Source organism: Mesoplodon bidens, assembly GCF_964165515.1.
Source record: "Mesoplodon bidens genome assembly, contig: HAP1_SCAFFOLD_116, whole genome shotgun sequence".
Lineage (NCBI taxonomy): Eukaryota > Metazoa > Chordata > Mammalia > Artiodactyla > Ziphiidae > Mesoplodon > Mesoplodon bidens.
In genome coordinates, this window is record NW_027672444.1 from 2,805 (window position 1) to 124,700 (window position 121,896).

At 46.1% G+C, this 121,896-nt stretch overlaps 1 protein-coding gene across 1 annotated transcript; it reads right to left on the minus strand.

The window, feature by feature from the left end:
• Positions 1-19,961: 19,961 nt before the first annotated feature.
• On the minus strand, positions 19,962-107,880 carry LOC308610199 (forkhead-associated domain-containing protein 1-like). The gene is made up of 16 exons (XM_081259432.1): positions 107,778-107,880; positions 88,322-88,528; positions 71,936-72,206; positions 62,657-62,766; positions 59,336-59,572; positions 47,056-47,179; positions 43,268-43,398; positions 40,922-41,011; positions 39,789-39,893; positions 35,953-36,054; positions 33,966-34,095; positions 33,154-33,278; positions 30,138-30,233; positions 29,497-29,717; positions 28,797-28,962; positions 19,962-20,216 (listed from the first exon to the last, which is right to left on the minus strand). Exons 1-16 carry the CDS (start codon positions 107,868-107,870, stop codon positions 20,100-20,102), a joined length of 2,325 nt encoding a protein of 774 aa, XP_081115558.1. The 5' UTR covers positions 107,871-107,880; the 3' UTR covers positions 19,962-20,099.
• Between the last annotated feature and the right edge of the window lie 14,016 nt (positions 107,881-121,896).

The following is a 121,896-nucleotide window of genomic DNA, read 5'->3' on the forward strand; positions in this document are numbered from 1 at the left end:
AATACATTATATCTATTGTCAAGTAAAAACTCCATATGCATTTGGACAGGTTTTGGAAGGATATGCCAAATAGATAATAAGAGACGAATGAAAAAGTCTAACAAGACCACATGACAAATACTACAGTCACACAGTAACAGGCTCTCATCCAAAAGATGGGAAATTTTGGCAAATAAAAGCCCTCGGGGTTCACCTTTTCTAGCAAATTTCTTAAGTAGACTATCCCTCTAACTGTTGATAAAGCAGCCCAAAGGGGTGGGATGAGCACTAAGATCATAACTGAGAGTCTGGACACTTAGAGAGGAACCCACAACTACCCAAACATTAGTTTCCTCATGGTCATTGAATAGATAGGTGATGTCGAGGGTCCCAAGCAATTCTTTTTTTATTTTTTTTAACTTCTTTAATTTATTTATTTTGGCCTGCTATGGGTCTTCGTTGCTGCGCCCGGGCTTTCTCTAGTTGCGGCGACAGGTGGCTTCTCTTGTTGCGGAGCAGGGGCTCTAGGCTCGCCGGCATCAGTAGTTGCACCACCCTGGCTCAGTAGTTGTGGCTCGCGGGCTCTAGAGTGCAGGCTCAATAGTTGTGGCGCACGGGCTTACTTGCACCGCGGCATGTGGGATCTTCCCGGACCAGGGCTCGAACCCCTGTCCCCTCTCTTGGCAGGAGGATTCTTAACCACTGCGCCACCAGGGAAGCCCCCAAGCAATTCTTTAAAAACATAGAAAACGAACACAAGCTTATAAAATCTGCCCAGTCGCCACACAGGAGGCGTGCCGTCTAGCATAAAACTACAGGCTCAACAAAGGGTAGGAAGACCGGCGAAGAACCCCATCTCAGGCGGGAAGCCGCCAGGATCCCCGGGCGAGCTAGGCCGGCGCCGGGGCAGCGTGGCACGCGGCGGGAGCTGCCCTGTCACTACCCCCGGGGCACCGGCGGACCAAACGCGGGGACACGCGGGCTCCCACCGGGAAAGGACGCCGGCAGCGCCGGTCCCAGCCTCGCCTCTCCATACCTGTCATAGAAGGGATGCTCCTCGCCGAAATCCCTTAGATGATGCTTCTGCTTTTTAGTTAGGGAGTTGAGCAGCTGGCTCTGGCTCCGGCTCCGGCTCCGGCTCCGGCTCCCGCGTTTGCCCAAGGGGAAGACGTCAAGTCAGCCAACCTCCAAGAATCGCGTTTTTCACCTGGCAGTCGTCTCCTCAACCCACTCACGCGGGATTGCCAAAGGCGCTTTACGGCGGAAGCAGGGTGCCATAAAGCAGACCCGCTTTACGTCGCGCTTGTACGACAGGCTTTAGAACTTCCTGTTTCCCATTCCGCCCCCTAGCGAGGCGCTTTGGAAGCACGCGCACGCATGCGCAGCTTTTCTCTGAGCCCCGTAAGGAAGGCAGGCAAGGGAGGCTTCGGGCTTCCCCACGTATGTAAATGGGTGGGTGTACTTTGTGCGTCTGTTTTGGCTGTGAGAATCAGCCTGCATAAACGTGTAGTAACTGAGATGGTTGAATGCAGTGCCTTTCTATTATGCCATAATACAAATACCAACTAACATTTAAGGCTGCCGGTGCATCTCAATTCATCCTCACAACAGTAAACAAATAGACCTTGTTAATAAGCCTGATATTGGAGATGAGAAAGCTGATGCTTACAAAAGGTTACATACACACTAGCAAGAGAGGAGATGGAAACCGAATTCTCTCTGATGCGACCACAGGCTTTTCCCACTAGGATCTGCCACATGCGTGTGCTGTGTGAAGAATGAGGACGCAAGGCTGAGATTCCCGCCCTTACCCTACCCCCTCATTTTCTGAAAGTATTGCAAGGGCCCTTGGTAACACATCTGTTCTGGCATTTTTCATGTTATAAAAGCAAAAACACATCCAGAGAGGTAAAGTGACTTTCCTAAATCACCCGGAGAGTCGATGTTAGAGAAAGCAGTAAAACTCAATAAAGTGTCTCAAAACTGAATTGGGGCAAATTGGGATGGAAAACTTTTAAAGGGTAAGTAACTTTTCTATATCTGGGTCGTGGTGGTGGTTACACCTGGTATACAATTACCAAAATTAATCAAACTGTACCTTTGAAACTGGTACATTTTAATGCAAGTAAATAATAATCTCAATAAACAAAGAGGTAAAAACAGCGCAACTGGACTTAATACTCTAGAGACAGGCAGAGTGTGCAGGGATACTTAAAAACCACAGGATAGGGCTTCCCTGGTGGCGCAGTGGTTGAGAGTCCGCCTGCCGATGCAGGGGACATGGGTTCGTGTTCCGGTCCGGGAGGATCCCACATGCCGCGGAATGGCTGGGCCCGTGGGCTATGGCCACTGAGCCTGTGCGTCCGGAGCCTGTGCTCCACAACGGGAGAGGCCACAACCGTGAGAGGCCCACGTACCGCAAAAAAAAAAAAAAAAAAAAGAATGCATATTGTAGTCTTCAGGATGACTACTAAGAGAATAGTAGAAGAGTGAAAAACTTAATTAATGTGTGATTTTGGTGAGTCAAGGATGAATGCTATTGTCTTACTATTACTAAAAGAATAGTAAAAAAGTGAAATATTTCCAAGCTAATAGAGGGCGAAAGTGGAATAAGAGAAAACCATCCACTCAGAAGGAGGCAAGAAAGGAGAGGAAAAGGAACATAGCACAGATGGTACAACTGGTATTGAGCAAGAAGGTAGATTTAAACCCCAGTACACGAGTAATTACATAATATAAATGGACTAAAAGTCAAAGATTGTCAAACTGGATTTTGTAAAAATGATACGCTATTTGAAGGCATATGTCTAAACCTTAAGACAAAAATTGACAGAGAACATATGAAAAAGATATGGTATGAAAACTCTAACCAACAGAAAGCCAGTGATGAAGCTAAATGACAAAGGAGACGTGAAGGGAGAAACACTACTAGAGATGAAAAGGGACATTTCATGATGATCTAAAGTTTTGCTCTACAGGAAGTATTAGGATTCTAAATTCATATCCACCTAGTAACACAGCCTCAAAATATATAAAGCAAACATCGTTCATATTAAAAGAAGAAACACACAAATGACAAACATGTTGAGATTTTTAAAAACATTCTCAATGATGGAACAAAAAGCCAAAAAAAAATCAATATGAGAATTTAAGTTGGAACAACATCATTGGCAAACTTGATTTAATGGATCAATTCTTTCTTAGATAATTTCACAATTAATATCTGAAGGCAGTCTAGGGTTGTGGTTACACATAGGAGCTTTGGAGTCAGGCAGACCTGGATTCAAGTTCTGCCACAACTACTTTATGCAAGTGAACTTGGATAACTTCCTTCACCTCTGTGAGCCTCAGTTTTCCCGACTGTAAAGTGGGGTGAATACCAGTATAGACCGCATGGGGTCATTGTGAGGATGAACAGAGATGATGCAGGTGGTGTGCTTGCCCCAGAGTGGTTCCCAGGCCGACCTGTCCCTGCCATACCTTGCTCTTTTCCCACAGCGTCATAGAGATCAGGCTCTGCTCGGTACTGCTCCTTTTCAGCTCCACCCTGAGCTTCCTCATTTCTTTTTCCATGTCATGGATTTGCTGAAAGAGTTCCAACAACAGGGAAGTCAACTTCACAACTCATTTCATCCGGTTCATTAAGGCAGAAACCTAGTCTGGGATTCGCTTCATTCCTTCCCTTGGGGGACAATTCCACATCTTTGAGGCAAAGTAGATTTTCTTTCAACGGATGCAATGAAAGGGCTGGGTGAGGGAAAATTTGAGTTTCTTTTGAAGATCAGCATGGATCCTGGATTAAACAGTACAAGATACCTATCCACTCATTAGAGTCTCTTTCCTTGGGGCACATTTTTGAGTTCAATCTAAATAAGGGCTGTTTGGAAGACACAATGGGCACAGTTTGGAAGAAAAGAACAATGACATTTTTATCTCATTTGAGGCAGAGAAGTGTGCTCCTGACAGAGAGAAGAACACACGTCTCCTCCCCCCGTCCCAGGCACCGTCCTTCCCAACGGATGGAAAACGTATGCCTGGTGATGTGCACGAGGGTTCGGGCCTGTACAGGGGGTGAACATTTACACTGAGTGGTCATCTTTTCACTGTATTGATTTTTATGTTCACCTTCCATACAAGGCCAGTGATACATTTGCTTTTTATTTTGTTTTTATGAATTGTTGTAAAATTGAATGTATTTAAGCAAAAATACTTCAAGAAGAGTTGTGTTAATAACAGTGCTCAGGGCTGTGATAAAACTTGTGACAGTGGATCATGAAAGTCTGGGCATTACAAGTCCAGGGGTAGGGACCACGGTGAATTTCTAGCAGCATACGGTGGCCACCTCTCGTCCCTTTCCCCAGGGGAATCCTGATGAGGGGCCTTGAGCCAACTGCCCAGAAAATCTGGGGAGAGTGTGTTTTCCATGGTCTTTTCACCCATCTCTTTGAGGCTAGCAAATCAAAGCATTAGGAGACTACATTAACAGACAAACACCCAGAAAGCCCCAGAGCTTGTGCTACCTAATGGGCCATGGAACCCGTCCAAAACCCTCAAGGCCATAATCTAGGCTTTCAGTGGACACCTAGGGGTCAGAAAGTTCAACGCACGGTTTTGCAGAGTTTTAACTCTTTCTCTTGGGCTTCCCAGTTCTCCTTCTAGGCATCTTCCTTCTGTAACTCTTCTTTCAGCACTGAGCACTGTGCATAAAATTGACAAGGCCACCGGGGCTTGGCTGGGGGTCCCAAGTACCTGTGTTCACGCCCAGGAGTGTTTCCTGCTGTATAACCCAATCACACCTCTGAATTCTGAGAGGCGAGACCATTTGTGTGATGGGAGCACGGGATCCTGCAGTCATTCCCAGTTCACCCTCTCATGAGTTCTGAGGAATAGAGCGCCTAAATTCCTCTTCAAAAGCCAGCAAACTTCACTTCAGGGGAAATCCAGCTTTGTAGAGTCTGGGTACTTAGGGTGCAGGAATTGGGATGTTTTCACGCTGTGACGGGTGAGGGTGCAGGGGGCCGAGCCAGAGAGCTGGGGTCCATCTTAGGGCTTTTGTGCAGGTTGCATCTCAAAAACACAACTGCCCCGACTGGTGTGGAGGGGAAAACGGAGCTGTCTTGCCCGAGGGCGTCTCGGCAACAGGCATTAAGTGCATAAGGATGGATGTGCCTTCTTTTGACCCAGCAATTCCCACTTTAGGAATGTACCTTAAGGACAATGACTGGAGAAATAAGTAAATCTGTAGTTTCAAGGATGCTCTTCACAGAATTGTCAGTAACTGTGGAATAAAAATAAAATGAGGAAACAACCCAAGTGTTGTTTAGCACAGCAGACCACTTTATAACACTGGGTACATCCAGGAGAAAGTATGTAGCTTTTAAGACGAATGATAAGAGCGCTGATTTATTAGCACGGGAAAATAGTAAGTATTTAAAAAATTTAAAAAGGTGCATAGAATAAATTCACTATAAAATGATTGATTGATTGATTTCTAGGCAATATATAGAAATAAGACTGGAAGAACATACATGAAAATATTAACACTGATTTCTCAAGGTAGCATTTCCTCTCCTCTCTTTTTATTTTTTCTTCTCAATGTCATCTACTTATTTTTCTAAAATTAACACACATGATGTATGTCATTAAAAAAAAAAGGCATCTCAAATGTTCACAAGAGCAGTACCCTTGGTGGTGACGAGCCCTTGTGCTACCGGCCAGCACAGTCTAGAGGAGAAGGGACCTCATTCCGAGGGCAACAAGGAAGGGGAATCGGGGACATAAATCATCCAAATGCACTTCAGGAGGTAGACGAGCCAAGCAGGTGCTGTCTTTGCAGATTCCTTCTACTTAGCACCACCTCTGCATCCCCTTCCCGTCCCCAACACACACACACACACACACACACACACCACATTAAACAGCTATAGCACATGCCTGGGAAGACACTCTGCTTGGGAGAAACGAATGCAGAGGGCTTGGCCAGGCAGCCAACCCAGGGCAGAGGCAGAAGAGCACAACTAAAACCAGCCTCCCACTTCTCAGAAAACGATTTTGTCATCCCCATTTCACAGATGGGGAAATGGAGGCCAAATAATTTACAATAAAAGAAAGCTCTGGGATTGGACCCTGGTCTGTCTGATCCCAAAGCTCATGCAGTGCCTTTCACCAGCTCCAAACTGGGTATGGTACTACGTACCAGGTATTACCTACTGTGCCTTTTCCTTGGAACCTCAAGATCTGTTCTCACCCCACCCCCATGCAGACCTAGCTATCGGGTAGCCTCTGGGAATCTCTGAGTTGCCACCTGAGATGAAAGCTTCGAGGTTTTACCTTGACTCACAGAAACAGACACATCATACAAATACTGAGAAATCTTATCCTATAGAGTCAGGATTCTAAAGTTAGCATTGAAGGCAAGATTTGCAAATAGTCAAAGTTACATGTAAAAAGCTCTTTGCTTGCCTACCACGTTCATCTTCCATAGAGACATTCTACACACTAAAGTCTAAGGAAGAAATGAGAGTCTGCGTGTTTGCATCTGGATCTTCAAACGTTCTGCTTTGAAGACAATTATGAGAACCAGTGGTGCTGGGACCACGATGCAGCCATGTGGTCATCCTTGCTCACAGAGAGATCGTATTCTGCTTAATATTAAACTTGGCAATGGCAGTATATGCTCATAGGTGTGTTTGTTGCTGGGATTAAACAAACTCATTTATAATAGGGGTTAGAAAATGTTTGCTTGATTTGAAAATCTATTATGCTTATTCTGAGACACATACATGCTGTCCTTTGAAAGGCTTCAGAGAAGTTGGCCACCTGCCCAGCAGCTACCCTCCCTGTGTCCTTGGGCACTGGCCTCATCTCACCACCGTGTGTCATGTGACTCCACTGTGTCTGCTTTTCGCAGCTACAATTTGCTGATGACCCGACACTCACTCTGGAGCTGAGGGCTTCGAGCTGGTGATCCTTTTCTTTGTTCTCACTTTTCAGTTGATTCACCTCCTGTTTTAGTTGTTGAACTTGACCATCCTTTACTAACACGTCTCTTTGCAAAGATGACACCATCTCTGTAAAAGAACCAAACCAAACCAAACCAAAAGACTCATGGAGGTCAAAGAGGCAGGAAGGATTATTGGCAACACCATGGCTGTCAGCCAACGTTTGGACAAGACCTTCCAAGCCTGGGCCACCACCGGTGCCCGCCTAGAACTGGGGAGGCTTTTTCCAAGGGTCCCAGAGCAGGAATGGGAATGAGAGCAAAGTCCACAGAACAGGGTTTGAGGCTTCAGTGAGAATGAGGGGCAGTCAGCACCAGCGAGAGGAGAAACCTTTGGGGGCCCCTTGTGGGCACAGGCCAGGCAAAGCTGGGAGGAGAGGCCACACCATGGGCCTGGGGAACAAAGTCGCAGCACAGGGAAGGTCTAGGAATTTTCTCCAGAGGCCAGGAGACGGGCGTGTGGCAGAGGGCACTGCTGGACGCTATTGATGGGGTGGTTGGTTTCACAGTCCTCTGAGTTTGGACCCCTCTCTACCACTTATTAGCTTCATGGTCTTGGACAAGCTATTTCACCTCCCACTGTCTGTCCCACACAGATTTATTGTAAGGGTCAAATGAGATGGTATGTCCCAAGAACAAGAAGTGGCTAAATTATGTTTGTTCCATGGCTCCTATTATTTTTCTCGGCAGCCAGCTTCCAAAATGGACCCAATGATCCCTGCCGCCTAGAATTCATGCCCTGTGTAGCCCCTCCCACCCTGAATAGGGCTGCCATGGGTAACCAATATGATACTGTGGAAATGACGGACTCTTTCCTCTCAGGCTGAGTCATAAAAGACACTGTGGCCTCCTCTTTGCTCCCTCTTGAATCACTCACTCTGGGGGAAGCCAACTGCTGTGTTGTGAGGACACTCAAGCAGCCCTAGAGAGAAGCATGTGTGCTGAGGGACTAAGGCTTCCAGCCAATAGCCACATGAGCAGCCATTCGGAAGGGGGATCCTCCGGCTCCCCCCGAGGCTTTAGATGACATGACTGATGCACCAGCCAACATCTTGACTGCAACTCATGAGAACAAAGTCACCCCCCGCTCAAATTCCTGAACTACAGAAACTGGGGGAGATCATAAATATTGGTTGGGGTTTTATCCATTACATTTTGGGGTAACTTGTTATGCAGCAATAGATAACTACTCCATTACTGTAGTATCATTTTTTTTAACATCTTTATTGGAGTATAATTGCTTTACAATGGTGTGTTAGTTTCTGCTTTATAACCAAGTGAATCAGTTATGCATATACATATCTCCCCATATCTCTTCCCTATTGCATTGTAGTATCATTTTGAATAAAAGTGGGAAGAAGGGTGCATAAATGCAGTGGTATTGGGTTATCTCCTACCGTTCTTTTCTTGAAAGAACATCAGGCCCAGTTTTAGTGGTAGGTATCAATCAAGAATGTCTATGAAATAAAGCACAAAATGCTCCAGAATTTCATTTTAAAAATGAGCTTTGCCTCCAGGACATAGTTCAGTTACTTGGAAATCCCTCTGGGGCTTGCCACACTTTGAGTGGGTCCAGCCCATCTCAAGCATTATCCCAACCCAGGTCTGTCCGACTCCCTGATCAGAGAAGGTGGGATCTGAGACAGGCTTGATGCTTGGATGAGGTTTCACTGGCCGACATACGGGAGGAAGGTGAGGACCAGCGAGTTCATCCTTCCATTCCTGGTGCCCAGAACAGCACCTAGCCTGGGGGAGGTGCTCAGAAAATATCTGAGGACATCCCAAGTGAGGGAGGAGCATAAGCAGAGACCTGGGGGCAGCAGGGGGTGGGGCTGGGTGTGATTAAGTTGCAGAGTGAGGCAGAAGAAAAGCACAGATTCATACAGAGATGGGGATTCACGTGCGACTCAATGCTATGTCTGGCTTCTACAGCTGTGGGCATGTTTCCTGTTACGCGCCGGCTGCTTTCAGAGTGATGTGCCCCTCCGAGGCTCACTGCCTCCTCCCTGTCACCTGCTTCTCTCCCTCCCCTCGTCTGTGAGTGGTCCCATCCTCTTCAGGTCTCTAGGCATGTCAGTTTCTGCTTAAAAACCTCCACTGGATTCCCAACACCCTTGGAATAAAACCCAGACCCCCCGACCCTGCCCAGCCCCACAATCCCCTGTTCACTCCATGCAGCCTCTCTTGCCCTTGGCTTGTCCTTGCCCACGTGAAACAGGTCCTCTCTAAAAGAAGGACATAGCCGTGGAGGATACACCATAAACTGGTTAGAATCAGCTAGGTCCAAGGGGGCGTAAGATTCGACTTCCAGGGGGACTGGAGCCTCATTACAGACTCATTGTAATACATGAGCAAAATGACACACCCACCAGTACCAGGACAGTTCCGAGGCTGACCATAAAGGTCAAAAAGTGGGTGGTGGGGCTTCCCTGGTGGCGCGGTGGTTGAGAGTCCGCCTGCCGATGCAGGGGACACGGGTTCGTGCCCCGGTCTGGGAAGATCCCACATGCCGCGGAGCGGCTGGGCCCGTGAGCCATGGCCACTGAGCCTGTGCGTCCGGAGCCAGGGTTCCGCAACGGGAGAGGCCACAGCAGCGAGAGGCCTGTGTACAGGAAAAAAAAAAAAGTGGGTTGTGGCCCAATTCCTGGAAATCCCCGCCCCTTCCCCAAAATATTAGAGTTGTCACAATCCTCCCACTCATTAGCCAATAAAATTACCCACCCCATAAAAACTAACCACCCCATATTTAGGGGCCTCTAGCCTTCTGAGATGGCCCACACTCTGTCTGTGGAGTGTGTTTCTCTCTAAAGAAATCCACTTCTTACTTTGTCTCTCACTGAATTCTTTCTGCATGAGACATAAAGAACCTGAGCTTTATTAAGTCCCGAGACCAGATGCGTGATCTCGATTAAAAGATAGTGGGTTCTGACTGGGTTCGAGTCCCAGCCCACGGGTTCAAGTCCCACCTGAGTTCCATGGTTGCACACCCACTAAGCTGGTCCCCCTTGGCCTCCCCCCTTGAAGCGTTGGCCATCACGACACACAGTTTATTTTCTCCACAGCAGCACTGCTCTCTGAAGTGGGCTTGTTTATTCATCCGTTTACTTTTATTGTCTGTCACCCCCTCCCGAATCTGTGAGTACAGGAATCTGACTGTCTTGCTTGGCTCTCCCTCCCCGGAGCCTGGAACGGGGCCTGACACCTAGTAGAAGCTCAAGAAACATGTGGAAGCAATGAAGGAATCCAGGGAATCAAAGCTCAGCCACAGCTGTGCGTTGGCTGCCCCTCTCCCAACCCAAGCCCTTTATCAGGGAACCACCTCTGATCAAATTAGAAAATGGTTTCTCTTGGGCCCAAGTGCACTCGGCTGAAATGTGTGAGACAATGGGTGCCTTAAAGGAGTGACCCCATTTTGTCCACGCTCTAGTTTGCACTCAGGCTGCTTTGTGGAACCACCCAAGCCACAAGGCGACCTGTGTTCTCCCTGGTGGGGCCAGTGCTCAGGAGACCTTGTAGCCAAGAGATACCATTCTCTCAAATATTTACCAGGCCCTGCCCTCGGAACCGGGTGGCAAGAAACCTCCACTGAGGGAGAACTCTAATGCACCGACATGGGTGATCCCTGAGGCTGCACCCAGGTCACGGGCACAGGTGTGCTGGTTGACTGGTGATGTCTGCAGGGGGAGGGCAAAAGCTCTGAGGCCTGAATGCAGAAGGGCCTCACCTGACGTGATGGCGGCCTCCCTCCTTAAGTTCTCGGCCTCGTGCTTCAGGGAGGTGATTTGTAAGTTTCTCTCAGACAGGGTCTGGCACAGCACCTGGTTGTAGCCTTGCTGTAGGGCACTGATCTGTGGAAGGAGGCAACACACAGTCAGAGGGGGCCAGCCAGTGCTGCAGGACACGCCGGTACTTCTCCAACATTGGGCAAAGAGTCGGGTTGATCTTGGATCGGGGTGTTGGGGAAACCAAAGTTTTCAGTTGTCACTAGTGGAAGGGGCAGGAGGGGCCTGTTCCTTCAGTGACCACCATGTCATCGGTCCTCAAGACACGAACCTTATCTTTGTGGCCACCCAGGGGCTCCGGTGCTGCTGTCTTCCTATGACCTGTGGGTTTTCAGCCATAAATAGACCAGCTGTTGGTTCCAGATCATCCAGCACTGACTGGATGCACAGCCAAGTTCAAGAGCCAGGAGCAGGTTATGAAATGAATTCCCTCTAATGAGAATAGAGGGTAGTTTATACCTCACAGAACACTCCAGAGTTTACAAAGCCCGTTCACACCTGCTACACTGATACTCGTCACAGCGTTGCTGAAGGCTGACGTTCCCATTAATGTGCCCATTTTGCAAGGGAGCCAGGTTGAGACTCAGAGAGGCGAGGCCCCCTGCTCGGGATCACGCGGCTGGTCAGACGTGGAGTCTGATTCAAACCCAGTCTTTAGTTGCCTGGTTCCTCCTTCCCAGGTGGCTCTAGGAATGAGCGTGAGAAGTTGGAGGCTGTAAAGCATGGCATGGACTCGGGAGCCGGACTGTGGCCTTCAAGTCCTGCCTCTGCCAGTTAACGGGCTTTGTGAACACAAGGAGGACACCATATTCTGTTTCCTTTTGTTCCGTCTGTACGCAGGGTGATGGTAGTCCCAACCTGATAGGGTTGTTAGAAGTATTTTAATAAATTAACATGTGTACAAGTGCTCAGATCAGGCCTGGCACACGGCTCAGGGGGATGAGCTGTGACGGTCCTCTCCTCTGACTACCCACGGGGTGTTTTTTTTGTTTTGGTTTGGGTTTTTTTTTTTTTTTTTTTTTTTTTGCGGTACGCGGGCCTCTCACTGTTGTGGCCTCTCCCATTGCGAAGCACAGGCTCCGGACGCACAGGCTCAGTGGCCATGGCCCACAGACCCAGCCAATCTGCGGCATGTGGGATCTTTTTGGACCGGGGCACGAACCCGTGTCCCCTGCATTGGCAGGTGGACTCTCAACCACTGCGCCACCAGGGAAGCCCTCACAGGGTGTTTTAGCTTCAGCTTCCCTCTTCCGTCTCTGTGGAAGGTAGTTGGTAATCTTTATGTGTGCATTTGTAAGCCTAGCCAGGCTCACTTAAACGCCAGTGTGGTTGTTATTAAGAGGAAATACAGGTGCCCCAGTCCGGGAGGATCCCACATGCCACGGAGCGGCTGGTCCCATGAGCCATGGCTGCTGGACCTGTGCAGCTGGAGCCTGTGCTCCACAACAGGAGAGAGCACAACAGTGAGAGGCCTGCATACCACAAAAAAAAAAAAAAAAAAAAAATTAGGAAACTCCATTTTGCTGGTGTAGAGAGGAAGGCTCAGAGGGATCCAATTATTTGCTCACGATCATCCTTCTAGGAAGCAGCAGTGCTTGGATTAAAACAAAGTCCTCCCCAGTTGAAAGCCTATCTCTCGCCCTCTGTGCTTGCATACAGAACAGGGGCTGTCCTTTTGTACCTCCACACTTAAATACTCAGCACAATTTGTCCTAGGAGCTAAATGGGCCTGGCCAGGGCCCTTAAGGCAACAAATGAGACCAGTAATCCTCAGAAGGGCTCTTCGTGTACTGCCCATTTATGGCCTGTGGTTTGATTGATCCATTCATTTCCAGGGATAAAGCTGTGTCCCATTTTCAGTTTTGCTCCACAGTTGTGGGTTTAGTTTAGATTTCCCATCTCACACATGTTCATCCAGAGCCAAGGCGTCTCAGAACATTTGGCATCAAGCAACAGAAACCCACTGCAACTCGTTTAAGCATAAGATAGGACTTTATTGAAAGTAGCCTGGGGCATCCTATAGGACAGTGAGTGAGGCCAGGCTAAGGAGAGCCCAGAACTATCTCTTTCTATGAAGGACTGTTTTCTCCGTGAACCTCTGCTTCATGAGTCTCCTCTTGCAGACCAGCTTTCTCTGTGCACGTGGCTCCCTGGTGGCTTTCAAGTTGATTAGATCCAGTGCAAGTAGCCAGTCCAAAATGACCATGGTCATTGTCACCCAAGGCCACGGGACCCACTTTGGGAAACACTGTTCAAGCAAGGACCCTTCCCATGGAGAGCGGGGCTTCATGCTTTATCCCCAGAACCCAGAACAGTACCCTGGCACATATCTGTGGAGCTCCATACTTATCTGTGGGTGGATGCAGCTGACTTAGCTGCACACACACACCAGGCAGCGCTCTGCACTGCAGTCACAGTTGTGCTCCAACACGATCTTTATCTCAATCATCTGCTTGTGGCTCCCCTTTTCAGAACTGTAACTGGTCTGAGAAAAGTGAAAATCAAAATTGAGACCAGGTGGAGTATCCACTGTGGGCCCAGCACTGCCTGATATGATGCAAAGGCAGGGCCCGCCTTCAAGGACATGGACTACATTTAGGATCCGACCTTAAAAGGGGAATTTATTGGGAGGACACAGCATTTCTTGTGGAACCCAGGGGCAGAAGTACAGCTGGGCTTTCCAAGGCATCAGGACCAAAGACCAGAAAGTCATCAGGACACAGCTATGTCTGAGGTCTCATCCTCATGTCGGCCTCTTTCAGCAGTCACCTTCTCTCTGTGCTGAGGTACGTCCCCTGCTTCACTCACCTGTGGCCCCTTAATCCCTGATACCACATTGCCCAACCCAGGACCTGGGAGAGATGAACCTAGCCCAGCCCAGCTTCTGATTGGTTCTCCTGGGTCAGGTGAACACATACCTATCAGCTGTGACTTGAGAGGGTGGAGGTCACATGGCACCAATATGGCTGCTGAGATTCCTCCTTTTGTGTGGGGTGGGAGCGCTGGGGGAATTTTCTTTGCTCTTTCATAGCCCTGGGGCCAGTTAGGGCCCAAGAACAGGTGAGGTGGGTGGCTTTTGATTTTTCTCCCCTGTCTCTGCCTTTCTTATATTTAGTCTAAGAACCAAAACACGGCGGAGAGGAAAGGAAGGGCCAGGGTCTTTCTTCTGGTTTTTACCTTTTTAGCTTTTTCTGTAGTGAAAAGAGAGAGAGCTCTGAGAAGTCTGAACCAGTGAACAAGCAGGATGAGTGTGCCTTCGGGAATTTTGAGGTGAAAGTGACCTCCTGCTTTGGTTTTAATTTACTCTTGCAGATAACTTCCTTGTCTTCCTAGGCACTATTCAGGGCTCCAGCCTATTGCTACCATTCCTAGCTAACATTCTCCCTGCCTTCCTTTTAGACGGAGGTGCATCCATGCTCCATAGTTTACGTACTAAACATCCATGAGCTATTCTATGAACAACGTGAATAATTTTCTACTTGATTGTTTCCACACATACAAAACAACTAAGGTCCTTTGTGCAATTCCCACAGCACTCCTGCCGTATAGGAAGAGTCCAGAAGTGTTCAGATCAAAGTGGGGGGCTGGTCTCTAATGAGTTGAAGATTGAGCCCCGTGTTGGTTTGCTAAACACAGTGATGAATTCCCACAAGCTTAGTGGCCTAAAACAACAAACGTATTCTCTCATGGGTCTGGGGGCTGGAAGCCCCAAATCAGCATCAGCTGGGCTGCAATCAAGGTTTTTCAGAAGGACCAAACTCCCTTGGATGCTCTAGGGAGGAGTCCATCCCTTGCCTCTTCCAGCTCTGCTGGCTGCTGGCATCCAAGGAAGCCCTGCCCTTTCTTTTTTCCTCCTGTTTTTCCTCAACAGGGGGAAGCATTAAGAGTAAATGAGGGGCTTCCCTGGTGGTGCAGTGGTTAACAATCCGCCTGCCAATGCAGGGGACACAGGCTCGAGCCCTGGTCCAGGAAGATCCCACATGCCGCGGAGCAACTAAGCCCGTGCGCCACAACTACTGAGCCTGCGTTCTTGAGCCTGCGAGCCACAACTACTGAAGCCTCCATGCCTAGAGCCTGTGCTCTGCAACAAGAGAAGGCCATGGAATGAGAAGCCCGCGCAATGCAAGAAACAGTAGCCCCTGCTCGCCACAACTAGAGAAAGCCCGGGCGCAGCAACGAAGACCCAATGCAGCCATAAATTTAAAAAATAATAATAATAAAAAAAAAATAAATGCATTAGCAGATTTTGGGTTTCCTCTCATCGTTAGTGTATTGCTTTCATTCCTAAGACGCTAAAAAATTGGAAACCACTCCACTTACCAGGAACACACTTTGCAACACGGATCCAGGGGAAGCTGTTTTCTTCCGTAGACACTTCATGACCCCGGTTTCCACAACAGCAGGCACTGCTGGCTCTGCCAAGTTGCTGGAGAAGGGCACCTTATCTGCAAAGTCACGAATCCAAATGGGCCCCCATTGCCAAGGGTGGAAGGAAGTTGTTTGGCTTAGCTTCTTTGGGGATCAGAAGATTGGGAGTTCTGGTGGGGGGACTGCAGGTACCTTGCTGTCCCTTGGTACAACGTCAGGGGAAAGAAAGGTCGCTGGTAGTTTCTCAGAGCTACCAGTTGGGGCTGTGCAGAGCGTCTTAGTAAATGCCATTTTGGTTGCAAATAACAGAAACTCAAACCGGCTGAAGCAAAAAAGGGGACATCTACGGGGAAGAAAAGATGGCTCCTGCCTGTCCAGACTCCTCCGCTTTGCTTGCCCGTTGATTCTCTAACCTTCCGCATTTCCTTTCAGTAAACTCCTTTTCTCTTTAAGTTAGCCACAGGAGATTTCTGTTGGTTGCAACCAGAGAATCTTGAGTGATACAAAAAGTCCTAGTGGAACCCAAGGGCAGGCATTGGAATGGGCCTTTCCAAGGAAAGAAACCAAGAACCAGAAAGTCATCAGGAATCAGGGCAACTTTCTGCATCAGTTGGAATGCCTTCAGCTTTTTTTTTTTTCCTTCATGGAGCTCATAATCCATTCATTTATTCAATAAGCAATTATTGAGTGTCTATCCTGTGCCAGGCACCCTGCTAGGTCTTAGAGTTCCATCCAGGTATAAAATATTCCAAGACCCCTGCCCTCAAGTAGTTCACATTCTAGTGAAGATAAGACATGTGAGCACATAGAGTATATTCACAACACAGAATAAGAAGAGCTATGCCATGGACACATATACACCAGCAAACATAAAATAGATAGCTAGTGGGAAGCAGCCGCACAGCACAGGGAGATCAGCTCAGCGCCCCGCGACCACCTAGAGGGGTGGGACAGGGAGGGTGGGAGGGAGGGAGACGCAAGAGGGAAGAGACATGGGAACACATGCACATGCATAACTGATTCACCCTGCCACAAAGCAGAAACCAACACACCATTGTAGAGCAACTACACTCCAACAAAGATGCAAAAAAACAAACAAACAGACAAAAACAAGAGCTATGCCAGAGGGATGAAGCATGACTGTCTTCATAGACCTAGAAAGCACAGATGCAATTACCCTGGTAGAGAGGGCCTGGGCAGAGAATCGCAGGTAGGTGAACCTGTGTGCACAGAGAACATGGTATGTATGAGAAGCTGCAAGTTTGCAACATCCGTGGAGCAAAAGAGTTCTTGCAAAAGTAGTGGGAGACGTGGCTGAAGAAATAGGTTGAGGATGAAGCATAAAAAACCCACTGAAGTGTGATCTTTTTTTCCTGAGGAGGCATGGGGGAGCCCTGGAAGATTTTTAAGCTGTTTGAGGACATGGTCAATTCTCTGGGTTTCAGAAAAGTCCCTCTGGAGTCTGGGATGTGGTGAAAGTTGGGCTGGACCTTTCACCACTGGGCATGCTCAGTCGCTCAGGAAAGGTTTTTGCTCTGCCTTGGGAAATTTTTCACGCCGCTCTGGCAGAGGAGCTCGCCCCGCCCACGGCTTCTCCTCACTGGATTGGTTGAACTCAGGGAGGCTACCAGGAGGCCCAGTTGACCTCCCAACTCCACACCCCCGCCCCCGCCCGTTAACGCTCTGGGCGCGCGCTGCCTTCAGCTTTAAATAACAGAAACCTGGATGTGGGTAGATGGTAAAAATTTGGAGCCCCTCCCAAATGAACTCTAGCCATGTGGCTTGCTTTGTCTGATGAGATGTTGGCAGACACATGGCAGGTGGAGACTTGAAAAGTGTGCTTTGCGGCTTTCTCTCTCCTGCTGCTCTTGGAAACCTGTACCCACCACACGTGGCCTGGTCTGGCCTGCTGGGTGATGAGGGACCACACCAGGCAGAATCAGACGTCCCAGCTGAGGCCTTTCTAGACCAGGGTTTCTCATTCTCGGTACTATTGACATATTGGATCAAATAAGTCTTGGTTGTGGGCAGCTGTTCTGTGCACTGCAGGATGTTTAGCAGCATCCCTGGCCTCTACCCGGAGATGATAGGATCACCCCCACCCCAGTTTAACAACCAAAGTGTGTCCAGACATTGCCCAATGGCCCCTGGGTGGCAAAATCGCCCCCAGTTGAGAACCACTGTCCTAACCCAGCTTGCCTGTCAATGACCAGGCAGGCATGTACACGAAGCCACCCTAAACTAGCCCCAGCCAAACCAACCAGACCAGTACAAGGGGCCAGCTTGACGCCTGGAATCATGAGAACTAATAGTTGCCATTTTAAGTCACTAACTTTTTTTTTTTTTTTTCTCTCTTTTTTTTTTTTGCGGTATGCGGGCCTCTCACTGTTGTGGCCTCTCCCGTTGCGGAGCACAGGCTCCGGACGCGCAGGCCCAGCAGCCATGGCTCACGGGCCCAGCCGCTCCGCGGCATATGGGATCCTCCCAGACCGGGGCACGAACCCGTATCCCCTGCATCGGCAGGCGGACTCTCAACCACTGCGCCACCAGGGAGGCCCAAGTCACTAACTTTTGAGTCGTTGGCTCCACAGCACAAACAGGTACATCTGACTACAGTGGCTGAAACTGAGAGGATTGATTTATTTATACAACAGGATGTACAGAGGTAGGCAGTTGAGGTACAGTGCAGAGCACAGTGATGCCACTAGGCTCCCACCCAGGCTTTTCATGTCTTTCCACTCCACTGTCCTTTGAAGTGGGCTTTGGTCTCTTGCTTGTTACCTGGTGATCCCCAACATGGCTGCTCCAGCTCCAAGTCCGAGCTCCAGGAGAGGAAAAGGAGACAAGGCAAAGGGACAAAGAGAAAAACTTTCTCCTAGCAAAGCCTTGCCTTTAATTCCAGAAGGGAAGCCAGGCCCAGGGCCTTCACCTGCATGTCACTGGCCAGAACTGAACAACACAGCCAGGTCTAGCTGCAAGGGAGGCTGGGAAATGAGGGCATTTCCCGTGCTGCTTATACAGTAGAGGGAGGCAATGACTAAGGGGCTTGTAGTGTCTGCTGCACTGTCTCACTGGGGGTCGTCTTGGTTTCTTCTTCTTTTTTTTTTTATTTTTGCCACACGGTTTGGCTTATGGGATCCTAGCTCCCTGACCAGGGATTGAGTCCGGGCTCTTGGCAGTGAAAGCGCAGGGTGGACTGCCAGGGAATTCCCTGGGTCTTGGTTTCTTGTCTCTACCTGTTGCTTATCTATCCTGGCCATCTCTTTCTAAGACTGGCTTTGTTTCTCCAAACACAGTGGGAGAAATGGCCACCCCAGCTAAGAACTGCATCAAGACTTTCAGCTCCGGGCCATTAATGACCTGTGTGGTAACTCCGTGTCCCACTTCCAAATATCAAGGGCACAGGTGCTGATTGGCCCAGCTTGGGTTAGAAGAGAAACCTGATTTGTCTGGCTTGGGTAGACTATCTACTGATCAGCCAGTCAGGTGTGGCCAAGAGAGCAGCAGTAGGTAGGGTAAACCTGGTTGGGGAATGTGCATTCTCAGAGAAAGGGGTGTGTGGCTGAGGAGACACCTAAAGAACCATCTAGTTCAAGGAGTGAAGAAAGGACATTGCCATTGTGGGTTGCAATGTTGATACGATAAAGATTAACACGTCCTTTGAAAGACCTCAAATACAGTGGAGTCACATAGGCATTACATTTAACTTATGCAAATTCAAATATTTGTATTCAACCAAAGTAGTTTTTTCTCACACAATTTGGCTTCCAAACATGAGCCAGCTACTTAACTACTGCCTGACCAAGTGATCTTTTCTGGTGCTGGAGATTGCTGTTTTGGATTTGGGGGATATGGTACAGTATAAGTAATATGTTCTTTATGGAAAACTGCTGGGATTTTCAAGATGATTTTTAAGGTCAGGTGATGCTCACCCTTCTCACTGTGTAAGAAGTACCTTTAGTGGAAGATCATGCAAATCATTTTTCCCATTTCCTTCTAGTTTTAATCAGTATAAAGAATGCATTTGGTTTTAAAATATCAAAATACTTTTATTGTGGCTTTTTAAAAATAAAAAATAAATGATATTCATGGCTTCTGGCTCTTCCTCCTGTTTTGTTTGGTGGTCTCTGGCTGTACAAGAAAGGCAGGGAGAGAACAGATGGCTGGAGAGAAGGCAAAAATGAGGGTCTCTTCAAACACCACGGGAAAGGGGTGTGTTCTTTGATGACTGGGTACTTGGTCTGTCCTGATGGCCTGGGACTTGACCTACTGGGCTGTCTTGGTGCGGCAGAATGGGCAGCGTGAGATGGGAGTTAGAAACCTGGGTTCCAGACCCAATTCTTGAATTTACTAGCTGTGTGACTTTAGACGGGCCATTTAACCTCTCTGGGCCTCAGCTTCCTCATTTGTAAAATGGGGAATATAATGCTATTTACCTCCCAGGGCTTGAGAGAGGATTAGACGAGAAGTGTTTTGAACACCGCAGAGCGCCATATAAACATGACTCACTGTTATGGAAGCGATAAAACTGGTTGCTGTTCACATTTATTATAATCAATTCAGATATAAATGCACTGTACCATGGCCCCAACAGCCCTGAGGTTACCATTCTGTCCTGTGGCCCCAGTACACGCCCTGGGTTTTCTCAACTGCGGGCTTCTCAGAGCTCCTTGGAGGTGTGACATTTGGGTTTGTCACTACCCAAACACATAATTGCATCTACCAGGCCTAGGAGTCTGAATTTCAAACTTATTCTTCATATGCTTGTGTATGTTTACATTCATAATATCTGTGAAAAGAACCCCTCTCCTCACATACTCCAAAACACAGTATTGTGCAAAATACCAGTCTAGGAAGCAACATACTAGGGTAGCAACCTTTAATGTCCTAAAAAAGCATCTTAGTAGTTTGACGCAGAAGAGTTACACTGACTCACGGAGGATCATGCGAGGCCCAGCGGGGCGACGTTTCTAGTTCCTTCCACCAGGTTTAGAAAACAGAAGGCTCTGGCTGGATTTGCTGGACATTTCTCTCTTCAGCATCTCCCTTCCTTGGTCCATCTTTGGGGTGCCTTTTCTGGCTCCAACCTACAACAAGCAAGAGCAACAAATGCCCAAACTCTATAATTGTAGGGAGATCACCAAATATTTCTCAAATGGCATTTTTTGTTACTCAAAATAAAATCTTTGTTGTAAAAAATATTTATATACACACATAGACGTGAGCAAAACGAAGGTAAAATGATCCACCATTATCACACTACCCACAGGTAACCTTATTCACATTTTGGTGTACACTCTTCCAGATACACAGATAACGTTTTCTTCTGACATTTGCATCTTTTTTTGAACCAGGAGTTTCTGATGATAGGCAATTTCATTGGGATGGACTTTCTCTCGAAAAGCTGTTACTGAACTGAATGCCTTATGTCTCTGATGTCTTAGGAGGGTAAAATGCAGCATACTCTAGGAGGTCTGTCTAACCGTTTTCTGAGCACTACTCCTGGATCCAGGCAGCCATGTGTATGACTCTGTCCCTGGTCATAGCTGATCGGGAACTTGGCACGGGCTGGGCTTTTAAGATGGTCACTCCCAGGATTTGGGTTATGGGTTCTAAGATGCTACTTGCTTCCAGGGCTGGTCCTTTGAACTGGGGGACCATGAGGTCATTCCTTCCTGTCACATGACTGGAGAGAGCAGAGATCAGGGGAGCCACACAGAGACACAGAGAGGAGATACGGCCTATGTGTGCATGTGCGCATGCTTGTGTGTGTGTAAAAGAGATGATGCCTGAGATCTGATGGCTTACCAGTTCTATTTCGAGGCCAGGCTCTCTTTCAGCTCCCAGTTTTTATGAGGCACTCACCCCTATATCCTTAAAAAAGCCCCCTCCACCCCCCTTTTTTTTTTGCGGTACGCGGGCCTCTCAGTGTTGTGGCCTCTCCCGTTGTGGAGCACAGGCTCCGGACGCGCAGGCTCAGCGGCCATGCCTCACAGGCCCAGCCGCTCCGCGGCATGTGGGATCTTCCCAGACCGGGGCATGAACCCGTGTCCCCTGCATCGGCAGGCGGACTCTCAACCACTGCGCCACCAGGGAAGCCCAAGGCCCACTCTTGGGGAAGGAGTCGCCCAAGTTACACTTGGCAAGGAACCTGGAGGAAACCTTTCTGTACTGAGGAGATCCTAGACACCAAACTTCTAAGCTCAGGCTGGAGGGCAGGGAGAATGGGAAGCTGGCTCTTTGCTCTTAGCCGAAGTACCATCTGTCCTGCTTCTGTTAAAGCCAGAGGCAGCGTGAAGTTCCAGGGGGTCTCACATCTCAGAGAAGCACAATGTTCCCACAACATCCGGGGCCCATCCCAATATCTCCTCTGCCATTTCACATCCGCAGGTGGTCCTCAGACAAAACCTAGATGTAGGGCAGTTTCTGCCTCCTCCCAGCTCAGTCATATATGTGAGTGAATAAGTAACAAACTTCCAGTCGTTTCCACTTTGCAGGGTGGCAAACGTCTCAGATCAAGTGGGGCCCTCAGGATGCTCTCTATCCTCTTAACATCCTGCTCTGGGGAGTAACCACCTTCTGGTCTTAGCACAAGGATGCTGGTTGAGAAGCTTCTATTTTCCAAATATATCCCTCACCTAGAATATCTTCGTTTCTTCCCATGATAATTTGGTTGCCTCAGCATGACTGTGGCCTTTTATCAAACTTGAATGTCTCCTATCTCATATTCAACCAAAATGTGTTTGGCTTTCTAGCTTCCTGAGAGCTCGCCTCTGCTGTCTGCAAAGTGGGAACGTGGACTGGCTTAATTCCAGTTCCAGGGCTGATTTGTCAATGGCAATGTTTCAACATGTTCAAGATTTCATAGTCTTAATCCTCAACTTTGAAGAGAATTCTAGAGGATGCTTCCTTGAAATTTAAGAGAAATGCCACTGGAAATGTATCAGGTTTATTACCTGGAGGTTTATAACCTAAAGGAGGAAAAGCTAGCACTCACCTGGGTGTCAGATCTGCACTGATTCCCAGCTCTCCTACTGAGCTGTGTGGCTCTGGACAAAGAAAGTCTCTGAGCCTCAGACACCTCATCTGTAAATTGGGTATAATAACAACACCCACCCCATAGGGTTGTTGTGAAGCTTAAAAGAGATACTGCACGTCGAGTGTTTGGCTCTGTGCCCGGCACATGCCAAATGCTCAGTACATAATAGATGTGGGATAACTGTCCACCGGGCTTCCTGCTGACGTTCTAGGGTTTTCTCTCTTCTCTCTTCTGGCTCACCTGGAAATGTGAGTTCTGCATCTTTGAGTTCTTCATCAGCTCTACAAACATTCGTCTCTTTAACACAGAAAGAATACTGACAAAATTTAGCTTATGTTCTTCTTTGCCTTTTGCATCAGAGAAAAATGGATTTTTCTCAACTTTCAGATGCTACCCATTTGGATGGAATGTTGAGCCTTCCTAGGTGAGGAGGTGAGGATAGAGGTCTGCAGAAGGGGGTGTGGCTTTGGGGTAACTCTACACTGTCCTGCTGCACCTTTTAGGGAATCTCTGTTCCAGATTCCAGCAGAGAAGGAGGTGGTCAACCAAGAAGGCTATGAAGGATACTGTATTCTTCTTGGAGGACAGATCTGCTTTAGCTGGAAGCAGAGCCTCCTAGATCAGTGGAAGAGGCTGTAGATGTCCAGTGGCTTTCCACCCAGTGGAAATGTTGAAAGCCCCAGTGGCTAACCTCCCTGGCAGGGACTACAGGGGCCTGTTGGGAAGCCAGCATCACTGAAAACCTGGAGCTTGCCGCTCCCCTGGGGTTTGATGACTATTGCTGACCCTGATCTGCTCAAGACCCTGCACCTCAGGGGCAGCTCATCAAAGGAAGAGCATCCCCTAGGCACTGGAGACACAAAAGTGAGAGGGAACTGGGGTCTCCCTTGCAGACTGACTCTCCGCAGGTGAATGTGCAGTGGTGTCAGGAAGGAGACGTTCTCCTAGAGCCCTGAGCATCCACTGGGGTCGCCAACCTGATTCCTACAGCGGCCAGGAAAGTAAAAGAAGTGGGTGAAGTGAGCTGGGGTGGTGGTGGACAGCAGCAAACACACGAGCCCAGCGCCTTTCTAAGGGGCCTGGAAGATGGAGGCTTGTGATGGTGGCTTGTGGGTCTGTGGGCCTAGGGTCGCCAGATCTTCCAAGTTTCCCAGAGAAGCTGGAAATCCAGAGTATTCCAGGAAACTGCCCTATTTTGAAATGTAACTTAAAAAAAAAATCCCATGAGACAAATGGAATATATCTGTGGGCTGCCATCTTGCGACACCTGCTTCAGAACCTCCCTGCTTGGTGTCTAGTTGGTGCTCAGTAAATGTTGGAGGGGTTGCCAGATAAAATACAGGATGCCCAGTTAAATCTGAATTTCAGAATGAAGCCAACAAATTTGTGAGTGTGAATATGCCCCGTGTAATATTTAGGACATTTATACTGAATAGCTTTTGTTGTTTATCTGAAATTAAAATTTAACTGGGCATCGTGTTTTTGGTTTGTTTGTTTTCCCCTCAATCTGGCAACCCTACCGGGTAGTCACAAAACTCAGGGAGGAAATAAGGCTGTCTTTTGGGACAGGGCATAGGTGCTTACAAGACTCTTCCATTCTCCCAGAAGGATGCTAACTCTACCCTCAGAGGACTGTCCGTGAAGGCTGATGGGCCCGTATTGAACTGACAATTGCCCTCCACGCATTTTCCGTGGAGAAGGCCTCGAGCCTGCGGCCACTCGGTATTTATCACAAACTCCGTTGACACAATCACTATCCAAATTCCCAGATATTATAGAGCAGGGGTTAGTTTTAAACCAACAGCCTTCTTTTCTCCCACCCCATCCCCCCCCTCCCTTTTTGTTTGCAGAACCGTTTATCCAAGCAAAATCCCATGAGGAACTTGGAGTATAAGATAATGGAGAGCTTCTCTGGCGGGAGAAAGGTGTGTGTGCTTTGAGAGTCACACCCTTCCATGGCACCCAAAGGCTCCAGGGAACCCCAGTTTGAACATTGCTGCAAAATTCCTTCCTGGATTAAGTTCCATCAGTGGGCAGCTGGGCACTGAGGGCAGAGCCTGGCCCCAGTGCACCTGCTTTTCCTGAACTTTACTGAACTCACTGGGATGTGATGAAGGGGGTGGGGGAGGGTCTTTTTCTTTAGCCTTCTTCTATCCGTATGCTGCATAGGCCTGGCCACATGGTTCTACTTCATCATTGTGGGCGGAAGAGCACCACCCGAAGCCCCTCCAATCCCACGCCCCTCCTACACAACATCTACCAATTGTGGGGCTTCCCTGGTGGCGCAGTGGTTGAGAGTCGACTTGCCGATGCAGGGGACACGGGTTCGTGTCCCGGTCCAGGAGGATCCCACATGCCGCCGAGCGGCTGGGCCCGTGAGCCATGGCCGCTGAGCCTGCCCGTCCGGAGCCTGTGCTCCGCAATGGGAGAGGCCACAACAGTGAGAGGCCTGCGTACCGCAAAAACAAACAAAGTAACAAACAAACAAGACACACAAGTGGCACGGAGGAAGCCAGAATCTTGAGAATACCTGGGCCCAAGGAAATCTTGGAAGATAGTGAGTTAAAGAGAATAGTGAGGATAATGACGATGGTAGGAGAGCATGTATGCTTTGTGGTCCTATGTGCTAAGGGTTTTGTATACAAGCTCCCATTGGGAAGGCTACGAGCTAGGTGCCATTTTTATTCTCATCTTAAAGAAGAGGGATCTGAGCTAATTAAGCAGAGGGAAGGTTAGGGGGTTTTCCTGGCTGAGACCACAAGGCAAAGCAGTGGTCACGCCGCTAGCCAGGACTTGATTGGCTGGAAATTTGATTGGCAGGAGAGCTGAGCGGCTTCTCCTGCCAGAAGCAGCCGGTGCCCTTCAGCCTTTCTTACACTTCAAGCCCTAAGAAAGGGCTTGCGTGCTTCCCAAGTGGCAACTTCTGTGCATTTAAAAATTTCCTCTTGAAAATCCCAGCCTTAGCCCATTCACAAAAGGTATCTGGGTCCTTTCTTGGCCGTGGCCCTAGTCGTATTCACCAAAGAGAAGAGCACGTCCCATAAGAGCTGGCGGCTTTGGGAGGACCGGGGAAGGCGTCGGCTGGCAGGAAGCTCCCTGAAAGAATTAGAGGAATCCCCACCCATCCATGAGCTGCCTATTCTTCCCCCTTAGAAACGGGGCTTGTGATGTGCCAGGCACTGCAGGCATTTTGCCATTTAACCCTCCCGCTGCCCCATGCAGTAGGCCCCTTGCTAACAGTTTTGGTTGCTTTTGTTGAGGAACCTGTGATACAGAGGTCAAGCCACTTACTCAGGGTCATTCGGGGCAGCGGTGGGGCTTGACCCCTATTTGTTTGACTCCAAATCTGGCCTCTGAACTCTGAGAGACACTGCCAGCTTCTCGAGGGATGTGGGATGTGGATTCGAGTGAGCACGGCCTGGGCCACGGTTCCCGTCCCTCTGCCACATGGACAGAGCCACAGGCCCAGTTCGCTGTGAAGGCCCAGCATCTTATACCAAGTCTCATTTTCACAGCCAGAGATATTAGTGTGGAAATAGGACTTTTGATTCTTGAAAGGTCTGCTTGGTGAAGAGATGGTCAAACATTAAAACTACAAACTCCATTTTTTTGGGGGGGGGCAATTCTGAGGCTTAAGATGTGTCATTTCATCTCAGTGCTTCAACCTTGCCACCTCTGTGAACGGGTGAAGAGTTTCAAAGTTTTATACAGGAGGCTAAAAAACTAAGGCTCCTTGTGAAAATACTAAGTGTAAAACTTAGAAAAGAGGAATTCTACTTTCTGTTAATTTCTGCTTAAAGACAACGAAGATATACTCCCTGGAAAGAACGGATGCCAAGACAGATGTATACAAGTGCCCTTTAGGATCCAGCAAAACATAAAATGTAATATTGTTTTCTTCCTGACAAACAGGGATTTCTAACAACATATTAACAACAAGCCTGAAATGCAAACCTGAGTCCTGGAGTGAAACCCCCAGGAGCAATGGTGCGAGGTATCCAAGGGGGCCACCCTGGTAAGGGAGACACAGAAGGAAGGGGTGTGGAAAAGTGAACTTGGGTGGGGGAGGGCAGCAGGTGGGGAGGAAATCCTGTTTCTGCCACTTAGTAGCCAGGGAAGGGTACCCTCTGTCAAATCAGCTTTCCCCTCTCTCTAAGGGGACGACACTTGCCAGCATCCCTTGCGGGTTGATGGGAGAGATGAAGCATGTGCGGTGTGGAGCAGGTGCCTGCCTCTTGGTAAGTCTTTCCCCCAGTTGTGAATTCCACGAATTTGAAAGCTACTAGCTGTAGCTCTTCTGGGGACCCTGACACAGGTTCAACTTGGCCATTTCAGACCCTTCTCGGCTGAGGGATGTCTAGCGCCAAACAGGCAGGCATGTCCCTTGCCATGTGTGTGAATGAGGCAGCCCAGGAATAATGCATGTGAAGCCTGATTATGTAAATCCTCAGGCTTTCAGTACATGACAATGGCCTTTTTTGGGCCCTTCGCTGTCCCATTCTGTGGTCTGGTGTCTCTGCTTTGGGGCCTAGTCTGCCAAGCCCTGGGGGCGGGGGGGGCACTTCGGGGAGGGGTGAGCTCTGCAGAGGGCACATCAAAGGGAAAGTCACAACTCTGTCACTGGCCCAGCTCTCCCTGGCATTGCTTGGTGTGAAAGGAAACTGTCCTCTGCCTGAGGCAGCCCCATGACATATGCAGACTAAGGTCTGTGATGTTTAATTCACAGCAGTGAGCACTGGAAACACTGCATCCAGGCTCCCTCAGAGCAGGACAGCCACTTTTCATTTCTGGGGCTCTAAGCCAGAGAGCCTGCTGTCTGGAAACCTATTGCCTGGAAGGTTCGCAGGATGGGGGGCAGGCTTCTGCAAGGAACTATCTGACCATCACCTCCTGGTTGAGGAGAAGGACACCCTTCTATGACCTTGGCCTCCTTAGAGCTCATGCAGGCAACAAACACACACATACAAATACACACACATGCCAACACACAGCACATACTCACATGTACACACATACACGCAAGCATGCGTGTACAAATACACAGCCCCAAGTCAGAAAGACTGGAGTACTATTCTGGCTACTCAGAAGAGCAAACCCAGATCTTTATTCTCAGAGAGCTTATTCCTCGGTGTATCCCTGGCACCTGGCAGAACAATGACAGTCAGAATCGCCGCCTTTGAAAACACTCGGGCTGTTCACTCAACTGATTGTGGTCATCATTGCAGGAAGCAGGGAAGTCAGATCATGACGCTGGACACCCTTAAACTCAGTACAGTGCTGTGTGTCAATTATGTCTCAATAAAACTGGTGGAAAAAATAGTTATCTGGATAGAAAGAACAAAATAAAATACACGAATTATCAAAAGTTAAAAAAATACAGACGAGCTAGACTATGAGTCTCAGAAAGCACTGTTCACAACAGCCAGGACATGGAAGTAGCCTAAATGTCGATGGAGGGGTGGATAAAGAAGATGTGGTACAAATATACAGTGGAATACTACTCTGCCATAAAAAAGAATGAAGTAATGCCATTTGCAGCAACATGGATGGACCTAGAGACTATCATACTATGTGAAGTAAGTCAGACAAAGACAAATATCATTTGATATCACTTATATATGGAATCTAAAAAAAATGATACAAATGTGCTTATTTACAAAACAGAAACAGACTCACAGACTTTGAAAACAAACTTATGGTTACCAAAGTGGAAATGTGTTGGGGAGGGACAAATTAGGAGTTTGGGATTAACATATGCACACTATTATACATAAAATATGTAATCAACAAGGACCTACTGTATAGCACAGGGAACTCTACTCAATATTCTGTAATAACTTATATGGGAAAAGAATCTGAAAAAGAATAGATATATGTATATGTATAACTGAATCACTTTGCTGTACACCTGAAACTAACACAACTCTGCAAATCAACTATACTCCAATATAAAATAAAAATTAAATTAAAGAAAAAGAAAGTTTAAAAAAATAGAGGCAAGCTAGACTATGAGTCTCAGAGAGGTTAATCTAACACATATATATGGAATCTAAAAAAAAAAAAAAAAACAAGGTTCTGATGAACCTAGGGGCAGCCAGGAATAAAGACACAGAGGTAGAGAATGGACTTGAGGACATGGGGAGGGGGAAGGGTAAGCTGAGACGAAGTGAGAGAGTGGCATGGACATATATACACTACGAAACATAAAATAGATAGCTAGTGGGAAGCAGCTGCATAGCACAGGGAGATCAGCTCAGTGCCTTGTGACCACCTAGATGGATGGGATAAGGAGGGTGGGAGGGAGACACAAGAGGGAGGGATCTGAGGATATACGTATGCATATAGCTGATTCACTTTGTTATACAGCAGAAATGAACACAACACTGTAAAGCAATTATACTCCAATAAAGATGGTAAAAAAATAAAAGCTGCCTGAAGTCACACAGTAAATGGCAGAACAAGAGTCTAAACCTAAGTCTGCCTAACGCTAAAGCTATTCTGCCACCTTCCTTTGCAATGAGCGAATGCATTCTGTGCTGCCTGGATCCCACTGGGACCTCAGTTGGCTGTTTCTAAAGGGAGCTGAGGGGCAGCCTCAGAGGCTCTGCTCCGAGCAGGGACCTCTCACCTTCTGCTGCCTGATCGCCCTGGTGACCCTCTTCTCCTGGTGCAGCCTCTCTTCCATGTGCGCCAGGGCCTCCTTCAGCAGCGCCTTTTCTTCGGCCTCTTTGGAGATGTCGTCCTTCAGCTTTGCCACCTGTGACTGGTACATCTGAACCGACACTTTGCTCTGCCTGAGCACACGGGAGAGACAAAGTCTCTTTTCTCCTCAGCTTTCTTACTCACCACCAATGCTCCTGACCTGGGAGATCCTCAGAACACTTCCATATATGCCTGGCTTTGCGGTTTCCTTACAAGTGGGGGGAAGGCTGAAGATGTGGGGACTAGAGGGCAGAATAAATAGCCCATTGGCTGTGGACGTGCAGCATGAAGGGGGCAACGGTTATGCTACCAGCCCCTCCCAATTTCCCAGAGAGGGTGGGGGAACGGATACCACTGAAAATAGGGTGGAATTACGAAAAGCACACACATGGTGAAACATCAGACATTTATAAAAGGTGCAACTTATTCCTTAAGAGTAGGTTACTTTAACTGCTGCTTTCTTGCCCAGAGACTTGGGTCCATAAGGCCCTGAGTCACCATCCCGCCTCCCCCCTCCACACCCAGGCCTCTGTCCTCTTGTCCTGGTCCCTACGGGTCTGCAGCTGCACCGAGGTTTAGCCTGGAGAATGGAGGCCTGGGCCTTTTGCCGGGGACACGGGCCATACTTGAGCTGTTCAATGTCCTCCTCGTATCGTCTCAAAAGCTCTTCTTTTCTCTGCAGCTGGTTCTTGAGTAGGGTGATCTTATCAAACACCAGGTACAGGTCTCTTTGTCGAAGCTGGTAGACTCTCTCCCTCTCTTTTGGGGAGAGGTGTTTCATGGACACGTGACCTGACATATCTTTGATGTTCATCAAAGTCCCGAGGGTTTTGCTCATATCCATGTACTACGAGAAAGCATTTCTCAGGTAAGAGGCCTGGCCCAAGACCGCTGGTGGCCACTTTGAGGAGGCAAACATCTAACTCTGTTTCATTCATTTTCTGCAGTTGCAGAGAAGAAACACATGCTTTGCAAATGAGTGCATTTGGGGTTTTTAGTACGACTTTCATTTTCCCCCGCATCCATTTACACTATGCCTTTTTGAGAATTGGGGTGGGGGAGGGGGAATGACAACAGACATAAACATTCATTCTTACTACCCAGTCTTCCAAGGAATTGGGCTCTGCAATTTCCAGCCCATGCTGGGATAGGAGATGGGTCTCGTGGAGCTACTGTAACAACTAAACATGTATGTGGAGTTGATGTTTAAACTATCTGCAGGGCACACAGGTTTGGACAGGAGGGGACTGATGCTGGGTATACCTACCAGGTTTTCACTGAGATCCAAAGTGTCAGCCACATCCATTTTCCCTAACTTCTCAGAGACCATGATGGACCCTGGGCTGGAAAGGCCATTTTGAGGCTGAAATTAAAAAAAAGAAGAAAAACTCTCTTGGCATTCCATTATGATTTTCTACATCCAGAATAATAACCCAAAGAATAATGGAAGAACTGGAAAGTTACTAAAGAATAATTTGAGAGAGTTAATTTTTTTAACATCTTTATTGGAGTATAATTGCATTACAATGGTGTGTTAGTTTCTGCTGTATCAAAAAGTGAATCAGCTATACGTATCCATATATCACCATATCCCCTGCCTCTTGCATCTCCCTCCCACCCTCCCTATCCCACCCCTCTAGGTAGACACACAGCAACGACCTGCTCTCCCTGTGCGATGCAGCTGCTTCCCACTAGCTATCTATTTTACCTTTGGTAGCGTGTGTGTGTATATATGTCCACGCCAAGAGAGTTGGTTTTAAATTCACTCTGACTCTGTGAACTGCTTTCTTTATGACTGTGCTCCTACCCCTTCAGAGCACAACTGCCTTTGAAATGATGCATCACTTGTGCCGTTCTTTGGCCACCGTCTCGTCTGTCTTCCCTTTAGGCCAGTGGTTCTCAACCGGGGGTGACTCTGTCCACCCTACCCCCTCCAGGACATTTAGCAATGCCTGGACACATTTGTGGTTGTCATAATTGCTGCTGGCGTCTAGTGGGTAGAGGACAAGGATGCTGCTAAACACCCCACGATGCATAGGGCAGTCTCCCAAACAAAGAGTTACCTGGCTCAAAAAATCAGTACCGCTGATGTTGAGAAGACAAGCTCCAGAAAAATGGAGACCATGTGGCTTTTGCTCACTATCTCCCTCCTTGTGCCCAGCATGGCACCTGTCACCGAGTGGTGCATAGTGGTCATGTTTGTTGAATGAACGAATGAAGGTTAAGTGGAAAATGGCCTCCCTCCTTTTTACTAAAGGAATCTCATTTCTGTGCAGCAGAAACCATACCCTCACAAAATTCGGCCCAACCTTCTCCTAGCTCTGGAACCTGGTGGGTGGGCATCCCTTCAGAACCTTTCCAGAGACAATGCAGATAGTGTTTGCAGCTGCATCTCCCTAAGACCCCAACCAGCCAGCTGGCTGCTGGAAGCCCAACTGACTGCATGGAAAGGCCACCAGACTGAATAGGGGACCTGATCTGAACGACTACAAATAACCATAACAAGCCTCCTTAAAAAATAAATTGGCTTTTAATGCTTGCCATGAGCCTCTCTTAGCCCTAGCATTTGTTGGCACTACCCTGAAACCCTCTGAGATTAAAAACAAAACAACTACAAAAATATAAATGCCCCCAAAGTGACTGTGATAGATAAGAGTGGACATATTTGTCTATGTACCTATGGAGATGAGAATAAAAGAGGGTATCTGAAGATGACAATAAACCGGGCAGATCTGCTGCAAAAAGAACCTGAGATGCTGTTCAGTGTCTTCAGCTACCCTGAGCTGCATCCTCTGTACCTCTCCAGACGCCCCCTCTTTTCCTGAGGGGAGGGTCACTAAGGAAGAGCCTGGGCTACAGGATCCAAGCACACAGTCCCCACCCGGTCTCTGCAGGCTAGCAGACACACCACCAGGGACACACCCCTGGTGTGTCTTCAATCATTATTCTGTGACCTTGGGTGAGGTACTTGACCTCCTGAAGCCTTACTTTTTCTTATCTGTTAAATGGGGACAATAATAGTAACTATGACACAATGCTGCTACGATGGTTAAATGACATAAGGCATGGAGCCGGCTGAGCTCAACGCCTGGCACACAGTAAGCAGTTCACAGATGTCAGCTATTCTTCCTCCTGCTCTTTCCTTTAATTACTGCCAACCTTGGAGGATTGAGAATTGGGAGGTTTCCTGCTCTGTGGTGTCAGTGGTGGGATGAGGGCTTGTTGCCAAGGGGAAGGTCAATCTTGGAAGCAGGACCATCAGGACATGAGATCCAGCTGAGCTCCCCACCTGGAGACAGTCCCTCTACTCCCAACCTCAGAGAAGGAAGATTCGATTTTACCAGGAAGACCAACACGTTTCTGAAGACTCACATCTCTAGACGTGTGAGCAAATGTCTAGAAAAATTGTAGGAGAAAATGCTGGTACAGAGAGGATGGCTTTATTATGTTTTCCAAAAGCTGGTTTAGACTAGCTGCTGCAGCAAGCCACGTTGACCTGAGCTGTCCATTGTCATGTGTCAGTCAAACACCTGATCAAACATCCATTTAGGATACACGGCACCTTCAACCTAACAATCAAATTACTTCTGAAAATCCTGGAAAACACAAACTATGCTCCCTAAGAAAGGAAGGTTTTCTTGGATAATACTCTTTAAATACTGTTTGACAATAATAACTATCATCTATTAAAGTGCTCGCTATGAGCTAGGCACTGGGATAATCACTTTACATGATGATCTCCTTTAATTTTTCCATCATCATTTTACAGCTGGGAAATGAAGTCCCAGAAAGGTTAGGAGCCTGCCCAAGGTCACAGAGCTTGCAGAGCTGGGATTAGGACACAGGTCTCTGATTCTAGAACTTGTGTCTTCTTAATCATCATGGCTCCCTTCTGCTGCCCTTTATGTGTTCATGTTTTTCAGTTTATAGCAAAAAGCAAATGTTAGGCAAGCTCATGACATAATGTTGTACATTAGCTTGTTGGATATTTTCTGCAGAATATAACATGTGATGTGAAAAGGAGGGCCCAGAGATTGACCTGGCCAGCATCAGTGCAATGCTATATCATGCTGTACATGATGGGAAGCCGCCTTTCTATTCAAACATTGGATCACTATTACGGCCAGGCACCGACCAGTCCATACAGGTGCCAGCCCATCAGGGAGGACCTGGCCTCGAACCAATGATGTATACAGTGGTGCCAGGGCACACGGCTCGTGTCTGTCCTCATGCCCACCCTCCCCACGTGTCAGTCAATGCAGAGACAAAGTTTCTTTGGTTACCGTTCCGATCTCTACTCTTGAAAAAGTTGGCAAGTCAGGTTTTACATCCAATATTTTCCGAACATTTTTTTCCATCCCGAGGGTCTTTAAGTCTAGAAATGATCCATCCATGTGGTCCTTGTGATCTATAAAAGAAAAAGTTTACACTCAAAAGAAAGGCTCAGGAAGAAGCTACTGCATGTAAAAGTCACAGCTGCTATTTACTGGACACTTACCACAGGCCAGTACTAATTAGCTCACCATCCTCCCTTGGCAGGTGAGGCATCGAGGCCCAGAGAGGTGAAATGACTTGTCCAAGGCCACACAGCTCATATGAGGCTGCAGCCTCCCAGGGCGGGGGCACTGAGGGGGAACCTTCGGCCACAGGTGTGAGGATGGACTTGAACCCAGGCTTCTGTGTCCTAGCCCAGGGCTCCACCCAGCAGCAAGCTTGGCTTCTTGAAAGCCCTATGCCCTCTAAACAGGGTATTTATCCTGGGAAGTTCCCCAAGGTTGGTCCTTGCACAGCATCCGTCTATGAAAAAGTTTTCACTGGGCCACAGTGAAATAAGAAAAAGAGGGACAAGGTTCTGAGTTTTTCATGAAATCCTGTTTATTTAATATCAAGGCCTGCTCTTGACTCTGAGCTCATGCCTACCCATCTATTTTTTTTTCCTGCCCATCTTTTTTTATAACTCTGTTTTTTTAGTTATGAAATGATGGGGATAGAAGATGGTGGTCCTGGCAAATTGGTTAGTCCCTAAAGTGAACCCTCAAGTCTGGGGTCCACGGTTCTCAGCACAGAGTGGGTGACTAGGCAGGAGGAAACTTACTTGACAAGCAGGCCTTCTCAAGTTCTTTAATTCGTGCACGAAGCTCAGATAAAGCCTCTTTCTGACACTGAATGACTTCCTCATGTCGGGACGCTTTGCACTTGGCCCCTAGATCACTGAAGGACTGCTCCTGTGGCCAGAATGGTGAGGACAGCAGCTTTATCAGTGATCACAACCTCCCTCTCTTGTATTTGAAGAAACATGAACAAATCATGGATTAGCAGAAACCCTGTCACTTACTTAGTACCTTGGAAAATATCATTACAGGGCTTCAGCAGAGAAGGAATTAAAACATTTCATTTCGAATACAAAGTCACATCTAGGAAGATTTCCAACTTTCCTACCGACTTAGCATCACTATACATAAGAGATCCCCCCTGTGTTCCCTCCCCACGTTTTCTTTCTCTTGTTCTTCTAATGCTCTTCTAAGCTGGGGTTTCCACTTGTTGTCATTCTGGTCTCATCTCTGAACAATCACATCAATTTGCTCCTGGAGGGGCTTTTTTTTTTTTGCCGGCACCATGCGGCATGCGGGATATTAGTTCCCTGACCAGGGATCGAAACCGCGCCCCCTGCAGCGGAAGCACAGAGTCTTAACAACTGGACCGTCAGGGAAGTCCCTGGAGCCGCCTTTTTTTTTTTTTTTTTTTTTTTTGCGTTACTCGGGCCTCTCACTCTTGTGGCCTCTCCCGTTGCGGAGCACAGGCTCCGGACACGCAGGCTCAGTGGCCATGGCTCACAGGCCCAGCCGCTCCGCAGCATGTGGGATCCTCCCGGACCGAGGCATGAACCGGTGTCCCCTGCATCGGCAGGCGGACTCTCAACCACTGCGCCACCAGGGAAGCCCCAGGTGATTCTTATCGGCCAACTTGGGGAAAACCTTCTTCTAAGACCTTGTGGCTGAAAATGTAGTCTGCAGAGCTGTGCTATCGGTACCAGCTGGGAGCTGTTCAGAAATGCAGAATCCCAGGCTCCCCCCACCCAAGACCTGCTGAGTCAGAATCTGCATTTCAACAACATCCCCATATGATCCGTGGACACCTTTGAGTTGAGAGGTGCCACTGTTAACTATCCTCTAATTGGCTGGTTTCTGGAAAAGTAAGTAGCCGTTTTGGCCATGTGTTTCCCCTGATATGCATGAAGAGAAAGCAAAAGACTGAAATACTATTGGTTGGTCTTGCACACACTTAGACACAAACCCGGAGCCGCAGTAACGACTGGGATTTGTATCAATAAAATCAGCTGCGGTATATAAACAAAGTATCATTTCTAGACATTTCAATAACCTTGCCTCTTCAAGTTGATCTTCAAGTTGATCTCTGAGTTTTAGGATTCAAGCTTCATGTTAATTCCTCCTACATCATTCACCCTCTTTAATTAATTTAGCTCCCAACAAGGAGTTGCTGAGATTCCTCCATCTAAGTACGCGCCCTCTGTTTCTCATAGGAAAGCCCATTTCATCAGTTTCCAGTAGTAAAGAGAAGGACGGGGACCACCTTACCGATTTCTCTTCCATTAGCCGCTTGACTCTGGCTTTCAGCTTCTCCTCTTGCTGTAGCCTTTCCTCGGTCAGCTTCTCCTTCTCTGCCAGATGCTGCCGAGTTTCCTGAGAACTGTTGATCTTCATCTGAAATGAGGGGAAGGGGAACTGCAGCTGATGGGGGACAGGACTAACGCAGGAGTCATTTCCACTACCTTTGGGGGCGGGACAAAGGTTCACGAAACTTTCTTCAAAACACAGAAAAACGATGCTTAGCATAGTAACTAAGTAAGCTAAGTAGTAGAGCATCGTGGTTAAGAGCTCAGACTCTAGATCTAGATAGAATCTCAGCTCTAGTTCTTTCTAGACACTTCTTCGTATAGAAAATAAGCGGGTGAACTAAGGCAGGCCGTCTTCCTCCTCATTCATCCCTGCCGGCCACTTGGGTGTGGGATTCCGTGGAGAGCACAGGCCCGTGAAGGGGCTCTGCAGCACGCCTACCTGACCTACTGCCCTTTTCAAATTGGCTTTAATGAGGTTTGCTCTGTTCCTCATTTCTTGCAGTTGAAGCAATTTCCTTCTGGAATCCTCCCGAAGCTTCTCTTCAACCTGAAACGATGATGAAACCGAGGGCTTGCTGCTAATGTGATCATCATGCCCTCTGGGGAAACTCTTCTTGGGGGGTGCTATTGGCAGTGGGGGAGTCCCTGAGGGGTAGTGACAGCTGCAGACCAGCAGCAGGGGTCACAGGCATGCACAGGGTGGAGGCAAACTCACAGGGAGTTGCCCCCTAAGGGAAAGGGATGAGCTCTGCACCTGGGGCTCAACTATGTTCTACCGCACACTCCCATCCCAGCTCGGTCCCTAACAAGCCGTAAGACACTCGGAAAGTTATTTCACTGCTCCGTGACTCAGTGCCCTCATCTGTCAAATGGGGATGATGATACTAGTATCACTGCATAGAGTTATTGTGAGGATTCAATGTTTGGCATAGTGCTTAAGGGCTCTGTGAGTGTGTTAAGTACTGTTGTAACCTATGAAAGGTGGACGGGAATGTCCGCCGTACAGTCTCTTTCTAATAACTCGTGATGGGTACTTGGAAATGTTATGATTGGGTTTATTATCATAACTGTTTGTCATTACCACTTTGAGCACACTCACTGGTGGTAACCTCTATGGAGGCTTGCTAAAGCAATGTCTATTAAGAATTGCAGCCTGCAAACGAAGGCATTTAAAGTGGAGAAGCTTGCCTACTTTTCCCCCCTTGCTTGGGTAACAGTCAACGCACGGTAGGCTTGGGAGTGCTCCACGCTTCCCTTGGCTGGCCAGTGTAGGCCTCGCAGCTGCTCAATTCTTGGATGCACCTGCTGAGCCCTGGGCCCTGGCACTAACAGGAAATGAGGCAAACTCTCGTAAATAAATGGAAAGTTTTTGTGCTGAAACAAATTCACAGGCTGTTTTTTTAGGGATCTGAAGAGGGGGATCACAGGGATCTAATAAAAGACCCAGAAAAGCCCTTAAGAGCTTTCTTCTGAGTAGTGTGGTCCAGTGGAAGAGCCTCTACCCAGCTCCGTTACCTTGGAAAAGTCATCTAAGCTCTCTGGGCCTTAGTTTTCTCCCAGGTCTAAACATGCTCGGACTTCTATGTCAGCAGCCTTTTTCATGTGCTGCAAAAGCCAAGTCCAGCCTTGGACTCTGCCCCTGTCTGTGTTCTGCATGAACAGCCCCCGTTCCCAGCCCCAAGCCTCAGAGTCACCTTCAGCGGCCGCCCTGCTCCCTCTCTCACACTCGGTCGTCTCACGCCTGTCCTCCAGTCCCTCTCACATGCAAGCTGGACTGTGACAACTGGCCTCCTTGCCTCAAGTTTAGTTTCTTCCAGTGCAATCTTAACGGTACTGTGAGAGTTACCCAGCTGTAAGGCAGCTCTGTCCAACAGAACTTTCTGCAATGGTACACGTACTCTGAGCGAGGCTGTGTTGTCTAATACGGCAGCCACCAGCCACATCTGGGGATCAAGAACTCGAAATGGGGCTGGTGTGACGGAGGAACTGAATAAATAATTTTATTTAATTTTCATTAATTTCAGTGTAAACAGTAGCATGTGGCTGTTTGCTACGCCAGCGTCACTGAAGTCAGACGAACCTGGAGTCAGACAAAACCGACTGTGCCATTGGGCTAGTTACTTTACTAGTAACTAGTAGCCTTGACTTTCTCATCTGTAAAATGGAGAGGATGATTTCTAGATCACAGTGCTGTTGTGAAGATGAAGAGATGAAATGTTCAAGGGAACACCTAGTAAGTGAGAAATTGTAACTATCATTGTCACCCTGATTACTGTCCACAAATGTCATTGCATCAGTCACTTGTTCAGAAGCCATAGTAGCTCCCCACTGCCTGTGTGGTACAGAGCCCAAGCTCCTGAACTAAGTCAAAACACCAAGCCAGGGTTTCAAGAAGCAGCTACGAACTCTGAACGAGGTAAATAAAACTGAATCCACACCTAGATAAACCATAATAAAACTGCTGGAAATCAAGGGAAAAGACAATCTTAAAAGCAACCGGAGAAAAAGACAGATTATGCAAAGGTACAACAGTTAGGCTTACAGATGACTTCTAAATAGAAATAATAGGAGCCACAAGACAATAGTGACATATCTAATGTGCTGAAAGAAAAGAATTGCCATTGTAGAATTCAATACGCAGTCAAATGTGTTTTAAGAGTGAAGGTTAAATATACATCTCCAGGCAGACACACAGGCAATGTGAGAATTTGTCATCAGCAGAGCCACAATGAGGGAAAACATTAAAGGGTATTCTTCAGACACAAGAAAAATGAACCCAGGTGGGTGATCAGAGATGCAGAAAAGACAAGCAACAGTAAGGGTAATGTGTGGATATGATACTGACTATAGAAAAACACTAATAATGTCTTGTGGGGTTTTAAGTATGAAGAGGAGTTTAGAAAATGACAGCAATGGCTTATAAATCTGGAGGGGGTAAGTGAAGTTAAGGTGTTTGAAACTCATTGCACTGTCAAGGAGAAGGGCATAATTATCAACTACTATTGCCTCTTGCTAAGTTAAGAATGCAGGGCTTCCCTGGTGGCGCAGTGGTTGAGAGTCCGCCTGCCGATGCAGGGGACATGGGTTCGTGTTCCGGTCCGGGAGGATCCCACATTCCGCGGAGCAGCTTGGCCCGTGAGCCATGGCCGCTGAGCCTGTGCGTCCAGAGCCTGTGCTCCACAACAGGAAAGGCCACAACAGTGAGAGGCCCGCGTACCGCAAAAAAAAAAAAAAAAAAAAAAAAGAATGCATATTGTAGTCTTCAGGATGACTACAAAGAGAATAGTAGAAGAGTGAAAAACTTAATTAATGTGTGATTTTGGTGAGTCAAGGATGAATGCTATTGTCTTACTATTACTAAAAGAATAGTAAAAAAGTGAAATATTTCCAAGCTAATAGAGGGCGAAAGTGGAATAAGAGAAAACCATCCACTCAGAAGGAGGCAAGAAAGGAGAGAAAGGAACATAGCACAGATGGTACAACTGGTATTGAGCAAGAAGGTAGATTTAAACCCCAGTACATGAGTAATTACATAATATAAATGGACTAAAAGTCAAAGATTGTCAAACTGGATTTTGTAAAAATGATACGCTATTTGAAGGCATATGTCTAAACCTTAAGACAAAAATTGACAGAGAACATATGAAAAAGATATGGTATGAAAACTCTAACCAACAGAAAGCCAGTGATGAAGCTAAATGACAAAGGAGACGTGAAGGGAGAAACACTACTAGAGATGAAAAGGGACATTTCATGATGATCTAAAGTTTTGCTCTACAGGAAGTATTAGGATTCTAAATTCATATGCACCTAGTAACACAGCCTCAAAATATATAAAGCAAACATCGTTCATATTAAAAGAAGAAACACACAAATTACAAACATGTTGAGAATTTTAAATACATTCTCAATGATGGAACAAAAAGACAAAAAAAATCAATATGAGAATTTAAGTTGGAACAACATCATTGGCAAACTTGATTTAATGGATCAATTCTTTCTTAGATAATTTCACAATTAATATCTGAAGGCAGTCTAGGGTTGTGGTTACACACAGGAGCTTTGGAGTCAGGCAGACCTGGATTCAAGTTCTGCCACAACTACTTTATGCAAGTGAACTTGGATAACTTCCTTCACCTCTGTGAGCCTCAGTTTTCCCGACTGTAAAGTGGGGTGAATACCAGTATAGACCGCATGGGGTCATTGTGAGGATGAACAGAGATGATGCAGGTGGAGTGCTTGTCCCAGAGTGGTTCCCAGGCCGACCTGTCCCTGCCATACCTTGCTCTTTTCCTGCAGCGTCATAGAGATCAGGCTCTGCTCGGTACTGCTCCTTTTCAGCTCCACCCTGAGCTTCCTCATTTCTTTTTCCATGTCATGGATTTGCTGAAAGAGTTCCAACAAACAGGGAAGTCAACTTCAGAACTCATTTCATCCGGTTCATTAAGGCAGAAACCTAGTCTGGGATTCGCTTCATTCCTTCCCTTGGGGGACAATTCCACATCTTTGAGGCAAAGTAGACTTTCTTTCAACGGATGCAATGAAAGGGCTGGGTGAGGGAAAATTTGAGTTTCTTTTGAAGATCAGCATGGATCCTGGATTAAACAGTATAAGATACCTATCCACTCTTTAGAGTCTCTTTCCTTGGGGCACATTTTTGAGTTCAATCTAAATAAGGGCTGTTTGGAAGACACAATGGGCACAGTTTGGAAGAAAAGAACAATGACATTTTTCTTTTATCTCATTTGAGGCAGAGAAGTGTGCTCCTGACAGAGAGAAGAACACACGTCTCCTCCCCCCGTCCCAGGCACCGTCCTTCCCAACGGATGGAAAACGTATGCCTGGTGATGTGCACGAGGGTTCGGGCCAGTACAGGGGGTGAACATTTACATTTAGTGGTCATCTTTTCATTTTATAAATTTTTATGTTCACCTTCCATACAAGGCCAGTGATACATTTGCTTTTTATTTTGGTTTTATGAATTGTTGTAAAATTGAATGTATTTAAGCAAAAATACTTCAAGAAGAGTTGTGTTAATAACAGTGCTCAGGGCTGTGATAAAACTTGTGACAGTGGATCATGAAAGTCTGGGCATCACAAGTCCAGGGGTAGGGACCACGGTGAATTTCTAGCAGCATATGGTGGCCACCTCCCATCCCTGTCCCCAGGGGAAACCTGATGAGGGGCCTTGAGCCAACTGCCCAGAAAATCTGGGGAGAGTGTGTTTTCCATGGTCTTTTCACCCATCTCTTTGAGGCTAGCAAATCAAAGAATTAGGAGACTACATTAACAGACAAACACCCAGAAAGCCCCAGAGCTTGTGCTAGCTAATGGGCCAAGAAACCCCTCCAAAACCCTCAAGGCCACAATCTAGGCTTTCAGTGGACACCTAGGGGTCAGGAGGTTCAACGCACGGTTTTGCAGAGTTTTAGCTCTTTCTCTTGGGCTTCCCACTTCTCCTTCTGGGCATCTTCCTTCTGTAAATCTTCTTTCAGCACTGAGCACTGTGGAGAAAAAGGACAAGGCCACGGGGGCTTGGCTGGGGGTCCCAAGTACCTGTGTTCACGCCCAGGTGTGTTTCCTGCTGTATAACCCAATCACACCTCTGAATTCTGAGAGGCGAGACCATTTGTGTGATGGGAGCATGGGATCCTGCAGTCATTCCCAGTTCACCCCTCTCATGAGTTCTGAGGAATAGAGCGTCTAAATTCCTCTTCAAGAGCCAGCAAACTTCACTTCAGGGGAAATCCAGCTTTGTAGAGTCTGGGTACTTAGGGTGCAGGAATTGGGATGTTTTCACACTGTGACCGGTGAGGGTGCAGGGGGCCGAGCCAGAGAGCTGGGGTCCATCTTAGGGCTTTTGTGCAGGTTGAGTCTCAAAGACACAACTGCCCCGACTGGTGTGGAGGGGTAAACGGAGCTGTCTTGCCCGAGGGTGGCTTGGCAACAGGCATTAAGTGCATAAGGATGGATGTGCCTTCTTTTGACCCAGCAATTCCCACTTTAGGAATGTACCTTAAGGACAATGACTGGAGAAATAAGTAAATCTGTAGTTTCAAGGATGCTCTTCACAGAATTTTCAGTAACCGTGGAATAAAAAAAAAAATGAGGAAACATCCCAAGTGTTGTTTAGAACAGCAGACCACTTTATAACACTGGGTACATCCAGGAGAAAGTATGTAGCATTTAAGACGAATGATAAGAGCGCTGATTTATTAGCACGGGAAAATAGTAAGTATTTAAAAAATTTAAAAAGGTGCATAGAATAAATTCACTATAAAATGATTGATTGATTGATTTCTAGGCAATATATAGAAATAAGACTGGAAGAACATACATGAAAATATTAACACTGATTTCTCAAGGTAGCATTTCCTCTCCTCTCTTTTTATTTTTTCTTCTCAATGTCATCTACTTATTTTTCTAAAATTAACACACATGATGTATGTCATTAAAAAAAAAAGGCATCTCAAATGTTCACAAGAGCAGTACCCTTGGTGGTGACGAGCCCTTGTGCTACTGGCCAGCACAGTCTAGAGGAGAAGGGACCTCATTCCGAGGTCAACAAGGAAGGGGAAACGGGGACATAAATCATCCAAATGCACTTCAGGAGGTAGAAGAGCCAAGCAGTTGCTGTCTTTGCAGATTCCTTCTACTTAGCACCACCTCTGCATCCCCTTCCCGTCCCCAACACACACACACACACACACACACACACACACACACACACACCACATTAAACAGCTATAGCACATGCCTGGGAAGACGCTCTGCTTGGGAGAAACGAATGCAGAGGGCTTGGCCAGGCAGCCGACCCAGGGCAGAGGCAGAAGAGCACAACTAAAACCAGCCTCCCACTTCTCAGAAAACGATTTTGTCATCCCCATTTCACAAATGGGGAAATGGAGGCCAAATAATTTACAATGAAAGAAAGCTCTGGGATTGGACCCTGGTCTGTCTGATCCCAAAGCTCGTGCAGTGCCTTTCACCAGCTCCAAACTGGGTATGGTACTATGTACTAGGTATTACTTATTTTGCCTTTTCCTTGGAACCTCAAGATCTGTTCTCACCCCACCCCCATGCAGACCTAGCTATCGGGTAGCCTCTGGGAATCTCTGAGTTGCCACCTGAGATGAAAGCTTCGAGGTTTTACCTTGACTCACAGAAACAGACACATCATACAAATACTGAGAAATCTTATCCTCTAGAATCAGGATTCTAAAGTTAGCATTGAAGGCAAGATTTGCAAATAGTCAGTTACATGGAAAAAGCTCTTTGCTTGACTACCACGTTCATCTTCCCTAGAGACATTCTACACACTAAAGTCTAAGGAAGAAATGAGAGTCTGCGTGTTTGCATCTGGATCTTCAGACATTCTGCTTTGAAGACAATTATGAGAACCAGTGGTGCTGGGACCATGATGCAGCCGTTTGGTCATCCTTGCTCACAGAGAGATCGTAGTCTGTTTAATGTTAAACCTTGTACTGGCAGTATATGCTCATAGGTGTGTTTGTTGCTGGGATTAAACAAACTCATTTATAATAGGGGTTAGAAAATGTCTGCTTGATTTGAAAATCTATTATGCTTATTCTGAGACACATACATGCTGTCCTTTGAAAGGCTTCAGAGAAGTTGGCCACCTGCCCAGCAGCTACCCTCCCTGTGTCCTTGGGCACTGGCCTCATCTCACCACCGTGTGTCATGTGACTCCACTGTGTCTGCTTTTCGCAGCTACAATTTGCTGATGACCCGACACTCACTCTGGAGCTGAGGGCTTCGAGCTGGTGATCCTTTTCTTTGTTCTCACTTTTCAGTTGATTCACCTCCTGTTGTAGTTGTTGAACTTGACCATCCTTTACTAACACGTCTCTTTGCAAAGATGACACCATCTCTGTAAAAGAACCAAACCAAACCAAAACAAAAGACTCATGGAGGTCAAAGAGGCAGGAAGGATTATTGGCAACACCATGGCTGTCAGCCAATGTTTGGAAAAGACCTTCCTAGTCCTGGCCACCACCGCTGCCTGCCTACAATTGGGGAGGCTTTTTCCAAGGGTCTCAGAGCAGGAATGGGAATGAGAGCGAAGTCCACGGAACAGGGTTTGAGGCTTCAGTGAGAATGAGGGGCAGTCAGCACCAGCGAGAGGAGAAGCCTTTGGGGGCCCCTTGTGGGCACAGGCCAGGCAAAGCTGGGAGGAGAGGCCACACCATGGGCCTGGGGAACAAAGGCCCAGCACAGGAAAGGTCCAGGAATTCTTCTCCAGAGGCCAGGAGACGGCCGTGTGGCAGAGGGCACTGCTGGACACTATTGATGGGGTGGTTGGTTTCACAGTCCTCTGAGTTTGGACCCATCTCTACCACTTATTAGCTTGGTGGTCTTGGACAAGTTATTTCACCTCCCACTGTCTGTCCCACACAGAGTTATTGTAAGGGTCGAATGATGCGGTATGTCCCAAGAACACAAAGTGGCTAAATTATGTTTGTTACAGGGCGCCTATTATTTTTCTCGGCAGCCAGCTTCCAAAATGGCCCCAGTGATCCCTACCACCTAGAATTCATGCCCTGTGTAGCCCCTCCCACCCTGAATAGGGCTGCCATGGGTAACCAATATGATACTGTGGAAATGACGGACTGTTTCCTCCCAGGCTGTGTCATAAAAGACACTGTGGGCTCCTCTTTGCTCTCTCTCGAATCACTCACTCCAGGGGAATCCAACTGCTGTGTCGTGAGGACACTCAAGCAGCCCTAGAGAGAAGCATGTGGGCTGAGGGACTAAGGCCTCCAGCCAATAGCCACATGAGCAGCCATTCGGAAGGGGGATCCTCCGGCTCCCCCCGAGGCTTTAGATGACATGACTGATGCCCCAGCCGACATCTTGACTGCAACTCGTGAGAACTAAGTCACCCCCCGCTCAAATTCCTGAACTACAGATACTGGGTGAGATAATAAATATTGGTTGGGGTTTTATCCATTACATTTTGGGGTAACTTGTTATGCAGCAATAGATAACTACTCCATTACTGTAGTATCATTTTTTTAACATCTTTATTGAAGTATAATTGCTTTACAATGATGTGTTAGTTTCTGCTTTATAACCAAGTGCATCAGTTATGCATATACATATCTCCCCATATCTCTTCCCTCTTGCATTGTAGTATCATTTTGAATAAAAGTGGGAAGAAGGGTGCATAACTGCAGTGGTATTGGGTTATCTCCTACGGTTCTTTTCTTGAAAGAACATCAGGCCCAGTTTTAGTGGTAGGTATCAATCAAGAATGTCTATGAAATAAAGCACAAAATGCTCCAGAATTTCAGTTTAAAAATGAGCTTTGCCTCCAGGACACAGTTCAGTTACTTGGAAATTCCTCTGGGGCTTGCCACACTTTGAGTGGGTCCAGCCCATCTCAAGCGTTATCACAACCCAGGTCTGTCCGACTCCCTGATCGGAGAAGGTGGGATCTGAGACAGGCTCGATGCTTGGATGAGGTTTCACTGGCTGACATATGGGAGGAAGGTGAGGACCAGCGAGTTCATCCTTCCATTCCTGGTGCCCAGAACAGCACCTAGCCTGTGGGAGGTGCTCAGAAAATATCTGAGGACATCCCAAGTGAGGGAGGAGCATAAGTAGAGACCTGGGGGCAGCAGGGGGTGGGTGTGGGTGTCATTAAGTTGCAGAGTGAGGCAGAAGAAAAGCACAGATTCATACAGAGATGGGGATTCACGTGCGACTCAATGCTATGCCTGGCTTCTACAGCTGTGGGCATGTTTCCTGTTACGCGCCGGCTGCTTTCAGAGTGATGTGCCCCTCCGAGGCTCACTGCCTCCGCCCTGTCACCTGCTTCTCTCCCTCCCCTCCTCTGTGAGCGGTCCCATCCTCTTCAGGTCTCTAGACATGTCAGTTTCTGCTTAAAAACCTCCACTGGATTCCCAACACCCTTGGAATAAAAACCCAGACCCCCGACCCTGCCCAGCCCCACAATCCCCTGTTCACTCCACGCAGACTCGCTTGCCCTTGGATTGTCCTTGCCCACGTGAAACAGGTCCTCTCTAAAAGAAGGACATAGCCGTGGAGGATACAACATAAACTGGTTAGAATCGGCTAGGTCCAAGGGGGCGTAAGATTCGACTTCCTGGGGAACTGGAGCCTCATTACAGGCTTATTGTAATACATTAGCAAAATGACACACGCACCAGCACCAGGACTGTTCCGAGGCTGACCATAAAGGTCAAAAAGTGGGTGGTGGGGCTTCCCTGGTGGCGTGGTGGTTGAGAGTCCGCCTGCCGATGCAGGGGACACGGGTTCGTGCCCCGGTCCGGGAAGATCCCACATGCCACGGAGCAGCTGGGCCCGTGAGCCATGGCCACTGAGCCTGTGCGTCCAGAGCCTGTGCTCCGCAACGGGAGAGGCCACAACAGCGAGAGGCCCGCGTACAGGAAAAAAAAAAAAAAAAGTGGGTTGTGGCCCAATTCCTGGAAATCCCTGCCCCTTCCCCAAAATATTAGAGTTGTCCCAATCCTCCCACTCATTAGCCTATAAAATTACCCAGCCCATAAAAACTAACCGCCCCATATTTGGGGGTCTCTAGCCTTCTGAGATGGCCCACACTCTGTCTGTGGAGTGTGTTTCTCTCTAAAGAAATCCACTTCTTACTTTGTCTCTCACTGGATTCTTTCTGCGATGAGACATAAAGAACCTGAGCTTTATTAAGTCCCGAGGCCAGATGAGTGATCTCGATTAAAAGATAGTGGGTTCTGACTGGGTTTGAGTCCCAGCCCACGGGTTCAAGTCCCACCTGAGTTCCATGGTTGCACACCCACTAAGCTGGTCCCCCTTGGCCTCCCCCCTTGAAGCGCTGGCCACCACGACACACAGTTTATTTTCTCCACAGTGCCACTGCTCTCTGAAGTGGGCTTGTTTATTCATCCATTTACTTTTATTGTCTGTCACCCCCTCCCGAATCTGTGAGTACAGGAATCTGACTGTCTTGCTTGGCTCTCCCTCCCCAGAGCCTGGAACGGGGCCTGACACCTAGTAGAAGCTCAAGAAACATGTGGAAGCAATGAAGGAATCCAGGGAATCAAAGCTCAGCCACAGCTGTGCGTTGGCTGCCCCTCTCCCAACCCAAGCCCTTTATCAGGGAACCACCTCTGATCAAATTAGAAAATGGTTTCCCTTGGGCCCAAGTGCACTCGGCTGAAATGGGTGAGACCGTGGGTGCCTTAAAGGAGTGACCCCATTTTGTCCACGCTCTAGTTTGCACTCAGGCTGCTTTGTGGAACCACCCAAGCCACAAGGCGACCTGTGTTCTCCCTGGTGGGGCCAGTGCTCAGGAGACCTTGTAGCCAAGAGATACCATTCTCTCAAATATTTACCAGGCCCTGCCCTCGGATGGGTGGCAAGAAACCTCCACTGAGGGAGAACTCTAATGCACCGACACGGGTGATCCCTGAGGCTGCACCCAGGTCACGGGCACAGATGTGCTGGTTGACTGGTGATGTCTGCAGGGGGAGGGCAGAAGCTCTGGGGCCTGAATGCAGAAGGGCCTCACCTGACGTGATGGCGGCCTCCCTCCTTAAGTTCTCGGCCTCGTGCTTCAGGGAGGTGATTTCTAAGTTTCTCTCAGACAGGTTCTGGCACAGCACCTGGTTGTAGCCTTGCTGTAGGGCACTGATCTGTGGAAAGAGGCAACACACAGTCAGAGGGGGCCAGCCAGGCCTGCAGGACACGCCAGTACTTCTCCAACGTTGGGCAAAGAGTCGGGTTGATCTTGGATCGGGGTGTTGGGGAAACCAAGGTTTTCAGTTGTCACTAGTGGAAGGGGCAGGAGGGGCCTGTTCCTTTAGTGACCACCATGTCATCGGTCCTCGAGACACAAACCTTATCTTTGTGGCCACCCAGGGGCTCCGGTGCTGCTGTCTTCCTATGACCTGTGGGTTTTCAGCCATAAATAGACCAGCTGTTGGTTCCAGATCATCCAGCACTGACTGGATGCACAGCCAAGTTCAAGAGCCGGGAGCAGGTTATGAAATGAATTCCCTCTAATGAGAATAGAGGGTAGTTTTTACCTCACAGAACACTCCAGAGTTTACAGAGCCCGTTCACACATGCTACACTGATACTCGTCATAGCGTTGCTGAAGGCTGACGTTCCCATTAATGTGCCCATTTTGCAAGGGAGCCAGGTTGAGACTCAGAGAGGTTAGGCCCCCTGCTCGGGATCACGCGGCTGGTCAGACGTGGAGTCTGATTCAAACCCAGTCTTTAGTTGCCTGGTTCCTCCTTCCCAGGTGGCTCTAGGAATGAGTGTGAGAAGTTGGAGGCTGTAAGGCATGACATGGACTCGGGAGCCGGACTGTGGCCTTCAAGTCCTATCTCTGCCAGTTAACGGGCTTTGTGAACACAAGGAGGACACCATATTCTGTTTCCTTTTGTTCTGTCTGTACGCGGGGTGATGGTAGTCCCAACCTGATAGGATTGTTAGAAGTATTTTAGTAAGTTAGCATGTGTACAAGTGATCAGATCATGCCTGTCACACGGCACAGGGGGATGAGCTGTGACGGTCCTCTCCTCTGACTACCCACGCGGTGTTTTTTTTCTTTTGTTTTGGGTTTATTTTGGGTTTTTTTGCAGTACGCGGGCCTCTCACTGTTGTGGCCTCTCCCATTGCGGAGCACAGGCTCCGGTCGCGCAGGCTCAGCGGCCATGGCTCACGGGCAGAGCCGCTCCGCGGCATGTGGGATCTTCCCGGACCGGGACACGAACCCGTGTCCCCTGCATTGGCAGGTGGACTCTCAACCACTGCGCCACCAGGGAAGCCCTCACAGGGTGTTTTAGCTTCAGCTTCCCTCGTCCGTCTCTGGGGAAGGTAGTTGGTAATCTTTATGTGTGCATTTGTAAGCCTTGCCAGGCTCACTTAAACGCCAGTGTGGTTGTTATTAAGCGCAAATACAGGGGCGTCCCTGGTGACGCAGTGGGTGAGAGTCCGCCTGCCGATGCAGGGGACGCGGGTTCGTGCCCCGTTCCGGGAAGATCCAACATGCCGCGGTGCGGCTGGGTCTGTGGGCCGTGGCCGCCGAGCCTGCGCGTCCGGAGCCTGTGCTCCGCAATGGGAGAGGCCACAACAGTGAGAGGCATGTGTACCACAAAATAAAAACCAAAAAAAAACAGGAAATACAGGAATCGTGGGTGGGAGGACCACAGGCCGGCTCTATCTATGGCTGCTGTGAGCACCCTCTAAGTCCATGGCTCAGAGACCCCTCAAGGGCGGTCTCCCCTCCAGGGGTCTAGGTCTACACGTGGGGTGCGGAAGGCTCTCCATCAAATGCAACGTTGGTAAGGGCCCGAAAGTAGCTGCCAGGCCTCGGCCTCCACAGAGCAGGTACCTGAGAGGTTGGGAAAGAGAGCTGGGACGGGAACAGCCTCCCTCTCGGTTTGATGTGGCCAGACTGCTTGTTCTGAGTGGCCCGGACTTCCCCACCTCAAGGTGCACTGTGGGCCTTTGCCCTGTGATTTTTCAGATGTCAGGCCTCAGTACTCCACAGGGACACGTTTATTGGGGCATAAATGCCACGCAATCCGTAGACAGGACAAGAACTACCTTGTTGTTTTGTTTTGTTTTTTTTTTTTTGCTGTACGCGGGCTTCTCACTGTTGTGGCCTCTCCCGTTGCGGAGCACAGGCTCCGGACGTGCAGGCTCAGTGGTCATGGCCCACGGGCCCAGCCACTCCGCAGCATGTGGGATCTTCCCGGACCGGGGCACAAACCTGCTTCCCCTGCATCGGCAGGCGGACTGTGAACCACTGCACCACCAGGGAAGCCCCACTAGCTTGTCTTGATAGATCAAAACGGAAGTGACAAGGAGAAGGATGTAATTTCTTTTCTTTTTTTAAAAATAAATTTTATTTATTTATTTATTTATTTTTGGCTGCGTTGGGTCTTTGTTGCGGTGCATAGGCTTATTGCAGCGCCTTCTCTTGTTGCAGAGCATGGGCTCTAGGCGCACGGGCTTCAGTAGTTGTGGCACGAGGGCTCAGTAGTTGTGGCACACGGGCTTAGATGTTCCACGGCATGTGGGATCTTCCTGGACCAGGGCTCGGGCCCGTGTCCCCTGCACTGGCAGGCGGATTCCTAACCACTGTGCCACCAGGGAAGTTCTGGGTGCAATTTCTTTGTTCTCCTAAGGTAAGTTTGCCAGATTTAGGGGAGGAAAAAAGGATGTTCACTTAAATTAGGATTTCAGATAATGAATAATATTTCAGTGCAAATGTGTCCCATGCAATATTTGGGACACACACTAAAACGAAATTCTAAAATTCAAATTTAACTGGGTGTCCTTACTTTATCTGGCAACCCCACCCGAAGAGAGTTCCTAAACTTCAGTCATTCATATACCACTTTCACCATTTTTCCCATGTCTCTTGGCTAGCCCCACTATAATTTCTTAGCATTTTTCGTAGAAGCAGCTCCCTTTTTAAACTTAAAAACGTGCATTAAATTAAAAATAACTGCTATAAGAGTAAATAGAGACTCAGTATCTTAAATAAAAATGATCCCTCCAAAAGAAGAAATACAGGAATTTCCCTGTTTATCATCAGACCAGGTTGCAGGCAGCACACTAAAAAAAAAAAAAAAAAAAAAGATTGGGGGGAGGTGGTGGGCATGCCCAGGTAATGGAGTTCGGGCGTGCTGATATGGCCACCAGATGGCGGTCACAGCCTTTGGTCTTGGTTTGTGTCCTTGGAAATCTTGTCATTATTACTCTGGTAGAGTTAACAGATACGTCAAGGTCTCACACGTTTTCCTACTCGTTTCATGCACCATCATGGTTCAGAGTCTAGGACACTTGGGGCAGTTACACTTACTTTTTCCCTGGGGCACCTGAGACATTTTTGGGGGGATCTATGCTAGAAGTTGAGGGGACACAGGCCACTCTGACCCCCACTCTCCCCAAGGCTATACTTTTGCATGTTTGTGCTTTGGAAACTTTGAGTAAAAAAATTCTTTCACATTTTACTTTTCTCTGTTGGGGGGAAATACCACTTTTCCATAAAAGGTCCTTGGAACACTGAAAGTGTTTGTAAGCTCTTCTAAGCTTAATGCTTTTATTTGCAAGATACCAGAGATAGAACACACAGAGACAAACTTCCGGGAGGGAAAACATACGTTCCCCTCTAAGATTCCAGTGGTTTTGACAGATTTAAAATATTTCAATCTGAGTGTCAGAGTTTTAGGATTTCAGATTGCTGGAAAACTCCAAAGAGTCTTCAAACGTCTTTGATAATTTTACTATCAAAATAAATATCCATATTGTTTGTAATGGCATCAATTCCAAGATGTTTAATGTCTGTTAAGCTGTGTAATAAAATGGGCACTGAATCATAAGAAAGTTAAGAGTGCTAGGAGGAGTGATTGTTTCAGGATGATAATTTGGCTTCTAATTACCACAGGCGTATAAGAGCACATGGAGGTAAGAATTTTCTAGTGATACTGTAGCAGATCGAAGATCTCTGAGAGCAAATCATTATGCACACACCTTCGGGGACCAGGGAAAACACATAAAGTAATCAGAACCATAAATCAACCTGCCATGTGGCTTACACTTCTGGTGGAATGCTCTGCAGGCAGTAGAATAGTTAAGAAACTAAAATGTCAGTGGATGAAACTCGATTTGAGTTCAAATGAATTGAGCCTCTGGTTCACATATGCCTTGCTATAAAATATTCTTCTTCAGTTATAAGTGAAGCTCCAGGGGTAGGGGAGGCAAGAGCATGATGCATCAGTGTAATTATTTCTAGACAATTTCTTTGTAAAAAAACCATTTTTTTCCCCCAGATATCGGCAGCCACTTTAAATAAAACTCAAATTGGGACCGGCTGATATTCAAAGATATGTGGAAATTATATAATATTCTATGTCAAATATATTTCAATTATTTAAAAAAAGGTATGTGGGGAATTGCCTGGCAGTCCAGTGGTTAGGACTCTGTGCTTCCACTGCTGGAGGCCTGGGTTTGATCCCTGGTCAGGGAACTAAGATCCTGCAAGCCGCGTGGTATGGCCAAAAATAAAAAAGGTATGTGGGAATAATTCAGCCTCATCCATGTACCTGAAAAAGACATGTCATTTTCTCAGGAAAGCTCTGAAATGGGAGAATAACTGAAAGGAATATTTCAGCAAAATTGGGTTCAGTTCAAGAAAAAGATGCTCATTAATGTGTCAGCTACATGTCAAGGTAGCTGTTTGCACTAATAATTCCTACAGGACCTGTTACTTTCCTTGTTTTTTCAAAACCAGGTTTGAAGGAGAGTCATTAGTTCCTTTAAATATTAGAGCATGTATTTGTTGACTTGTTTATTCTGTCTCCCTCACTAGAGCATAACAGGGGGAAGGATCATGTCTGTCTTGTTCTCTGCTGAATTCTCAGAGCCTGGAAGAGGGCATGGCACGGGATAGGCCCCCCAAAATATTTCTTTGGATTAATGGACGGATGGATGGATGGATGAATAAAGAACAAACAAACAGACACGGTCCTAACAGAGTTCTAGAAGGTTACTGGGCCCAACCTTTGCCTTCATGGAGCTTACAGTTTCCTGCTAGAATCTCCTAGGTTCACCATACACAATCTGAGTCCTTTCTAGAGCACCATTTCTAGGATTGAAACTGTGTACCTAGAATCGGTTACAGAGGGAAAGACAGCAAACAGAGAACAAGAGAACAAAGGCCCCCAAGCACTGACTACGGTTTTTGTTTTCCTCTCTCCTTTTTTAAAATGTTTATTTATTTATTTATATTTTTCTTATTAGTCACCCATTTTATACACATCAGTGTATACATGTAAATCCCAATCTCTCAATTCATCATACCACCACCCCCACCCCCTGCCGCTTTCCCCCCTTGGTGTCCATACGTTTGTTCTCTACATGTGTGTCTCCATTTCTTCTCTGCAAACTGGTTCATCTTTACCATTTTTCTAGGTTCCACATATATGCGTTAATATAGGATATTTGTTCTTCTCTTTCTGACTTACTTCACTCTGTATGGCAGTCTCTAGATGCATCCACGTCTCTACAAATGACCCAATTTTGTTCCTTTTTATGGTTGAGTAATATTCCATTGTATATATGTACCACTTCCTCTTTAACCATTCGTCCGTCGATGGGCATTTAGGTTGCTTCCATGATCTGGCTATTGTAAATAGTACTGCAATGAACATTGGGGTGCATGTGGCTTTTTGAATTATGGTTTTCTCTGGGTATATGCCCAGTAGTGGGATTGCTGGGTCCTATGGTAATTCTATTTTTAGTTTTTTAAGGAACCTCCATACTGTTCTCCATAGTGGCTGTATCAATTTACATTCCCACCAACAGTGCAAGAGGGTCCCCCTTTTCTCCACACCTTCTCCAGCGTTTGTTGTTTGTAGATTGTCTGATGATGCCCATTCTAACTGGTGTGAGGTGATACCTCATTGCAGTTTTGATTTGCATTTCTCTAATAATTAATGATGTTGAGCAGCTTTTCATGTGCTTCTTGGCCAGCGGTATATCTTCTTTGGAGAAACGTCTATTTAGGTATTCTGCACATTTTTGAATTGGGTTGTTTGTTTTTTTAATATTGAGCTGCATGAGCTCTTTATATATTTTGGATATTAATCATTTGTCAGTTGCTTCCTTTGCAAATATTTTCCCCCAGTCTGAGGGTTGTCTTTTCATCCTGTTTATGGTTTCCTTTGCTGTGCAAAAGCTTTGAAGTTTCATTAGGTCCCATTTGTTTATTTTTGTATTTATTTCCATTACTCTAGGAAGTGGATCAAAAAATACCTTGCTGTGATTTATGTCAAAGAGTGTTCTTCCTATGTTTTCCTCTAAGAATTTTAGAGTGTCTGGTCTTACATTTAGGTCCCTAATCCGTTTTGAGTTTATTTTTGTGTATGGCGTTAGGGAGTGTTCTAATTTCATTCTTTTACATGCAGCTGTCCAGTTTTCCCATCACCACTTATTGAAGAGACTCTCTTTTCTCCACTGTATATCCTTGACTCCTTTGTCATAGATTAGTTGACCATAGGTGTGTGGGTTTATCTCTGGGCTTTCTATCCTGTTCCATTGACCTATATTTCTGTTTTTGTGCCAGTACCATATTGTCTTGATTACTGTGGCTTTGTAGTATAGGCTGAAGTTAGGGAGTCTGATTCCTCCAGCTCCGTTTTTTTCCCTCAAGACTGCTTTGGCTATTCGGGGTCTTTTGTGTCTCCACACAAATTTTAAGCTTTTTTGTTCTAGTTCTCTAAAAAATGCCATTGGTAATTTGATAGGGATTGCATTGAATCTGTAGATTGCTTTGGGTAGTAGAGTCATTTTCACAATATTGATGCTTGCAATCCAAGAACATGGTATATCTCTCCATCTGTTGCTATCATCTTTAATTGCTTTCATCAGTGTCTTACAGTTTTCTGCATACAGGTCTTTGTCTCCCTAGGTAGGTTTATTCCTAGGTATTGTATTTTTTGGTTGCAGTGGTACATGAGAGTGTTTCCTTAATTTCTCTTTCAGATTTTTCATCATTAGTGTATAGGAATGCAAGAGATTTCTGTGCATTCATTTTGTGTCCTGCAACTTTACCAAGTTCATTGATTAGCTCTCGTAGATATCTGGTGGCATCTTTAGGATTCTCTCTGTAGAGTATCCTGTCATCTGCAAACAGTGACAGTTTTACTTCTTCTTTTTCAATTTGGATTCCTTTTATTGCTTTTTCTTCACTGATTGCTGTGGCTAGGACTTCCAAAACTATGTTGAAGAATAGTAGTGAGAGTGGACATCCTTGTCTTGTTCCTGATCTTAGAGGAAATGCTTTCAGTTTTTCACCATTGAGAATGATGTTTGCTGTGGCTTTGTCATATATGGCCTTTACTATGGTGAAGTAGGTTCCCTCTATGCCCACTTTCTGGAGAGTTTTTATCATAAATCAGAGCTGAATTTTGTCAAAAGCTTTTTCTGCATCCATTGAGATGATCATATGGTTTTTCTTTTTCAATTTGTTAATATGGTGTATCACATTGATTGATTTGCATATATTGAAGAATCCTTGCCTCTTTGGGATAAATCCCACTTGATCATGGTGTATGATCCTTTTAATGTGTTGTTGGATTCTGTTTGCTAGTATTTTGTTGAGGATTTTTGCATCTATATTCATCAGTGATATTGGTCTGTAATTTTCTGTTTTTGTAGTATCTTTGTCTGGTTTTGGTATCAGGGTGATGGTGGCCTCAGAGAATGAGTTTGGGAGTGTTCCTTCCTCTGCAATTTTTTGGAAGAGTTTGAGAAAGATGGGTGTTAGCTCGTCTCTAAATGTTTGATAGCATTCACCTGTGAAGCCTTCTGGTCCTGGACTTCTGTTTGTTGGAAGATTTTTAATCACAGTTTCAATTTCATTACTTGTGATTGGTCTGTTCATATTTTCTATTTCTTCCTGGTTCAGACTTGAAAGGTTATAACTTTCTAAGAATTTGTTCATGTCTTCCAGGTTGTCCATTTTATTGGCATAGAGTTGCTTGTAGTTGTCTCTTAGGATGCTTTGTATTTCTGCGGTGTCTGTTGTAACTTCTTTTTCCTTTCTAATTTTATTGATTTGAGTCCTCTCCCTCTTTTTCTTGATGAGTCTGGCTAATGGTTTATCAATTTTGTTTAACTTCTCAAAGAACCAGCTTTTAGTTTTATTGATCTTTGCTATTGTTTTCTTTGTTTCTATTTCATTTATTTCTGCTCTGATCTTTATGATTTCTTTCCTTCTGATCACTTTGGGGTTTGTTTGTTCTTCTTTCTCTAGTTCCTTTAGGTGTAACGTTTGTTTAGATTGTTTATTTGAGAATTTTCTTGTTTCTTGAGGTAGGCCTGTATAGCTATGAACTTCCCTCTTAGAACTATGGGATGCTTTTGCTGCATCCCATAGGTTTTGGATCATCGTGTTTTCATTGTCATTTGTCTCTAGGTATTTTTTGATTTCCTCTTTGATTTCTTCAGTGATCTCTTCGTTATTTAGTAACGTACTGTTTAGCCTCTATGTGTTTCTGTTTTTTACGGTTTTTTCCCTGTAATTCATTTCTAATCTCATAGCGTTGTGGTCAGAAAAGATGCTTGATATGATTTTAATTTTCTTAAATTTCCTGAGGCTTGATCTGTGACCCAAAACGTGATCTATCCTGGAAAATGTTCCGTGCGCACTTGAGAAGAAAGTGTAATCTGCTGTTTTAGTATGGAATGTCCTACAAATATCAATTAAATCTATCTGGTCTATTGTGTCATTTAAAGCTTGTGTTTCCTTATTAATTTTCTCTTTGGATGATCTGTCCATTGGTGTAAGTGAGGTGTTCAAGTCCCCCACTATTATTGTGTTACTGTTGATTTCCTCTTTTAGAGCTGTTAGCGATTGCCTTTTGTATTGAGGTGTTCCTATGTTGGGTGCATATATATTTATAATTGTTATATCTTCCTCTTGGATTGATCCCTTGATCATTACGTAGTGTCCTTCCTTGTCTCTTGTAACATTCTTTATTTTAAAGTGTATTTTACCTGATATGAGTATTGCTACTCCAGCTTTCCTTTGATTTCCATTTGCATGGAATATCTTTTTCCATCCCCTCACTTTCAGTCTGTATGTGTCCCTAGGTCTGAAGTGGGTCGCCTGGAGACAGCATATAGATGGGTCTTGTTTTTGTATCCTTTCAGCAACCCTGTGTCTTTTGGTTGGAGCATTTGATCCATTCACGTTTAAGGTAATTATCGATATGTATGTTTCTATGACCATTTTCTTAATTGTTTTGGGTTTGTTTTTGTAGGTCCTTTTCTTCTCTTGTGTTTCCCACTTAGAGAAGTTCCTTTAACATTTGTTGTAGAGCTGGTTTGGTGGTGCTGAATTCTCTTAGCTTTTGCTTGTCTGTCAAGCTTTTGATTTCTCCATCGAATCTCAATGAGATCCTTGCTGGGTAGAGTAATCTTGGTTGTAGGTTCTTCCCTTTCATCACTTAAGTATATCATGCCACTCCCTTCTGGCTTGTAGAGTTTCTGCTGAGAAATCAGCTGTTAACCTTCTGGGAGTTCCCTTGTATGTTATTTGTCATTTTTCCCTTGCTGCTGTCAATAATTTTTCTTTAATTTTTGCCAAGTTGATTACTATGTGTCTCGGTGTGTTTCTCCTTGGGTTTCCCCTGTATGGGACTCTCTGTGCTTCCTGGACTTGGGTGGCTATTTCCTTTCCGATGTTAGGGAAGTTTTTGACTATAATCTCTTCAATATCTTCTCGGGTCCTTTCTCTCTCTCTTCTCCTTCTGGGACCCGTATAATGTGAACGTTGTTGTGTTTAATGTTGTCCCAGAGGTCTCTTAAGCTGTCTTCATTTCTTTTCATTCTTTTTTCTTTATTCTGTTCCGCAGCAGTGAATTCCACCATTCTGTCTTCCAGGTCACTTATCCGTTCTTTTGCCTCAGTTATTCTATTGATTCCTTCTAGTGTGTGGTTTTTTTTCAGTTATTGTATTGTTCATCTCTGTTTGTTTGTTCTTGAATTCTTCTAGATCTTTGTTAAACATTTCTTGCATCTTCTCGATCTTTGCCTCCATTCTTTTTCTGACGTCCAGGATCATCTTCACTATCATTATTCTGAATTCTTTTTCTGGAAGGTTGCCTATCTCCATTTCATTTAGTTGTTTTCTGGGGTTTTACCTTGTTCCTTCATCTGTTACATAGCCCTCTGCCTTTTCATCTTTTCTGTCTTTCTGTGAATATTGTTTTTGTTCCACAAGCTGCAGGATTGTAGTTCTTCTTGTTGCTGCTGTCTGCCCTCTGGTGGATGAGGCTAAGAGGCTTGTGGAAGTTTCCTGATAGGAGGGACTGGTGGTGGGTAGAGCTGGCTGTGGCATTGGTAGGCAGAGCTCAGTAAAACTTTAATCTGCTTGTCTGCTGATGGGTGGGTCTGGGTTCCCTCCCTGTTAGTTGTTTGGCCTGAAGTGACCCAACACTGGAGCCTACCCAGGCTCTTTGGTGGAGCTAATGGCAGACTCTGGGAGGGCTCATGCCAAGGAATACTTCCCAGAACTTCTGCTGCCAGTGCCCTTGTCCCTTGGTGAGCCACAGCTGTCTCCTGCCTCTGCAGGACACCCACCAACACTAGCAGGTAGATCTGGTTCAGTCTCCTAGGGGGGTCACTGCTCCTTCCCCTGGGTCCCAATGCACACACTACTTTGTGTGTGCCCTCCAAGAGTGGAATCGCTCTTTCCCCCAGTCCTGCCAAAGTCCTGCAATCAAATCCCACTAGCCTTCAAAGTCTGAGTCTCTAGGAATTCCTCCTCCCATTGCTGGACCCCCAGGTTGGGAAGCCCGACGAGGGGCTCAGAACCTTCACTCCAGTGGGTGGACTTCTGTGGTATAAGTGTTCTCCAGTTTGTGAGTCACCCACCCAGCAGTGATGGGATTTGATTTTATTGGGATTGCGCCCCTCCTACTGTCTCATTGCGCCTTCTCCTTTGTCTTTGCATGTGGGGTATCTTTTTTGGTGAGTTCCAGTGTCTTCCTGTCGCTGATTGTTCAGCAGTTAGTTGTGATTCCAGTGTTCTCGAAAGAGGGAGTGAGAGCATGTCCTTCTACTCCGCCATGTTGAACCAAACCTGACTACGGTTTTAAGCAGAATTATGCACTGAGGCCAAAATTCATCAATGACCAATTGCTTTTTTATCAACTTTGTTGAGATATAATTTATGTACAAGATCAGTGGCCAATTTTAAAGTAGTTCTTTAAAACTTAAAAAAATTTTTTTTTCTTTTGGATTTAGTTTCAGGAGGAAGGAAGTTGACTGGTAAATCCAGACATTCTGGGTGGAGAATTTTTGGTGAAATTCCCTATAAATGAACCAGCAGCTGCCTTCAGGGTTTGATAAAGGCCTCAGTGTTTGGAACACTGTGGGGTTCCTCCTCCCCACCTCCAGCTCTTTCTGGCTGGGTCCGGGTGGGTGTGAGAAGTGGTCACTGAAGCGACAGGAGTTGGGTGGAAATGCAAAGTGGGTGTGAAAGCATGAGGTGTACAAGGTGGCAGAGCTGAGCCCAAGTCACATCACCGCCTCTCACTTGCTGTGCAAGCTGTAACAAGCTCCTGGGCATCTCTGAGCGTGCCTCAGTCTCCTCATCTGTAGAATGGCATCTGCCAGAAGACTGAGGTTTAACTAGCTAATGAGGGGACTTCCCTCATGGTGCAGTGGTTAAGAATCCCCCTGCCAATGCAGGGGACAGGAGTCCGAGCCCTGGTCCAGGAAGATCCCACATGCTGTGGAGAAACTATGCCCGTGGGCCACAACTACTGAGCCTGCACTCTAGAGTCCGCGAGCCACAGCTACTGAAGCCCTCATGCTGCAACTACTGAAGCCCACGTGCCTAGAGCCCATGGTCTGCAGCAAGAGAAGCCACTGCAATGAGAAGCCCATGCACCACAGTGAAGAGTAGACCCTGCTCACTGCAAATAGAGAAAGCCCGTGCACAGCAACGAAGACCCAATGCAGCCATAAATAAATAAATAAATAAAATAAAATAAATAAATAAATAAATAAATAAATAAGCTAATGCACCCAAAGCATCTGCACCGGGGCCTGAACATGGTAGGCACTTAATGAAATCTAATATTGTTCTTACAAGGCTAGAAACTTGCCAACCCTGCACTCCCTGGAACTGTACTCCTCACCATGCTGTGCTCACTGCCCATTTCTAACTACCCGGGTGGCTCCCTCCAGGCTCTACCTGAGAGCTGTCACCCTGTGCTGTGACCCAAGGCCCCGACCCACTTGTCTCTGAGCCCTACCTGGTTTTTCAAGCTCTGGATCTCTCTCTGTTGGGCATCGTCCTCTTCATGCAGAACCTGAAACTTGGGCGGGATCACCCTCTCCTTCTGCCTGGAGGCAGCTGTTTCCAACAGCTTCTGCCTCAGGTTGGCCACTTGGTTCTGCAGGCTTGCTATCACGGTGTCTTTGTATTTAGATTCAAGTTCAAAATCGGAGAGACGGCTGACTTCTTTTCCCAGCAGCAGAATTATTTCATCCTGGGTGGAGGCCAGATGGGAAATTTACTAGGTGTGGGTCTGGGTGTAAGGCTGAGCCCATTTAAAGAAAGACAGGAAAAATATGGTATCATTCTTTGGGAAGGTGAGGGCAGGCAGGGAGGGAAAAAGCAGACTTTCAAGGCTATCTCTGTCACTTGGAAAATCTCATAGAGACAAGAATTGGGTTAAAATGAGGTAATTGTATATAGACTCCTGTAATGGATGTCTATACCTCACAGGTACGGAAACTTTCCTTTCCCCGAGAATTAGACTTTCATATTAAGAACAACCATCCCACTTGGGAACTTTTGTTGCTAGAAAGTTTACTTAGAGTGTTTTCATTTATAATATTCAGCCTAGCACACCGGGGACCTAGGAAAGGTAGTTAGGAAAACAACATTCTGTTTGACCACATTCTGCCTATAATGAGGGTTATTTGTTTTAACTTAAAACATTCTGAACTATTTGTTTTCCCTTTCCTCTCTTCTAATATTTCCTGCCTCTTTTGGCTATTCATGTATGAATTTTTTCCAGGTAACTCAATCTGGAAAGTAAATGAGACAGGAATACTGATTTATTTGCATGGGCTCATGTAAACTTTTGGCTGGAAAAACAAAATTGCTGGTAGACTGTACCCACAGGTATAATTAACCCTGTCCTCCATCTCTCCAGTGATAAAGCTCTGCAGCCAAAGAATTGGTTAGGTTTTCCAAAAAAGGAAAAAAAAAATCCCCCAAACTTCTCACCAGACGTTATCAATAAAATGTCAGAAAAACTGAAGAAGAAGAAGAAGAAGAAATTCCCCAGAGGCCTTTTCCAAAGCAGTCACGGGAGGAGGTAAACGGGCAATTTCTGGGCCAGCTCATTCCCAGGAGAGCCGTGCAGTCAGCCTCACGACCTGCTAGCTCCGTGACCTGGGGAAGGACAGGGTCTCGCTCATGAGAAAGCCTGTCTGACATTGCCAGCTGCTGCCAGGGGCCTTCCTTTGGGTCCTTGTGAAAGTTGGTGGCAAAACTTCAAGAGAGAGCATCAGACATATTCCCTACTCCTGGGCAGTTTCCCCTGTTTCACCCTGTTATGATCAGCCAGGTGCTTATTCATTTTTCATGCAACAAACATTCATCGGGCAGCAACTAAGTGCCAGGCCCCGTGCCAGTGCTGGAATATAAGAAGTTTGCAGAGGGCAGTGGACAGCTGTGGGTTCTGCTTTCCTGCTGAGGGTCCCCTTGCCCTTCTTGGAGGGAGTGTTCCTCCTTCCATTTGGTCTGGGTAGGACTGTCAGTCATGTGCCCTGCTCCTTCCTGTCCCACCTCCCCATGTGCATGTGGCCCAAGCTGGTCAATCAGAGATTTCACACATCGATTACAGAGGGAGAGGATCTTGCCTTCTTTTGGATCATGTAGGCTTGTTTGCCTGAGTTCGTCTTTTCTAACACACAAAGCCAGCCTTATGAAGAAAGCCAGGCACTGAGGGAAACAGAGGGGAGAAGTTGGTAGTGGGGAGGTGTTCTGATGACATTATTCAAGCTCCTGGATCTAGCCATACCTGAAGCTAGTGGCCCTTTAAATTTTCCAATAAGATGAGCTAATCAATGTTCCCCCTCAAGCTAATTTGTTTATTGTCACTTGAAGGAGTCCTGGCAAGTCAGGGTATAAACGACTTATCAAGAGAAAGAATTATTTCTATTATAAATAGAAAAAATGATAAATGGCTTATAAAAATTTTCTATAAATAGAAAAAATTATAGTGGTTGCACTATATTTCCAAGTTAAAATTGAGGCAGGTTGAAAAATGGCTACAAATACTTTGCAGTTTTGCCATCCAGTCTATTTCCCCACCCTCTAGTCTGGGCTGGCCCCGTGACTAGCTTTAACCAACGGAATGGAGTGGAAGTGATGCTGCATGATCTCCAGGCAAGTTCTTACAGGCTGTGCAGCTTCTGCTCTGGCCCCCTGGGAACCCTGAGACCACCGTGCTGTGACGAAAAGCCACATGCACAAAGGGGCGCACCAGTCCAGGCGTCCTGGCTGAGGCCCTAGATGTGGGAAGGAGGCCAATGGAAACCGACCACCAGCCTGGCCAAGCCAGAGGCTTACTGAGGCCGCATGAGTGAGGCCAGGGGACACGAGCAAAGGAACCTTCCAGGTCAACCCATAGATTCTGGGGAATAATGAATTGCTGTTTGAAGCCGCTAAGTTTTGGGATGGCTTGTTACACAGCGATAAATACAGAATCTGAGTGTGGCTTCTCGCCTTTCTGCAACATTTTGCAGAGTCTGGTCCCAGGATGCCTGGGTTGGAACCCCCTGCCTCCTGAAGGTTTGGATTTCCGTGTCTGACAAGAACCCCAGGTAGGTCTGCTCCTCACAAACTCTGAGAATTGCTGCAGGAGCAGGCCCTGGCCCTGAAGGAAAGCGAGATATTATAGACTCCTTCTTTTAGAGTAACTTTCGAGTTGTGTCTAAGTGGGGAGAAATTGACCTGGGCCCTTCCCAGGATGTCTTGAATCCACCTGTTCTGCTCGCATCCCTGCTTTAAACCTCTCTGGTTCTTTAACGAGTCTCTCGGCCCACGCCTCCCTGACTTCAGGGCTCACGTCCTCCTGCAAGGAACGTGTTTTTGCATCGCTGTTCCATCACTGAAGGTTGACCAAGTGATTACTGTGTGGGAGTTAGAAGTACCCGCTGAGAAGCTAACCAGACCTCGATTTGAATCCTAACACTGCTCCTTGCACTGGGCAGCCTTGAACACATTACTGAACCTCTCTGAGATTCAGTTTCCTCATCTGCAAAGTGAGGGTGATGCAATCTTTTTTGAAGATGGTGAAGATTAACGAGCTAATAAATGTCAAGTGCACAGGACATGGCCCAGCACACAGTAGGTGCTCAGTACCTTGTAGTTGTAGATGTTATTTGGGATAAAATGAGCAGTGGCCAAACCTGGCTGAATGTCTTGGGAGGAAGAGGTGGTTTCTTGGAAGTAGGAAAAAGGGACAGTCCTTGAGACACAGAGAACAAGAGGCAGTGGCAATCTCTCCATGGTCCCTCTTGCTGCTGTAGCTCTGTGCTTCCCCAAGACCCCTCACCTTATCGTGCTGGGACAGGTCCTGGTCCACAAAAATTTCTCTGTAGGGCCCTGTCCCAGGAATTTCCTCGGCCACTGATTGTTCCGACAGTTCCGCCGCGTTGGTCCACACTAACACACAAGGTCAACAGAGAATGCAGAGGAGACTGTGAGTTTCCCCAAAGTCTTAAAGAATATTTTCAGATTAACCTTCACATTCATGAGACTTATGCACTGAAAGCATTACAGGAGGACTGGAAAGGGTAAGAGCTGCCTCATTTCTCTTCCCCAGCGTTAACTGCACTGATGCACTGTGGTGTGTCTCTTTCCAGACTTTTTTCTATGCTGCATAAGAGCTGAGGACCTTGGGCAAATCATTTGCTCTCTCTAAGCCTTCGTTTCCACATACATAATTCAGGATTCCTGATAGTCTCTGTTATAAAGGGCTATCTGGAGATTAAATAGAATAATGATATAGAGCAGGGCTTGGCAAACTATGGCCCTGCGGCCACATCTGGAATTCTGCCTATGTTTGTAAATAAAGTTTTATTGCAACATAGCCACAGTGATCATTTACATATTATTTATGGCTGCTTCCCAGCTACAAAGGCAGAGCTGAGTAATTGCAGCAGAGACCATGTGACCCACAAGTACTACAGTATTTACTATCTGGCTCTTTACAGGAAAAGTTTGCTGGCCCCTCAAGTAGAGCATTTAGCCCTAAACATTAGCTATGTTTGTTTTATTGCAGCCATATCTTTTCAATAAACAAAAATGCATTTACATGTCAGAGATGCTTATCCAGCTTACTTTTCAGCTAACAATATCAAAAACATCTTCCCATGTCAGTATTTGAGGCTGTACTGGGTTCTTTTCAAGGGTAGCATTGGGGTCCATTGTACAAGTGTGCCAAACGTGTTTAACTAGGATCCACTTGACAGCCATTTAAGCTTTCCTATATTTTTTCTTATTTACCCCAGTATTACAAGGCCTTTTGATATGACTTTCAGGGAGTATGGCATTGTGTTTGGGGACCCCACTCTGTATCACATCAGACATCTCGCAATTCACTCACATCAACACTGAATACATTTCTTTTTATTGGTGTAGAAACGTTTGTAAAGATTTCTATAATTCTACGTGTGAGATCACTTGGGCCCAAGCAGCGTATTTTAAATTTCCAGGTGACTATGGTTTCTGGACAGTCACTGCACATTCTTATCTTCCTGTGAAGTGAGAAGCTGAACAAATTGTTTTCAGTGGTGATGGAACTTTCATGAGTCTTAACATTAATGATGGATGAAGCAGGCACTGTCACGTTTGTGGACATTCATCATCTATTCATTTTGCTTCTGCCTTTTTTATTTATGCATTTTAGAGTCAAAGATTCCTGCCCCCCAGCCAGGTCTCAAACCTCTTTGGGGACCCCAGAACCTCTAGTGGACATAGCTGATGGCCTGTGGTGCCCAGAGAATGCACAGCCTTGCGTGTTGAATGAGCAGCCCTGGCCACAGTGTTCCCTGGGGCGCGAGGAACAGAAGGGCCTGGAACTTCAGCAGCTGCCCATTTTCTCTCCCTCCACCTCCCCAACTAGGTCCATGATTAGAAAACTTTTATTTGAAGCTCACTGCCCCCATCTGACTCTCTTGGATCCTGAGCAGCAAAGTCCTAACTGACTACAGCAGCAGTGCCTGATAGAGAAATAATGGGAGCTACAGAATGCAATTTTCAATTTTCTAGTAGTCACGTGAAAAAGGTAAAAAGAAGAGAGGAATTTTTTAATGATCAATTTTATTTAACCCAATACATTAAAAAGCATCATTTCAACATGTAATCGACAAAAAATATGGAGATATTTTATATTCTTTTTCGTCGAGGCATGAAGCCTTTGAAATCTGGGGTTTATTTTACACTGATTGCGCATCTCAATTTGGAAACTGAGTTTTCAGGAGGAAGATTTCATCTGTTTTCATATTCCTGAAGAAATCGGCTCTCACTGGAGGAAGGTACTGACTGGCCTGTGTCCCCAGGGAGGGCCTCGGGGTCTGACCCTAACTGGGCCCCTGTCCAGTCTCAGCTTAGAGTTCTGGCGTCTGATGCCATCTCTAGGGGTGACTCCGGCTGCCTCTGCGACCCTGTCGTGGCTGTCTTGAGGGACGCTTCCCTGCAAGATGATGGCCGGAGGGGGGACTTCATCAAACTTACAGAACAGGCTGATCGATGGGGTCCCTTTACTGGGGAAGGTGTGTTTACTCAAAGTCTTTGTGGGGCTAGAATTTGCTCTGAGACTTGCTTTCCTTACACCCAGGCAGGGAGGTGCGGGAGCAGTTACCCCTCACCTGCCCCAAACTTCTTTACCGGCTACTGTTATTTATCAAAAAGAACCTAAGGGCCATGTATGACCAAACCGGCTTAACTCTAGATGCTGGATCCTTCGGACGTCCCAGTGGGGAGAAGCCCCAGGGAGAGTCGGGAGGTCTGGGGCGGTGGGACGGCGGATATGGGGACGCAGGCACTTTAAGAATTTTCGGGCATGAGCTGTTGGCCAAAAGCCAGGGGAGTTACTTTAATATTTTAACAACCCCCAGCTGTCCTGGTGCGCTCCAATAATCACCAGTCTGCAGGAGGGGCAGTATGTGTGCACCTTAACTGTGCCTTTAAGACATTGTAAGTTGTAAATAAAAGTTAAATAACAATCATGGTTAGGTAATAACTTAATTTTTAAATTTTAATATTTAAAATTTAAATATTAAAATTTTTAAATATATAAATTATTAAGATTGTAAAATTTAAAATTTAAATATTAAAATATTAAATATTTTAATATTTACTGAATGTTCGCTATGCACCAGGCGCTGTGCTCAGCACTTACAGGCAGGATACGATTTCGTCTTCATAACAACCCAGTGAGATAGGCATTATTATTCCCATCTCCATTTTATACGTGAGAGATATGAGGCACAGAGACGTCAAGTCACCTGCTCAAGGACACACAGCTGGTAAGTGGTAGAGTCAAGGGGTGAACCTAAGTTTGTTGGATTCAGAGCCTATGCTTTTAACCACTATGTAGTCAATGTATTGAAGTGGGAAGATGTTTATGACATATTATTGAATTTTAAAAATCAGGTAGGGAATTCCTTGGCAGTCCAGTGATTAGGATTCTGTGCTTCCACTGCAGGGGGCACAGGTTCCATCCCTGGCTGGGGAACAAAGATCCTGCAAGCTGAACGGCACGGCCAAAAAAAGAAAAAAAAACCTAACCTATGTTAGGTTCATATGATCCCATTATTGGGAAAAAATATATATATATATATATATGAATCAAGATGCTATTTTAATAAGTCACTCCACATATTTTCTTTTCTCAGTATTCTTCCCCACCTCCCATGAGCTCTTGCCATTAAGATTTGGCCTTGGAGCTGACGTTTTATTGCCTTGTGGTAAAGGAAGGATGAGTATTAACTAGAACAGGGTGATTTTTCCCCCAGGCAAAATGATGTTTTGATTTTTGACAATGTCTGGAGACATTTTTGAGTACCACAGTTAGGGCGGTTGGTGGTGGTGGTGTTGCTACTGGTATCTCTGGTGGGTAGGAGTCAGGGATGCTGCTAAACATTCGACAGTGGACAGGACAGATCCTTCAACAAGGAGTTATGCGACCCACCTGTCACTGTGCCAAGATTGAGAAACCCTGACCTGATCTGCAGTAAATAAATCCTTGGCTTTGGGTTTTCAAATAGAATTTTTCAAGTCTAAAGCAAGGTGACAGTCTAACAGTAAACCAATTTAATTGGAAGAGCCCAGCTTTGCTAAGAGAGGAAAGAGCTTTCTCGGAACCCTTAAAAAGAGGTGTTTTCTGTCAAGAGACAGCATGGAGGACTGGAGCACAGAGTTTGCTCTAAAGCGTAGAGTAGAGAGGCCCAGACAGAAAGGAACTCCCCATGACACGGGAAGATGAAAGTCCTTTTCTGAGGATGGCAAGAGTGTCAGGGGAACGAGGGCAAACGTTTGGAAACATGAGACCTGGCTGAGAGGCTGAGGAGATAGAGCCCAGGTAGATGTGAGGGACTCTAAGCCATACGACTCATCCTTCATTTCTCCAGGGGGAATCCAAGTCCTTCAGAGAAGCCCCAAGTTCAGCATGGCACTGGAGAAACCGGTGATTACAGTGGAAAAATTTAAATGGCAGAGTGAAAAAAAGAAAAGAAACAGCCCATGTGCCATGTGTCCAAAGGACACATTAAAAAAAAAAACCCAAAAACCCTGTATATATGTTCATAAGACAGAACATGATGCATACAACAAAATGAATGAATCTCAGAAATACTATGCTGAGTGAAAAAAGCCTTCCACAAAGGAACATGTACTACATGGTTCTGTGTACTTGAGATTCTAGAACAGGAATATCTAATCCATGGCGGGAAAAGAATTCAGAAGAGTGGGTGCCTCTGGGGCCTGGGGCTGGGAATTGACTGGGGAGGGACATGAGGGAACTTTCTGGGGTGATGGTAATGTTCTATATCTTGATAGGAATTTGGGTTACATAGTTGTGCACGACTGGCACAACTCAGTGAGCACATTCAAGGTCTAACACCTTTCAGGGTGTGGTAGCCAGTCTCCAAGATGGCCCCACTGATTCTTGTCTCCTGGTATTCAGACCCTTGCATCATCCTCTCCAATACTGGATGGACTTTATATTAGTTAGCTGGGGCTGCCATAACAAAACACCACAGGAGGTCTTAACAAAAGAAATTCATTTTCTCACAGTTCTGGAGGCTGGAAGTCCAAGATCAAGGTGTGGGCAGGGTTAGGCCTCTCTCCTTGGCTTGCAGACGGCCACCTTCCTGCTGTGTCCTCACATGCCCTTTTCTCTGTGCACGTGCATCCCTGGCGTCTCTCTCTCTCTTCTTACAAGGACACCAGCCCTTGGATTAGGGCCCACCCAATCATCTCATTTTAACTTACTCATCTATTTCAATACACTATCTCCAAATAGGGTCACATTCTGCAATATTGGGATTGAGGCCTCAGCATATGCATTTTGGGGGAATGCAATTCAGTCCATAACAAAGCTTCTCTATGTAACCAAGGATATTGCAGAAATGACACAGTTTGATTCCTGAGGTTAGATCCTAAAAGACATTGCAGCTTCTGCCTCACTCTCTAGGACCACTTGTCTGGAGGAGCTGGCAGCTTGAGGATGCTCAAGCAACGTATGGAGAGGTGCACTTAGTGAAGAACTGAGGCCTCTTACCAAAAGCCATGTGAGTGAACCATCCTAGAGGTGGGTCCTCCAGCCCCAGACAAGCCCCCAGAGGACCACAGCCCAGCCACCACCATTACTGCCACCTCATGGACAAGCCTGAGCAAGAATCCCCCAGCGAAGCCATTCCCAACTTCCTGACTCAGAGAAACTAGGAGATAATAAATGTTTACTTTTGTTTTAGGCCATTACATCCTGCAGTAATTTGTTATGCAACAATAAGTAGCAAATACAGGTTTGGGCACCAGGAGTGGTGGAAAATTTAACAAAAACCCTAAAATGTGGAGTGGTTTGTGATGGAACAGTGGCCAGAAGCTGGAGGACTTTGGCCAAGAGTCTTTGAGAAAGCCTGAATAGTCTTAGTAGAAGCCCGATGGCGTTTGAGGAGGCAGTGAGGGAAGGGTTTCAGAAAAGTGAGGAAAATGTTACTGGGGTTAAGAGATCCTTGTCAGGTGGTGGCAGAAGGTTTCCTAACACGTTGCCTGTGGTCATGAGGAAGGTAGAAAATGTTTGTGATGAGGCTGAGTGGTCAAGCTAAAGAGAGTCCCAGACAGAGTCTTGGAAGGTGCTGCCTGGTTACTTCTTGCTACTTATAGTGAAATGTGAGGGGGAGAGACAGTTAAAGGAAGGGCTGTTAAATCAGGGCAATGCTCTGGGCTTGAAAATTCCCTGCCTCTCCAGGTGGCAAATGAAATATAAGAAACAGGTTCTGGGCAAAAATCAAATCAAGGGCACTCTCAAGAAAACACAGTCCAGAGAAGAAGCTAAGGGTGTGGTTGTAAAATCCTTTGTTAAGAATACAGATCCAGGGCAGTGTCCAAGAGAACCCTTCGGTCAAAGAACTGGGCTTCTAAGAAGCTTCTGTCCTTTGTCAGTCTTTGCAGAAGCCCATGGTGGAAGGGCTTGTGACAAAAAAGTCTGTGGGCGTGGTTTTTGCCTGATAGGATGAACCCCAATAAGAAGCACTGCCAACTCAGACTGACAGAGACCCACAAAAGTCAAAGAAGCGTCTGGACCCCCAAGCTTCTACAGGCAGGAAGCAGGCTATAAAACTATGCAGCCACATCCAGGGGACACCTTTCATAGGAAAGGGAGGACGACTCAGAAGGCAGAACTCACGGACCAGGGGCAGAGCCAAGAGCCCTGGAAAGTCATTTCTGGGCAAGAGTTGGACTGAAGCCCAGTCAAGGAACTGCCGATATTTTACCAGCTGGACTTCAGAACTGCTTTGGGCCAGGGACTCCTGTGTGTTTCCTGTTTTTCTTCTTTTGGAACAAGAGGAGTGTATGTAGCAGTGATGCTATGTCTGTCCCACCAATATGTGCTGGGTGTGTGAGGGACAGACCCTTTGTTCAGAGGTCTTCAGATTTCTGGAAGTAGTACTTGATGAGCTGAACGTAACGTACTACACCCATGAGCCCCATCTGTACCTGGACTTGATTTAGATGAGATTCTGGAATTTGAGCCGATGCTGTTACTGGGGTGAGATTTTGGGGGGCCTCGGGAGAGAGGAGGAGGAGTGTGATTCATTGAGGACCCGAGGGCAGGCTGTGGTAGCCGGCCTCCAAGATGACTGCTGATAATCCCCGCCTCCTGGTCTTCAGGCCCGTGTGTAGTCTTCTCCCACACTGGAGGGTGACGCCCTGGGTAACCATCAGGATATTGCAACAATGACAGAGCATGACTTCTGAGGCTTAGTCACAAGAGATGTTGCCATTTCCATCTTGTCCTCCAGGATCACTTGCTCAGGAGGAGCAGCTGCCGTGTCATGAGAACGCTTGAGCCACTCTCTGGGGAGGCCCATGTGGTGAGGAACCGGGGCCTCCTGCTGACACCCATGTGAGCAGCCGTGTTCGAAGTGGATCCTCTGGCCCAGGTCAAGCCTTCAGATGACTGCAGCCTTACGAGGGACCCTGAGCCACAGCCGTCCTGCTAAGCTGCTGCCAAATTCCTGACCCCACAGAAACCGTATAGATGATAACACATGTTTGATTTTGCTTTAGGCTGCTACGTTTGGGGAGAATTCGTTATGCAATCATGATAACTAATACACATTCTGTGTTCATTTTACATGAAGGAGACAAAAAATGTTGAGTTCTAGTTAATGGTATATGTGCTAAAACATTTAGGGGGAGGACTACAGATGTGTGCTATTTATTTTGAAATGCATCCAAAAAATAAGATGGATTAATGCAGGACAAGAAGGATGGGTAGACAGAAATGTAATAAAGAGTACAGCAAAGTGTTAGCGGTAGAATTAGGAGGAGAGCTGTCTCTATAAAATTCTTTTTGCTTTGCTGTATGCTTGAAAGTTTTCACATTAAAATGCTGGGGGGGGGCTTCCCTGGTGGCGCAGTGTTTGAGAGTCTGCCTGCCAATGCAGGGGACACAGGTTCGAACCCTGGTCTGGGAAGATCCCACATGCCACGGAGCAGCTGGACCCGTGAGCCACAACTACTGAGCCTGCGCGGCTGGAACTTGTGCTCCGCAACAAGAGAGGCCGCGATGGTTAGAGGCCCGCGCACCGCGATGAAGAGTGGCCCCTGCTCGCCGCAGCTGGAGAAAGCCCTCGCACAGAAGTGAAGACCCAACACAGCCATAAATAAAGAAATAAATAAAATTAAATTTAAAAAAAATGCTGGGGGTAAATGGCTGAGTAATTTCTTAACTTGGGCGGTTGGTACATGAGCGTTCCTTAGACGATGATGATGATGATGTAAACTGCAGAGATACCTTTCATTTGCTCCTTAGTCTGTTTATTTCAGAATAATAACTATTATTTGAATGGCTGAGGGAAGGGACTAGGTGAGTGGTCCTGAGTGAGACCAGGGAAGGGTGTGGAGGCATCGAGAGACCTGGGGACTCAGAGGGGTCTGGGGCTGGGACACAGAAAACAGAGAATGGAACATTCACACCAGTGGCCACAGAAGAAACCTGGGAATCATGCCAGGGACTAAGTCGACCCAGCTACTCTGCCAGTAAGCCTGGCAAGGCCAAGAGGATGGTGACAGACAGGAAGTCTCCTCCCCAAGTGCCATGAGGCCTTCTGGGGGGGAGGGGGGAGAAGGAAACCCTGATGGCTGTGTGTCCCCAAAGTGACCAGGCTGTGAGTGACAGTCACTGAGATAACCAGCCTTAAATTTGACCGAAAAGCGTTATTTTAGATTAGATTGAATACATAACCTCCGGAGAAATAATTTTCTCCATAAGCCTCAGTCTCCTCTTACCTGTAAAATGGTAATAAAATATTTAAAAACCTCCTAAGGCAAGAGGGATTTCAGTTACCAATATGTCTGTACATCTGAGTTGAAGTATATAAATTTAGATTCTGATACAAATTCATATATATTCATATATATGTACAAACACACACACACACACACACACACACTCACCACAGAGGTACTGACGTGTGCAGATGGGCAGAGCACAGTCTTGGAGGAGTTTGTACCAAAAAGTCAACAGGGAGAATTCTGGTGATAAGGGTGACAGCTTATCTTTTACTGTTTTCTAACTTTCTGCTTATCCCAATTTTTTCACATTTGATTATGTTCTACTTCAGAACCAGAGAACATAAGCAAAAGCCAGAGAAAGACAAATATCATACCATATTGCTTATATGTGGAATCTAAAAAAAAGGTACAAATGAACTTATCTACAAAACAGAGATAGAGTTACAGATGTAGAAAATAAACTTATGGTTACCGGGAATAAGAGGGGGGAGGGATAAATTGGAAGAGAGGGATTGACATACACAATACTATACATAAAGGAGATAACTAAGAAGGACCTACTGGATAGCACAGGGAACTCTCCTCAATACTCTGTAATGGTCTATATGGGAAAAGAATCTAAAAAAGAGTGGATACATGTATATGTTGAACAGATTCAGTGTGCTGCATACCTGAAACTAACACAACACTGTAAATCAACTGCACCTCAATAAAAATTTAAAAAAAAAGGGGAAAGCAGAAACTGAGACCCATCCTCCTAGCAAAAGCCCCTCCCCTAAGCCGCCAAGGAAGCGCCCATGAGTACCTTGCCTGATGATGGGAACGCTGTGGGCGGCTCTGTCCACCTTGAAGGAGAACATCTTCTCGCTGGCACTCACGGGCTGCCTGTGGGAGGCTGGTGGGACCATGGGGGGCTCGGGGGACCCCTGTGACCAGCTCCTCTGCACTGGCGCTGTCCAGATGCCCGGGTAGAAGGGGGTCTGTGGTGGTGAGGGTGACTGGTTCAGTTCCTGGGTGGCCCAAGGTGGCTGTGGCCTTGGCCAAGGTGCTGGGCCCCTCACCCATGGGAAGGAGACCTGCAGGGGCAGACAAGAGGGTCAGGGGAGGTTACGAGCAGCTGGGGTGGTCTTCACCTTTCTGTCCCGGCGACATAATTGCTGCCCTAGATTTCGGCGTATAAGTCACTTCTCCCAAGAATCCCTCCCACACTCTCCCCAAATTTGGGATGGCGGTCCCCACCATGGGTCACCTTGCACACTATCGCACCACCATTTATTGGGTGCAGCCTTCGTGCCAGGCACCCAGTCAAGAGATTCACATGCATTACCTCATTTAATACCCCTGATGCTCTGTGATGAGCCCGAGGCTGAGCAAGACCTAGTGACTTTCCCAGGACCACAGATTTGGCAGTGAGCGTCTGAGCTGGTACAACGCCACCTCTGAGCTCTGAGAGGCTGACAGCTTTTTGTCTACCTTGCTCAGCACCGTATCCTCAGCTCCTAGAATAAACCCTTGGCACATACACAGTAGGTCCTTAAATATTGGTTGAAAGAATGAATGAACACATCTCCGAGATTCAAGCCCAGCTCTCCAGGACACACACATCCACACTGTGTGTCTCCCTGGCACTCCCATTCCACCTCTTCCCCGAAGCCGAGAGCTCTGGGGTGGCAGGCACCCCAACTGGCTCGAAACCCAGCTGGCTCATTAGCCTGTGACCCTCAACATCTGCCACATCTGATTCTTGGCAGACGCTCCATAAATATCTATCGAGGGAACCTTTTTTCATCTGACCCGGCGGAAGATGTCTGTATCTACTTTCATTAGAGAGCACATCAAAATCCATCTACACCGGGAGAAGCAAATGCTGAGAGGTGCTGACACCTGGCTTTTTCTTGGTTAATGCTGTTGTGGCCGTCCCTCCCCGAGCCTAGTGGTTAAACCGTGACATCGTGAATGCTACCATTTATTGTAATTACTCACCGATTTCTCGTGATAGCCCTGAAGGGGAGGAGCTCTCCTTATTCCTAGCTTACAAATGAGGCTTGGAGAGGTTAAGGACTTCACCAAGCTCAGGTGGTGGTGGAGAGGGTGGTGGGACAGGGGTTCTGGAAAGCTCTTTCCCTCTCTGTCTCTCTCTCCCTTCTCTGCCCCAACCCCACCCCCAGTCGCTTGGCAGAAAAAAACACACTTTTCAAGGAAGAAGCTAAGTTCAAAGGTTTGCCGCCTGTGGCGGTCACGTTTCTCTTTCTGCAGACTGCAGACACAGAATGAGAAACAGGACAGAATGCTTCCGAAATAGGAGCACTGGCAGACAGAACTTCCTATAGCTCCAGCTGGATTGTATTCAAGAGGAAGGTTCTCCACTCACTCAGGTTCCCAAACCAGTCTTTCAGCTACAGTCTTTCCCAGCCAAGTCAAGAATCTGGTGAATTCCCCTGAAGACTTTTTTGGAGTCAGGGAGAACACTGTTTGGGAAAATCAAACTCCAATTGCCTGGCAACACCTGGCCCAGCATTTATGATGACACTGGCCCCGTTGAAACCTGTTTCAGGAACGGACTTGGCAGTGTTCCAGAACTCTGTTACCTTATGTGAAGATTCGAATTTCTCTCCACTGTGGGCACCTCAGTCTCCACCTAAGCTTTCTTCCTTTCTCTCCTTTCAGAAGCTGAGGTGTCCTGCTTCTGCCTTGCACTCAATTCTCCATCCATCCTATCCCTTCCCGTCCTCTCCTCTGGGGCTGTCTTGCCTCAATCATTCCTACAACCTTTCCTCATCGATTTAATAAAGATTTATCGAATGAAAGGGCTGAAGGTGGGAAGGGGGAAATTTGAATATGTTTTACCCCCGCCTGATAGAAAACAAATCGAGAGACCACGGGTAGTGTGGAGGAATTCCCTTTTGTGCTGGGATGCTCAGGTAGATGTGCCTCACTGCCCACTAACTGCCAGGGTGCTAAAGGGAGTGCTCATATCTCATGCCTCAAGTGGTTCACTGCCGTAGTGGACAGGCCGCAACCCACCTGGCTCTTCTGGAAATTCCAAGAATCTCCCTCCCAATCTGTCGGCCCATTGCTGTGGGTGGGGCTAAGCAATCAACCAATCACACTCCCTGGACATACTGATTGGTTCAGTGGTGGGGCAAGTGATGCAATCAGAGCCAAGGAGACCCAAGAAGACTTGGCTGGACACCAGGATCTGGAGTGACCTGGTGGGACTTCAGAATGCAGCCAGCATGAGGGAGTGGAGCCCAGACATGGAGAGAGAGAAGCGTTTTATTTATTTTTCAAATTGTGGTAAATAACCTGCAACATAAAATTTATCATCTTAGCCATTTTAAAGTATACAGTTCAGTGGTGTTATGTATAGTCACATTTCTGTGAGATGGATCTCCAGAACTTTTTCGTCTTGCAAAACGTAAACTCTATTAACCATTAGACAACAACTCCCCATTCCCTCCGCCACCCAGCCCGTGGTGACCAACATTCTGTCTCTATGAATTGGACTACTCTAAGTACCAAGTACCTCAAATAAGTGAAATCACATGGTACCTGTCTTTTTGTGACTGGCGTATTTCACTTAGCATAGTGCCCTCAAGGTTCATCCATGTTGTAACATGTCAGAATTTCCTTCTTTTATTTTATTATTTTTGTGTGTGTGTGGTAGGCAGGCCTCTCACTGCTGTGGCCTCTCTCGTTGTGGAGCACAGGCTCCGGACGCGCAGGCTCAGCGGCCATGGCTCACGGGCCCGGCCGCTCCGCGGCATGCGGGATCCTCCCGGACTGGGGCATGAACCCGTGTCCCCTGGATCGGCAGGCGGACTCTCAACCACTGCGCCACCAGGGAAGCCCTTCCTTCATTTTTAAGGCTAAATAATATTCCACCATACAGTTTAGAGTGTATTTTTTTTATCCATTAAGCGTCATGGGCACTTGGGTGGTTTCTACCTCATGGCTATTATAACTATGCTGCTGTGAACATGGTGGGGAAAATAAGGAAGCTGGTTTTGAGCACTGGCTGGAGTGCTACCCTGAAGTGCTCCATCTCTGAGGCTGGCTAGAGCTGGTTTCTGTTGCTTGCAACACACAGAGCCCGAACGATAGGGCCCCTAGTGGGAAGGAGCCAAAGATGTATAAACGCAGCAGAGACTCCAAGCTCTTCGGGTTTAAAAATTTAAAAATAAAGTTTTTTTTTTTTTCTCTGAAGCATGTTGGTTGAGGGTAGCTTTAGTTGGATGGTTAAAGTTGGTTTTCTCTAGTTTCCCGGCTTGCTTTATCAAAGGGAAGGTCAAGGTTTTCTCAGAAATTGCTGCTGGCAACTACAACGATACAGGCAGGGAGAAAAGCAAACATAAGAAGAAGACTCACATTAAAAGCTAGCTCTGGGCTGTACAGGAAGCATGGGGTCAAGGTCAGTTATCAACAAGTTTGTTTTTATTATTTATTTATTTTAGATTTAATTCTATTTATTTTTGTCTGTGTTGGGTTTTCGTTGCTACGTGCAGGCTTTCTTTAGTTGCCGCGAGCGGGGGGCTACTCTTGTTGTGGTGTGCAGGCTTCTCCTTGTGGTGGCTTCTCTTGTTTCGGAGTGTGGGCTCTAGGCGCATGGGCTGCAGTAGCTGGGGCACATGGGCTCAGCAGTTGTGGCACGTGGGCTCTAGAGCGCAGGCTCAGTAGTTGTGGCGCATGGGCTTAGTTCCTCCACGACATATGGGATCTTCCCAGACCAGGGCTCGAACCTGTGTCCCCTGCACTGGCAGGTGGATTCTTATCCACTGTGTCACCAGGGAAGTCTTCAAGTCTGTTTTTAGAAACTTTAGTTCAAAAATACACGCTAATGCCTTTTCTCTTTCTTTGTGTCTGTTCTCTGACCATATGGTATGTTGCCATGGTTGGGTTTTTAGTTTTGTTTTTGAGGTAGCATATGTGATACTCCTGATTTCTTTTCCATACTACCTTTAAAATAGCAGGTTGGGGCTTCCCTGGTGGTGCAGTGGTTGAGAGTCCGCCTGCCGATGTAGGGAACACGGGTTCGTGCCCTGGTCCGGGAAGATCCCACATGCCACAGAGCGGCTAGGCCCGTGAGACATGGCCGCTGAACCTGCGTGTCTGGAGCCTGTGCTCCGCAACAGGAGAGGCCACAACAGTGAGAGGCCCGTGTACCGAAAAAAAAAAAAAAAGCAGGTTGTCAACCACCTGGATTAACCATGACCACATCCACGGCTGAATTTATATTAGCTTTAATAAACACAGGTCAATGATTTACTCAAGAAATCACTATCCATTTTTTTTCAGATTATCTATTTGTTCTTTGTGTTATTTCCCCAATATCTGCTTCTAACCCTGAAAAGAGTGTAAGTTGAATGGGACACCCTAAAAAAACTTCGAAGTAGTTTGCACATCGAGTGCCTACAGTACACATGAATTCTGCCAGGAAGCCCTGGAGCCTGCAGAGAAGGTGGAAACTTAGACCTTGCCCTTGGAGAGCTTGTTATGTGCTCTGCCATTTGTAAGTAATTGTGGACAATACAACGACTATGAGCCACTGTGTAGAGAAGCCACAGATGTGCCACAGACTGTGCTGGGCACTTAATGCATGTGGTCTCATCTGATCTCCAGAATAATCTTGCAGGAGGCATTTTACCCCTCATTGTGTGGATTAAGAAACTGAAGCTCAGAGAGGTTAAATGACTTGCCCAACGTCTCACGGCCAGGAAGTGGTGACAGAATTTGACTCCAATACCTGTGCTCTTAGGACTTCTAGGTTACTCGAAGTCATGATTTATTACCTGTTTTCCATACTCACAAACGGATCTTAGACGATTGGTTAGTGAATGATAGGATATTTTCCAAGTTAAAAAAAGGAAATGAACATTAGATGGTGTGAAAAAACACAAGACATCGCATGGGCTACTTAGAAATGGGATTTTCTAGGAACACTGACAACTGTCTTATGGAAGTGTTATTCTTTCTGGTACATGCCACGCCCTGGAAGCAGCTCAGAGGACCCCAGCCTCCATCCGGGAAGACCTGTGGTATGTTCACTGCTGTACCAGAGGAGTGCTGGGGCCAGCTGGTACCCGCCCACGAGAACTGATTGTTAAATGTCCAGGAATTTTGCCAACTGGTTGAGAAACACAGCCATTAATAAGAATTAACTTACATAAATTTACAATTAAATTATATCAGAAACAATTGGTATACAAACTTAAAAGTCACCCCTTCCTAATTATTTTACTCTATTTTATTATTACCTATGCTCTTGAGGTTATTTCACTCTACTATATGTTTCTGTTGGAAATGTTACATAGTAATGCGTTACCACACCTCTCTTTCCTTCTCTGTATTCAGGGATGTGTCATTGGGAGCTGGAAATTGACCGTGGAGGGCGTATTACACCATAGAAATCAGGAAATGTTATAAATGAGGGCTTGGTTTTTAAAAAGTTTTATAAATAGGTTTAATAATGGTGGTTCATGTAGAGCTTGATTTTGTTTGTTTGTTTGTTTTGTTGATTGCCTAGACTTAAGACGGTAATGGAGAAAATGTTAACAATGCAGATTATACAAAAGCATGTTGTGTCTTAGCCGTTATGTTATGAATAGAGCAAAAAATTGGGGAAACGTTCTTCCAGTATTTAAAAATTATTATCTGATGCAGCAACAAAGTCACTCATGTCACTGATGAACATGTGAAGTTCTAACGTCTTTCTTTTTTCACTTGTATTATTCATAAATCCAAAAATCCAAAAATACCCACCAGTGCTCAGGTTGGGAACTCTCTCATTCGTCAACTGCAATGAGAAATTGGCTATGGATACAAGAGTTCACCTAAAGTCAATGAAAGCATTCTGTGAGACTCAGCTGGCTATATAGAATTTACAAGAAAGAGTACTGTATATCTTGTTACATGGAAAGACTGTGCTACACATTCTTTATATCAGTAAACCTTATGCTATGCATCCATGTACTTTACTTTTCCCAGAGAGCTGGTCATTAAATATTTACCAGCCAATTGCTGGCTGTGCTGGCACCCAGCAGAGTGCCTGCTACTCATGGTAGGTGTTCGCTGACTGAGCTGAACAGTTGGCAAATGGAGTGTAAATAAAAAGCACTTTGATTCTGGGGCTGGGATGGGGAAAACACATGCTAAGCCTGGTGCATCTTGTAACAGCAGAGAGTAAGCAAGTGCCCAAAATGAAAAGGTGGGGAGATGCTCAAGGACACAGCAAGCAATCTGAAAGAGCTCCCAGTGGCCAAGGCTGGAAGAATTTGAGTGAAGAAATATTTAATGAGTATTGGATTATAATTCAAAGTGTAAAATCAGTATACATGGATCCATACTGACATAGATACATTAGTGAGTAAATACATAAAGGAGGGAGAAGAGACCGGCTTCCTTACAGAAGAATTTAACATACATAGATGTGGAGCTTAATTCCCATGGTCTGGAAGGGCCTGGGGGGTAGGGGTGATGGTGGCGAGCAGGGACACTGACCGCAGCATGGAGGAGCCATGGACCTGGAAAGACAGAATGGAGACTAGAAAACATGGCCAGTAGATCTCAGAAGCCAGGAGAGGGTGCTACTTGGTGCCAGGACAAATGGCCTTTATCTCAACAGCTACCGGGGTGTCACCGTAACTCAGAGACGGGTAATAATTCTATGTCCCCAAGAAAAGGGTAAATCATGTACGGGGCTTCAGTGTGAGAAATCAGGGTTATACATTTAGAACACAGAACTGCCAAGTTATACATCATTTTTAGGTTTTGGAACTTAAAAGAATTAAGTCCCTTTGAGCTGTTCAGAAAAGCCATTCGTTTGGGTTTTTCCCAGCTGTGTTAAAGGAGATCTGGCCCATCTAATTTTCCCATTTTCTTGTAAATCTTCAATCTTACGGTTTTTCCTTTCCTTTCAAGTTCTAATCAGCTTCCTGGTCAGTCCATAAAATGGGAAATAGAATCTAATGAGAAAACAGCCGGATTTTTGCAAATAGCTTTTGCTACCCCTAGACTTGGCCTGCTTCAATTCGGTCTTGCCAGATAGAGAGACGGAATGAATGAATGAATGAATGATCATCAACTAAGTTCAGAGAAGGAGCAACGTGGTTCTGATTTGGTAACAAAGGGTGTGGTCTGCCAGAGGAAGCAGGACGCGGCCTGGTTCCTGACCGAGTCTGGGTTCTGTCTCAGCAGGATGCTAAGGGTTCAGCCCGCGCTCCCGTCTCCACCTCCCCCGATGTCATCTGCATCGCCTGTAGACATCTGGTGACAACACAGCCTCAGGGGTCCTTTTGTGTGAGTTTCTGCTGCAGAGGCCGAGCCTGAGGCTGTCTGCTGCCCCGTGCCCTCCACTTCACTGGTCTCGGGAAATCGCCGTTGATATAAAACACCCAGCCTCAGGAGTTCTCATCACATAAGTAAGTCCCCACGGGACCTGTAAGAGCACAGGGTAGAGGAAATCCTACAAGGTCAGGTAGGAGATGACAAAGCTTGACCAGAAAGAGGCTTTGTTCTGAAGGGCACCATACTCTCTGGTCATTCACTCAGTTGCCGGCTTCTCAACCCCCGGTACAGTAAAGCCACATCCTCCTCAAAAACGGGCCCTATTCAGAGGTCCCAGGAACGTGGAAACACCACCCTTCTTGGGGATGGACAACTAAGGCCCAGACTCTGAGCTTCTCATCACACCAGTTCACCACAGGAGAGAAATGAGCAACTCTGCTTCCTTGGAGACTGGCCTGGGACTTTTCCAATGGAAAAGTGGATTATTTGTCATTTTCCTCCTCCCAGATCCCTAGTGGCAAATCCCATTAGCAAGGCTCCACTTAGGCAATAGGAATGCTTCCTAATGTCATGGACATCTTCTTTGTTTTTGCCTCCCCCGCATCCATTTCTTCCATCTTCTGGATGGGCACCTTAATTTTTTTGCAGGGAAGACACCCTTTCCCTGACAATCCTGAGTCCATAGAATTCTGACCCTTCCACCCCAGGGGTGAGACCATAACCCAGGCCTGGCCAATCAGAGCATTCCTTGCCCCTGGCCTCAGTGATTGGTTCAGGGGAAGCCACGTGATCCAAGCCACTGTCAATGAAGATGCTGGCTCTTTCCCTGGAACTGCTACTTTGTAGGGTGCTGGGGCTGCTGGTGGCCACTTTCCTACAGGTGAGGCAAGAGTCTGTCTGAGATTGGGAAGCTAACAGGGAAGAAAGAGTCAGATTCCTGACCATGATTTGGGCGCCTGGATCCAGCTGGGCCTAAGCTGCAGCTTTTGGCCTTTTCAGTTCCATGAGCTTTTTTTTTTTTTTTTTTTTTGCTTAGGCTAGTTTTAGTTGGTTTTCTGACACTTGCAAACAATCAAATTTCCTGGACAGTATGCTTACTGAGACTTTAGCATAAGCATCACTATGTACTCAGAGTGAAAGTTGTTTTAAAGGTTATGACATGCTCAAATAAAACCCACCAGACTGTCATCATGCACCAAGTTTACCTTTCAACTTATAAAAGTAAAGCAGCATCTCCAGAGAAGAATGATTTAAGATCAAGGAATCAGTCATAAGACAAGTAGTAAAACGCTGCTTAGAGAAACTCTGATAGATAAATAGTTCTCTAGCTACAGCAGGCTTCAGACTACAAACCCCAAATTTCTGCTTCAAAAGTGACTCAGGGAAGACATTCCATAGTTTCATTTATTTCGTTTTTTGGCCTCGCCGTGCACTTGTGGGATCTTAGTTACCTGACCGGGAATTGAACCCAGGCCCTCAGCAGTGAGAGCACTGAGAGCACTGAGTCCTAACCACTGGACCACCAGGGAATTCCCAACAGTCCACAGTTTTAAAAGAAAACTTTCCAGTTGAAGAAACAGGTAAAATTTATAATATGCATCTGTTGTATATATAATATGTTAATGTCTAGTACATTTATCAGATCCATGTCAATGTAATTATATTATTACTATATTTGCAAATGCATATATATGTGTATGTATATTTAGAACCACATATTTCCAGCTCTTTTTTAAAGAGGTATTGAAAAGCCTGTTCAAAATTTAGTTTTCCAGCTTGTCTGTTTTTTCTTATTCCTCAGTAAACTTAAGCAACTAACCAGCACATTTCCTGGCACACAGTAAGGCTCTATCTGAGTGAGTTCTTTCTCCCCAGCTCCCCCCTCTATTTTAAGTTCTTCTTTTAGAAACCAAGTCAAATGAAAGAGGCAGGACTGCATAGTGTTACAGGCAGAGGCTGGTCAACGTTTTCTGTAGAGCCAGACAGTAAGCATTTCCAGCCCTGTGGGCCATAGGATCTGCCCAGCTTACTCTGCCATTGTAGCCGACAACACAGGCAATACTGAAATGAATGGGATGGCTGTGTTCCCAGGAAACTTTACAGAAACAGGCGATGGACCGCACTTGGCCCTGGGCCATAACCTGCCGACCTCGGGTTAAGACCTTGGGATCCGGCATCACACAGACTCTGGTCCGGCTCCCGGCTCTGCTCCGTCTCTGGGACCCTGACGAGTGTGTCATTTCTGTGCCTTGTCTGTAAGACACAGGGATACCAACAGCCATTTCTTAGTCTGTGAGAAGTGGGTGAGATAGTGCACGTGAAATGCTGGGAACACTTCCTGGTCCATAATAAATGAGCATAAAACATTAGCCACCAGGTGTGATCACCATCGTCAAAAAAGGAGAAGAAAGGGCGCAACTGAATGTGTCCAGGAACGGCAGCAATATCCCTGGTAAAGAGTTAGTGGGTGGACTTCCCTGGGGGCGCAGTGGTTAAGAATCCGCCTGCCAATGCAGGGGACAGGGATTCGAGCCCTGGTCCAGGAAGATCCCACATGCTGCGGAGCAACTAAGCCCATGGGCCACAACTGCTGAGCCTGTGCTCTAGAGCCCGCGAGCCACAACTACTGAGCCCGCGTGCCACAACTACTGAGCCCGCGTGCCACAACTACTGAAGCCCACACACCTAGAGCCCATGCTCCGCAACAAGAGAAGCGACTGCAATGAGAAACCCGCGCACTGCAACGAAGGGTAGCCCCCGCTCGCCGCAACTAGAGAAAGCCCGCGTGCATCAACGAAGACCCAACGCAGCCAAAAATAAATAAACAAAATAAATAAAATAATTAAAGAAAAAACAGTTAGTGGAGCCAAGGACTTCCCTGGCCGTCCAGTGGTTAAGACTCCACGCTTCCAATGCAGGTGGTGCAGGTTTGATCCCCGGTTGAGGAAGTAAGATCCGGCGTTAGTGCAGCCTAAAAATAAGTTAGTGGAGCCAAACAAGCAAGGAAGCCAGGTAACTGAAAATGCATTTTCTTCTATTATCAGTGGCTTTCGTTTTTACCCACATAATGAATCATCCCCTGTCAGCGTGTGAAATTACAGGTTGGACTGCGAATTGCAAGACCTTCCTTAACCGCTGGGCAGTGAAGGACCTGCCTGGGCTCTCACGGCCCCACGATGCTTCGTGCTATTAGGAAAAGCCTCCAAAAGACTCAGGAGAGCTGGCTTTTAATCCTGGCTCTGGATCTATAGGACTGATGCCTAACCTTGGGGAAGTCGCTGAAACTCTCTGAGCCTCAGTTTATGCCATGATAGGGGTGGTCCCAGGGACCTCTATAAAAACAACTGAAGGGGGAAAGGGGACCTGGGATTAATGAGTAGCTCCTTGGCAGAAATTGGAAATTGAAGCTCAGAAAGGTAAATTCAGTTGAAGCTGGCATTTCAACTTGGGTCCATCCAACTCCAAAGCCCTTGCTTTCTGGATTGTGTTCTGCAGAGCTTCCCCATTAAAGCAGCAAGGAATATTGGCCGACAGAGGGCGCGCTTCTCACAAGACAGAACGTCATGACATTGCAGGGACAGAAGACAGTATCCAGGAGCCAAGTGGGAGAGCCTGGCTGGACTGGGAACAGGGCAGAGCAGGCTACAGGGAAGGCCAGACACAGGCAGTCATGGGGATGGGGGCTGCCGACAAGGAGCTGTCAACCCCCTCATGGAACAACTCGGCACGTCATTTGTGGCCCCTGGCTTCCTTTTTCATTGTGGCCATTTCCATCTGTTTTGCCGTATTTCAGAACAGAGAGAGACATGATTGATACATATGGGTGACGTGGGTTTCCTTACTCAGCTGCCTTGTAAGAACGGCGCCACTGTGACTAGCACAACTTGTTTCCACACCTCCTTTCCCAGAGCTCAGAAAGCACGAGTAAAGGCAACAACCAACAAAACCCACAACACGGCGGCACACCTGACTCTGGGACTTCAATTTCCCACGCCTGGTGCCAAGACTCTATGGGATTAATCAACGGTTGCTTCAGGGCATTGCAGATGGCCCTGCGGGTTATGTCCTGCACAACTTCAGTGGGCGCCATCCACATGGACTACGTTGTGAATGGTGACCCTGGAGCTGTGCAACATGGCAGCCCTAGGTAATACTTTGATGAGAGAGCTATAATTTACACAGTATGGTCCTGGGGGCTTCCCTGGTAGTGCAGTGGTTGAGAGTCTACCTGCCGATGCAGGGGACACGGGTTTGGGCCCCGGTCCGGGAAGATCCCACATGCCGCAGAGCGGCTGGGCCTGTGAGCCATGGCCGCTGAGCCTGCACGTCCGGAGCCTGTGCTCTGCAACGGGAGAGGCCACAACAGTGAGAGGCCCGCGACCACAAAAAAAAAAAAAAGGATGGTCCTGGGCACAACCTGGCTGCCAATGCACTTTGTCAAACAAGAGTTTTTCTTTATATTTTTCCATCTTGTATGTTATTCTATGGGTAATTTATCTGCAAATGTATTTGTCTGCTAGCGGGGGCAGGTCTTTGGAGGTTTCCCTGTCCATAAGGACACTTACAAAGGAGGCATCTTGGCTGCTCCATGCTGGTTTGCTTGACTCTAAAGCTGAGGGTTATCATGTGCTTATTAGGTGCCAGACGCTGGACTAAGCAATTTACGCACTTTGCCCACTTAATTCCACAGTCACTCAAGGTGGTAGGAACTATTGTTACAGGAGTGGGGACCGAGGCCCTGAGAGGTAGATGATTTGGGCACGTCCAGTATAAAAGCCGGTCAAGAGCAGGGCTGGGACGGCGCTGGAGTCAGCCTGACCTCAGGGCACGTGCTCTAACCACTGAGACATCTGCAAACACATCTGGATTCCTAACCGCCCGCACCTCCCCCGCCTCCCCCAGTAAAATGCCGTCACACCCTCCTCTACTGGTTAGGGTCACCACAAAGCCTGAAATAAATGCTTTCATTTGGGAACTCTTTGTCGGGAGAAGAACAGTTCTCATCATACTGAATCTGTATGATATCAGGGCAGTCCTCCGTGGAAACTCCATCCAAGGAGGAAACACAGCGCCCTCACCACGGACCCCAAAATCAATTGGAAACAAGAATAGGCCGGAAGCAAGACGGCCACGAATTTTTTAGAAAAACTGGGCTTCAAAATATTTGATGAGAGATGCTCTTCAATACCTCCCCCTTTTTCCCCTCTTCCTTTCTCTTCTTTTAAATAGCCAGCAGCTTGGGATCATCAGGAAGTGGAATTTGTAGGAAGGTGTCAGTCAGTCCACAGGCCGCCCTCACACAGACGCTGCAAAGGACCCCTCCATGAATATGAGCGTCATGGATGGAAGCTTCTCAAGCTGGGGACGCCCCGGCAGAGAGCACTTTTGAGAAGATGGGGCTGTGGAGAGTCCTGCAAAGTGCCCTGGGCACAGGCCAGGGGAACGCTTGTGCAGCTGCCTGCAGTCAACCGAGGAATGAAGCAAGGTGCAAGTGCGTGTAGGAATAAGAATTGAAAAAATCCGTGTATATTCGAGTGACCGTGAGAGTATGCTTTCCTCGGTGTGAAAACCAGTCAAGGCTACTGCTCCAGCTAGCATCAGACTAAATGGTTTTCTCCCCTCCTTTTTCCGCAAGTGGGGATAGTGTTTAATTTGCACTGACTAGCTGTGTGGCCCTGGGGAAATTACTTAACCTCTCTGAGTTTCGGATTCCTTTTCTGTCAAATGGGGATCATGGGAGAACCCATCTCATAGGTTGCTATGAGCGTGAAATAAGGGAGAGCAGGTGAATTGCTTAGCACAGTGCTGTTCACGTCAGTGATTCCTCCTGCTGCTCTCCTGGTTTCTCTTCTTACAAAGCATCTTCTTCCGTCTTATCTACTCAAGGTTAGAGGTCGTCATCACTTTTTCCCACAATTATATAAGAAGCACCTTGTAAAATAAAGTCCCCATTCCATAGTTGTACACCCGTGTGCATAACAAACTTACTCAAAATGGCCAAAAGGTGGAAGCAACCCAAGTGGCCATGGATGGATGAACAGGTAAACAAAATGTGGTGAATCCATACAATGAAATATTCAACTGGAATGAACCATGAGGATATCATACTAAGTGAAATAAGATGGTCACAAAAGGACAAACAGTGTAAGATTCCATTTATATGAGGAACCTAGAATAGTCCAATTCACAGACACAGAAAGCATGGTGGGAGGGGAGGAAGGAAGCAGGGGGTTTGATGTGATGGGCATAGAGTTTCAGTTTGGGAAGATGAACAAAGTTCTGAAGATGGATGGGGGTGATGGCTGCACAACAGTGTGAATAGATTTAATGCCACTGTGAACTGTACACTGAAACATGGTTAAGATGGTAAATTTTATGTGTATTTTACCATAATTTTGAAAATTAAAAGTTAAAAACAAACCCCAAAATGAAATACCTCCAAGGTTTCTCCGAGGTTTGGGGTGATAGAAATGGAGGAAAATGTTCTGAGAGCAGGTTGTGGTGATGGCTGCACAACTCCATCAATATATTCAAATTGATTGAATTGGACACTTCAAATGGGTGAAGTTTCTGTTATGTAAATTGTACTTCAGTGAAGCTGTTAAGAGCAAGCAAGCAAACAAACACATGCTGTGATGGGGAGGAAACTTTGGAGGATGAAGGAGCTGTTCACTGTCTTGATTGTGGCTATGGTTTCACAGGTGTACCCATATGTCAAAGCCCATCCACTTACAGACTTTAAACATGTGCTGTTTATTGCATGTCAATTATATCTTAATAAAGCTGTGTTTTAAAAAGGCAGAAGAGTATTCCATATATAACGAACTCCTTATAATATATTAAACTCCTTAGAATATATTAAACAATATAATTTATTAAACAATGCCCCCTTTGGATGGAAATTTAGGTTTCAAATTTTATGCCCCTATAAATAATAGTTCAATAAATATCTTTGTAGGAAAAAAGAAGAAAAAAATGCAGATATTGTTTGCTGCTCCCCCTCTTCTTCTCCCCACGGGCAAGCCACAACGTCAGAATTTCCCAGGGAGGGGGCCTGGGAACCTGTAATTTGACTGAACATTCCTGAAAAATTCTTGGAATCAGACATGTTGGGGCACATTGAATCAAACTTCATGAACTTGGATTTTCAGGCTTGGGAGTGTGAAATCCCCTTTTCTTTGATCCCTAAAAAATTCTGTAAGTGTTCCATACAAATGATTCTAAATTTCGGTTTCCCTCCTATTGGCGGTGCATCAGAATCATCAGGGAGCTTGTGAGAATGCATATTCCCAGGCCCTACTCCCAGGGAGGATGTGTATGGTTGCCAGATTTCGCATAAATAAAGAAATGAATAAATCAATATATAATAAACTATAGGGTGTCCGTTAAATCTGAATTTCAGATAAACACCAAATAATTTTTTAGCATAAATGGTTCCTTGCAATAGTTGAGCCACACCTGTACATAACAATTATTTGTTGCTTATCTGAAATTCAGATTTAACTGGGTGTCCTGTATTTCATCTGGGAATCCTAAGTATGAGTCCTCAGGCCTGGGGTGAAGCCCAGATCTGCACTGTTGGTCTGCTCCCCACGTGCTTCGGACGAGGGGGATCCTTAGAACCCATGTTGAGAACCCCTGATCAGGTCAACACCTTCTATGTCAGGAGCCCCTCCTCAGGGCGGCCAGTGGATCCCAGTGCATCCCACAAGTGAGCACACTTTAATGTTGGTCCAAGGAGGAAAAGGGGGCTGAGAAGCAGCAGGAGAAAACTGTCCCAGGTTTTCAAAGCCAAACGTGGTGGATGCAGTGTCACGGGCCCTGCAGCCTGAGGGACGGTGCTCATCTTCTCTGAGTGAGTATTTAAGGCTGCCTAGTGGACCCACACCCCAGGATTCTGTCTAGATTCTCTAAACTTTATTTATTTATACCCAGCCTCGTCCCAGAAAGGACTTTAAGCCTCGGAGGTCTCAGTCCATGCAGGGTTCTTGGTGCTGGGGAGTGAGGTTAACACGCCGTCTCTCTGGGACACACACGACAGGTATTAATAGTGTGCTCACCACGAATGGGCATTATTCTGGGAGCTTTACAATGATAACCATCTCATTTAGCCCTCGAGATAAGCCTGCAAGGTCATTGCTGTCGTTGGCCCCATTTTGTAGATGAGGAAATCGAGGTTCCGAGGGGTCCAATGGTTTGTGCAAGAGCGCACCGAGTAGGCCAGTGGCAGAGCTGGCGTTCTGACCCAGGACTGTGTTGCTAACCAGCCCCCATCCTGCCTCCCTACTGAACCAGATACTTCTTGTCACTGAGCTTTGCTGGGCGAATTTTGGGTTACGTTCCGCTTAACCTGGGGCCATACTTTAGGTCCTGATCCCGGGAACATTTCTGATCCGGTGTGATAACAGCTGGCAGGCCTTGAGCGTCTACTCTGGCCAGAGACTTTGACTTTTTATACATAGATACTCTCTCAACGCCCTGCACCGCTGAGAAGACCCAGACCCAGGCATACAGAGAAGCCTGGCCGAGGTCACAAAGCTAGGAAGTTGCAGAGCACTGATCTGCCTAAAAAGGAAGCATCCATCTCTGCATCTTCAAAAGCACACACTTGCTTTCCACCTCCCCTCGCCAAGCTTCACTTTTCAGGAAAACGCTCTCGCTCCGGGCTGGTCGCTAGGCAACCCTTGCATGTAATTCCACGAAATGCCCAGGAGAGGGCGCGAGGACTCGCTCTCCCCGGGCACCCACGCGATGGGGCTGAACTTCGCAGAATCGCGAAAGGAAGAGTGACGCGCTCCAGACGAACTCCACCTGTGGCCGTACCCGAGCCCTAGGCTGCACAGAAGGTGACACAACACGGCACCTCTGCACCCCACCCCACCCCACCCCCGCAGGGGCCTGGACTCACCGAGGCTGGGTTTTCGATGACCAGTTCGTAGGTCAGCCCTCTGGACCCAAACCTCAGGATGTCTCCGGGTAGGAGCTTCACAGCCACGTTCTGAATGTGGCACTCATTGACGAACGTGCCGTTGCAGGAATTGAAGTCGTGGAGAACAAAGCTGCTTTCGGCCTCATTATATTCAATGAGTGCGTGATGGTTGTCGACGTCTGCAGACTGAAATGCAGAAGGGGGACAGTCAGAGCCAGCAATAACAGGAATAACAAGGAATAACTAGTGCCACTGACACTGGGGGCCCCAATGTGCTAACCACTTCATCTGGCTGGACAGTCACTGCAATCCTCATTTTAAGAGGAGGATGCTGAGGGTCAGAGAGGTTAAGTGACTTGCCTAAGGCCACACAGCTAGTGAGTGGAGGGTCACCAGACCCTGACAGCAGACCCAGAATAGATGCCCAGTTTTGGGGTAGGGCGTCAGGCAACACAGAGGCAAGAGGGAACTCGGGGGGAATTGGCCAGGAATGGCCACTTGATAGTTCTCTGATCCCATGCCAGTATCCTTTTGGTTGTCCCGAGTGGCAAGACAGCAGAAATGGCCCAACACAAACCAGAAAGGTCAGTTGGCAAGTGACAACTGTCCATTTACTGCAAGTGTTAAAGTTAAGGGGAGGTTTTGTAATAATTGTTGTTTGTTCTATTCATTTTTAAAATAACATGTTTTTTGTAATAATGCAGAAAATGAGAACTAGAGAAAAACACAAAGAAGACATAAAATCACTTAGACTCCCATCCCCCAGAGGCAGGCACCGAGAACACGGTGGTTCACATCCTTCCAGTCTTTTCTCTATGCTTACAATCTTTTTAAAAAGTTTAAACACAATTGAGCTCACACCACGAAACATAGTTTTATAACTACCTTTTAAAAGCCTTGGTGTACAATGAAGGTTTTTCCCATGTGCTTAATTCTTACTGTTGCTTCTTAAAAGCTAATCAGAATTTATCTAACCAAAGATGATCTATTTTTCAATAGGGGCCCTGGTGTGACCACATTTCCCTCAAAAGAGAGAGACCCCAGACAGTGATTTGTCAGTGGCGTCAGAAACCTCCTGTGTAACCACTTTAATAAGAAGAATGAGCAAAACTCAGCACCAAGGAGGAAATATCACATCCCCCCCTGGCCCCGGCGCCCTGGACTATGGTCTGCAGGGCACGTGCGAAGTCCTCTGTCTTCTCAGGACACTGCCTATGAGCCATCCACTCCAGCCTGAGACTTTGCAACTATTTTCTAAGTCACTCTTCTCAGAGTGCCTCACCCAACTTTCATAGAGAGTACTTGGACTTAGAAATCTATACTAATGTCCCACAATATAATTATAACCTATAGCTTATATTAATAATAGCTTATAGTATATGAATAGATAATAATATAACTGCATATATTAGTAGAATATATTAATGACACATTATGTGTAATTACACAAATGCCAGGAAATTTGTGCTTTACTGCATTATCCCGTTTCATCTTCACAATAATTCAAAGGGATACTTCCTCATTTCAAAAAAATTTATTTTTTATTGAAGTCTAGTTGATTTACAATGTTGTGTTAGTTTCAGGTGTACAGCAAAGTGATTCAGTTATACATATATATAATATCTATTCTTTTTCAGATTCTTTTCCATCACAGGTTACTGCAAGATATTGAATATAGTTCCCTGTGCTGTACAGTAGGTCCGATAGTTACTCATTTCTTAGATGAGGAAACTGAGGCATAGAACGATTAAGTGTGCCCACAGCCAGCCACTTTGACTCGCTTGGCTTGTTCCCAGGTTTGCCTGATTCAAATGACTGTGCCTTTACCCACTTTTCAAATTCCTACCAAACACTTTGGCACTTAAAATACTGAAACACAAGAAGAAAGCAGGAGTAGCTCTATTAATTTCAGGCAGAGCCAACTTCAGAGGAAGGAAAGTTATCAGGGATAAAGAGAGGCGATACATAGTGATAAAGGGGTCGATTCTCCAAGCAGACATAACAGTCCTTCATTGTATGTACCCAACAATAGAGCATCAAAGTATGGAAGGCAAAAACTGATAGAACTGCAAGGAGAAGCAGATGAATCCATCATGGTAGCTGGAGACCTCAACAGCCCTCTGTCAGTGACGGGCAGACCCACCAGGCAGAAAATTAGGAAGAATGAAGTTCAACTGAACAGCACTACCATCATCTGGATCTAACTGGCAACCACACAGCTTCATCCCACAGCAACAAAACACACATCCTTCTCAAGCTCCCATGGAACATTCATGAAGCAGACCACATTCCAGGCCACAAAATATACCTCAACAAATGTAAAAGGATAGAAATTATGCAAAGTACGTTTTCAGAACACAATGGAATTAGGCTAGAAACCAATACCAGAAAGACAGCTGGAAAATCCCCAAATATTTGGAGATTAAACAACACACCTCTAAATAACAGATGGGTCAAGGAGGGAGTCTCATGGGAAATAAAAATTTATCTTGAGCTAAATGAAAATGAAAATACAACCTATGAAAATTTGCAAGATGCAGTGAAAGCAGTGCTTGGAGGGAAGTTTATGGCATTGAAGGCATACATTTGAAAAGATCTAAGCTTCCACCTTATGAAACTAGAGAAAGAAGAGCAATATAAGCCTACCACAAGCACAAGAAAAGAAGCAATGAATGAAATAAAAAGCAGGAAAACAATAGAGAAAAGTCAGCAAAATAAAGAGCTGTTTGGTTTTTTTTTTTTTTTTTTGTAAAGATCAATAAAATTGACAAACCTCTAGCAGGATAACCAAGAAAAAAAGAGAGAAGATACAAATTACTCAAATCAGAAATGAAAGCGATGGCATCACTACTGATCTCATGGACACTGAAGGGATAATAAAGGAATATTATGAATAATTCTATGCCCACAGATTTTATAAGTTAATGAAGTGGACCATTTCCTTGAAAGACACAATCTACTGAAACTCACACAAGGAGAAATAAATACTCTGAATAGACTCATATCTAGTAAAGAATTTGAATCAATAATGAATAACCTTCCAAAATGGAAAGCACCAGGCCTGGATGGGTTCACTGGTCAATTCTATCAAACATTAAGGAAAGAATGATATCAGTTCTAAATAATCTCTTCCAGAAAATAGAAGAAGAGAGAACACTTCCCAGCTCATTCTGTGAGGCCAAGCTTATTCTAATAGCAAAACCAGATAAAGATATTGCAAAACAGGCAAATTGCAGACCAATACCTCCCATGAACATAGATGCAAAATCCTCAACAAAATATTAGCAAATTGAATCCAGTGATGTATAAAAAGACTTCTACACCACAGTCAAGTGGGATTTATTCCAGGTATGCAAGGCTGGTTCAACATTTGGAAATCAATTAATGTAATCCATCACATCAACAGCGCAGAGAAGAGAAATCGCATTATCATAACAGTAGATGCAAAAAGAGCATTTGACAAAATTAAACACCATCCATGATAAACTAACAAACCACCAAACCACCACAACAACTCTTGGCCAATTAGGGATGGAGGGGAACTTCCTCAACCTGATAAAGTACATCTATAAAAACCCTAAAGCTAACGTCATATTTAATGGTGAGAACCTAGAAACTTTCCAATTAAGATCAGGAATAAGGTGAAGATGTCCCCTTTCACCACTCATTTTCAACATTGTACTGTATGTCCTAGCTAATGCAACAAGGCAAGAAAAGAGAATAAAAGATAGATTGGGAAGGAAAAAGAAATCTTCTTTGGTGAGGTGTTTGTTCAGATCTTTTGCCCATTTTGCAGATGGCATGATTGTCTATGCAGAAAATCCCAAAGAACCGACAGAAAGCCCTCCTGGAACTAATGAGCAATTGTACCCAGGTGGCAGAATACATGATTAATATACAAAAGTCAATTGCTTTCCTATATACCAACAATGAACAAGTGGAATATGAAATTAAAAACACAACACCATTTACTTTAGCACCAAAAAAAAAAAAATGAAGTACTTAGGAATAAATCTAACAAAATACTTAGCTATATGAAGAGGTATATGAAGAAAACTACAAAATATTGATGAAAGAAATCAAAGTAGTCTAAATAAATGAAGAGATATTTCATGCTTATTTGAAATTCCTTAATGATATATGATGTTTAACATCTTTTCATATGCTTATTTGACATCTGTAGATTTTCTCTGGTGAGGTGTCTGTTGAGCTCTTTTGCCCATTTTTAAGTTGGGTTGTTTGGTTTCTTATTGTTGATTTTTAAGACTCATTTATATTGTTTATTTATTTATTTTATTGAAATGTAGTCGATTTACAATGTTGTATTAATTTCTGCTGTACAGCAAAGTGATTCAGTTATACATATATATACATTCTTTTTAAAATATTCTTTTCCATTATGGTTTATCACAGGATATTGAATATAGTTCCCTGTGCTCTACAGTAGGACCTTGTTGTTTCTCCATCCTGGATGTAACAGCTCACATCTGCTAACCTCAACCCCCCACTCCGTCTCTCCCTCAACCCCCTCCCCCTTGGCAACCACAGTCTGTTCTCTATATCCATGAAGACTCATTTATTTTGGATACATGCTTACAGCATCTTTATTCATAACTGCCCAAAACTGGAAGCAACCAAGATGTCCTTTAAAAGGTAAATGGATAGACAAATTGTGGTACATCCATACAATGAAATACTAGTGATAAAAATAAATGAGTTATCAAATAACAAAAAAGACATGGAGGAATCTTAAATGCATATTGCTTAGTGAAAGAACCTAGTCTGAAAAGGTTACATACCGTATGATTCCACGTGTATGAAATTCTGGAAAAAGTAAAACTATAAGGAGAGTAAAAGATCAGTGCTTGCCAGGGGCACAGGGGCTCTGGGGCTCAGGATGAAGAGGAGGGGCACAGGGGATTTCAGGGCAGTGAAAATATTTTTTATGATACTGTAATGGTGGATACTTGTCACTATACATTTGTCAAAACGAAAGAACGTACAACGCAAAGAGTGAACCCTAATGTAACCTATGGACTTAGTTAATAATAGCATATCAATATTGGTTCATCAGTTGTAACGAATGTACTGCACTAATGCATGAGGTTAATAATAGGGGAAACTGTGTGTATTGGAGGGGTGGATATATGGGAACTCTCTGTATTCTCTGCTAAAATTCCTGTAAACCTAAAACTGTTCAAAAAAATAAAGTATTAAAAAAAATGAAAACACATTAGCTCTTTGGAAAATGTCACCCACATCATCTTCATCACCATTGCCATTGATCTTTGTGTCCTTTGAACCTTTGATAACCCACGAATGAGAGAAATTCTGTCTGTGACATTTTGTTTGTCTCTTGCCAGGCTTCACTGCGTTCAGTTCCTCAAAAACTGTCAGGCCATTATTAAGAACTCAAAGCAAGCAGGAAGTTTTCAATGACTCCACAAAGTTGGGTGAGCCTCTACCACATGTTAGGCCAGGAGACAGCTTCCTAGTTCGGCCCTATAATATCACTCGCTCCCTTTACTTGGAAAATTGCTAAATGCTGCTGCTGGACAGACGCCCTGCTGCTAATACAGACTGAGTCTATAAGCCCCAGCCTACTGAGCTGTCCCACTATGAGATGAACTGTTATTTATTTATTATTATTTTTATTATTATCCTTATCCTCCTCTAACATATTTTGAGGGCTTCCTGTGAACAGGGCCCTGCTGAAGCATTTTGTGTGCATTTTTACCATTTAATCTGCATGACAGCCCTAAACAGGGACTCTATTGTTATCTCCATCTTAGAGATGAAGAAGCTGAGACTCAAAAGGTGAAGTGAGAGGACAGCATCACCTGATCCCAAACCCAGACAAGGACACGACAGGACAACCACAGACCAGTATCTCTTGTGAACACTGACGCCACAGTCCTCAACCAAACAGGAGGAAACCGAATTCAACAGCACGTTAAAAGGATCATACACTATGACCAAGTGGCATTTATTCTTGGAATGCAGACTTGATGGTTCAACATATGAAAATTAATCCACGTAATACATCACATTAACAGAAAGAAGGAAAAAAATGATCATCTCGATGGACGTACAAAAAGCATTTGACAAAATGCAACACTCTTTCATGATAAAAGCACTCAACAAACAGGGAATAGAGGGAAATTACCTCAACATAATAAAGGTCAAATATGAAAGGCCCACAGGTAGCATCATACTCAAAGGTGAAAGACTGAAAGCTTTTCCTCTAATTTCAAGAATAAGATAAGGATACCTGCTTTTGCCACTTCTATTCAACAAAGTACTGGAAGTCCTAGCCAGAGCAATTAGGCAAGAAAAAGAAATAAAGACATCCAAATTCGAAAGGAAGAAGTCAAATTATCTCTGTTCACAGGCAACATGATCTTACATGTACAAAATCCTAAAGAGTCCATGAAAAACCACAACCCTCTTAGAACTAAAAAATACCATTCACTAGCAAAATCGTAGGACACAAAATCAACACACAAACATCAGTTGTGTTTCTATATGCTCACAATGAACAATCTGAAAAGGAAGTTAAGAAAATAATTTCATTTACAATAGCATCAAAATGAATAACATATTTTGGGATAAATTTAACCAAGGTGGTAAAAGATGTGTACACTGAAAACTACAAAGTGCTGCTGAAAGAAATTAAAGACACAAATAAATGGAAAGACACCTTGTATTCGTGGGTTGGAAGACTTAATATTGTTAAGATGTCATTACTACACAGCAGGATCTACAGATTCAAAATCCCAACAGCAGTTTTGGCAGAAATAGAAAAATCCATCCTAAAATTCATATGGAATCTCAGTGGACTCCAAATAGCCAAAATACTCTTGAGAAAGAAAAGCAAAGCTGGAGGTCTCACACTTCCTGATTTCAAAACTTACTGCATACAAAGGTACAGTAATCAAAACAGTGTGATACTGACATAAGGTCAGGCACATAGGCCAATAGAATAGAATAGAGAGCACAGAAATAAAAGTTTGCATATATGGTCCAATGATTTTTGACAAGGGTGCCAAGATTATTCAATGGGGAAAGAACAGTATTTTCAACAAATGATGCTGGGAAAGACTGCAAAAGAATTAAGTTGAACTCTTACCTTACACCATGTATAAAAATTAACTCAAAGTGGATCAAAGACTTAAACAGAGTCTAAAATTATAAAACTTTTAGAGGAAAGCACAGGAGGAAAGCTTTATGACATTGGATTTGGCAATGCATTTTTGGCTATGATACCAAAAGCATAGGCAGCAAAAGTAAAAATAGATAAATTCAACTATATCAAAAATTAAAACTTCTGTGAATCAAAGGACACAATAAATAGGGTGAAAGGCCATCTAGAGAATGGGAGAAAATAGTTGCAAATCACAAATCTGAAAAAGGGTTAATATGAAGAATATATAGAGATCTATAACTCAACAACAACAACAAAAAAGAACCCCCAAATAACTTGATCAAATATGGGCATAGAACTGGAATAGACATTTCTCCAAAGAAGATATATAAATGTCCAACAAGCATATAAAAAGATGCTCAACATTACTAGTCATTAGGGAAATTCAAATCAAAACCACAGTGAGATACCACCTCATACCCATTAGGATGGCTACTATCAAAAACAAACAAACAGCAACAGAAAATAACAAGTGTTGGCAAGGATGTAGAGTAGGGGAACACTTATGTACCGCTGAGAATGTAAAATGGTGCAGCTGATATGGAAAACAGTAGAGCGGCTTCTCAAACAATTTAGAATAAAATTATCATATGATCCAGCAAGTCCACTTCCGGGTATATACCCCAAAGAATTGAAAACAGGAACTTAAAGAGTTATTTGTACACTCATGTTTATAGTAGCATTATTCACAATTGCCAAAAGGTGGAAGCCACCCAAGTGCCCACTGACTGATGATTGGATAAGCAAAATGTGGTCCATCCATACAGTGGAATAGTATTCAGTGTAGGAGGAAGGAAATTCTGACACATGCTACAACATGGATGAACTGTGAGGACATGATGTGAAATAAGTGTCACAAAAAAGCAAATTTTGTATGATTCCACTATGTGAGGTACATAAAGTAGTCAAGCTCATAGAAACAAAATAGAACGGGGGTTGCCAGGAGCTGGGGAAGGGGAAACGGGGAATTGTTGTTTAATGGGTACAGTTTCAGTTTTGCAAGATGAAAAATTCTGAGGCTGGTTGCACAACAATGTGAATAACTTACAAGTACTGATCTGTACACTTAAAAGTGGTTAAGACGGTAAACTTTATAGGTATTTTACCACGATTTAAAAAATGGCTAAGATGAAGGGACTCACTCAACATCAGGATGCTGGCCCAGGGCAATGTCAGGGTTTGAACCCAAGTCTAATTCCAAAACGTGTACCTTTGATTTGTACCCTGTGATTTTCAGAGTAGAGAGTGATTTAATAATGAGAGAGGAGACAGGCAGGACCTAATATACAAAACAAGTGCATTTTTTAAGGCTCCTGCATTGAAAATGTCTTTAAAAAGTATATAGTGAGTCCATAAAATATTGAGACGTTTCAACTTCTATTAACAATGACCATCTGCTCTGATGACCCCTGTGCTTTAAGGAAGCCTCCTCGGGAAGCTGACTTAGTTATGACATTGCCCTGAGGTTCACTGACATTGTCACTTAGGTTCGACGTGTACCTGGAACCGTCCTTTGGAGCTAGGTTTCAACCTTGCATCACCTGGCACTGGGAAGCCCCATCTCAGACCATAACCTCCCACTCCCGGCCTTCCTTATCCTCTGTCTCGTCCTCTCCTTGAGTCACGTAGCCTTTGCTCCCTGTTTGCTCCCTAGGGGTAATGCCCTATGCTCAACCAGCCTGGGCCCTGTTCAAGCTCACCAGCTCCTTCAAGCCCATCCCGGCCCCCAAACCCTCCTGCCACCCTCACACTTCTGTCCTGAGGCTGGCCCAGTGCCCTTTGGGCCCCCCAGCCAGCAGGTCCCTGCTCTCAGGCTTTTCATTCTACTTTGACAACAGCCTCCTAGGTCTTCACCTCCTGCACCTGCCTGCATCCTCCGTCTGCTTCTCCCGACCCTCCTCCATCCCTTTACACGGCGCCCTCTGCCCAGCAGGCCCACCTGTGCGGCTACATCCATGGGCTGATGGGCTCCTTGTGTCTGGTTTCTGGTTGGGTTTGGCCAATGGGGGGGTTAGAGATCAGAGCAGGGAGGAGAGAGCTTGGGGTACTTACTCCCCTGGCTTCCATTCTCTGGGGCCACACAGCTTCCCTCAGAGGACTCTACCCAGCCCTCGGGGTCTCCGGGTCCCAGGAAATGCCCCTGCCCCTCACCCCTCAGCTCTGGGGGTGGGAACAGTCCTCACTCATACTAGCTCTGGGCCCTGCACTACCCTTTGTGGTTTCTCTGAGCCCTGCCCACTCCCTGTGGAGTCCCTTCAGGAAACTCCCCTCCATCACTCCACACCCCTGTGAATGTGCCTTCAGCTCCCTGCCAGGACCTGGACTTCCCAGGCTTGGAGAAGCTCCTAGATGGGAACTTCAAGGCTTCTCTTAGCTGCCAAGGGCCTCCGGGTGGTCCTGCCTTCATCCCACCCTGGTCTGGTCCCTCTCCTCAACCATCTCCTCTTCTGCATCCTCACCTTGACAGTGTAACTTCCGTCTAACCTGTGAACGTGCTCACCACCCCCTCGGCCTGGAAACACCGCCCCTTCCCCCTTCCTTTCCTTTATTGTCAAATGGCTTCAAGAGGTTCCTCTCCCGCTGGGTCCTCAACCCACTGCCATTGCCCTTGGGGGCCTCCTCGGGCTCTCGGCCTCCCTGTGACATGTGACACAGTTGTCAGAGAGAGGCACGTGGCCTGGTGGTTCAGGGGTTGGGGGAGCAGGGCAACGTGGTGGTTATTAGACTGGGCTCGAGCCCAGCTCTCCTACTTCCTAGCAGGGTGACCTTGGGCAAGTGATACCTCAGCTTCCTCATCTGTAAGGTAACAAAAGGACAGTCTTATAAGCTACTGGTGACGTATAAATGATATAATACATACTAAAGCACTTAGAAGAGAACATAGGGCAAATGGGAAATGTTCTCTATTATGAGCAAGAGGATGGGCTCTGGAGTTAGAAAGCCTTGAGTTCAAGTCCCACCTCTGCTACCTTCCAGCTGTGCAGCCTGGGGCATGGTTCTTTGCTTCTCTTTGGTTGCTCCCTGAGCAGCAAAAATGAGTTTGATAAGCTGGGCTTCATAGGATTGACAAAAGGTACTGCTTGGTGACATGTTCTAAGGAGTGGGATAACATTTTTGAAATTAACTTGTGTGTGTGTGTGTGTGTGTGTTTTATCTATTTCTTTTAACCTTTTGGTTCTAGGCTATCCCATCCCCCAGCCCCATCCCCCCACTGCCTCCAGAAAGGGATGTAGTGCAGAAATAGTAAAAAAAAAAATGGGGTTTTCAAAAGAATAAGGATATGAGGAAACGGCCAGGCGCTGGTGAGACGACGGGTCTGGGATTGGAAGGAAAGAAGAAGCTTCTCTGCTTCCCCGTCAGCTGGATCCTTCCTCCCCGGTCTCCCCGGGAGAGCCCTGTGGACCGGCAAGGCCTCAGGAGAGGCTGGTCCTGAAATCAGACTGCCCGAGCGTGGTGCCCAGTGCCCCAGCCTCCCTCTGTGACCTCAGGCAGGATACTCGGCCTATCTGTGCCTCAACACCCTCATCTGTAATGTGGGGCAAACAACACTAACCTCCTAAGGATGAAATGAGTTAATACACTCGAGAGTGCCCAGAACAGTACCTGGCACAAAGCAAGCTGTCTCTGTGATGAATACCCTCAGCCTGGCAGCAGCTCTCTGGCTCCCTCACCTCTCTGACTGCTTCCAGGTCTCCACGCCGGGCTCCTCTCCCCGCAGATGTCCGTTTCCTCCACACTCTGTCCATGGGCTGGGGCCACTGTACCACCCCCTGGATTCGCAGGTGTGTATTTCCAACCCCTGGTTCATCTCCAGGCCCCAAACTACCTGGCTGCTTCCGGGATGTTGAGGTGCTCACTCAACCAGTCCTGCTTCCTGCCCTCTTGGTAACGGTATTATCACCTGCCAGCTCATCCAGCCATCTTTCTCCATGGCCTGTGGCATTGATCCTACTGATACTTCCAGAAAGCTCTCAGACCAGTCCCAAAGCAACGGTCCAGTCAGGTGGTAGTATTAATGTGGTGGGCAGAATGGTCTCCCAAAGATGCCCATGCCCCGACCCCCAGAACCTGGGAATATGCTCCATGAGGTGGCCAAAGGGACTGTGCCGATGTCAAGGTTACTAATCAGTGCTCTTAAAAGAGGGAGACTAAGGACTTCCCTGGTGTTGCAGTGGTTAAGAATCCGCCTGCCAATGCAGGGGACACGGGTTCGAGCCCTGGTCCGGGAAGATCCCACATGCCATGGAGCAACGAAGCCCGCGTGCCACAACTACTGAGCTTGCGCTCAAGAGCCCACGAGCCACAACTACTGAGCCCACGTGCCACAACTACTGAATCTGCATGCCTAGAGCCCGTGCTCCACAACAAGAGAAGCTACTGCAATGAGAAGCCTGTGCACCGCAACAAAGAGTAACCCTCGCTCGCTGCAACTAGAGAAAGCCTGTGCTCAGCAACGAAGACCAAACCCAGCCAAAAACTTTTAAAAAATTTTTTAAAAAGTGGGAGACTATCCTGGGTTATCCAGGTGGGACTAATTGAACTCCACCAGTCCTTATAAGCAGAGAACTTACTCTGGCTGGATTGGAGAGATAAGTGGTGTTTCTTGCTGTGCCCCCACTTAACAGCCCCAATGCTCCTCTTCCTGGGAAAGCACCAGGTCAACGTTTCCTCTTTACCCAAATCCCCCCCTAGATGGCACCACCTCAGTCTGTTGCATGAATGAGGATCACGAGAACATTGATCTCACATTTCACTGACAACCCCCATTCTCCATTCCACAGGGTGGAATTTCCCTAGCTTAGTCAATTATCTTGTTATCTCAGTTAACTGAGAATTTCCAATTTAGATAATAGATGTTCCCAAAGCTAAATTTACACTCAAAAAGTGAAGCTTCTGTTTTTAGAAGCTTGAGTCAGCTCAGTCTGAAACTCAGCCCCACCTCCCCCGACTAGCTGTGTGATTTGGGCCAGTTCCTTAACCTTTCTGAGTCCCATGTCCATGTCATCAAATGAGGATAATAACGATAATAGTAGTTCTCACCCACACAGGATTTGTTTTGTGGATATAATTCTATAAATATATATACAGAACATACATAGATGATGTATAAAGCCATGTGAGATACAGTAAGTAGTCCATAAATGTATGCTGTAGCTGTTTGTATTATGTATGCTATTCAAAAGATTATGATCTTTCTTTCATCTCACATCCATCAGAATGGCTACTATAAAAAAAAAAGGGAAATAACAAGTGTTGGTGAGGACGCAGGGAAAGTGGAACCCTTGTGCCCTGTTGTGAGAATGTAACTTGGTGCAGCCACTATGGAAAACAGCATGGCAGTTACTGAAACAATTAAAAATAAAATTATCATATGATCCAGCAAGTCTACTTTTGGGTATATATCCCAAAGAACTGAAAGCAGGGCCTTGACGAGATATTTATACACCCATGTTCATAGCATTGTTTGCAACAGCCAAAAGGTGGAAACAACCCAAGTGTCCATCAGTAGATGAATGAATAAACAAAATGTGGTGAATCCACACAATGGAATATTATTCAGCCTTAAAAAAGGAAGGAAATTCGGACACATGCTACAGCATGGATGAACATGGACATTATACTCAGTGAAAGGATATTATACTCAGTGAAAGAAGCCAGTCATGAAAAGACAAATACTGTTATGATTCTACTTATATGAGATACCCAGAGTAGCCAAGGTCATAGAGACAGAAAGCAGAATGGTGGTTGCTGGGGGCTGGGATGGGGGGACAAGGGGAGTTGTTGTTTCATGGGTGCAGTTTCAGTTCTGCAAGATTCAAAGAGTTCTGGAGATGGATGGGGGTGATGGCTGCACAACAGTGTGAATGTATTTAATGCCACTGAACTGCACACTTAATAAAAGTGGTTAAGATGGTAAATTTTATGTTATGCATATCTTACCACAATTAAAAAAAATGAGAAAAATGAGATCACGATCTAGCCCTTTCCTCTGAACTTTTTCCTCTTGGAAGCCCTCCATCTGCTGGTGAGAAACTAGTCCCATCAATTGTTGTGCTGGGTACTGACCAATGAAATCAGCCGCCAGTTCCCAAACAGGGGACAAAACATTCCCTGAGGACTGGTGAGACCTAACAGGTGAACCACCAGAGCAAGGAGCACTTGGGGAGAAGCCAGGGGTGAGGTGGGGGTGAGGGGGGAGGATGGGAGCACGACCCAGGCAGGAGGACAAGCGTGATGCAGATGGGGAGCCAGCAAGTGCACCCTCCCAGGCCTGTTTCATTCCGTGGATTTCCCCACAGAGAGTCCACCTGTCACCTTATGTCTCAAAATGCAGGTGTTCGCTTAGAATAAGAGAAACGTGAATTAAAATGACACAGGTACCATACTTCACCCCGTAGATCAGTGAAGATCCAATGGGGGGTCAGCACCCTAGGCTGGGGAGGGAGTGGGAGACGGGCGTCCACTGCTGGCAGGACACCACATCCGGAAACCTCTGGTGGGAAATTTGGCCATGCCCATCAGAGCTACAGCTGTGTGTGTCCTTTGACAGAGCAGACATACCTGCATGTCCGTGAAATTATGCAAATAATAGGAGAATCCCAGCAGCCTTGTTTAATAATAATAAACAAGATTATGGTGTAGGCTCTGGTTCTTTCCTGAGAGGCAGCCCAGAACTGACAGGGGCCAGGAAAAGGGACGAGAGTCATCTGGCTGGATGGGATCTGGGGTATGTGTATGAGATCAGTCTGGCTTCACGACCCTCAGATCCCACGCGAGAAGGGCTGACACAGGCTGGAGAGATGGCTAAACCCATGAGAAAGGAGATGCCTGGCAGGACACTGACCACCGAGGGTGAGGTGTGGACACCAGCATTTCATCCCCCTGTCATGTCTGTTCTTTCTTTTTCTCTTCCATCTCCACCTTCCTAGCTGCAGCCCTGCACTGACTTGGGCTGTCCTAGAGCTCAGTCTTCTAGGGATCCTGGGACTTCCCCAGGGTGGGACTGGGGGAGTCCCTGGGGAGGGGGTAGGGTCAGTCAGCCCTTCATTGTTTACCCTTCGCTTCTCTTTTCCTCAAAACAAAGTTTATTGAAAGAATACACACACACACACACACACACACACAAGCAGGAGTTCTGCTGATCAAGAAGGGAGAGGGAGGGAGAACTGATGGTGGGGTTCTCAAAGTGTGGTCCTGGTGCCAACTCCACGGGACTTAATTCCCCCCACCTGAACCTGAGGAGCATATAAATGTGAAGATTCCTGGGCCTTACCCCAAACCCACTGGGTCAGAATGCCTAGGAGTTCATGTTGAACAACCACTCTTAAACATACGAAAAATCCAACAACCACTGGCTTTGGTGTTTCTTCACTCTGGAAGAACTGAGTCCCTTTCTCAGCAGAGTTTAAATAACAGCCACATCCAACTCTAAAAAATACAGTTTACAAGGCACATCAAATCATATAAATTATAACTTGCAAGGTTTAGCTGTGAAATGAGCAAGGCTGAGGCTTTTGAGCCGTGTAAAATGGGAGAGGGGAGATTGTGAATAGAGCTCCTGATGGCTCGTCTGCACACAGCAGCCGGGATGTTCACTGGCAGATCTCCCCCTTGTTTACAATCCTTCAAGCCTTCTTCCCACTGCTTTTCAGATAAAGATCAAAACCCTTATGGTGACATGAAGGAGGCCTACTTGTCCCTTAGCCCTCCTCCTTCCCACTCTGACTTCTGGACGCCCTGGTTTTCTCTCAGTCCCTTGGGTTCACAATATGCTCTTCCACCCCAGGGCCTTTGCACATGCCATTCCCTTCTACTTTTGCCTTGTTAAGTCCTCCTTGTCTTCCATATTCCTTTCCTTTACAGCCCCAATGTTGGAATGGAATTAGTCACACCTTTGTGGGATCATTTGACTTATTTCTCTCTCTCCTGGCAGCTTCCTGTTGTCAGGGACCATGTCCAGTTCTGCCATCACTGTACCCCTAGACTTGGCTCGGTGCTGAGGCTCTGGGTAAATACTGTGCAATGAATGAGTGATAGCAACAGTTATCACTGTTGACTATAAACACTTCTCACTAGCCTGGCTATAAACAGGCTTCCTACTGCCTTACGGAACCAAACTCCTTACAGGATACAGAAAAAAGTCTGGAGGGTAAAACCCTGCAAATATCAATATTGATTTTTCCCTGAGCCAAATGATTACAAGTGACTTTTATTTTCTTCCTTATATTTTCCTTTCTCCCAATTTTTAAAAACAAGAAGCATGTAACTACCTTCCATTATCGGAAAGAGTAAATGATGTTGAAATACTACGATACCAATAGTCAAAACAACATGTCAACCTTGCTGATGAGTAGAAATCTTTAGAAGCATGACTGCCTATTCTTTAGGATTGATCCAGGCAAATAAAACAAACTATCTTTTTTATTTGCTAGATGTAACCTCTGGTAATTGCAAGGATGATTTTTAGTAATATAAATCCCTGAATTTTTTTTTTTTTTTTTTTTTTTTTTGCGGTACACGGGCCTCTCACTGTTGTGGCCTCTCCCGTTGCGGAGCTCAGGCTCCGGACACGCTGGCTCAGCGGCCATGGCTCATGGGCCCAGCTGCTCCGCGGCATGTGGGATATTCCCGGACCGGGGCACGAACCCGTGTCCCTTGTATCGGCAGGCGGACTCTCAACCACTTCGCCACCAGGGAAGCCTAGTGACGTATTTCTTAAGCTAAGTCCGAGGAGCAGTAAGCAGTCAATTATTTATATACAATGAATGCAACTCAATTTCTGTCTAGTTAATAACTGTCCTCATTAGTTCCCTTTTCCAAATGGCTTATTAATGTCAGTGGATCCTCATCTCAACCCTGTGCACCTCTGAGGATTCTTCTCAGTCTCTGTTTTAGGAGACCATAATAATGATCATTGTGTCATTCACTGAGCACCACATGCCAGGCTCTTTATATGCATTTCTCACTTAATCCTCAGAATAACCCTGTGAGGTTAGAGGTTTACAGACAGGGAAAAGGAGCTCAGAGTGATTAAGTAATTTGGTTGAAGTCACTCAGCCACAAAGTAGCCTAATGAGATTCAAACCCAGGTCTGTCTATCTCCAAAGCCTGTGCTTTTAAAAATTACTACAGTTTTCTAATATCATAGTCAGGTTTAAAACAGAGATCTCTGTCTCTACTTTAGCCAGACAGGAAATAAAACGACCCCAAATCTATGCCTTGTTAGGATAAAGAAGAAACTACAGTTCTTCTTCTTCTTTTTCCTCCCACTTTGCACACTGAACAGATGTTCTGTGTCCTTGAAGGGAGACCATATCATGGAGGAGAATCTCACGGGGAGGTTCATGGAGTTATCTTTAAATCTGTTGCGTTTACAATAAACATTCTCAGAAAACTAGGAATAAAGGGGGAAATTTCTCACTTGGTAAGAACATGTATAAAAACCCTACAGCTAACCTCCTACTTAATGGTGAAAGAGTAACTGCTTTCCCCTAAGGTCAGGAACAAGCGAATATAAGGATTTATACACTGCTCTTGTTCAGCAGAGTCCTGGAAGTCTTAACCAGGGAAATAAAGCAAGGAAAAGAAGATTAAAAGCATTCAGATCTCCTTTTCTGAAAGAAGCAATAAAATTGTTCTTATTTGCAGATGACATGATTGTTTATGTATAAAATCCCAAGAAATCTACAAAAGCCCTTATATAAGAAAGTGCAGTTAAGGTTGCAAGATACCAAGAAGCATACAAAAATCAACTGTATTTCTATATACTGTCAATGAACATGTGGACACCAAAATTAAAAATATAATACCATTTACAACCACTCAAAAAAAAAAGAGAGATATACTTAAGTGTAAATCTAACAAAACATGTTCAGGACTCGTATGCTGAAAACTACAAAACACTCATGAGAGACACTGAATAAATGGAGAAATATACCATGTTCATGAATTGGAAGACAATGTAGGAGTATATCAATTATTCTCACATTGATATATAGGATAAAACACAATTCCAATCAAAATTACAGCATGATATTTTGTGTATACAGACAGGCTTACACTAAAATGTAAATGGAAAGGCAAAGCAACTAGAATAGGTTAAAAAATTTCTTTAAAGAAAAGTGGGAGGAATCACACTACCTGATTTAAGACTTACATAGCGACAGTAATCAAGGCTATCTCATAATGGTAGATCCATTATGACAAATAGATCCATGAAACATAATAGGGAACTAAGAAGTAGCCCCCATAGAAAGTATGGCCAGATTATTTTTGACAAACTTGCAAAAGCAATTCAATGGAGAAAGGATAGTCTTTTCAACAAATGGTTCTGGAACAACTAAATATCCACATGCAAGAAAAATGAACTTTGACCTAAATCTCACATCATAAACGACAGTGAACCCAAAATGGTTCATAGATTTAAACATAAAACTATAAAACACTTAGAAGAAAACATAAGAGAAAATCCTCAGGGTCAGGGACGTTGTGGCATGTTCTTAGACATGACACTAAAAGCATGATCTATAAAAGAAAAAATAACTACCTGGACTTCATCAAGAGTTAAAGCTTTTGCTCTGTGAAATACTCTGCTAAGAGAATGAGAAGACAAGCTACGGATGGGAGAAAATATTTGCAAACCATCTATCTGACAAGGGACTCATATCTAAAATACATAAAGAATTCTCAAAACTCAATGGTAAAAAACTAAACAATTCCATTAGAGACACTTAAAAGATATGAAGAGATATTTCACTGAAGAGGATATGCAGAAGGCAAACACATACATGAAAAGACATTTAACATCACTATCGATTTGGAAAATGCAAGTTAAGACTATGATGAGATACTACTACACACTTACTAAAACAGCTAAAATGAAAAACAGTGTTTATGCTAATTGCTGGTGAGGATGTGTCTCATACATTGCTGGTGGAAATGAAAAATGGTACAGCAACGCTGGATAAGACTGGCAGTTTCTTTACAAACCGAATATATATAAACACATATGTTAATCCATGCAATCATACTCCTGAGCATTTATCACAGAGAAATAAAAACTTATGTTCACACAAAAACCTGTACACAAATGTTTATAGTACATTTATTTGTAATAGCCCCAAATGGAAACAAAATGTCCTTCAAAAAGTGAATGGTTAAACATAGGTGATACGTCCATACCGTGGACTATTACTCAGCAATAAAAGAACAAGCTAATAACCTAAATGGATGTCAAGGGCACTACACTGACTAAAAAAAAAAATCAATCACAAAGGTCATACATACATGATGAAAATTATAGAGACGGAGAACAGATTAGTGGTTTTCGGAGCGTGGGGACGATGGTGGGAGGAGGAATTGTGAGTATAAAAGGAGCATCACAAGGGACATGTCTGATGATGGAATACTCCTATATCCTGAGGGCCACACCCAAATCCACACGTGGTAAAATGGCACAGGACTCCACACATGCTTCGTGCCATTCCCTCTACTATTTGTGCATCTATAATTATTTCAAAATAAAGTTGAAAAAAATCTGTTGAGTGAAGTCTGAGAGTGGTCTGCCTTTCACAGTCCTAAAGGGATTCCATTGCATTTCTCTTTCTGCTTCAATATTTTAATTCCTTTCAAAATGTTAAAAGGCTCAAAGCCACTGTTTGTATAATTCCTTACTTACAATTTCTTCCAACTTCCTTGGCTGTCAATGAGCTGGGACTGTGGACCAAGCCACAGCTAATTCAGAGAATGGAATGAAATGAAGTGAGAGAGCACTGAGGCCATGCGCAGGGCTTACCCTGATTTACTACTTGGAGGTACGGGGGCACGGGAGGGCTCTGAGGGGCCCATAGTCTCCAGAAGCTCTGGAAAGGGCGAGAGGCCATTGCTCAAGCTGGGCACTTCAGGTGGCCGTGGCTGCCAGACGCGGAGCAGGTGAAGGTCAAGCATCAGCTCTACGCCCACCTTCCAAACCGCGCCATCAGGGTGGGACACTGCACACACAGTCAGCAAAGGACACAGGGCCCATCGCACTTTGCACTGTGCTCATTCTTACCACATGTGCCAGGGAGACCCAGCACATGCCGGGATTGGTTATTGGTGGCACACCGAGGAAGGCTGGGACTGTTAGCCAGAGGCTGTGCTTTACAAGAGACTGGAGTCCACAGAACAGTAAGGACTTTTGGTGGTGTGAGGGGTAGGGAGGGACGGGGACTGGCTAGGAAGAGGTCTTACCTCTAAAACAAGGTCTGAATTTTCATGCCTTCCAATCGTAGTGCTTTTATTCAGGACAAAATAGCCTTCTGCACTCTTTAGATAGGCTTTCATATTCTCTGCTTTCCCTATAAAAGGTTTTCAGAAAACAATTTTGTTAGAAAAATATAGTCCTCTAATTATTCAATGTCATATTTAGAATGAATGGAATACACCATAATGTCCACAGGAGAAGTCAGCAGAGGTAGGAGTGGATAGCTGGATTTAACAATGATCACAATGATAATTCTGCACATTTTTAAGACTGTCCTTTTAACAGTGATGGCCGGCATAGATGAGCTTGCTTCTGATCACAAGAGGACATCCTTTATGTAACTCAGAGCGCAAACAAGCAATAGCAAAAAAAAAACCCAAACAAATATGAATTCCACTGATAACCGCTCTCCACCTCCCATTAAGCTTAGTTTGGGGTTAGTTATCTGACAGAATCAAATACTCAGTGTTACTAACCCACCACTTACTAGCTCTGTGACTCTGAGTGAGTTACTTATTCTCTCTCTATGCCAATGTTTCCTCAACTGTAAAATGGGGCTAATGATACTCTGTATCCCAAAGAGTTTTGTGAGGATTAAATGTGAAGCATCTAGAATGGTGATTGCTAATCTAAACACCCATTTGTCCTACTGTGATTGTGACTGTTATTAATCTTGGGCTTCTGAACTTTGACTCAAGAAACTCCAACTTCTACAGAGCTTCTTAAAGTGTGGAAGAGTCAGTCATCAAGGAAATGGGCATTAGAAGATACTTTCTTTTTAAGTCACCGCATTCCTTCATATATTTATTTTGAAAAAAAAATGATTTCCAAAGACAAAATATCAAGATTATAGCTTGACTGTACGGTCAAGACTCTGTACGTATCTTTTGCTGGCATTTTATTATGAAAACGTCAAACACACAGAAAAGTTGAAAGAAGTGGATGGTGAACTTCTATAGAACCACCACCCAGATTCTACAATCAACATTTTGCTATATTTGCTTTATCACATATCTACCCATCTATACATTTTATATTTTAATGCATTTCAAAGTAAATCCTATACATGTTTTTAAATTTTATTTATTTATTTTTGGCTGTGTTGGGTCTTCGTTTCTGTGTGAGGGCTTTCTCTAGTTGTGGCAAGCGGGGGCCACTCTTCATCACGGTGCACGGGCCTCTCACTATCGCGGCCTCTCATGTTGTGGAGCACAGGCTCTAGATGCGCAGGCTCAGTAGTTGTGGCTCACGGGCCTAGTTGCTCCGCGGCACATGGGATCTTCCCAGACCAGGGCTCGAACCCATGTCCCCTGTATTAGAAGGCAGATTCTCAACCACTGCGTCACCAGGGAAGCCCTATACATGTTTTTTATTTTTATTTATTTATTATTTTTATTTTTATTTTTTTTTGCGGTACGCGGGCCTCTCACTGTTGTGGCCTCTCCCGTTGCGGAGCACAGGCTCCGGATGCACAGGCTCAGAGGCCATGGCTCACGGGCCCAGCCGCTCCGCGGCATGTGGGATCCTCCCAGACCGGGGCACGAACCTGTGTCCCCTGCATCGGCAGGCAGACTCTCAACCACTGTGCCATCAGGGAAGCCCATATATACATGTGTTTTAAAACATAAAAATTTCAGTGACTTCAGCTGGTTCCAAGATGTTGATGATAATTCACATGATATTTGAATTCTGATCCATCTCAGTGCCATGTCAAAGATAGTCTCTTTTCTTTTTTTTCCTTTTTTTTTTTTTGGCTCTGTTGGGTCTTCGTTGCTGCATGTGGGCTTTCTCTAGTTGCGGCGAGAGGAGGCTACTCTTCCTCACAGTGCGCAGGCTTCTCATTGTGGTGGCTTCTCCTGTTGTGGAGCATGGGCTCTAGGTGTGCAGGCTTCAGTAGTTGCAGCACGTGGGCTCAGTAGTTGCGGCACACGGGCCCTAGTTGTGGCTCGCGGGCTCTAGAGTGCAGGCTCAGTAGTTGTGGTGCACTGGCTTAGTTGCTCCGAGGCATGTGGGATCTTCCTGGACCAGGGCTCGAACCCGTGTCCCCTGCATTGGCAGGCGGATTCTTAACCGCTGAGCCACCAGGAAGTCCCCAAAGTCTCTTTTCAACTGAAAGGTCACTGAAGTGTGAAGTTGTTAGACTGTGGATAAAAACAAAAATCATCTAGGTCTGACCGTAGAGGGTGTCCGGTCTGGCTCTGCTTTCCATCAACATCTCCATCATCATTCCATCACTGAATCCCTACTAAGTGCCAGGCACTGGGCTATCCTTTTACACACATGGCCTCTTTTCATCCTCAGAACCACCTTGCGAGGCAGGTGTCAGTATTGTCCCGCTTTACAAATGAGGAAACTGAGACTCAGAGAAGTTAAGGTCACACAATAGTAAGTGTGTGACAACTCTGAGCCTTTGCATGTAACCAGTGTACAAACCTCCATTGCTGCTGGTGGGGCAGAGTAGGGGTGGGGGAATTGCACTGTCTGCTGACACTTGGGACATGTAGTAAAAGAAAGTCCTTGAAACCAGCATTCTATCCTCTGAAAGGAAGACAAGACCCTACCTGGGGGTAAGAGAACTAAAAATAAGCAGGATAGTTTATATTTGTAAACTTTGAGGCCTGTGGATGTCCCACAAATATTGATGCTTTCAGATAATGAGAAATACATTTGATTAAGTTCGCTGTCATGTATACAGGGGAAAAGACATTTCCTCTTCCCAAAGAACCATGCTCTGCTGCCTTCAGTTATTAATCTTCAATTGCAGAGGACCATGTTAGCACGCAACACATTCAAGTCTAATTAAGCTAAAATGGAAACTTCCAAGAAATGTCTCTTCTGCAGGAAAACCACAGGAAACGCCACTAATCTAAAACTTAAACTTGGATCATGTGCATATTTGTTTTTTAGCTCTCACCCCAGACGTCCCCAAGGCTGGGGTCTTCTCTCTGCTCAGACGTCCCCCCTCGGGGCAACCACCTGACTGACCACTCTGGCTAAAGGCACCGTCAGTCATGTTATTCCCCTGCTAGTTTTCCCCTGCTGTGTTTCCTTCCTTGTACTTATCATTCTCTGACATGTTCTTGTTCCTTTCTTTAGTTATGCTTGCTGTTGGTTTCTCTTTCACTAAGATATATGTTCCTGGAAAACCAGGACTGTGTTCAGTTTGTTCAGAAGCGATTCTTCATGGGTATTTTGTGTTTGTACCCATCTTCAGAGCAAAGGCATTGAAAGATTTTGTCCTGCACTCACTTTCCGAGGATGCTTGTATGGCAAACAGCCTGGGAGGATAGAGGTAATGTTTCTAATAAAGATAACGGCTCCTTCTGGGGCAAAAGTTGGGCAGGTTTGCTAGCAGCCCCTTTCAAAGATTGCAGTTTCCTGAGTTTGGAGTTCCTTACCTGGGACACAGACCCACTGTGCGCACAGCATCCACACTGGCTGCTCTGCACCACCCCGAGGGACTTTCAGGGCAACAGGAACCAATGTGCATATGCAGCTCTGCTGCCTGTTATGTCAGCTGTGCTGTGAGTAATCAAGTTCTTTGTTTCTGGCCCAGGAGTCTCTTGTCTTCTGCCAGGAACTATAAGCTGGGCAGGCTAACTTACTAACTTTCAAACAGGGTCAAATGTCAGACCCTTTGCAGTTCCTGCCAGTTCTGTGCATTACCCCTTCTCCAGGGCAGGGGGCGGTGGGGGGGCAGAACCTGACACATAGTAGGTGCTTGGGAAACACTTGCTGAGTGAATGAAAATACAAAGGACACCTCAAAGCAAGTCAGTACAGCCAGCTGGCTAGGAAGCTTTGATAGTAACTACCTTTCATTTTTCCTGTCAGTATCTAGCTTAGATGACTCCTTGGAAAACCTAAATTCTATCTCTTTAGCTTTTGGATTGGACAATATTTCTCCACCTTCATTTTGCCCTGTGCATCACTTCCTTGCGTGAAAACACTGTCAAAGTAATTTGAATGTGTGGAGCTCTGTGAATTCGTTCTTACTCAGTGCCATGGAGCACCAGCCACAGGAAAGAGCAAAAGGGCTTCAGTCATCTGCGTTCCCCCGACCACTTTGGATGGCTCAGAATTGGGCTATAGGAGCAAACTTTCTTTTGAGGTTTACAGTGGCCTCAAAGTTCCTTAAAGAAGGGGAGTTCAGGTAAGGGGCGGGTGTGTGTGTGTGTGTGTCTCTGACCATTGGGTGGGTGTTGTCCATAAATCAGGGGAAACAGGGGTTCCTCTCTTAATCCCAGCTATACCCACAGGACATCCAAGAGCTGGTGCCCAGGAGAGGCTTAAAGCTCCCGTGCCGCCTCCCTTGGGGGGCGAGGTAGGGGCTGCACTTAGGAAGGAATGGCTGGTGTTGGGGCACCTTTTCTGGGGTGCTCCTGGCGACCCGAGCCTGGATCAGAGAGTTCGGACTCGGCTGGCGCCAGGTCCCCTGCCTACCCCAACGCCCTTGACCTCGCAGGGCTGGCCTCCTCCGGCCCAGGTTTCCGCCCGCCGCCTCCTCGCGCGCCGCTCTCACCTGGCCAGAGGAAGAAGCCCACGCCTCGTCCTCCGCCGAGAGCCCTGACCTCCGCTCTGCTGCCCTCCCGCGGAGTCTCCAGGCGACAGCCCGCAGCCCGCGCGCCCGCCCGGCCTTTTTACAAACGTCGCCACGGCAACGCCATTCTGACGGCCGAGCTGGGGAGGGGCGTGGCGTGCGCGGCGCCCAAGGATGAGGGGGAGGTGCGCTGGGAGCACCCGGCCAATTACAGCCCGCTGCAGCGCTGCGAGCCCTCCCCGACCTGCCCGCTAGAGGATGGAGAAACAGGCTCAGTGTTCACAGAAGTAGCTCCAAGTCTTACAGCGGGGAAGGAGCAGACTCAAGAATCCTTCCTACTGACCTTAGCTCTAGGTTCGGTGCGTTGAGGAGGGGGTGGTCAGGCGTGGGAGGGTAATGGAGCTGAACCACGAGAAGCTTGGAGGTTAGTACCCCCCGTCCCACCCGAAACTCTAGTTCTCTCTGTTGTGGAGGAGAAAACAGAGTAAGCTGGGGGGGACCATCACTTCTGGGGGTGGGGGTGGAGATGGGAGATGGATGGGGTGGAAGGAACACTTCTGAAAGAATGGAAGATTCTCCCACGTGCTAGGGAAAGGGTATTTACAAGCCCACAGCCTTACTGTTCCTGTCCTTCCCTGTCAAAACTCGTGTTTATTCATTCATGTGTTCTTTACTTCTACAAACATCACCTGAGTCCCTACAAGGTCAGACGGTGGCCCCAGTGTTGACCTGGATCAGATCCTTAAGAAACCCCCCCGCACTCCCCATGGGCACGGGGCTGGGGGGATGGAGCGTGTGGAGAAGACATGCAAATGCCAACTATCTCCCCTCACCCCATGTCACCTTTTTCAAATCAGCCCCTTCTGTCTGGGAGCAGAACAGCCCCGCTGACTACCTACAGAATGCCTCATTTCCCTGGCAGGCAATGACGGACAAGGTGCCCCAAGACAAACTCAAAATATTCATCTGAGAAAGATGAAAGATGGAAGACTCCACTCTAGCCAATTAGAAGATGATATAAGAGAGAAAAATCATGGAAATAGATATGGGATGGAATATATGGTAAAGATGCTCCCACATGCTTAGAGGCTCTTAGAAATGCACATTCCCTGGCACAGACCTCAGAGATTCTGATTAGGCAACTCTGGAGCATGGTCCAGGAATGAATTTGTTGCATTCTTTCAAATTCCTTGTGCATTTGTTAAAAGCTTGGCAAAACCTCAGGACTTTTTCAACCCTGCAGTTGAATCGCAGAGCCCTCCCAGCACTTGTCCCTAGAAATCTCTTCCAGGCCCTCAGTCAGCCTGGAAGGTTGTGCCTGGGTTAGTTCCCTTCGACCAGAAAGACCTTAGGAATGTATGAGGAGTGACCACAGAGGCCGGGGCCCTGAGTGGTAACTTCAGAGGAACAGAGAGGGTCAGGCTCAACTCTCCAGGCACATTTCTGCCTCAGGGCCTTTGCAGTTACTGTTTCTTCTCCCTACCAGGCACTTCTCCCAGGGATCTCCTTCAGCTCCTTCAGATTTTTACTCAAATATCACCCTATTTAAAAGGGTCTTGGAATTCCCTGGCGGTCCGGTGTTTAGGAATCAGTGCTTTCACTGCCCGGCTCGATCCCTGGTCGATCCTGCAAGCCCCATGATGCCACCCAAAAAAACAAAATAAAACAAAAAACACCCCCCCAAAAACATGAATAACAAAACAAACACCTCACTCTATTGCTCTTCCCTTCATCTTACCACTCCTCTAACATGCTATTTATTTAGTTTCCTTCTCTTATTTGTTGTCAGTCTCCCCACTCCCAACTCCCCCCTGCCCCCAACTTAAGCTCCATGAGGGCAGGGATTTTTTTCTCTTTTGTTCACTGCTGTATGACCAGTACCTAGAACAGTGCCTGAATGAACGAATGAGTGAATGAACAGGGGCAGCCCTTGCCACCCGCCCACAGCCTTGCCTCCTACTCTTGAGCTGCTGAGCTGAACTGTCCTTACCCCAGGACCTAGGCTTCTGTAGCCTTGGCCCTCGCCAGCCCCACCCCTATCTCCATGCTTGTCTTCAATGTCATCAACATGAGCACAGAACGCAACCCTGCTCATTGCCAGCCAGACCCTACGGAGCCCATGCAGGCCAGCCTGGAGTCGGAGCCGCCCTTGGCCCCCTGATAGGCTTGGGAGAGCATATGTTGCCATTAGTCCATCTCTGGATGAGGAAATACTAAACGGAGAACAAAGCTGACATTCAGGCTCACTGGAGCAGAAATTGCCAAATCTTGATTGGATCCTGCCGCTCCCCACAGGATGCCACAGTCATCTCAAAGGGTGTGTGAAAGTCTTAAAACCCAGTTCCATGTCATCCACTTAAATTTCAAAAACAGAAACTAAAATACCCCAATAACTCATGGCTTTATCATAGCATGTCCTGGGCTGAGTGAGAGTTGTACTTTGCGATGATGGGGTGTTCAAAATACTGCACCTGGGGAATTCCCTGGCGGTCCACTGGTTCGGACTTGGTGCTTTCACTGCCATGGCCCGGGTTCAATCCCTGGTGGGGAAATTAAGATCCCGCAAGCCACAAGGCATGGCCAAAAAAAAAAAGAGATTTCTAGTTTATATGGGCTCCTTGATGATGCCTGTAATCAATCAATCTTCTTGAGCTCTGGGTGGCTACCAAGGCTGTACTGTATCTCCATCAACATCAGGATGCTGGTGTCTGAAAGGCCTGGGTCCAGGTCCCAGCTTTGTCATTCCCAGCTGTCCTCCTAATACTGGAGCGAGTGATGTTAACTCCGGGCTTTCCACCCGCAGGGCTCTGTCCCAGTCCTTCCTGTGGATCATCTCATTTAATCCTCAGCATAACCTGGGGCAGTAGGTGTGTGTGAAACACCTGGACCTCGGAGCTCTGCAGAGAAGCGCCCAAAAGTGTCGTGACGGGTGTTATTTCTATCACGTCACTCCCACTGGAACAGGAAAATAGGGCTCAAGAGCCATGGAGGTGTGTGACCAAGGTGACACAGCCAGAACAGGATTTGAATCTAGATGACTGTGATGGGACGGTATTTTCCCCGGGGACCACAGGTGACAGGTGTCACAGCCACGAGACACCCATGCTCACCACCTGCTTTCCCTCAGCCCTGAACAATCTGGGCTTCCGGCTGTCCTGAAGTTTGGGCAGTGCCTGCAGCAAGAGGGGGAGGGAGCTGAGGCCAAGAGGGTAGCTGGGGCTTGCCAGGGACCTCTCCTGCCACCCACTGGGCTTCTTTCCTGCAGGACCTCTGCCCCATAAAATCTCATTGGGCCGCAGTTACCTTCCCTGGGCTGTCCTTGACTGGGAGAGCCCATCCACTGTGCCCCCTCCCCAGATCTGCTTGTTGTCCCCTGCATTCCAACAGGAAATGAATGCTGGCCTCCCGCCTGGAAGAGGTAGGGAGCTTGCCCAGCTTTTAAGGGGTAAGAGAGAGCCAGGGAAAGAGCTGGAACAGGAGAAAGGGGGAGTAAAAGAGAGAGAGAGCGCTCGAAGATCAGGAAGTAGCTAAGCTGTTGAGTAGGTGTCAGATGGGAGAGCAAAGGGCCACTGGAGGCTCCACAGTCCATTACTAACCTGACGCTATGGGCTAAGGAAATGCAGGTTTTTATATACACACACACACACACACACACACAGGTTCACAAAAATAAATTCAAACCACAAAATCACAGCTGGTCACTGAGGCCTTCTGCGGCCGTGCTCACCCCTTTCCCCTGTCAGAAAATGAGAAGTCACCCAGGTGTTTTCTCAGATACAGACAAGGCTGGTTGGGACATTCATCTCTTGCAAATCATAGATCTGCCAGGGGGCTTCCCTGGTGGCACAGTGGTTGGGAGTCTGCCTGCCAATGCAGGGAACGTGGGTTCGAGCCCTTGTCTGGGAGGATCCCACATGCCGCGGAGCAACTACGCCCGTGAGCCACAACTACTGAGCCTGCGCGTCTGGAGCTTGTGCTCTGCAACAAGAGAGGCTGCGATAGTGAGAGGCCTGTGCACCGCGATGAAGAGTGACCCCCGCTTGCCACACCTGGAGAAAGCCCTCGCACAGAAACGAAGACCCAACACAGCCAAAAATAAATAAATAAATTAATTAAAAAACTTAAAACAAAACCAAAAAACCACTCTCTCTAAAAAAAACAAACAAAAAAACAGAAGAAAAGCTTTGCCAGGGAGGTCAGTCTGTATGTTCTGTTTGAAAGCTGCAGATGAAGGCTGCTGATCCCACCTCTGATCGGCCTGGTTTCATTTGTTTGTTTGTTTTATTCTGTCTGTACCTCACTTCTCTCACCTGTAAAATGGAGGTAATAGCAACATTGACTGTAAAGACCACATGGGTTAATATGTGTGAAGTAGTAAACTGTGCCCGGTACCACAGACTCCTTCTGTGAATGTCCGCGTTGCTGTCTGTCTGTTTGCTTGTTTTTGTTGTTTTCTTGATGATGTGGGAGGACAGCACCATCTCAACCCGATCACAGCCATCCTGGGGAGAGCTTTGATTTGCATCGTCTCAGTCCCAACCCAGACAAAGTTGACCTCTGAACACTCGCATATCATCTTGCTTGTTGCCCAGGGACATTTCTGGGTGTGGGTGTCAGAGGCAGGCTGAGCTCCCCTGATCGCTGCTAGAGGGATTCTGAGAATCCAGCTGGTCTCTGTGGCGTGGCACGTGCAAGAGAACTCCATATATTCAACTTGCAGGCATCCAGGCAAATCAACCTCCACTACTTTTTTTGGGGGGATTAACAATGAACCACTATGAATGAGGTTAACCAAACTAGCTAATATTTACTGAGGCTTGTTAGGTACCAGCCGCTATGCCATGCACTGTTTTATTTAATTCTTGGCCCAACCCATTTCACAGAAGCGGGCTCAGAAAAGTCAAGTAACTTGCCCAGTTACAAATCTTGTAAGTGATAGGTCCAAGATTCGAACCCTAGCTGTTGGACTCCAGCATATTTTCTTTTTTGTAAAGTTTTGTTTTCAAAACATAATATACATCTTGAAAAGAGCACAACTGATAAGCGTACACTTGACGAATTTTCACAAAGTGTATGCACCCACCCTAACCAGAACCCAGAACAAGAAGCAGAACATCACCACCCACCCCCTCCCCTCCGAGAAGACTCCCTGTGCTCATTCTTGTTACCCCCTCCCGCTTGTCTGACTTCCAATCATAGATTAATTCTGCTTGGTTTTGAGCTTCATGGAAATGGAATCTTACAGATTCCATTTGCTGCCTGGTTTCTTTCACTCAAGTATGTGAGGTTCGACCATGTTGTCTGATGTAGCTGTGGTTCATTCATTCTCACTGCTACATTGCATTACACTCTGTTATCTATTCCTGCAGAACAAATTATGGCAAACTTAACGGATCCAAAAAACACACACTTATGTCACAATTTCTGTGGGTCACGAATCTGGGCTCTGCTTAGCTGGGTTCTCTGCTCAGGGTCTCTCCCAGGCTGCAATGAGGGAGGTGGCCAGGGCTGGGGTCTCATCTGAGGCTCAGCTGGGGAAGGATCCTCTTTCCAGTTCATGTGGTGGTTGGCAGGATACAGTTCCCTGAGGGTTGTTAGTTAGTCTGAGGGCCTCACCGCCTTGCTGGCTGTTAGCCAGAGATCCTGCACTGTTTCTTGCCATGTGGGCCTCTCCATAAGGTGGCTTGCTTCATCAAAGCCAGTGAGAGTCCATAGAGAGAGTCTCCAGGCAAGATGGAAGTTACAATCTTCTGTAACATAATCACAGAAATGACATGCCCATCACCTTTGCAGCATCTACTGATTAGAAATAAGGTACAGTCCTGCCTACTCTCAAGGGGAGGGGACACAGAGGTGTGAACACCAGGGATAATTGGGGGCCGTTGTGTATGCCTTTTGGTCTGCACATGTGCACATATCTCTTGGGTATATATCTAGGAGTAGAATTTCTGGGTCACACATACGTCCGGCTTTATGAGATTCTGCCAAACATTTTTCCAAAGTGCAGGTACCCTCTACACTCCCTCAGCAGGCTATGAGCTTCCCAGTTAGAGCACATGCTTTCAATACACTCCTCCCCTCTCTCTTTACAGAAGGGGTGTTTGAGCTGGGTCTCTTTGGGACGACAGGTCCTAATTCTGGCCCCATGTCAGAATCACTGAATTCCCGGGCCGCTTCGCCAGACATTCTGATCATTTGAGGGCTCAAATACAAACTGGAAGGTCCACTCCATGAGGCGAGGATCCCTGTATCCTTGGTGTCCGGAGCAGTACCCGGCAGCAGTACCTGGCAGGTACCAGGTAGCTGGCACTCAATAAATGTTTTTTTGATTAAGTGAATGAGTTTAGGAAATATTGTTCAAGAGATGGGCCCCAGGGAGGGTATAAGCTGCTTAAACGGGAAGGAAACTTTGTTGTGTCTGAGGCTGTGTGCATTTTTCTGGGAAGAGGGCTCAGAGCCTCAACCAGGTATGTCCCCAACAAAGGTTAAAGGCCGCTATGATTGGCTACTGTCCGACTTAGGTATTTTATCACATGAAGAAAGAATTGGTCCCAGGGTTGGAGGCATGGGAATTGTGGACAAAGGTCCCATGGTCCTTAGAAGTAAAAAGCGAGACAGTGCTTGCCTGGGGTGGCTCATAAACTGACACCTTGCTTGTTTTGACCTTTGACCCATGGTAGTTCTTTTGGTACATCTAGCCACTGCCTGGCCTCCTGGGACCCTCCCTGTGTCTGTCTGTTGAACAGAAAATTCCAGAAGGCCTCGGTGCCCTGAGTTTCCATCAGGGGCAAGCCAACATGAGCCTTAGCTTTTGAAAAACCCCTTTCAATGAATAGAAAGCCTCCCAGTTTATCTGGTTTGAGATGACCTCATCCTTTGTCACCTTCTCTCTTGTTTTCTGGAGGTTGCTCAGCGTCTTCCTGTTGTCTGCATTCTTTTCTCATGTGAACAGTGCACCTATTTTGGGCATTTTGTTGTTGTTGTTTTGGGTCATTCCTGTCACACATTTTTTATATTCCTTTCCAGTCAGATCAACCTCATGCCTCTCTAGACATTTCTTCTCAGGTTTCCTCTGAATCATTTCGTTTGGTCTAAATATGTCCAGTGTTTCCTCCTTCCTCACTGCACTCCACATAGACCCTCTCTTTTCCACGGAACAACTGTTCTTTTCTTTCGAATCCCTGACCCAAATCCTCATCTTTCACCATGTTTTCTGACTTCTCCTAAGAACTGATTGTTTTTTGAAACTTAAGCCTCAAATATCATCCCTTCTAATCTGGGTCTGAATTTGGATCACAGTCAAGAAGCAGGGGAGACAGGAACGTGGCTGCGTAATTAGGATCCTCAGCAGAAGGGCTGAGTGTTCATTGGGGGGAGCAGAGGGGCCTGGGGATGGAGCAAGAGGTATCTTCTTCTGCCTCAGGTAGGGCTTAGGGTGGGGTTGTCAGGAAAGCGCTAAGAAAAAAGGAACCATTTGACTTGAGTTTTGAGGGAACAGTAGGATTTCCGGAGGCAGAGCAGGGAGAGAAGAGGATTGTCCAAGGAAGGAGCAGTGGGAATGGAGGCTAGAAGATGAGTCATCAGAGAAGTTAGGGAAAGGAGTACAGAAGGAGAGGGGTGGCCAGGTGCTGAGACCGCAGACTGAAGGTCCATGGTCAGCCCTCAGATATGTTTGTTTGGCTTTCCCAGTGTGTTAAGACTTTTAATTAGTTGCTGAAGGGAGAGGCCTCTTTCTGTGGAGTGACAGAGAAACCTATTAAAATTGTCTTCAGCATGAATTCAAATTCACTGGTTACCAAAAATGAAAAGTCTAGAGGGAACCTCTGGGTTCAGGCTCAGATGATTTCATGAGGCCTTGGCCTCTCTCCAGCTCTCAGGGATTCTTTGAACCATGTGGATCCATCCTTAGACAGAATCTCTGTATAATGGTCACAAAAAGGCGGCCGAAGCTCCAGCCCTTACATCTTCTCAGCTTTGAATTCCATAGGGAAGGATAAGAGTCTTTTTCCTAAGCTTCCCTCGATGGCCTCACTGTTTCTCATTTTCTCTGGGTGGGTCACAAGCCCATTCCTGAGCCAATTATTGTGGCCCAGGAGACTGCTCTGATTGGCTGAGCTTGAGCCACATGCCCAGCCCTGCAGCCAGAGGTGGAATCAACACCATCTCTGAGAAACTGGACTGAGACTAGGAGAAAGGTGTTGTCCCCAAAGGGGGATCATAACCTCATAATATTTTAGAAGAGAGGTCAATTGCTATTAGGTGACAAAAACCAGATGTCTACCACAGTACCCAACATGTACAGCTCATTGACATCTGGATTTATGCCTTTTTTTGGGAAAATGGGAATATCTGGCAATACCTGGACTCTCTTCTTGTATATAGATCAACAATCTGCTGGGGCTGAGAAGAGGCTCCCTCTTTAGATACAGCCTATGTTCTGCCTGCCCAATGCACTGCTCATATTTCCTCTCTGGCTCCTGGAAGCACTTGAATTTTTATTGCCAGCATAATTTGATTCTGTAAAGAAATCTGTTTTTCCCACCAGAATGGAAGAGCCAAATGTACAGGGGTCAAATAGCTCTCCTGTGCTCCCACAAACTCCTGAGGACAAATGCCTGGCCATTTTTGATAGTCTCATTCCTTGCTCATTTTAAAAGCCTTCTTTAAAAAAATATTGAATACATAGTGATTTTAGAATCTGTTATCTGATAATTCCAACATCTGAAGTCTTTGGGTGGGAGTGGCAGAGGGGTGGTGTCTCAATGTCTTGTTTGTTGTGTCTGCTTACTCTGGCTCATACTGACTTATTGCTTGGATGTTTAGTAATTTGACTGTGATCTCATTCTTGATTGAACTTAATCTGTGGGAATCCTGAGGGGTCTGATTCCTGGCTGCTTTGCTCTCGGAAGTCTTTTTTGTTTGTTTCAGCTGGATGCCAGGGATGCTAATAACCTCTGAACACTGACATTTATTTCCTCAACTTGGGAGTTTTCCCACTGAATACATGGAGTATAAACTTGAGCCCCAGACCCACGTGGTTACAAACCTTCAGGGTGATCATCATCATCATCAGTATTGTGGCCATTATTAGTTTTCCCCTCCAGAGCCACATTGAAAACTACAGGTTTTCATAGGCTCCCCTTTCTGAAAGTCCAGAAAAAAAAAGTTTTTAAGCCCTCCTCTTGCCAGGGTGTGGAGCATCTTTGAGGGTGCCAGCTTAATACAGGCATCTTAGACTTGGTGAGCTCATTTTTCAAGGCCCAAGGCTTAATCTCCCTTTTCCTGCACTTACTAAAGGCAAATGGCTTCCTCATTTGCTTATGCTTTGGCTGTAGCTCACTCTGTTTGTGTGTGTGTCTGTATGTTTCTTTGAGATTGCCTACATAAAAATTGTTTTTTATTCTGGGATTTTGGAAACACACACAAAACTAGAAAAGCCTGCGATTAACTCCATGTATTCATCATCCAGCTTCAACATTTTCCCAGTGTTCTCGCATTCTTTTTTCTTCCTTTTTGAGTTTTTTTCTAGGTTAATTTAAAGCAAGTTGTGTCATTTCACCCATAAAG

Bases quoted from the DNA above. Each gene is read 5' to 3' on its own strand.
- LOC308610199 (XM_081259432.1), bottom strand. From the start codon at position 107,870: ATGAAAGCCTATCTAAAGAGTGCAGAAGGCTATTTTGTCCTGAATAAA. The intron at 36,055-39,788 runs GTATGGCAGGGA...TCATCGTTTCAG, and splicing joins CGCTGCAGGAAAAGAGCAAG to GTTGAAGAGAAGCTTCGGGA. The intron at 28,963-29,496 runs GTATGGCCCGTG...CCGTGTGCTCAG, and splicing joins GAGGACATTGAACAGCTCAA to GCAGAGCAAAGTGTCGGTTC.